Source organism: Schistocerca nitens, chromosome 5, assembly GCF_023898315.1.
Source record: "Schistocerca nitens isolate TAMUIC-IGC-003100 chromosome 5, iqSchNite1.1, whole genome shotgun sequence".
Lineage (NCBI taxonomy): Eukaryota > Metazoa > Arthropoda > Insecta > Orthoptera > Acrididae > Schistocerca > Schistocerca nitens.
The window spans coordinates 755,416,983-755,561,161 of NC_064618.1; the positions used below are offsets into that span (position 1 = coordinate 755,416,983).

The 144,179-nt window shown below is 40.6% G+C and overlaps 1 protein-coding gene across 1 annotated transcript; it reads right to left on the minus strand.

Moving 5' to 3' along the window:
• Nucleotides 1-15,516: 15,516 nt before the first annotated feature.
• Nucleotides 15,517-96,409, minus strand: LOC126260022 (uncharacterized). Its single transcript, XM_049957186.1, has 6 exons — nt 96,240-96,409; nt 76,347-77,237; nt 52,320-52,496; nt 25,563-25,691; nt 15,902-17,173; nt 15,517-15,785 (listed from the first exon to the last, which is right to left on the minus strand). Exons 2-5 carry the CDS (start codon nt 77,213-77,215, stop codon nt 17,008-17,010), a joined length of 1,341 nt encoding a protein of 446 aa, XP_049813143.1. The 5' UTR covers nt 77,216-77,237; nt 96,240-96,409; the 3' UTR covers nt 15,517-15,785; nt 15,902-17,007.
• Between the last annotated feature and the right edge of the window lie 47,770 nt (nt 96,410-144,179).

Below are 144,179 nucleotides of genomic sequence, written 5' to 3' on the forward strand. Positions count from 1 at the left end.
TAGGAAAAAGTATCCCGACGAAATGTCTTTAATATAAAGTCGTCCACAGTTATCCGGTCGTTCCCAGACAGAATGGAGCACTGGGGGGGGGGGGGGGGGGGGGTGCCTGTTATGTTGTGCGCAGGAGGCACAACTCCAGTTGTGTGTGTGACATCCTTCTACTGCAGAAGAAAGCTATTAGGGTAATTACAGGCTCATCATATAAGGCACACTGTAAACCTTTGTTTTCTGAGCAAAAAATTATGACAGTAGTATATATAGATATATGAAAAAGAAGCTACCCAAAGCTAAACACAGAGAAAATATACATTGCTACAACACTAGGATGAATAGATGTATATATACTCCATTCCACAGACTCTCAAAATCACTGAGCAGTTATGAACTAATGGGGCACAAATTATTTAATAAACTTCCACTAGCTATGCAAGATTTACCAGAGCAACCATTCAAACAAGCACTGTATGACTGGTTAGTTGCCCACCCATTCTACAACATAAAGGATTTTATCAATTGTAAAAATTATACTGTAATAACAAACCGATTACTCTTTTGCCAAAGGAATTATATAGTAATATAAGTATGACTTTGTAGGATTTCATCAATCGTAATATAACCATGTAATAACAAACCTATTGTTCTTTTGCAACATGGATTATATTGTATCATGTGTGTGACCTTGTCAATTGTAATATTATACTGTAATAACAAATCTATTGCTCTTTTTCAGCAGGAATTATATTGTGTTATAAGTATGACTTTGTAGGATTTCATCAATTGTAATATTACACTGTAATCACAAACCTATTGTTCTAATTGCAACATGCATTATATTATTTTATATGTATACCTTTATCTATTGCCTTAATGGCCTAATGACAATAAAATTATTCTATTCTAGAATCAATGTGTTCAGGCCATTCTGTTTGGGATAACTTGAAATGTTTGAGTTCAGAATATATTCAAAGGTTCTAGAACAGATGAAAGTCAATGATAATGATTGATAGTTTTGTGGATCTATTTATTTATTTTATTATCAATCTTTAGGCATTAAAAAATGCATTTGATGTCATCATTTGTGTACAAATACAGTTTACATAACTAACAGAAATGGTGTAATATACTGTAGATAATTATTGTCTAATAAGATACAAAAATTTGTCCTTGATGCTGCACAAGTTATTTGCATTATATTTACATGTGTAAGTTTAATCTAAGTGAAACTATATTAGTACTGGTACTTAAGATCATCTTTAGTGCACATTATAAACTCTTCTATTGTATAAAAAGCTTTTTCTCTAAGCCATTTCTTTGTGACACTTTTAAACTCATTCAGTGACACATTATGTGCCTCTATTGGTAATATGTTAAATAGTTTTACTCCCCTGTACCTGTAACTATCTTGAGTTTTCTTTTCTGCTAATCTTCTTGTAATACTGTTGTGACCTGTGCTCTCTTCCAACCACTGGGAACAGCAGTTTTTTCAAGGGATATACAGTGTACTCAGCTTAAATGATGTATAAATCTGACTGGAATGACATTGGGCTGTGGAACCTTGTTTGATTTTCAGCAGTTTCTCAATGGCACTGACACTAATGTCTACATAATTCTTCGTTGCAGAGTAAAAGATAACTGACTAATCAAGGGAATTATATAGTACTGGTATATGATATAGTGGTTAGGGGAAGTATACAATAGTCATATTTTTGTCAGCCACATCTATGTGCACACTCCACAAGCCACCATGCAGTTTATGGGAGAGGGTCATTTCCTTTCCTGTTCCCCTTGCAAATAGAGTGAGGGAAAAATAACTGTCTTTATGCCTCCAAATGAGCCCTAATTGCTCGTGTCATATCTTTATGCTCCTTATGAGAAATTACGTGCATGGAGGAGAAATGTTCATCACTCAGCTTCAAATGCTGGTTCTATGAAATTTTCTCAATAGTGTTCCTCAAAAACAAGGTTGCCTTCCCTCCAGGGTTTCCCATTTGTTCCCGAAGCATATCCATAGTACTTGCATTTTGTTTGAACAAGCTGGTATCAAATATAGCAGCCCACCTCTGAATTACTTCGATGTCTTCCTTTAAGTCAAATTTGGTGCTGCAGATCCGAAACACTCAAGCCATACTCAAGAATAGGTTGCACTAGTGTCCTGTATGTAGTCTCCTTTGCAGATAAACCAAACTTTCCCAAAATTCTCCCAATAAACCAAAGTCGACCATTTGCCTTCCCTACCACAATCCCCACATGTTCATTCAAGTTCGTATCACTTTGCCACATTACACCCAGATATTTAAATGACATGATGGTGCCAAGCAGGACACTACTAATGCTGTGCTCGTCCCTTCATCAACAGTCTGCAGTGGAGCATCATGTGAGGTGCTTTTTCGAAATCTAGAAGCATGGAATCTGCCTGTTGCCCTTCATCCACAGTTTGCAGCATATCATGTGAGAAGAAGGCAACTTGAGTTTCACAGGAGCAGAGTTTTCTAAAACTATGCTGATTCATGGACATAAGGTTTTTGGCATCAGGGAAACTTAAGATAAAATACTCTGAAGCAAACCAATACTAAGGATTTTGGTCGGTAATTTTGCCAGCCCATTCTTTTGCCCTTCATCATCATCATCATCATCATCATAAGTTGTACTCATTGCTGAGAATCGTGACCCCGTGAGCCAAGCGTCTCCATCTCGGGCGGTTGCCAGCTTCTCTTAGTGTCTGCTGAAGAGGTAGACCGGAGATCTTCTTGATTTGATCTATCCATCTATTCGCTGCTCTTCCTCTTAGTTTCATTCCCTCAATCTTTCCTTGCAAGATTTTCTCCATCTCTTCTCACAATATGCCAAAGAATTGGAGAATTTTTTCGGTGACTCAAGAAGAAAGGCATCTGGAGATATCAAGTTGTTCCATAATGGACATATTTGTTCTTATTTCGCTCCATTTTATGTGTAGCATCCTACACCAGCACCACAGCTCAAACGCATCAATGCGCTGTTTGTCTGTGGCCTTGAGTGTCCAAGTTTCGCAATTATTTAAACTGACAAACTCTGGGAGGTTGCATGGGACACCAAAACAAAAGTTTTTCTCTAATATCATAATTACTTGTGAGAATTTTGTAATATGGTAGAGGCATAATTGCTCTTGGCACTCGCAATTGGATCAATTGAGCATAACATGGGGGCGAATCAGATGAATATTAGAAATGTCTTTCATGAGCAATAGTTAATCCATTTCACTTACAGTGTGTGCACAATCTGTAATCGGATGTTTATCCATGCAGAGCACAGTTTTTGCAGTGGTACCTGGGACAGTGTCAAATGCAACCTACATTTCCATCCTCTGTGCTGTTTACATATGAAGCAACATTGTGGCATGATGGGGTCTTCAACATTCACAATTTGCATGTTTTGAGTGAGATAAACCCACATGCCACATTTACTTGTGCTAATCACTTGTGGTTCTATGGGAACGTGTTGGCAAATGTTATTGGTGACAGTTTAATTGGGCCACATCCCCTACTTAGGCCATTATGACAGGCATCATTACAATTTCCTCACCAGAGTTGCTGGATGATGTGCCACTCACTACAAGACAGGGCAAATGGTTCCAGCATGATGGGGCACTGGCACATTTCAGTTGTCCTGTGCACTGATTCTTGAAAAGAAATTCCAGAAAAGTGGTGACAGTTATGGTCTTGTACCATGGCCTACTACATTCCCTGATTTGACTGTTCTTGACTTTTTTGTGTGCTGAGAGGTGTGCAACCTGATTCAAAAACCCTTGTTGAATCAGAAGACGGTCTGGTTGGCAAAACAGTAGCAGTAGCAGTATGAATTAAGGAGACTCATGCACTCTTTGAATGTGTTAGACAGAACATGACCCACTCGAGTAACCTCTGTTTAAAAGTCAGTGGAGTCATCTTTTGAACCTCTACTGCAATTGAAGTAATTATGTTATGTTAATGCTTTTGTCCAAACTTGTTTGTGTTACTTTTTGTCCTCACAGACAAAACACACTAGAAAAAGTATTTTCATTGTCCCATGTACCCTCCCAGAATATGTTAGTTTAATTTTCTCCTAGAGAAAACTTCCTCTAACAGTTTAAAAAATCCTCACAGGAAGATATGATATTAGAGAGAAATATGCGTTTCAGTGACCCATCCAATCTCTCAGAGTTTGTTGGTTTAAATAATTTTCATCCTGTACTGGAGCCACTTGCACTTTTTTCCAGCCACTTGGGAATTTGCGCTGGGCGAGAGATTGGCAATAAATGCAAGCTAAGTACGAGGCCAATGCCATAGAGAACACTTTGTAAAATCAAACTGGTATGCCATCCAGACCTGATGACTTACTTGTTTTCAACTCTTTCGGTTATTTCTCTCTGTCAGGAATGCTTATTACTATGTCACCCATACAGGACTCTGTGCGATGGTCAAACAACTGTTACATGAACAATTTCTTAAACACAAAATTTAAAACTTCGGCTTTTGTTTTGCTATCTTCTACTGCTATACCAGACTGGTCACTGGATGGAAGCTGTAGACTTGCTTCCTGATTTTACATGGAACCAGAATTTTCTCAGGGTATTGGCCAGGTCTTTTGTTAAGGTATGACACTGGTAGTTGCTGTATGCTTAAAGCATAGATCTTTTCACAGATGCGTGAATCTCTACTAATCTGTGCCTGTCTTCATCCGAACTTTTTCTTTTGAACCAGAAGTGCAACATCCTTTGCTTCCTCAGCATTTTCCAAATTTCATTGTTAAACTGCAGTGGGTCTTTTCCATCCTTAATCCACTAACTAGGCACATAATTCTCTAGAGCATGATTTACAATCTATTTAAACGTTGCCCACAATTCCTCCACATCAATTGTACCAGAACTAAAGGATGTCAATTCATTGGCTGAGTGAGATGTTAACAACTACTTATCTACTCCTTCCAGCGCAAACAGTCTCCTAGCCTTCTTGATGATTTATTAACTTTTGTACCCAATACTTGGTATGATGACATCATGAACACTAATCTCCATCTCTATACTGATGCCATTGATAAGGTTTGGCCTGGTTGTAGCTACAAGGTCTAAGATCTGTCCATTGCATGTAAGCTGCCAAACTAGCTGCTCAAGACTATTTATCAAAAATGTGTTCAAAAGTACTTCGCAAGAGTGTCTGTCTGTACCCCCTGCAATGAATTCATAGACGCCCCAGTCCATACTTTGAGGTTAAACTTGTTTCCAACTAGTATTGCTAGATCTGGGCTTTTACGCACTACTAACCATAGACTTTCTTTGAATGGCTCTAGAACTGTCACAGTGGATCAGGTCACTGGTAAAAACATCCAATACTTAACTTGGTTTCACCTAGACCTCTTATATGCAACCAGATGACTTCTCTGTCAGACACAATTTCAATATTTTTGTCAGTTGCAGTGAACACTCCCCCTCCTATGGATCATAATATGTCTTTTCGACATACGTTCCATGTCTCGCTAAGCATCTTGGAGCTTTCTATGTTGGGTTTCAGCTAGCTCACGGCCCCAAGAACAATTTGAACATGTGAACTTTCCTGGAGCGCAGTAAATTCAGAAAGTTTGTTATGAATAATTTGACAATTTACCAATAAAATTATGACAGTCAAAAGGTGTCTTTACGTTGAACATGGTCTGATTTCACTAACTGCACATCAACCAATGAGTGTTCATCAGAGGAATTTAAACTACCACCTAGCCTAAAATACCACCATGTGCACTCCACAAGTACCCCACTACCCAAATAGCTGCTTCCTTTGCATTGTGCACTCCTGACCTATCAAGGGGAGTCCTACAATTCTCCATCCAATAACGCAGGTCCAGACATCAGCAGCCAAGACTGTCACACAGTTGACAAAACCTTTGGTCAAGACCCTCCACTTGGCTCCAAACCAAATGAGGCTGATCAACTCTGGGAACAATGCTGTAAATTATGAGATGTGCTTGCACCCCACACAAGAGACCATCAACCTGTACCACCTCTGCCAGTGCCATAATGAACTGAGGATGGCCTCTGAACCCACGTGACACGTGTCAGTGCCGACACGAGCCACAATTTGCAGACTACTGCACCCTGCACACTCGATAGCCACAGGCCAGACTGCCTCCACATCTCGGATGAAATCCCCCTCCCCCCCAAGCAGACATACCGAGTGCACATTGGCTTTCCTTCCAGCCCTGAGTGCTATCTTCCTAAGGGGGTCTGTAACACACCTAACATTGGAGCTCCAAATTCCTAGCAAAGCCCCACCCACTTGTGCCTGTTCAGGCCCTGCTGAAGAAACGGCCAACTGTGGCCCTGCACTTGGAGGGATGTAAATACATTACCACCTGCCACTCACCCTGCAGTGAGGTCAAATTCAATGTGTCGGTACACTAGGAGGTGCTTTGGGAGCAAAGGCAATGGGTGAAATAAGTAACACCTATGGTGTGCTACATTCTGCCTGAATTTACACTTCCAATTAAAAATGTGTGACTAAACCTGTCAAATAGAAAAACATGCGTGAAATATACTAATAGAAGAACACAAGAAAGGTAAATATGTAGGTTGCCTTCTGGAGATGAGGACATGTGACTGCTGAGGGTGTAAAGCACCGAGATATATTTCACAATAATCTGAATATTTATACTGATTATTTAAGAAATATAAATAGTTATGTGGCAGAGATCACAAGAGTTTCTTTGCTGTTCTCTTTTCATCACTCTGTAACTAAGTCTATATCTACATCAACATCTATATTCTGCAAACCACAATGACGTACATGGCAGAGACTTTGTCCCATTGTACCAGTTATTAGGGTTTCTTCCTGTTCCATTCACATACTGAATGCCTCTTTGTGTGCAGTAATTATTCTAATCTTATTCTCATGATAACTGTGTGGGCGATACATAGGGGATTGTGGTATATTCCTAGTCACCATTTAAAGCTTTGTTAGGATGCTTTCTTAGGGTTGTTTTTGTCTGTCTTTTAGTTCAGTTCCTCCAGTATTTCCATGACACTCTCCCACGGATCAAACAACTGTGCCCATTTGTGCTATAAATGTTCAATGTCCCCTTTAAGTCGTATTTGGCATGGGTTCCACACACTTCAGCAATATTCTAGGATGGGTTGCACATGTGATTTGTAAGAAATCTCCTTTGTAGACATATTGCACGTCCCTGGTATTCTACCAGCAATCAGAGATCTATCACCTGCTTTACCCATGACTGAGCATATGTGATCATTCCATTTCATACCCCTACATAGTGTTACACCCAGATATTTGTATGAGTTGGGCAATTCCAGCAGTGACTCATTGATATTACAGTCATAGGATATCATGTTTTTTTTTGTTCTGTGAAGTGCCAAGTTTTACATTTCTGGACATTTAAAGCTAGTTGCCAGGCTTTGCATTACATTGAAATCTTATTAACATCTGACTGAATATTTATGCAGCTTCTTTCAGATAGTACTTTATTATAAATAACTGCATCACCTGCAAAGAGCCTAATATTATTATTAATAATACTGTATGCAAGGCCATTAATATACAACATGAACAACAAGGGCCCCAATGCACCTCCTTGGGATACACCTAAAATTACTTCTATATCTGACGATGGTTCTCCATCCAAGATAACATGCTGTGTCCTCCCTTCTAAAAAGTCCTCAGTCCAGTCACAAATTCTACTTGATATCACATATGATTGAATTTTTGACGATAAGTGTGGATGTTATACTGAGTCAAATGCTTTTTGGAGATCAAGAAATGCTGTATCTATCTGATTGCCTTGATCCACAGCTTTCAGTATGTCATGTACAATGTCTTGAGCATATATTGAATAAAAATGGGTTCAGAATAACTCGTGCAATTTTTTTTGGCCTGCGAAATCTGTGATTGCAGTAAATATTAATTTTTGATTTGAACATTATAGTTTTTTCAGTAGTATTTGCTCCAGTATCTGTTGTGATTTGAACTAATGCGTAAGTACATCCAAAAGAATGCACTTGTGGCTTACACTCGCCCTGTCCCCACTCATTCACTCACTCACACACTCTCTCTCACAACTGAGTTCAGCAATTCTGCTTTTGCTTTGCCACATCACCTTCGGTTCATGTCACCCTTGAATATCTGGTTTCTCACCTAACAAGGCTTACGGAAAGTGGAAGTAAACTTTTACTTATCACTGCAGCATTTTCTCAGTTATCTGCAATGCCTGCATAATTATTTGCTGGCTTTTCTTTCCTAGAACAACACATCTTTGTTCTACATTGAGTAAAAAGCAGGGATGGATTCAAGCAGTCTTTTAGCTATCTTGAGCATCACATTTGTAATTGGGAGGGTGCAAAATTTCATTCACTAGTTGCTTAACCCTGTGGTGCATGAATTCCACTGCAGTGGACAGTTTTTAATGGTCACATCTCTGGTGTTTCCATTCAGCCATGAGGCTCCAAATGCGTGCAGGGTACACCACCAGTACAAAGTGCTTACTGCAGTGGATTGTGTGCATTTACACCTCATGACTGATTGAAAACACCAAAGAAATGACCATTAATAGCTGTCTACTGTAGCGGACACTATGTGCCACAAGGTTACTCAGCCTTTTTAACCTCTCTAGAAATTCACACTGATCCTTTAACATTTAAAAGACTTCCATATGAATAATCACATATTGCTGAACGTCATAAAATCTAACTCAATGCATTTTGAAAGCTATTTTGCCTTGTGCAAGAGGTTAGTAGTTTCTATCTTCTTAATGTTACGATACCAATCTATCTTTGCCCTTTTTTGTTGTTCTGAACAAATTATTACAATACTCTCTGCATAAAAGTGCTATTTTGTACATATCTACAGTTATTTTGATGTGGTTGTTTCTTAACAGAATGCTGACTAAACACGTATGGCTATCAAAACTACACATTTAACATGCAGTACGAACTTTTATTTTGTTGGTGGCAAAGGGGTGTAAAATCTGCTATCAAAACTACACATTTAACATGCAGTACGAACTTTTATTTTGTTGGTGGCAAAGGGGTGTAAAATCTGCTACAAATCTAACCACAAATTCTAGATTATGCAAGTCAGGCATTAGGATGAGTAAAGTTTATCAGACAACACCTGAACAATGTGGATATGAATATAATTTCCATGTGCTGGTAAACTGCCATATCGCTACAACTAAACTTGGCATTTTGTGACATGAGAACCATGCAATATCTTCTTTAGATGTCAGCTGTAGGTAAATGCAACCAGTTTTATTAACAAGGTGAAGAATGAATCATCGACAATCTCATACTCTCCAAATTATCATTTGCCTATGTTGCTTTACCATTTGCCTAGAGCTTTACAAAGCTCTAGGTGCATACATTACTATGTGAAAGAGAGATCCCAAATGCAGGAAAATTAAAGGAGCAAAGAGAAGTAGCTTTACAAACATCAAGAGCTAAGATGACGAGTCAGTACTACTACTACTACTACTAGTAGTAGTAGTAGTAGTAGTAGTAGTACCACCACCACCACCACCACCACCAACGAAGAAAAGGCTGGAAGATGGAATGAATGTATACAAGTGCTACATAAAGCAAAGGAACTAGAAGACAATATCGTAGAAAGGGGTGAGGACATGGATGAAGATGAGATCCTGGCAAAAGAATTTGGTGATATATATGAGATACACTAATGAATGCAATAATTGCAATACCGAAGACAGCAGGTGCTGACAATTGTATTACCAAACCATCAGTATAATGTCATGTTTGCAAAATAGTAACATCAGTTATTTACTACAGGATGGTAGAAAGCAACCTAGATCAGTTTGGCTTCTGGAGCAATGTAAAAACATGAGGCACACTGGCTATATGACTTATCTTAGGAGATAATTCACAGTAAACGAGTCATAGGACGTGAAAGGAAGTCTGTAGTTGAGAAGGCCTGTGTTACTCAATTTTTCCATTGTGCAAACAATTACAGATACCTCGCAGAAATTTGGAAAGGGAATTAATGTTCAGGGAGCAGAAATAAAAACTTTGAGGTTTGCTGATGATGATATAGCAGTCAGAATAACAATGGACTTTAAATATACACTCCTGGAAATTGAAATAAGAACACCGTGAATTCATTGTCCCAGGCAGGGGAAACTTTATTGACACATTCCTGGGGTCAGATACATCACATGATCACACTGACAGAACCACAGGCACATAGACACAGGCAACAGAGCATGCACAATGTCGGCACTAGTACAGTGTATATCCACCTTTCGCAGCAATGCAGGCTGCTATTCTCCCATGGAGACGATCGTAGAGATGCTGGATGTAGTCCTGTGGAACGGCTTGCCATGCCATTTCCACCTGGCGCCTCAGTTGGACCAGCGTTCGTGCTGGACGTGCAGACCGCGTGAGACGACGCTTCATCCAGTCCCAAACATGCTCAATGGGGGACAGATCCGGAGATCTTGCTGGCCAGGGTAGTTGACTTACACCTTCTAGAGCACGTTGGGTGGCACGGGATACATGCGGACGTGCATTGTCCTGTTGGAACAGCAAGTTCCCTTGCCGGTCTAGGAATGGTAGAACGATGGGTTCGATGACGGTTTGGATGTACCGTGCACTATTCAGTGTCCCCTCGACGATCACCAGTGGTGTACGGCCAGTGTAGGAGATCGCTCCCCACACCATGATGCCGGGTGTTGGCCCTGTGTGCCTCGGTCGTATGCAGTCCTGATTGTGGCGCTCACCTGCACGGCGCCAAACACGCATACGACCATCATTGGCACCAAGGCAGAAGCGACTCTCATCGCTGAAGACGACACGTCTCCATTCGTCCCTCCATTCACGCCTGTCGCGACACCACTGGAGGCGGGCTGCACGATGTTGGGGCGTGAGCGGAAGACGGCCTAACGGTGTGCGGGACCGTAGCCCAGCTTCATGGAGACGGTTGCGAATGGTCCTCGCCGATACCCCAGGAGCAACAGTGTCCCTAATTCGCTGGGAAGTGGCGGTGCAGTCCCCTACGGCACTGCGTAGGATCCTACGGTCTTGGCGTGCATCCGTGCGTCGCTGCGGTCCGGTCCCAGGTCGACGGGCACGTGCACCTTCCGCCGACCACTGGCGACAACATCGATGTACTGTGGAGACCTCACGCCCCACGTGTTGAGCAATTCAGCGGTACGTCCACCCGGCCTCCCGCATGCCCACTATACGCCCCCGCTCAAAGTCCGTCAACTGCACATACGGTTCACGTCCACGCTGTCGCGGCATGCTACCAGTGTTAAAGACTGCGATGGAGCTCCGTATGCCACGGCAAACTGGCTGACACTGATGGCGGCGGTGCACAAATGCTGCGCAGCTAGCGCCATTCGACGGCCAACACCGCGGTTCCTGGTGTGTCCGCTGTGCCGTGCGTGTGATCATTGCTTGTACAGCCCTCTCGCAGTGTCCGGAGCAAGTATGGTGGGTCTGACACACCGGTGTCAATGTGTTCTTTTTTCCATTTCCAGGAGTGTATGTGGAACTGATGGTTTCTTGAAAGGAGGTTATACCGTGACACCAACAAAATTAAAACAAGGGCCAAGTGTGGTCGAATTAAATTTTATAATACTAAGAAAATAGACTAGTAAACAGAACACAAAAAGTAGTGCATACTTTTTGCTATTTGGGTAGCAAATTAACTGCATATAACAGAACAGTACATAAAATGAAGATTGGCAATAGCAAGAAAGGCTTTTCTGAAAAAAAAAAGAGAACTATATCAACATTGGAAATACAATGACAAGCCCCAGCATTGTGACCATCTGCTCAACAGTGTGTTGGTCAACATTTTGAATGCAATACAGCAATAAATCCTGATGACATTGATTCGGGAAGTCCTTGGTAGGTTTGGAGAGGTCTGTGGCACCAGATGTACATGTACAGGTCACACAATTCCTGTAAATTATGGCCAGTCATTTGTGGGTGCAGAGCTGGCACCCAATAGTGTGCCATCAGGTTCAGATCACGGGAACTTGGTCGGAATGCCATTAATATTCACTTTCCTGCGGCTTCAGCCAGTGTAGCACAGTTCTCACCTTGCGACACAGACAGTTACCATGCTATACAATGCAGTCTCTGTCAAGGAAGACAATAAGCCTGAAGAGATGTAGGTGGTCTGCAATAATGTTCATGTAGTACGTAGCTGTTATGGTGCCTTTGATTACTATCACAGATCCCATGGAAGCACAGCAGAATGTCCCTTACAGCATATTACTGCAAGCACGCACTTCTGTCCATTGCATGGTTCCACGTTTCAAATCACCGTTTTCCTAGATGAAGGATTACGTGGACATGACCACTGACCTGGTGTAACAAACCAAGCAGATTCATCTTCTGATACAACCAAAAACCTTACAGAAAATCTCAGGTACTTGTAGGCACATTCCCCAGCCAATGTAATCAACAGTGGTGACGTTAATCATCCACCACTCAACTGGAAAAATTAACAGTTTTGTGATATGACAAGATATCCCGTGAAACATTTCCAAATGCTTTCTTTGAAAACTACCTAGAACAGATAGTTCAGAAACCCACTCATGATGGAAATACACTGTTGGAGAAAAAAAAATCTAATGGCAACAAATAGACCTGACCTCTTTCAGAATATCCACATCGAAAATGTAATCACTGACCACAGCACAGTTGTGGCAACAATGATTACCAAAGTACAACTAGAAAAAGCAGAAAGATATATATGTTCAGTACATTAGATAAAAAAGCAGTAGTATCATGTCTGAATGAGGAACTTTGAATAAAAGCTTTGGATCAAGGTGGTCAAGTATATGCATTATTTCTTGATTTCTGAAAAGCATTTCACTCAGTATATCTACACTTACTGTTGAAAGTACGATAAAATGGTGAAGCAAGACAAATCTGTGACTGGACTGAGGAGTTTTTGGTAGGGAGGACATAAAAGTTATCTCGGATGGAGAGTCATCGTCATATGTAGATGTAACTTCAAGTGTGCCCCAGGGAAGTGTGTTGGGTCCCTTGCTGTTCATAATGTATATTAAGTGATCTTGTGGAATACAGTAACCTCAGATTTTTTCAGATGATACAGTTATCTATGATGAAGTACTGCCAAACAGAAGCTGCATAAATATTCAGTCAGATCTTGATAAGATTTTAGAGTGGTGCCAAGATTGGCAACTTGCTTTAAATGTTAATGAAAAAAATATAGTATCCTATGATTTAATATCAATGAATCACAGTTTAAGTCTGTCAACGCATATAAATACCTGGTTGGAACACTTTGTACAGATATGAAACAGAATGAAAACTTCCTAGCGAATGAAAACTGTGTGCCGGACCTAGACTCAAACTCGGGACATCTGCCTTTTGCGGGCAAGTGCTCTTGCCTGCGAAAGGCAAAGTTCCGAGTTTGAGTCTTGGTTCGGCACACAGTTTTAATCTGCCAGGAAGTTTCATACCAGCACACACTCCACTGCAGAGTGAAAATTTCATTCATGAGACAGAAAGATCACATAGGCTCAGTTGTAGGAAAAGCAGGTGGTAGATTTCAGTTTATTCACAGGATACTTGGGAAATGCATTTGGGCTAAAAAGGAGAGTGACTCATGCAACCCATTTTACAATACTGCTCAAGAGTGTAGGACTTGTACCAAATGGGACTAACAGGTGATATTGAACATAAACAGAGAAGGGCAGCGCAAATGGTCATAAATTTGTTTCACCAGTGGGAATGTGTCACAAAGATGCTGAAAAAAACTGAACTGACAGGTTTTTGAAGGTAGACAAACTATACTGAGAAACGTTACTTGCAAAGTTTCAAGAACCACCTTTAGTTACAGACTCTATGTATATATTAGTACTACAACCCCCTATATATCACTCATACATGAATTGTGAGGAGATTAGATTCATTATAGCACGCACAAAGGCGCTTAAACAATCATTCTTTCCATGTGTCATACACAAAGGACGAAACCTTAATAACTGGTACAATGGGGCATACCCTCCACCATGAACTTCAGAGTGATTTGTAGAGTACAGATGTAGATGAAATGTGATACATCTGACCAGGCAATACATTTCTATTAATCAGTCTGATCTTGATGATCCCATGCCCACTGCAATCTTAACTCACAAAATCATTGGGCGGACATGGAAAAATATAGGGTTCATCTGCTGGTCACTTATGTCACTGTATTTCTCTGCTTGTGTACGGTATTATTACCAGTAACATTATCACCATTCATCTCTGCTCCACTTATGTACTTACCTTACTGCCAGTTGCATGCACTGCCCCCAGGCAGCAGCCATTCTCCCATTGAGCAGTGGTTGTAACGATTTTACCTCAAGAGTGTAATTTAAATAATAGGTAGTCTTTCCTGGATGTATTTGTCTTGAAGAGTAGCCCCATATGGAACTGAAATGTGGATGATAAAAAGTACAAATACGAGGAGATGAGATGTTTGGAAATGTGGGGGATTACGGAAGAATGCTGAAAATTAGGTGGGTAGATAGGATACGATAACTAATGAAATTACCACAATATGGCTAGAAGAGGGGACAGGTCTACAGGATGCATCCTGACATATCAAGTTACAGTTAACATATGGTGTGTGTGTGTGTGTGTGTGTGTGTGTGTGTGTGTGTGTGTGTGTGTGCGCGTGTGTGTGTGTGTGTTGGGTGGGTGGGTGGGGGCAATTTTTGTAAAGAGAGATCAAGGTTTGAATGTAGTAAGAAGGTTCAAACTGATTTAGGTTGCAGTAGTTCTGCAGAGACCAAAAGACTTTTATAAGATACTCCAGGGTAGAGGGCTGCTTCAAACCAGTCTTCTAACTTAAGACTATAACAACAAGACTTACTTCATTCCTTTTCCTATCCGATATAAGACTGGGTTAAAAAAAAATAATAACCTGGCAATGCCACTAATCAGTTAGCCTTAATGAAGCAGACTACACAAATCAGCTGGGGTATAACACTTCCCACAAAATACGCGGATATGTATGATGTTCTTGGTCCATATTTAATCATACTGATTCATTTACTTTGAACGAGCTTAATAGACTTATGTTATTTACAATGTGAGTTCTGGATGTAGACTGAGTGGAGCATAGAACAGGTTCAAAATTTAAAGGAAATTAGGAATGGTAATGCCAGTTCACAGATACCACAGATCCCCAATGGTGCAGAACTGCCATTCATTTACCAACTAATTAGTGAATGAGTATTTTCAGTTCATTTTTTAGAAGTTTTGAAGATTTTTGTACTTAGTTTGTAAAACAAGCAGATGAAAATAACTCCTGTCTGAGATGGTAGCCACAGTACTATATGTTCACTCAGAGAAACGTATTGCTGAGGTGGCATATGGGAGTAGCAGAATCACTAGAAACTGAAATTAGTTGACTGTCTCCAAATGCTTGCCAGCCACTATCAACTTCAGTTGGCATACAACACCGAGTATTATGCACCTAGAACATCAATAAATAAAACTATTTTGAAATAAATTACAAATAACATTCAGCAGTCATTTATTTAACATGTCACTTCTGTTTTCACAAATGCAAAGCCACTAAAAACAGTTTGTCTGTTGATTCAGTTTGGCATCAAGCAGAGTGCGCTGGTACTGATTACCAACTTATGTCAGTCAATTTTCACTGATTCAACTATTACCATCAGCCAACTCGTCAAGAATCTTCTTCTCATATGGTCAACAGCTGTAGGTTGTAGTTTGCTCTCAAGCCCATGACTGTTTTCACACAACATTCATTATAGTATCAGCACTGCAATAAAAACCAAGGAAAGTTTTTTATCAGTTTTTATTGACATGCCCTTTTAACAAAAATATTAGATAATAAATAATAAAACATAAAGCAATATGTAGGAAGCGTGTCATTACCTGTTACCTTTGATGGACAGTCCCGTAAAACTCTCATTAGAACTGACTCCCACATCGAACGATTACAATTCTTGAACTGTTTTACAACATGACATTTATAATTCTGCAACATGCACTATTAATGCATACAGAAAGTGCAAGACACACAAGTTCATATTTACACATTTACGTCTACACTTTCTGTAGTTATATCTTCTATCACTTTCAGAAATTTCAACCAGCAACTTGATATTTCTAACTGTAGGCTATTGCACACATTTGTAAAATATGTAGTCTCTATAAATTGGTCTTTTGTTAACAGTTTTAATACTCATACACTTAAATAATTTACTCAACAAAATATCAAGGCACTGTCATGTATGACTGGTTCCAGAAGCTGATATCTTTTTACTACGATAATCGAATACATGAATAAATAGATCCTTATATAAAGTTTTTCTGATGCAATTGTATTACAAAATAATTCCTAAATTATAAAAGAAAATTCTACTTAAATCAACATGTACAAATTTTATAACAAACAGAGCCAATGAATCATTTTCATTCATCTTAAATAAAAACAGATCAAATATGCTCCAAGAATTATGAAAAAAAAATTTTTTTTTTTACTTTGTCATTTTAGCGCCAATGTCTTAAGGTGCACAAATCTGAAGATATGGCATTTGTGATCTTTTGAAACTAACAACTAAAACATGTGTCAGTATTTTTCTACACAAATTGGTAATGTCAGTTTCTCAATGGAGAGGAGTATACATAAGACCATGGCACAGCCTGGCTTTACAAGCAACTCCCAATGCATATTATATTTTTCATCTCAGTCATGGAGATACGTTAAAACTCCAGGTTACATTAAAGTCACACAAACAAAAGAGCTATTTACAGTCGAATACATTGCAACTTGCCTTCATCTGGCTTACAGCTATTTATTACCTAGCTATCGTACAAAAATAAGCTACTAAAATTTATAATACATGCAAGTACAGACAAAATAACTGAAGCACAAAAACATCTCTGCAGTACGCAGAGTCATTTCAGCAATAAAAAAACAGCATCAGGCTTGAACTGAGAGTTGTGTCTTCACTACACAGTACAAACACAATTGACAATCATTCTAAATCACCATCCTCATAGTCAAGTGAGATAAAATCATCAGCTCCAACATCTTCTGTGCTTCCAGAGGCAGAGGATGCAGTACAAGAATGTATTCTCCTCTTGTATGGCATAGAACTCACATCCACGGACACATTCAATTCGGGCAGCGTTGTGGACTCCCTGTAAAATTAATTTAAATGTAAACATTTTCTTCACTCGATAAGTATACGGAGGTTGTCCATGAAGGAAGTCAAAAATATGCTCTGTACGTAATGGTTTTAAGATAGTCCATACACAGTTATTTTATTCCTATTTTTAACTGAACAGCTAGCGACGTTCAGTAGCCATACGGAATGCTGCACTGAACCTCCAACAAGATCAAGCTCTTCCACATTCTCCCATGAGTGTAAGACAATACCTCAAATGTACCTTCCCTAATCAGTGTTCGCTGTAGGGCCATTTCTTGAAAACTTAAACCAAGAAGGAATTTTCTTTCTGTAAGTGAAGGTCAGTATGTGTCAAATTTGAAGTAAAATGGACCTAACTCTGTGAAATTGTACGAACAACATGTGGAAACACTGTTACATATTTATTATTGTTATATTACTGCACGGTGACAATGATTACAGAATAGCAACGTCCTGTGTGAGATTAATGATTTAGTCAAGCAGTTTTATCAAAGGCTCCTGGGAAGAAGGATACTGTGACAATAAGAGCAAATGAAGAATAGAGAAAAATTTTAGGAGAGATTTATGTACAAGACTATTTCAGAGGCATATGAAATATTTAAAAAGGAAAACCCTGACAAGAGACTGGAGAAGTAAAAATCCTTTTCACTGTGACCAAAACTTGTCCTTCGAATCAGTGAAATACCTCACCACAGTTGCTTGTGTCGCTATCATGACAACATCAATTTGCTCTTGACTGTTCTATGTGGATATAAGAAGGATTTTCCTAAAATGTCATCAGGACTAACCCTACATTAGTATGCAATCCTGAAAATCATATCTCCATGTCAAACACATGTGATAGTTGTGGTATCAGAAATCTGCTGTCACCTTAATTCCTTAACAGTTGATACAAATGACTTAGCACGGTTTGTTTGGAAAACTGTTACTGGAAAAACTGAAAAGTTCTGAAGGAAAACACTGTCTCTGAAGTATTTGAAGAACTTGTTGAAAAAAATACCGCAGTTCTTAAAACATTGCTTCTTGGTAAAAACTCAGGGTACATATCTTCAAGAAAATAAAGGTGCTGTAGATGGTAAATCAATCTTAGTACAGATTGATTTCGCCAAAAACTACACTGCCAGATTTCAAATCAAAATTCAATCTGCATACTGGAACTCTCAACAGTTTACAAATCTTCAGATCAGTTGTCTGGATAAGTCCTGAAATGGTACAAAGCTATGCAACTGTTGGTTACGAAATATCACATGATAAATAGGCTGACTGCACATTCCTTCAAAGACTGATTTCTGTGATCAGGGAAACTTCCCCAGATGCATCAACAAAAAACATTTTTTTTTGGACAGTGCTGCAAGCTACTTTAAACAGTGTTATTCTCTCTGTAATTTAACTCACCTTCAGGAAGAATTTGAAGTTCTGTTAAGATGGAACTTTCTAGCTACAGGTCATGGGAAGGACAGTGTTGATGGTGTTGGCGAGGAACTGAAGAGATTAGTAAGCATTCAGTATTAAGTGGAAGACATCTCGTTACCGATGCAGATTCATTTTACTAATATGTCAAGAAAGTGTCAAAATCACTGGAGATATTTTGTTCTAAAGATGAAATGGATCAACAGAAACCACAACTTGATGCCAACGTTAAAGACATTAAAGTGATACCTGCACTCACTCTAAACACTGCACTGAAATTGTATCCCCATATAATGTGATTTACAAAGAGCATGCTTTGTCCAAAAACATGTTACAACTTTAATTTTATGATAGGCAAATGTGTCCAGATTGAAACACTGGAACTACATTTGAACGTTCAAGTATGTGCTTTTATAGTGATGGAGTTTATGACAAAAAGACAGCTAAAAATGTCATAGGACAAACCTTAAAACTTGAAAATACTGAATGTGAAATCCGTTTTATGAGAAAAACAACTCTGATCTCAAATTTGCACTCAAAAGCAAATGAATGTCATCGGTTCCACTTTAACACAATGAAAGTACTTCTGGTTCCTGGTATTGATAATCGCCAGAGATCTTCACTTCCTGGTGTAGACATCACTTATACATCATAATGTGAGTTCCGATAAAGAATACTGACACTGTGACACCAGTAATATAATTATTTTATATAAGTTTTCATTTGGTATCTGTCCCTTTCTGTCACACAAACTGTCACTTTCCACCACACAAACAAAAAATGATAACAAAAAAACAATGATTTCCATATAATTCTCCATACTCACATTAATACTTCATATGTAGCTATTAATTACTGAAATCATGAGACAGCGCATTTCTATAGTTTCATAGAACTTCAGAGATGTTGTAACTCAGACGAAAATTTCATTTTGTATGACTCCCTTTCCGTCGCAGAAGTACTTCAAATTTTTAGTTCAGTTAACAAGATATTTTACCTTTTACACTTCTTGCATCAGCCTTAGGATTGAAGTTATCTGTTAAGAATAAAACACTTATAATGTGTTTTAAGTGTTATTTTTGTAACAATACAGAATGAACAAAACCATCCAAATGTCCCATACCGTCACATGGAAAGGCCCTGTAACACCATTAGCTGGATAACACAAAATCTCCGTAACTAAAACCATTAAAATGTACTGTGATCTGTTGCAAATGTGATGTATACAGATAAAGCATATAGAAAAGTAACACAACGCAGATTGGTAAAACCACTGACATTAAAGAACACTCATTTAATTTTTACCATGAAGAAGTAAGAATCCTCAAATATAAAGGACAAAATTTGAATACCAATAATGGAAAACTAAATGGTAAAAGGAAGGTCAAAACATGTCTTTATGAGAACATTACACAGAAATGATTGAATTTAACAGGTACATACATATGATGGCAAGTTAATATCCTACTTTAGAAACAGTAAATGTGGAAGTGGCATTGTACACAAAAAGTGAAGTCAAGTCCCAGACTCTACTGGTTAGCAATATAGTGTTGAAGAGCTCTCAAAGTGATTTCAGAAATTTTTTCAGCACCCGACTCATTGATGGTACGTTTCCACGTATACCACCAAACTGACCATTTCATATTTGTATGCAACTTTTTGACGAGTAACCAAACCACTTTCTTCAAGTTTTTTTAGTGGTAGTTTTGTGCGCGCTTTCTGCTTCGATTGTTGAATTACTTGTAGCACTACAGAAATAACAAGTCAGTCATTGAGTATTGTGTCCAAACAAGGAATAGTCTGGCTTTCAGAAAATCCAAAAGGATACCATCTGCTCAACTGAAATCAAATTATTGTAACCACTCAGATTTAATGACCTACGGAACCTTAATCTCTAAGAAGTGGTTGAGGTGTGTGTTCACTAGTTGGCTGTGGGAATAGCATCAACAGTGGAGCATTGGAATCTATTTCCATTCAACCGATCGTCTTATGGAGAGCAACAAGAGTTTTTGTTCCCTCTTGTGCTGCTAACTAGTTTGCTTGTTTGTACCTGGTTATTTTCAAGTTACCTCCGACAAAAGTAATGTTAACCAGTACTAAGCAGTGTGTAAATTGTCTACTTGGATGTAATTAATGCCACTGTATACTTCCAAACACTAGTTGAGGAATAAATATTTTATATGCAGCTTAAAATTATTTGCTTGTCAAAAACGTCGTAACAATGGGAAGGAGTATACTGTTAAACTGGCAACTGGATTTAACAGACTCATACCATCACAGTGGTTGCTCCTTGAAGTGAATGTTGAGTATGTGATCTCTTCTACTACATGATCTTTGATTAATGTTGTGCACTGAGAGCCTGATATTTAATCTTCCTCAAAGTTAATAAGATAATTTTGCAACAGAAACCCCAAAACAATAATACAGGCATCCATTAACAGCATTTAGCATTTTAAGAGATTTTTTAAGGTTATCCTTTTTGTATTGAGACAGATAATAAGAATCATTTCAAGATACCCTACAAAATAAAACAAGAATTTGAAAACCACATCGAGTTCAACAGCAGCATTCTTTTCAGGAAGGGAAACGAATAATCTTCCTTGAGCAGATTTAAATTTAAACAAAAACGTAATGGAGTCTTCGACTAAACTGTTAATTCGCTGCTCACTACATCAGCTTGAAAAAACACAGCTACTGAACTTTGCCAAAGTTACAAAGTTGTAACCAGCAAAGTCAACTGAACAGGTTGGGGAAGTCAATATCAAAATGTTATTTCCAGGCAATTCATAAGGACAAAGCAAAATATGAATAATCAGTACACAAATTGTTGTGCAGGGATAACTGCAGCTGAGATTGGGAAAAACAGGTCGTAAATATAGATCCTCTCAGATGATTGTCAAACACTGTAATCATCAAATGTTTATTGCACATGGAAATAATCTCACACTGAGTTTCAAAACTCATTTCTTAAAAAAACGATTTCTACCCACAGCCTAAGTTAATACAGGGAATGACCCACAGCAATTTGTTACTATTTTAAGAAGTAGATTAGGTGATACATACATACTTTATTTTACACTCTTGTGCATACAGCAATATACATAAACTTAAGACCAGGAAACTGAATAGTGCAAAACTGTGAGCCAGTAACTGTTGCTGAACAACAACTTAACACAAATGTAAAAAAGAAAGGAACTGTAGTTGAATGACAGCTATCTCTTGTTACTGTGAAAAATCTACAATTAAATCATGTGTGAATCAAGTTAAATATGGTTAAAAATATATACATACAAAACACAGTATTTTCTGAGTGGATGCTTAAGGCAATCATAGGAAGGTGGGTTACATATTTAGATCATTACCGATGCAGTTCTTGATCAACAGCTGCCAGTGTTATCAGTTTGCCTATAGGTGATCAAAGATGATGATGGTGGTGATGGTGGTGGTGGTGGTTGTTTGTGGGGCGGCACTCAACAACATGGTCATCAGTGCCCATACAAGTTCCCAATATTTCCATTTCCAGTCTCGCCATGTCTCGAATGATGAGATGATGAAGACAATACAGGTGATGAAAGGGAAATCCACACCATACTTGGCAGGGTACAACACAAACAAACCAGGAATGTGCTGAACTGAAGCTTGCCAATAACACAGAATGTGTTTGGCAACTGTGTGATCATTGAGTTACTTCTCAGATGGCACATAATTATCATGCGAAATTCACTTGATATTATATTGTCTGAATAATATGAGTGATTTTCACTGAAAATCTGACATAAGGTTATCAGTTTATGATTTTGATTCCAGTAAGATCATTCCACACAGAAATTGAAGCATTTTTGCAGGAGTTTATTGAACATAACATGTAAAAGAGAAGTTAATCATCAACAGTTTATTCTCCAACACTGTCTAAAACAGTCTCATTATGCTCAGGTAGTTAACCAACTCCATGCTTGCAGGAACATATTGGTTCTGAATTAAAAATTTCATCGAGACAAATTTTAAGGCCCCCCAGAAAGAGGACTTCTTGGTGGTTAATCGATAAGGAAAGGCTAGCATTTGAGGGCATAAGATCAGGAGAATAAGTGTTTAAGGGATGACTTCCCAAACGAACTCCTGGATACTTTTGTTTTTGAAACCAGCACAGTGCATTGTCATAAAGCAACAACACCTGCTGCAGTTTTGTTAAGTCATTTTTCTTACACAGCAAATGAAAAAGGTCTCAGCTGTTGGCAATAAATACCAGCTGCTGTGGATATACACCTGGGGAGGAGTTTGTGGTGCACAAAACCCTTTCTTGAGCCACCAAATGCAGATTATATTATCTGCAAACATTGCCCTTTGCTTGGGAAGATGTCTTTTGTTAGAGTTCGGCCATTTTTTCCAAAAAAAACTTTTATATTAAGGCATCATAGTTTGTCACTACTAACAATATTGCACATGAATACTCAATGAATGAACAGTGACTTTCAAGAAGAATGCAGTAATAGTCGCCACTTTGATTTTTGTTGCTTTTAATTAGAGACCCAACTTATGAATCTGCCTGCTGAAAGGAAATGTCACACAAAGGTTGAATAGTTACTGTTATTCATCAAACAGTCACATTCATTATTAAAGTTTTTAATTTCGAAACAAAATAATATTCAATATGCCCCTTATCTTTTCATATAATCTGACCCTCCTTCATACAGATTATAACAAGATTTTTGATGATAAGTACTGCAGCTACTGACAACATTCCTATAGACACATCAAGATTGGTAAACAAAACTGTGTACATACTTTAAGTTAAACTGTAAGATTAATGAATGAAAAATGAATTTACGGTTAATAAAAGAAATATGAACTGTATTAACACAGTGAAAAGATGTACCGTATTTACTCGAATCTAAGCCGCACTTTTTTCCGGTTTTTGTAATCCAAAAAACCACCTGCGGCTTAGAATCGAGTGCAAAGTAAGCGGAAGTTCTGAAAAAATGTTGGTAGCTGCCGCCACAACTAATTTCTGCCGTCGAATATATGTAGCGCTACACAGGCATGCTTTGCAGGCATAAAGATAAATACTGGCGCCAAAACCTCTGCGTCAGTAAATAAATTTAAAAAAAAGGTGGAAGACGAGCTTTTTTTCCTCCGCCCCGAGTTTCGACCACTGCATTTTCATACATTATCCAACGAAGTTAATACAAATTCCGTATTGTTCATCTTCGAATGTTGCAGCGTTTCAATGTACCGCTACTACGTTCTGAATTTTTTCCTACCTGCGAGAAGAGATGGTTGCTAATAGGAACTTTTATGAATTGTGAATCACATGCAGTATTCTCTTCACCATAAAGAGTAATACGAATATAAACATTTTGCCACGTATTCTTTCGTGTTTGCTACTATCTCATTTAAATTCTGTCTGCCTAATAAACTACGAAACTAGAGTGAGACAACAGCAAACGCGGAAGAATATACATATCATGTTTATATTCCTATTATTCTTATGCGTAGTACTGATACAGTCAGAAATGAAGCACGGCAATTGACTAGATTTTTAAATCTAAGATGACTCTAATTTACGTGCAGAATGTAATGTACTAAAGAGGCGCCTGCAAATATTTTCAAACGGAGAAAATTTTTCGCTAAACTCTCGTTCGGAGCATCTTCTATCATACGCAGTCTATTATTTGGTTCTTGTTGATCATTATCAAAGAAAGCAGCAGTGTAAGTAACAACAAATAGCAGTTTCTTGCCATTGTTTCGCTAATGAGATGATTCCTCTCTCTCTGTATAAAAAAAAAAAAAAAAAAAAAAGAAAAAAAGCGGCGGTAGCACGCACAAAAGCAAGCCATGCCGCGAGCGGCGACAGGCCGTAAACACTCATTATCAGAATGCGACAAACAATGCATGACACATTACAGTAATGCATCTTCAGCTTAGAGTAACGTATACACGTATAACAAAGAGAACGGCACTTATCAGATCAAAGCAAAATAAGCAATCGATTCAAACCAGACGAAGCACGTGAAAAAGGAAAGGTACCCATATAAATACGGACGGAGCACCTGACACATAGCAATGGCTACCTGGTAAAGCTTAACTGCTAAGCTTACGTCTCGAACCAAACTACTGTAGCTGTATAGTCATTCATTCGACCTAAATTGTGTCTCATATTACAATGGACCAACTTTGTTTCGATTTGGAGGTGCGGCCTAAAACTTTTCTCTCCCCTTGAATTTCGAGTCTCATTTTTCAGGTGCGGCTTAGAATCGAGTGCGGCTTAGATTCGAGTAAATACGGTACACAATACACTCGCCGTCAGTGATAAATTATTCAGTAAAGTAACCTACAATTCCCAAAACAAGTATTTCGAAACTAGTTCAAATCTAAGTTTTTTTTAGGGATACAGTGATACACTGTGACTGCTGCTAAACATAGCAGTTCCTTTTCATAGCAGATCTTTTCAACACAGTGTCATTTGTAATATTGGCTGAAATACGTCACATGTGACGGTTCGCTGCCATCTGCTGCTTGTTTGCGGGGCACTTAAGAAAAATCAGTGGTCTTCCTGTGTATTTATGGGAAAATAGGAATCAGAGTTCCTCACAGAGACACGAGATTCTCTGATAGTCCCCTGCAAGGCTGCCTGAGACCTAGCATTTGCAGGGTACCTAAATGACAACACATTTCAGTTATGATTAGTTCTGAAACAGCTGTAACCTGTACAGCTGTTCACACTGACAATTTGGCAATACATTGCTTTTAAATGTGATATTTGTCAAAAATAGGGAAAAAATTATTTAAAAATTAATCTTAAATGATAGTTAAAAGCCTGAGATGAGAAATATACAGCTTTAGAAAAAAAAACATACCATCCTTAACCTAACATGTAAAATGTTTAGTGAAGAACATTGCTCAATCATTTTTCGAAACTTAAAACTCTGGGAGCACAGCTTATACAAATATTACAAGTGCTATCTGAAACTTACTTGTCATCAGGAGTAGGGTCCCAAGCATGTAACTGTTGTCTCCAGATTCTCACCATGCCGTCCCAGGCACGTCGGCTATATTTTATGTGCTTAGGTGGAGTCCGTGGATCCCTGTTGGTACGCTTCTCCCTAAAGAGAACAAAGAAACAGAATCAACGCTCAAGGATGCGCTTTCATTAACTGCTATGAAGTGAAACTTCCTGGCAGATTAAAACTGTGTGTCTGACCAGAACTTGAATCTGGGACACACGTCTTTCACAGTCACATGCTCTACAAGGGAAAATCATTTGCAAAGGCAAGGGATCAAAGGAACGGTCTGATAAATGGAGTGGAAGAACAGAGAAATGATGTCTAAGAAATGGTCATTCACTGTTCCCTTCAGGTCGGTCTCACTCCAGTTCGACCATTCTTGCCTCAATCTCGTTCTTTTCTGTGTGGTCACTCATTCCTCATTCAGAGTTTACTGTTCTTCATTTATTTGTAGAGGACATTATTCCACCAAGCTGTGTTTCACTCACTGTGTTCACCCTTTCTTGTTTAATTTTATTTTATTTTTTATTTACTCATCAAGTTCCATACGACCAAATTGAGGAGCAAATCTCCAAGGTCATGGAACGTGTCAGTACATGAACTTACAACATAAAAGTAATAACACATAAAAATAAATGTTCACGAACCTGAAAAAAGTTGTCCATAAGTTTAAGTAAACACTATCAGAAATACAATAAGAATCAGCTTAATTTTTCAAGTAACTCCTCGACAGAATAGGAGTGACCCATGAGGAAACTCTTCAGTTTCGGTTTGAAAGCGAGTGGATTACTGCTAAGATTTTTCAATTCGAGTGGCAGCTTATTGAAAATGGACGCAGCAGTATACTGCACACCTTTTTGCACAAGAGTTAAGAAAGTCCGATCCACATGGAGGTTTGATTTCTGCCGAGAATTAACCGAGTGAAAGCTGCTTATTCTTGGGAATAAACTAATATTGGTAACAAGAAATGACAATAAGGAATATACATATTGAGAGGCCAATGTCAAAATACCCAGCCTTGTGAACAGAGGTCGACAAGAGGTTCGTGAACTTACTCCACTTATTGCCCGAACTGCCCGTTTCTGAGCCAAAAATATCCTTCTAGAATGGGAAGAGTTATCCCAAAACATAATACCATACGACATAAGTGAATGAAAATAAGCAAAGTAGACTAATTTACTCGTCGAAGTATCATTCACTTTTGATACCGTTCGAATAGTAAAAATGGCAGTATTAAGTCTTTGAACAAGATCCTGAACATGGGCTTTCCATGACAGCTTACTATCTATCTGAACAACTAGAAATTTGAACTGCTCAGTTTCACTAATCAAATGCCCGTTCCGTGAGATTAAAACATCAGGTTTTGTTGAATTGTGTGTTAGAAACTGAAAAAACTGAGTCTTACTGTGATTTAACGTTAGTTTATTTTCTACAAGCCATGAACTGAGGTCATGTACTGCACTATTTGAAACCGAGTCAATGTTACACACAACATCCTTTACTACCAAGCTAGTGTCATCACCAAACAGAAATGTTTTAGAGTTACCCATAATACTAGAGGGCATATCATTTATATAAATAAGGAACAGGAGCGGCCCCAATACTGATCCCTGAGGCACCCCCCACTTGACAGTGCCCCCCTCAGATCCCACATCACAGCTGTTACCAACATTGTAAATAATGACCTCTTGGTGGTGGTGGTGGTGGTTAGTGTTTAACGTCCCGTCGACAACGAGGTCATTAGAGACGGAGCGCAAGCTCGGGTTAGGGAAGGATTGGGAAGGAAATCGGCCGCGCCCTTTCAAAGGAACCATCCCGGCATTTGCCTGAAACGATTTTAGGGAAATCACGGAAAAATGACCTCTTGCTGCCTGTTGCTAAAGTAAGAGGTGAACCAATTGTGAGCTACTCCCCTTATTCCGTAATGGTCCAACTTCTGGAGCAATATTGTGAGATCAACACAGTCAAATGCCTTAGTCAAATCAAAAAATACGCCAAGCATTCGAAACTTTTTGTTTAGCCCATCCAGTACCTCACAGAGAAAAGAGAATATCGCGTTTTCAGTTGTTAAACCACTTCTAATGCCGAACTGTACATTTGATAGCAAATAGTGTGATATAAAATTATCAGTTAACCTTACATACACAGCCTTTTCGATAACTTTTGCAAACACTGATGGCATAGAAATAGGTCTAAAATTACCTACAGTATCTCTTTCTACCTTTTTATAAAGCTGCTTTACTACTGAGTACTTTAATCGCTCAGGAAACTGACCATTCCTAAAGGAAAAATTACAAATATGGCTAAATACAGCGCTAACATGTGCAGCACAAGACTTTAATATTCTGCTAGACACTCCATCATAACAATGAGAGTCCTTAATCTTCAGTGATTTAATTATTGACTTAATCTCCATCTTGTCTGTATCACAGAGGAGTATTTCAGACATCAATCTCGGAATGGCATTTGCTAAGAAATTTATATGATTTCCTGTAGAAACTAAATTTTCATTTAATTCACCAGCAATGCTCAAAAAATGATTTTAAATACTGTACATATATCTGATTTATCAGTAACAGAAATGTTATTACTGTGAACTGACTTTATATCATCGACCTTGTGCTGCTGACCAGACACTTCCTTCACAACTGACCATATGGCTTTAATTTTATCCTGTGAATTAGCTATTCTATTTGCATACACATACTCTTTGCCTTGCTAATAACATTTTTAAGCACCTTACAATATTGTTTGTAATGGGCTACTGTAGCTTGATTGTGACTACTTCTAACATTTTGATATAATTCCCACTTTGTTCTACATTATATCCTTGTCCCACTAGTCAGCCAACTAGGCTGTCCATTACTGCTAGTACCCCATTTAGAATGTTCTAATGGAAAGCAACTCTCAAAGAGCATGAGAAATGTGTTATGGAAAGCATTGTATTTATCATCTATATTATCGGCACTATAAACATCTTGCCACTCTTGTTCCTTGACAAATTTTAAAAAACTCTCTATTGCTGTGGATTAACTTTCCTACATAGTTTGTAATTGAATAAGACATTGATTTGAGTACAAAAGTCTTTTAGTGTTAAAATTTGTGCATCATGGTCTGAAAGGCCATTCACCCTTTTACTAACAGAATGCCCATCTAGTAATGAAGTACTCTCCGTCTTCTGGCCACAAGTGGCCCATCGGGACCATCCGACCGTCGTATCATCCTTAGCTGAGGATGCGGATAGGAGGGGCGTGTGGTCAGCACACCGCTCTCCCGGTCGTTATGATGGTTTTCTTTGACCGGAGCCGCTACTATTCGGTCGAGTAGCTTTCCAATTGGCATCACAAGGCTGAGTGCACCCCATCTAGTAATGAAGAATGAATAAAAATATTGTCTATGACTATGCTACTGTTGCCCTGCACCCTAGTTGGAAAAAACACAGTTTGCATCAGATCATATGAATTTAGGAGATCTGCCAACATCCTTTTCCTTGCACAACCATATACAAAATTAATATTGAAGTCACCACATATAACTACTTTCTGGTACTTCCTACAAAGTCAATCAAGAACTCTCTCTAGCTTAAGCAAAAATGCTCTGAAGTCGGAGTTAGGGGACCTACAAACAACAACAATTAGAAGTTTAGTTTCACTAAATTCAACTAATGCTGCACAACTTTCAAATATCTGTTCAGTGCAGTGTCGTGATATGTCTATGGACTCAAATGAAATACTGTTTTTTACGTACAGAGCCACTCCCCCACCCCACAAGGAACTGCTTGAGAAACAGCCAGCTAATCTGTAGTCTGGTAAAGGAAGCCTCTGAATTATCAAATTATTTAAGTGGTGCTCTGATACACCAATAACTTCAGAGTTAACATACATTAGCAGTTCACTATCTTTATCTCTAATACTCTTATATTTTGATGAAATATGCTAATTCCTTCTCTACTTGGAAACATTACATCCTCTGAAGGTGAGCCCTTTGTTAGAGGAACTTCCTTTAAGCAGGTATACCTATCAGCTGACTTCAATCTAAAAAAGGTGCAGCTCTAACACCAACTACGACAGGAATTTTTCCATGAGTGACACCACTACCACCACCACCACCACCACCACCACCACCACCACCACCACCACCCACTACACTGTCACCTATAAGCTTAGCCAGCCTCCCCTTCCCATACCTATTGAGGTGCAGGCCATGCCTAGTGAAACCCCATCTACTGATAGACCCAACTGGCACCACTGAGATGTGATCCATGCCCTCCGCCATCAGTGCCCTTCCCAGCCCCACATTAACACGCCTAACAGCCGCATTAAGGTGAGGCCGATCATTACGCTGAAACAGTTGCACGAAATGCACATTAGTGCCAGCAGTTTAAGTAGCTATCTTAACCAAGTCACCACTGCCATCATATTCCCCGTCCCTATCGAGACTGTTCCCTGCTCCACCCACTATCACTACCTGATCCTCCTTCGTAAAATTCTTACATAACTCCCCTATGCTTTCAGTCACCTGAGCCAACCCTGCACTAGGCTTCATAATGCTGGTGACCTGGTACTCACTCCCCAACAATTCCTGCAACTGCTGGCCCACAACTCTACCGTGGGAACTACCTAGCAGCAGAACCTTCTTTCTGCTAGACTTTACAACTAACCTAGGCCTCCTAATTGCTGAGGACTGCTGCAAGTTCCCTACATCTACAGCTACATGAGGCTCCTCTCCACTCAACTCTGACAGTTGGTCGTATCTATTGCATGTATGCAAAGTAAAACTGTCCGAATACCTCCTCTTCCTAGCTACCTTCTTGCCAACTGCCAGTTCCCATTCCCCACCACCCTTCACCCTCCTCAGCCAATCTAGTTCCTCCTTTGCGCATTTTAACTGCACCTGAATGGCACAGATCTTACGCTCCTGCTCCTCTATTAACTTGTTTCTACTACAGATTCTACATTCCCAGGAGAGGATCTCCCTAAAACGACCACTGGCTTCCCCACTGCATTCCCCCAATGAAAATACTTTGAACAAATCACACACCGTAATCCACTACTCACAAACCTATGACAGAGCTCACACTTTTCATTCAGGGTAAAATTTTACAGTTACTGAAAAAAAAAACTATAGTCTACGTTACCAAAGTTCAGTTACACCAGTAGAACTATTTAAGAACTAACAATAATGGTCTCGAAATTCTCTGCCTACTCAGAAAGCAGCTACTTGTATTAATACTACTACGACACAGCCAATACCAATACCAGCAAAAATTCACAAAATTATTAGCCAAAACCAAAAAGTTAAAACGACCACTGTAACACTAAGTGAAGTTAAAACACCGAATGAAAATTTTACTGAAATATTTTACTAGAAAGAATAATAAATGTTAGTTGAAAACTAAAGCACAAAATTTACTAAACGACTTCAACACAATGAAAATTCTAAAAAACACAGCAAGTGATTACAAAAGTTTATTAAGTGCACGCCGCAAAATGTAAACACACTACTGAGGTGCGAGGCTTAGACGAACGACGAAAGCACACTCACAAATAATAGACCACTCGAGTCAATAACACAGGAAGAAAGACTGAGATTAATGAAAATCCACTAATAAGTTACTTTTACGGCAAATATATACACAAATAAACTTTAAAATAAGTAAATGAAGTCTAAAATTTATAAAATATTAACGAGCTATTTCAACAGCAGTGCAGCACACGTGACATCACACCAAAGACTATTAATTCATTGCATATCCTCTTCAGCATCAATGGCTGGTAATTTATAACTTTGCTGTACTTACACATCGTATTAAAATTAACACACACACACACACACAAATTTAGGTAATCCTTTCAAGGGATTACAGGGTAGTCAGACTACTTAGAGTCCATCATTCAACTCACAAATTTTAGTCCGAATTTCTAATACCACTTGAGTTTCACATATATACAATGTTTACTTAACACGGGAGCTTTACGGACTAGCCCTCTGGAAAATTCTTGATATTTTTTCGAAGTATGGTGGAGTTCTCAAAAAGACTTTGTAGAGATTCGGGAATTTCTGTGTAAGTTCTAGAACCACTCAGCCTTCTACCGTCTCGAACACACGATATTCTAGATATAAGTGTGGGATGGTAGAATCCTACCTACTGTACATCACATGTTTGTGTGTGCAGGTTTACAATCAGTCGCGGAAGAAAGTAGACGCGGCTGTCGAACGGCACCAACAAGTAGCTGTTGGGCAATCCATAAATGTGTTAGTGATTGTGTACGGAAGAACCATGGAGTTTATATGCAACTCTGTGCATATTGTGTCACTGACTATTGTTACGTGAAACAAGAATAGTACTCTTGTAGACTCTTGACTCAGCCTTGTTACAGGCAAGATGTATTTTCAGACTCTTTTTCTGAAAGTCATGGTGTCCAAGTATACTTGCTTTTGAATGTAAACAATTTGTTTCTAAAGTACAACTGTACGAGAGACTTGCTGTAAGTTACATATTTTGTTGAAAGTGAGAATTTGTTATTGTGCTTGAAAGTCAAATGCATCGTTGACTGACGAAAAGTAAAGTTTATATGTCTACTTTCACACTTTAAGTCGTCAAAGCATTAGAACGTGGCGACCTGTGTGAAAGGACCAAAAGAACAGGAATTTTCAGTTGAAAACAAGAAAAAAAGTAGTTGTGTGTTGCCATAGCAACCAAACACAATAAGGCAAGGGACTTACTCTGAGACATTGGAATATGTTCAAGTATCCTATAGAGCAAAATTTGAATGTAAAATGGTGAAGACATGAAAAATTCACAACAATAAAAACAGCAAAGAAGATTTTGACGTATTTGTCTAAGAAGAAGTTCGACTAGAACACTTCAACCAAAACGATCCAGTGTGGTGAGTATACAGCTCTCACACACATTGCGGGGAAGCGGACACGGAAACCGACCTACATCCGACGCCGCCGGCACCAGCCGCTGTTCACTGGTGCTGACCTGCCTCCACATCCGCTCACCAGCACAATGAGAATTCTACGCCGGGTGAGCGTAAAACAAAACTTTATTACTTTAGTATGAAGCGGTACATACTGTTGAGTGAAAGTTTATTGTGTGATTATAGTATTTAAAGTTAGTTTTAAAGGCTTACAAGGGCTAAAGCATACAAGAGTATGGAAAATATACAACTGGTTGGAGAAACTCAAGACCCAGCTATGACAATGAAAGTCAGCAAAGAAATACCTGACTCGGCTGAGTTGGTAAATTTAATCAAAGCTCAGAGTTCGACTCTTAAGTTCGGTAAATTCTCAGCTAAATGCTCAGAATGCGACTAAGTAAAGAACCAGGTCTGTTGACCTTAGTCAGAATCAGAATGATACCTTTCAGGATTTATCAAAAAGGTTATAACTTAACATTGAGAACAAATGTAATAATGTAGAATCAGAACTTATTGAACAGTTAGGATCTTTCGAAAATGTGTACAATATTAAGTATAATGATGTACACCTTGCAAGAGAGTGTAGATAAGCAGAATGAGTTAATGCCAATCATTCAATCGCAAATTACAGGTGTCAATACACGGGTAGACAATGTAGAAAGGAATTTCAAAGAGAAAATAGCTAACTCTGATATTGTAAATGTAATTAGTTTTGAGGAACAATTTGGGGAAATTGTAGATCGGAAAGTTACCGAGAGAATAACATCTGGGAATGTACCACCTATTCCTTCTTCTGAAGTTAATGATACCAGGAAGGGTATGGATGACCTGTGGAAAGAGGTTAAGCTTATCCAAGATAAAGTAGAAAAAAGGGTATCTTTACCTAATGTTGTATTAACTAGTGAAGCTGTGACTGATTTATAATGGGGAGCTAATTCAGGGTTATCTAGACAATTCCCTAAATTCAAGCCAGACTGAGATGTACATCTGACCCATTTTTTTAAAAAGATTTAATCATGCTTTATAAAAAAATTGGGAAGATTCCAAGAAGATTGAATTTGCTGTGGGGTACATTTTAGGGGAGGCCTCAGAATGGGGAACAGTAAATATTGAGAATTTTTCCTCTTGGGAAGACTCTCAAAAGAAATTTAAAGAAAGGTACTGGTCTGCCAGTGTACAAGAAATGTTAATATCAGATCCATTGACTTGGGCAGAGTCATCTATCCCCCAGGGATGTTAACACTCTGAGTTAATGGGCGGAGTGATGACCGTTGGATCCCGAGTTGTTCGGTGTTTTTCAAAACAGTTTACTGCAGTGAATTACTTTAAAATCTAGAACTATCCTGTAATCTTATTGCTCGGAAAACCAGATAAGACTACAAAATAGAGAACAAAATCTAATAAGATGCAACTAGCTGAACAACTGTATAGATTTTCTATTTTGTGTACTTTGTGTAGAGTATTTTATAACTTTTATGAGATTTGATATAGATGGTAGGGTTTGTATAACTTTTGAAAGGGGTGGGTATTGTAGCTAAAAGCGTGATTTCCTTCATGGACCCTCAAAGGGTGAAGGTGGGACAAGTCCATTCTGTAGGAGACGATTTAACACCAAACCTCCTCCGGCATCTCACTCAAGTACCTGAGAGGTAGGGATCCAGGGGAAGGGGGGTGGGAAGGGTTTCCTGTCTCTGGGGCTATCTTCTTTCTCTTCTTCGATCCTAGCATACATATCTTTTTTTCCTTTCTTACTTCTCATCTTGAGGACCTGTATATCTTTTCCCTCTTTCCATATTCATAAACTTCTATCACTGAAGTCCTTCCTTATTTCCGTGGTTACGAATAACCTGCATCTTATCTTTAGATACGAAGGCCGAAGAACCAGACTACACAAAAACACATCCACATATACACAAATATACACTTCTACGCAAACATTAAATTATAAAAGACAACGCCAGTCACAATGTAAGAACCGCCAGGTGTTGTAGGGGAAAAGGTGTGTACATAGGGAATTATGCACAAATATATGGGGAGTTGTGATGGTTCTACATCGAATATACATAACACATACATAACGAATAACTATAAAATAGTAATGAGTAATGGATAAATAAGAAAAAGGCATGAGCAATATCAGTGCCATAAAATCTCTGATGAATTGGAGGATAGTGGGATGTCAGTAGTATATATATATATATCGCACCTGTCATTCAACAACATCTTTGCCTCTGCACTTCCGCCTTGACTGACATCTCTGCCCAAACTCTTTGTCTTTAAATATGTCTGCTTGTGTGTGTGTGTGTGTGTGTGTGTGTGTGTGTGTGTGTGTGTGTGTGTGCGCGCGCGCGCGCGCGCGCGTGTGCGAGTGTATACCCGTCACTTTTTTCCCCCTAAGGTAAGTCTTTCCGTTCCCGGGATTGGAATGACTCCTTACCCTCTCCCTTAAAACCCACATCCTTTTGTCTTTCCCTCTCCTTCCCTCTTTCCTGACGAAGTAACCGTTGGTTGCGAAAGCTAGAATTTTGTGTGTATGTTTGTGTTTGTTTGTGTGTCTATCGACCTGCCAGCGCTTTCGTTGGGTAAGTCACATCAACTTTGTTTTTAGATATATTTTTCCCACGTGGAATGTTTCCCTCTATTATATTCATATCATTAATTTGAACCCAACAATTACGTTTGTTATTGTCACTGTTACATTTCGAAATCTTTTCTGCCGTCTTATTTTCTCCTTCTATTTTTGCCAGTAGTTTCACTTTGTATTCACCTTCTCCTTTTTACCGTAATCTGCTATACAATTTTATCCCGCCTATATATACTCAATAATATGTAACCCATTTCCAAACCATAACCAAAAAAATTTTTTTGCCGCTCTCAACACTACCGCTGCTATAAAATCCACCGTTTCTAGTTCACAAACAGTTCCTTTCACCTATTAAACAACCATTTCGGCTAGTTCTAATAACTTTCGTTTTATTTCCATTTCCGTTTTTCCCACATCACTGATAATTTTTAGCCGCTTCCCACAGCTTTTAACGTCATTATTTCTTCGTCAGACAATTGTTAACCTCATTTTCATAATCTGCCACCACAAAACCACTCCTTTTAATACATTACACGCAGTTTTTTCGAAATTTTCCCGAATTTCTCCGTCCTTTAACGTGTTTTGGCAGCAACACAACCACCTAACCTTTGTGCACATCGTTGTCTACCAACCCAAGTCCAACATAGCCCAGCTGTAACCAACACCGTTTCGCCTTTTTTCACACCAGATCTCCAGTTACTTTCCAGTTCACATTTATTTTTATTTTCATTTTCATTTCAGCCTCATGTTACACTTTCCACCTTCTAATACCATGTCATCCTCACAACACCCCCACAACGACCCCATTAAGTTTTATTTACATTCCCTCCGCAAACATGCCTTCGCCCTAGCCAGATTACGCTCCCATATTCTATTTTCTCAGGCTTGTCTGACATTTGGCATTACCCCCAAAGGCCTCACACTTAAAGTTCCCATCTCTGGCTGCAACCCTTCTTTCCATCAGTCCCTATACCAGTTCCAAACTGAACAATCCATTGCCCTCACCCACCTAATCCTTCACCTACACATCAACTCAGCCAATGAACACACCCGTCAACTCCTATCCTTAATAAAAGTCCTTAATCTTTCCTCTCCCACATCCACACCGGCTGTTCAGAGCATCCTCCTACAGGCCAACCGCAAATTAGAACAGCATGCCACCCTCCACCTCAAAATACTATCCAATCTCCTGGTTTCCCACCTCCGGAAAGGGAACTCACTCACCCTTCACAACCTTTCCAGCAAACCTCAACCTCCTCTCATTGCACACAAACCCAGTCTCTCCCATCTACTCAATCTCCCACTTCCAGCTCCACTCCCTCCAAAACCTCAACATTCCAATCAACACAATCTGGAACCACAACACCCTAATTCAGTAGTTAACCTTTCCTCCAAACCTCTCTCCCAATCCGAAACCTCTGTCCTATCCAAAGGCCTCACCTTCAGCCCCACTCCCAGATTCAACCAAACAGCCCTCGTCAAAGATTTACTGTCCTACACTCGTACTCTCTGCTGGAAATATCACTTGGCCACGAAGAAAAATGATCCTAATCCTACTCCTAATGATCCAACTCCCCAAGACACTATCCAGATTGAACCCTGCCTGGAACAGTTCCGTCCTCCTCTTCCTCAAAATCACCCTCTCCAAACCTTCCAGGAATTTCTGACTTCCAGCCTTGCCTCTCAATCCTTCTTAAAAAACCTTAATCGTACTCCCAACATCACCACTGCTGAAGCCCAGGCTATCCGTGATCTGAAGGATGACCGATCCATCGTCATTCTTCCGGCGGACAAGGGTTCCACGACCGTGGTACTTGATCGTCGGGAGTATGTGGCTGAGGGACTGCGTCAGCTTTCAGACAACACCACATACAAAGTTTGCCAAGGTAATCCCATTCCCGATGTCCAGGCGGAGCTTCAAGGAATCCTCAGAACCTTAGGCCCCGTCCAAAACCTTTCACCTGACTCCATCAACCTCCTGACCCCACCAACACCCCGCACCCCTACCTTCTACCTTCTTCCTAAAATTCACAAACCTAATCATCCCGGCCGCCCCATTGTAGCTGGTTACCAAGCCCCCACAGAACGTATCTCTGCCTACGTAGATCAACACCTTAAACCCATTACATGCAGTCTCCCATCCTTCATCAAAGACACCAACCACTTTCTCGAACGCCTGGAATCCTTACCCAATCTGTTACCCCCGGAAACCATCCTTGTAACCATTGATGCCAGTTCCTTATACACAAATATTCCGCACGTCCAGGGCCTCGCTGCGATGGAGCATTTCCTTTCACACCAATCACCTGCCAGCCTACCTAAAACCTCTTTCCTCATTACCTTCATCCTGACCCACAACTTCTTCACTTTTGAAGGCCAGACATACCAACAATTAAAGGGAACAGCAATGGGTACCAGGATGGCCCCCTTGTACGCCAACCTATTCATGGGTCGCTTAGAGGAAGCCTTCTCGGTTACCCGGGCCTGCCAACCCAAAGTTTGGTACAGATTTATTGATGACATCTTCATGATCTGGACTCACAGTGAAGAAGAAATCCAGAATTTCCTCTCCAACCTCAACTACTTTCGTTCCATCAGATTCACCTGGTCCTACTCCAAATCCCACGCCACTTTCCTTGACGTTGACCTCCATCTGTCCAATGGCCAGCTTCACACGTCCGTCCACATCAAACCCACCAACAAGCAACAGTACCTCCATTATGACAGCTGCCACCCATTCCACATCAAACGGTCTCTTCCCTACAGCCTAGGTCTTCGTGGCAAACGAATCTGCTCCAGTCCGGAATCCCTGAACCATTACACCAACAACAGCTTTCGCATCCCGCAACTACCCTCCCGACCTGGTACAGAAGCAAATAACCACAGCCACTTCCTCATCCCCTCAAACCCAGAACCTCCCACAGAAGGACCACAAAAGTGCCCCACTTGTGACAGGATACTTTCCGGGACTGGACCAGACTCTGAATGTGGCTCTCCACTGTTAGTTCATCCCTATGAAATCCCCAAACCACCTTCCCTACCCTCTGGCTCCTATCCTTGTAACCGCCCCTGGTGTAAAACCTGTCCCATGCACCCTCCCACCACCACCTACTCCAGTCCTGTAACCCGGAAGGTGTACACGATCAAAGGCAGAGCCACGTGTGAAAGCACCCACGTGATTTGCCAACTGACCTGCCTACACTGTGATGCATTCTATGTGGGAATGACCAGCAACAAACTGTCCATTCGCATGAATGGACACAGGCAGACAGTGTTTGATGGTAATGAGGATCACCCTGTGGCTAAACATGCCTTGGTGCACGGCCAGCACATCTTGGCACAGTGCTACACCGTCCGGGTTATCTGGATACTTCCCACCAACATTAACCTATCCGAACTCCGGAGATGGGAACTTGCTCTTCAATATATCCTCTCTTCCCGTCACCCACCAGGCCTCAATCTCCGCTAATTTCAACTTGCCGCCAATCATACCTCACCTGTCATTCAACAACATCTTTGCCTCTTTACTTCCGTCTCGACTGACATCTCTGCCCAAACTCTTTGTCTTTACAAATGTCTGCTTGTGTCTGTGTATGTGCGGATGGATATGTTTGTGTGTGCGAGAGTGTATAGCCGTCATTTTTTCCCCCTAAGGTAAGTCTTTCCGCTCCTGGGATTGGAATGACTCCTTACCCTCTCCCTTTAAACCCACATCCTTTCGTCTTTCCCTCTCCTTCCCTCTTTCCTGACGAAGCAACCGTTGGTTGCAAAAGCTAGAATTTTGTGTGTATGTTTGTGTGTCTATCGACCTGCCAGCACTTTCGTTGGGTAAGTCACATCAACTTTGTATATATATATATATATATATATATATATATATATATATATATATATATATATATATATATATACAAAGATGATGTGACTTACCAAATGAAAATGCTGGCAGGTCGATAGACACACAAACAAACACAAACATACACACAAAATTCTAGCTTTCGCAACCAACGGTTGCCTCGCCAGGAAAGAGGGAAGGAGAGGGAAAGACGAAAGGATGTGGGTTTTAAGGGAGAGGGTAAGGAGTCATTCCAATCCCGGGAGCGGAAAGACTTACCTTGGGGGAAAAAAGGACGGGTGCGCGCGCGCACCCACACCCACACGCACACGCACACCCACACCCACACCCACACCCACACGCACACACACACACACACACACACACACATCCATCCACACATATACAGACACAACCAGACATATTAGGGAAACATTCCACGTGGGAAAAATATATCTAAAAACAAAGATGATGTGACTTACCAAACGAAAGCGCTGGCACGTCGATAGACTCACAAACAAACACAAACATACACACAAAATTCAAGCTTTCGCAACAAACTGTAGCCTCATCAGGAAAGAGGGAAGGAGAGGGAAAGACGAAAGGATGTGGGTTTTAAGGGAGAGGGTAAGGAGTCATTCCAATTCCAGGAGCGGAAAGACTTACCTTAGGGGGAAAAAAGGACGGGTATACACTTGCACACACACACACATATCCATCCACACATATACAGACACAAGCAGACGGTCTTTAAATATGTCTGCTTGTGTCTGTATATGTGTGGATGGATATGTGTGTGTGTGTGCGCGCGAGTGTATACCCGTCCTTTTTTCCCCCTAAGGTAAGTCTTTCCGCTCCTGGAATTGGAATGACTCCTTACCCTCTCCCTTAAAACCCACATCATTTCGTCTTTCCCTCTCCTTCCCTCATTCCTGATGAGGCAACAGTTTGTTGCGAAAGCTTGAATTTTGTGTGTATGTTTGTGTGTCTGTCGACCTGCCAGCACTTTCATTCGGTAAGTCACATCATCTTTGTTTTTAGATATATTTTTCCTACATGGAATGTTTCCCTCCCTCCCTATATATATATATTGAAAGTGTAGAAGTAGATAAGAAGTAGATAAGTAGATAAGAAGTAGATAAGTAGAGGAGGACTGTAGGGAGTAAATGATATATTAAAGAATGAATGCGAAGTTTAAGATAGATTTATAGCTTTACCAGAAAATAATTAATTATGGTATACATAGAAATGTATACTAGGGTAATGAACAGTGAGACCTACTCAGAAAGGATAAGGGGGGCGTACCTGGCATTCACTAAATATAAAGGGCAGACGTACCTATGTGGAGATAGGATGATCTGTGGCCTAAAAAATAGAGATGTTTTGTAAGGGGCATGCGTACCTACCAGAACAGAAAGAAGAAGTGCTCTCATAAGGTCAACCCACAAGCAAGGAAGAAGTGCTGATCCTCGGAGAAGGGGACAGTATCGCGACAAAAGTCACAAATTTTAAATGAATTATTCTGTTAAGTGTAAATTCTATGAACAACTAACATTATTATGTTTCATGAAAGTAAATGAATGTCAATAGAACACCTTCATTTCAATGGTTATGATTATGTAACCATTGTTTTGAATCTCACTATTAGCAAGGTTTCTTAGTTTCATTTAAATTCCATATCTATTAACAAATGGAAACCTTAATTTACAAATATTGAATTGCAAATTTTTAATACAAGTAATGCCTCTTTATTTTTAATTACTGGTCATATGAAAGTAAATTAAAACTTGATGCAGACATACACTATTACATAATTAGAAAATTGAAGGAACACTGAGTGAAAATGAATAAGTCCCAAAAGGGACCAGAAACCAATGAACTAGTTCCCAATTACAAATGAGTTTGCCTGTCTCGATTAGTGTACCGACTGAGCCACCCAGGCACAACTTAAATTGCGAACTCACAGCTAATGATGGGAATGAGATCAACTGATCCAGTTGGTACCTGGAACACACTCAACTCATTCTGTTGCAGGTGTGTGTGTGTGTGTGTGTGTGTGTGTGTGTGTGTGTGTGGGCGCGCGCGCTACAATAGAGAAATGGTGTCAGGTGCTTTTCTTGGTATAAAGACATAAAAAATGACAAGAGTGTTAAAATAACAGCATAGGGAAATGTGAGTGGCTGACCAAAAATAAAAAAAAACTTAACTGAGCCAGTCACGCCGTTACCACATTAAGAGCACCTCCCTAAAATCTTGGGAAACATGCTGGGCATATCACATTCATTCGAATGTCACTTAAAATAGTGGGTAGATCTGTTGACAAATCTTCCAATTCTCACTGGTCTGAAAACAAAACACAGTTTAGTAAAAGTGGCGCACAGTAATCTGTATGCCACAAGCACCACACCTTAGTGGGTCCTCTCATCAGAGGACGAAGCTGTGCGACATAGTGCTCTGGCCTATGTGACGACAAGTAAGGAGGACATCATCCCACCTGCATGGCTGGCTGGAGAAATGCCACAGCCACACTGTGGACCAAGACACAGCTTACTGTCTGCCACTTCATCCACTCACATTTCCATCGATAACATGTAGGGGGATGGCTCACTGAATTACCTGAGGATCACGACATGATCTCTTGGCTGCAGTATTATGTATCGATTGAATTATTAATTCATTATTTTGAGAGAACTCAGTCTGTGGGAGCAAGCAAATGAAAACAATCACGTGAGTTGTTGTTTTACCTAGTGTTCCAATTATTATTCATTCACTTCTTTTGAGTGAACCCAGCATATGGGTGTAACTGAATGAAAACAGCTGATACATTTGTTGTACTTTTGCATAGGTACTGAATTATTGATTCCTTCTTTTTCAAGTGAAACCAATCTTAAGTTTTTCTGTCGGTTGAACCACATATTTGTTCCTTTAAACTGAAACCCCGCTTTAGGGTTTCAGCTGAATGAGCTATTCACTCATTCTTCTGAGTGAAATAGTCTTAGAACTTTTATTAGTTTTAACTAAAGCAGTGGCATACAACCGAGGTACACATACCCCCGGAAGGTAGCCCTACATCTGGGAGCATGCCAAAGTTAAAATATATATTACACACATTTATTTAATTATTTACTGAATGGACTAATTCTTCTTTTCATCATTTAAAACTGGTTAATGTATTGCTGTAGTTGTATCAGATGTAGTTAATTAAGCCAATGTGTCATTGGGGCTGCAATGCTGAACATTAAAGTTCCCTTAGGAGTATTGTATTTGTGTAAGCATAGGCCAGACTTGTTTGTTAGTTTTGGATTTTAAAACTATGGTGCGCCATATAATTGAGATTTTTCCTGTCAGATCATAAATCGTCAATTTCAAAATGACCATTACACGTATCTTGTGGGTTGAAATTAATGCCATTAGAAGTTACTGCAGTTACTTTTGTAAACCATCAAAGACTTAAGAAGAAAAAAGCAGAAACACTTACACCTTGTTCACAAATACAGCAGCTTTTTTTGAAAAATAAAAGCAACTTTGTTTCGCAAAACCACATCAGCTTGTTTGTTCCTACCCAAATGACCCATCAGCATCCAATTCTTCACCCTCACTAGATGATCCACAGTGCTGCTCGAGTCACTGTCACAAAGGCAGTCATCTTCAATCCCATCAAGATTCTTGGAAACTCCAGTTTTTTTTTTTTTAATAGCTTTTCATGACTAGCTCCTTTGATAGTGCCCCGCCAGTCAAACTCCAACAGCACACTTTGACACAGATGCACCTGGCATTTAAGTAGTTTTGTTCATGATGTAATTTCTATAGAATTGTCTTACATCAGCTTTGAATGGATGACGATACACGCATCCAAAGGCTACAACATCCATGTCATGCTGCCAGGAAATATCACTAGGTACAGTTTCCTTCTTTGATTTTTTTGTTTCACTTGAACACCTGTGGGCCCACTACAAGTATCAACAAAAGCATTGATTTTTGAGTGATGAAGATCTTCTAGCCACTATTCCACTCTGCTGAAATCCAGTCTAGTATTAGTTCCTTTGTTATCCACCTACTGTCACGAACTCTTGCAGAATACAAGCTGGGAAGCTTTCTCTCTTGGGAAAGGTTTTCCAACTAGAAACCATGTACAGGGCAATTTTCGCCCATCAGCTGTCATGCTCAGAATTACTGTGCACTGTTGGTTTGCATCACCGCATGTATGTATTTGCACACAATGTTCCCCTACATAATTTACTGTAACATTGTTCAGCAAATCAAAATAGACCAGTGTTTCGTCTGCATTTCCTATTTGAGAATGTTAATAAACATTTTTGCATCAAAGTTGGATCACATGAAGCTGAAAAGATATCATATAGTGGAGATGCTGAGTCGCAAATAGGCACAACAAAAAGATTTTCACGCTTAAAGCTTTTGGCCAATGGCCTTTGTCAACAATGGACACACACGCACGCACGCAAACACAACTCACACACACGACTGCAGTCTCAGGCAACTGAAACCACACTGCGAGCAGCAGCACCAGTGCATAATGGGAGTGGCGACTGGGTGGGGGAAAGGAGGAGCCTGGGGTAGGGAGGGGAGAGGGATGTGTGTTGGGGATGGCGGAGAGTGCAGTGCTGCAGGTTGGGAGGTGGGCAGTGGAGTGGTGGTGGTGGTGGGGGTGGATAATGGAAAAGGAGAGAAATAAAAAAAAAAGACTGGGTGTGGTGGTGGAATGACGGCTGTGTAGTGCTGGAATGGGAGCAGGGAAGGAGCTGGATGGGTACGTTTGTCAGTGGTATTCATGCTGACAGATAGCTTGTTGGTTGTCATGCCTACATAGAATGCAGCACAGTGGCTGCTGCTTAGCTTGTAGACCACGTGACTGGTTTCACAGGTAGCCCTGCCTCTGATGGGATAGGTGATGTCAGTGATCAGACTGGAGTAGGTGGTGGTGGGAGGATGTATGGGACAGGTCTTGCATCTAGGTCTATTACAGGGATATGTGATATGACGCAAGGGATTGGGGGCAGGGATTATGTAAGGCTGGACCAGTATATTGTGTAGGGTTGGTGGGCAGCAGAATACCACTGTAGGAGGGGGTAGGAAGGATAGTGGGCAGGGCATTTCTCATTTGAGGGCACGATCATCCTCCCAAACACCAGCTTTTCTGAACTGCGCAGGTGGGAACTTCCCTGCAATACATCCTACGTTCCCATAACCCTCTACGTTAGTCACTGTCCTCACCCATCCAGCCTCTTGCCTGGTCCCATTCCAGCACTACACAGCAGTCATTCCACCACCACACCCAGTCTCTTTTATATTTATTTATTTCTCTCCTTTTCTGTTGCCCCCCCCCACCACCACCAATCCACTGCCTGCCACCCAACCTGCAGCACCTCAATGTCCACCATCCCCACCACAAACATCCCCCCCCCTCCCCCAGCCTCCTCTCCCATCATGCACTGGTGCTGCTGCTCGCAGTGTGGTTTCAGTTGCTTGAGACTGCAGTCGTGCATGTGAGTTGCATTTTCGTGAGCCTGTGTGTGTGTGTGTGTGTGTGTGTGTGTGTGTGAGGGCGCGCGCGCACGCAAATGTTGACAAAGGCCATTGGCCAAAAGGTTTAAGTGTGAAAATCTTTTTGTTGTGCCTATCTGCAACTCAGCATCTTCGCTAGATGGTGAGTAGCAACTTTCCTTCTCATAATATTGTTACATTCCATCCTGGATTTTCCATTGTTTGAAAAGATATCAAGCTGTTAGCGCGAACTTGAGGCAGTTTTTGCACAACAGTAATTCTGTGACAAACAGATTATTTCATTGCATAAATTTCTGAAACACCCAAATGAAACTTTGAATTCCACTGGTGAAATGTTACTATGTCCTATTTTGCAGCCTTCAATCTGAATTATTTCAGCTGTCACAGCATATCCACATTTTCTGTTTTGAAATACAAAATCCAGCAAATCTTTTCCCACATCTGGCTACCTGCATTTTTGCCATTGAAATGAACTTCGACTTTTTGAATTATTTACACGTTTCTATTCACTTGCACACCTCAGTGAATATTTTCTTCATCAACATGAAACCTGCATTCAGCTCCACGCTTTCCATGTTCTTTCACATAGCTGATATCTTTATGAAATTTTGCTGTGTAACTGGCAATCAAAGAGCCAAATGATTAACTTTTCTCTCACCCTCAACTTATACTGTCTCTCAAATTAATCATGTCACCAGACCTACCCACATGCAAAACCTGTCCTGCTGATGATGAGTCATCCTCTGTTATAAGGTAGGTGAAGGGAGGGGAGGGGAGGGAGATAGACAGGCCCTGAGAACCATAAGGGCCTAAAGCACACTGTTATTGTTTTTGAGATTGTAGCATGTATGCATGCTCCTGATGTTGGTGAATCTTAACGTGAACGAACCTAGTTTATACTGTTGGTCCACGTTGTATATACGAACATTCATGAAAATCTGTCTCACCAATTTCTCTGATACTCATTTTCTCATGGGTCAAGGCACAAAGCATAATGTTGTTGGTCTGCATTGTTCAACTGTTATGGAGGATTGCCAACAAAATTAAGTGTCTGCATCACGTTAGTTGTAGCAGTACTTCGTAATTGGAGGTATACTGTCAGTTTTATCCGATATCAAGCGACGGAATGTGCTTGGTAAAAATTATAATGAGGACCATGAAGTGTTGGAATAGGTCATAACTGAGTGTCTGGTATGTTTAGTATCTGTTCTTTATGTTCTGATTCTAGTTTCTCATTAATTACAAACTTTACAACTGTCAAAACACGCTACAGTCACTAGCCTTTATATGGAAATATTGTGAATTAAGAATAATAATAAATATAATACTAAATATTAATTAATAATTTCATAACATGAAGTGGTTACTTTATTTTTTCATAGCAAACAAAGGAAGCTGACACTAGGCTTAAAAAAAAAAAAAAAAAAAAAAAAAGACGTATGAGGCAGGTGGTTTGTCTACAAACTTTTTTCACAAACAGTTCTTTTCCTCAAAAATTCATGTCTATGCTTTGGGTCCTTATGGTTCAGTGCCTCGACTCTTTTCTATTTGAACTTACTATTGAAATCTGTCCTTTTAGTAATGACTCACCGTTAGTTATGTGGGACATGAAGAAGGGTGGGAGAAAGTACTATTTAATTGAACTTTTACGTAAATTCATTAGTGTGGCTTATATTCGAGATTTATTTTTTATTATAATCTCGTGTAAAAAATTTAGGTATGGCCTATATTACCATGCAGCCTATATTCACGCAAATATGGTATGTGAAGAAGAAAACAACAGCGTCTGACTTTAGTGACTGTTTGCACTCTGTTTTCCTGAAGAGGTGTGATGGTGTCCATTAATTAAAATCCATTTGAAAGTAGTCTTCAACCAGTTATTCAACAATTTGTTTGTGTGGAAGGAAAATACTTCATGCAGAAAATTATGCTACTGGTTACATATATACAAATTACACTCATGCACACAAACCTATTTACATTTTGCAGTGTTTGGAAAATACCAGGAACAGTATTTCACAGGTATTAAAAAGTACAGGTACCATTCATTCATATTCATATATCGGTCCTTTAATTTAAAATTTTGACACCATGCTTGCACATCTCTGGACTGCTGACAGAGACGCGCTATGTCACTGACCATGGCAGTGAAGAAGTTGTGTGTTTTGTCTGCTGCCTGTTAGCGGCAGGCACTCACTACCTCCTATGTTTGCTTGCTCTTCTGGATGACCAAACGGCCATGCACTCCGTTTGGCACGACATGCGTGCAAATTGCCAGAAAAGGGGGAATGGGAAAGGGTGAGTGGTTTATTATGTAACCTCCTTCTCATACGACACGGCTCTCAACATATCTGTTGGTGTTCACAGCTCTTACAGTATCCAATAGTTGTCTACCTAGAGTTCCTGTAAAATGTAAAATGACATTTTCTGCCAACAAACTAATACATTTAGAAACATACTTTTTAGTTACCTCTCCTTGAAATAAGATATGATACTTGTCTCTAATAAAGATGGCAACCTAGCCACAGTTCATATATAACAATGAAGACTACAAAATGTGTACGTGGAACCACTCAACTCAAGAGAATGAGTGTTAACACTCATATTGCTGGCAGGGCTACAGAGTCCTTTCATTCAATCAAAAAAACTGACTGAACGAAAAAGCAATCAACTAACCAATTGTTTGTTAAAACCAGTTGGTTGTCCCATCACAACTCACAGCTTTACTTCAACCAATACCTCTCTCCTACTTTCTGAACAGGATTGAGTCCCTGCCTGACACACAGTTTCAATCTGCCACGAAGATTCAAATTGGTGTACACACTACTGCAGAGTGAAAACTGATATAGATACACACGCTTTCATAAATTTAGAAGCTGCATTTGGGGAAGGAAAGAAGATTATAGCAGCATGTCCAATCCTCAATGGTCTTTAATGAGACTGGACAAGAATAGGAAATTGGCAACTGCTTCTTCTCTGCTTGCATCCTAACATTTGCCTTAAAAATCTGTTTGGCCAACCAAGTATTTCTTTCCTGCAATGTTATCCAATTTGTTCTGCAACTGGATTATAAGACTTGAACACTTTTTCTGTTTCTGTTGGCATGTACAATTTAATAATCACTGAAACTGGAAACAAAAGTAACACAAATATGTACAAACATTCCATTTACTGTGATTCATTAATTCCAAGACGAGCTTCTGAACTCCTGGGATGATTCTCCAGCATGCACTTGACTCTCACCACCCAACAAATCATTATATCTACCATTTTCTTCCCCTCAGTGTATCAATCCTGTTCCACGACCTTCCTTACTTCCATCTCTATTTACGTTTTGCACTGTATTTCTTTTGCTCCCAACCAGTCTCTCTCAATAATATTTATCACTTCCAAATTATATTTCCCCCATCACCTTTCTTCTTTCACTCCCTCGCACCTCTTATCTCTCATTTTTTCTCCTGCTTTACGTCCCTTAGGTTTCCTACATTTATTTATCTTCCTTGACCTATTTATCAATAATATTGTAGGATTTGAATGTCTGCTTCTGTAACTGAGGAGGGTTCAATTTCCAAAACAGCCAGTGATTTTTCTTTTGTGATAGGACTGGAGCTTTTTTCCCTTTTGCAACCATATATTTACCTATTTTATTTCCTGATTCTGTTTCAGTATGGAACAGGTGCAAAAAAACGTGCAAATATCATACAGTAATACAAACCAAGATAAACAGCATTAGCTTTCATTATGCTCATGTGTGTGTGGTTTTTAAGCAGACAGAAATGTTCAGTATCTGAAATGTTACACTAGTTAAAATAACTGCTGACAACTTCATCCAGATGGCTCCAAGTGTGTGTGTGTGTGTGTGTGTGTGTGTGTGTGTGTGTGTGTGTGTGTGCAACTCATTGTGATTTAGCTAATACCACTTCCATAAACTTCTTAAAACAATGGTACACAAATATTTTAGGTTCATGAAATATCACTGTTTAATTATCTTTGCCAAATTGCGCAAAATAGAATTACAATTCACTTTCGTTAGAAATCATTAAAAAAGATGCTAATTTTAAACACTGACACTGATGCCTGCTCAACCTAATGAAAAACTGTCTAGCAGATTTGTCCAATTTTGTTCTACTTATTCAACGTTATTATGGTTGCACCTTTACCTCATCATAGTAATATTTAGAAGAATACAGTTTTACTCTGGTACTGCTGTTGTGGTGGTGGTGGTTTGATGAAGCTCTCCATGCTACTCTATACTGCACAAACCTCTTCATTTCTGAATATATACTGCACCCTACATCCATTTGAACCTGCTTATTGTATTCATGCCTACATCTTCCTCTACAGGTTACCCTCCACCGCTTCCCCTTCCATCACCAAAGTGACTGTCTCTTGATGACTCTGAACATGACGTATCAACTGAGCCCTTCTTTTAGTCACATTATGTCATAAATTTCTCTTTTCCTCAATTCAGTTCAGTACTTCCTCAACTATTATTAAATCTAACCATCTAATTATCAGCATTCTCATATAGCACTGCATTTCAATAGCTTCTATTCTCTTCTTGTCTGAACTGTTTATCGTCCATATTTCAGCTCTGTACACGGCTACACACCAAACAAATAATGTCAGGAAAGATGTTCTAATGCTATCCAGTGTTAACAAATTCCTCTTTTCCACAAACACTTTCACACTACTTTATAGCTTCTCTACTTCATCCATTACCACCAAAATCCATTGACTACTTTGAAGCCTCATTTCCTAATCCAATTCCCCAAGCATAGCATGATTTAATCCGACTATATTCTATTGATATCATTTTGCTTTTGTTGATGATCATCTAATAAGCTCCTTTCAAGGCCCTATCCATTCTGTTCAACTGCTCTCCCAAGCTCTTTCAGGGTGTATACATGGACAAGGAAAAAAAATTCCCCGATTTTTCCCAGATTTCCCGGTTGAAATACACTTTCTCCGGAGTGAAAATACACTTTTTCTGTCTTAAGTGACACTACACTTTTCCTCGGCACTGTAAAAACTTACCAATTCTTAGAATGTTTATGGTTTTCCACACAGACGTAGAATTTGCCGGCACTTTGGAAAACAAAACTCGGGGGGTGGGGGAACACTTTTTGGAAAGATCTTTGATGTGCAGCAACATGTACGCTGCATTTTTTCGTGTTACAGAGGTATAAATTCGATTTCCACCAAACACTGCATGTTACTTTCTGAAGCAATGAAATCGAGATTGCGACGGGCTTTTGAAAGCCAGTCATAGCTCATGTCACGTGATCTCTCCAGCTGATGACAGCATAGGACATGTGATTTAGTCAACCAATAGCAAGATTACTCTTAAATAGTGCGAACGCACAAAAAAGAAAAGTTAATGGTTTAAATTAATATACATAGTGCTGCTACAACAAAGACTTCAAAAATAATATTGGTCTCTAAGATTAATAAGCTGCAAGAGAAGCTAAGCTTCCACATATAATGCTGAAATTTTTGCAAATGTTACACTTTAAGATACATCACACAAATGTGCCAGTAAAATTTTTACTAACGACGTATATGTCTGATCTTCTGGGCTCGAAATTCTTCTAGATGGTCATCCTCAAAGAGTTGATTTTTAAATGAGAGTCAAACGCTCTGTGATTTAAGAAATTCATCGTACATTCTCGCACTTAGTTCATCTTGCGTAAAAGGAAATTTACTTTTAAAGTAACATTTTTCAAACCACCATTCACAATATTTTCCCGTGACCTGTTACAAATTGGTTCATTTCAGCAGTTGCCAGAGAGCGCCAAATAACAGGCGTCACTGCGCCTGCACAGCTACGATGATGCAGGAAGCCCGCATGTTCATATGTGTAAAACATAAAAAGATCTTTTATTATGTCGTAAAAGAAACAACACATCAAAAGACACTTCAAGAGCATCGGAATTTTGTGAACCATACTAAAATGCATAATTCGGCTTAAAGTGCACAATCCTATGTCCAGATTCGGATGTAAATTTTCTTGAGTACCAGTACTGCATTTCATGTTTGGTTCTTTATTATGGCATAATGCCATACAAACTAGAAGATGGAAAACGTGCACTTGAAATGCAGCGAACAGTTGAAACTAGCCAACAGTGTGAAATTAAACACTTCGTTTCAAATAAATTGACTGCCTCTGCACAAAAGATTAATAAAAGCCAAATCTCTTTAGCAAACCGACAAAAATAACTTCATTGTTATGCAAGGCGATTAATGCTCGACTGTCAGAAAGGTGGAAATAAAGCCTGAAAGTAACAACATATTTTAGCCTTCTGTGATTATGCGAACGTATTTTAATTCATTTGGTAGCTCCCGGCCACAGAAATCCGTTTTGTTTTCATTTAATGTGAGAGAAATAAACGAAGAGGAAACAGCAAAATCACTGGAGACTACCCACCTCCCCACTACAACTCAGACTGCTCTGTGCATCAGGTCCAGATCTACGATATTTCCGAACCGGAGCACCCAGCCACACATCTGTAGCCAGAAGCGGGAGAAGGTACTACTCATGCGTGACTCAACTGCGCATGCGCAAGAGCCCGCCCGCAACTGCTCAAATCAATCTAATGTAAACAGCTGTCACGTCACGCTCATCAGAGGCAATTTGTTGTCAGGAAGCACTGCATATTCTTCCTAAAGCCTTCGACACATTTTGGTTGGTAGACGCTTGTATGAGCACCTTGTTTTATTGTTGTATATGGCGCATTTCCTTTGTGACGTAAGTTTTATTTTCATTTTTTTTTTCTCTCGTTCATGTTTTGTTGCTGCAGTATTATTCTGCAGAAGTGGGATACAGTAATATCCTTTGTTAGAGTATTGGTTCTTACCAGTCAAAATCACAAAAATTTAACTGGTAACTAAAACAATGAAAATTCCCGAGTTTTTCCCGGTTTTCTCCAGGACTAAAAAATTCCTGGGTTTTTCCCGGATCGTATACACCCTGTCTTTGCTATCTCTGACAGAATTACAATGTCACACATAAACCACACAGTTTTTATATCTCTCCCTGAATTTTCATTTCATTTCCAAATTTCTTTGTGCTTTCCTTCACAGCTTTCTCAACGTACAGACTAAATAACATCAAAGATAGGCTACAACCCGGTCTCACTTCTCCACTTCTGCTTGCTTTTCACGTACTTCAACTCGTATAATTGTAGTCTGCCAACTGTAAAAAACTTTTCACCCACTGTATTTTATACCTGCTACCTACAAAACTTCAAAGTGCGTAGTCCAGTCAACACTGTCGAAAGCTTACTTTAAATCTAAAATTATATAAATGTTGGTTTGCCTTTCTTCAAACTATCTCTTATGACATGTTGCAGTGTCAGTAATGCGTTCAGTGTTTCGAAACAATCCCCAAAGCCAAAATGATCGTTCCACAGGTTGACTTCTACAAATTTTTCCACTCTACTGCAAAAAAATGTGTGTAAGTGTTTTACAACTATGCCTTATTAAACTGCTATGGCTTTCTATCAATGTGTACAGATAAGTTTTCCATAAATACTCAGAACTTTTTAAGTCATCTGTACGAATAGGACTTCCCATACCTGGGAAAAAAAAAAAAAAAAAAAAAACCCTGGAAGAAAGGAAGTCAACACAACTGCAGGGAGACTAACAATAACATGCCTCTTCATTTAAAATGTAAAGGAACGTTTGTATAAACTCTGATACTGTGTCAGAGAAATAGATTCTGGGTCTGAAAAAGAAATACTCCCCTGAAAGTCTTATGTCACTTGGCACACAAATATGACTAGTTTTACAGATATTTAAAAAATGTTACCCATTATGTTCAAATCCTGTGTATATTGTATTGCCTATGAAGTACTTACTTCGGTATTAGCTGCCTGTAGCGATCATAGCCTATTGTATTCTTCCCATAATCAATTTGTTTCTGCCTCCTAGCTAGAATTTCAGGGTCATTTTCATACTCAACTGGCTTCTTCTCTTTACGAGGTGTTGTAGCATTGCTGCTGCGACCACTGCTACTACTGCTTGCAGATGGATCCCTGGAAATGAGGAAAGATTGATATTATTACAGTACAACATGCAACAAACTGTATCAGCTGTTAAACAGAAATCCTGGATCAATACACATGAAGGGTATAGGGGAAAAGCAATCAAAGTTTACTTTTGGTGAAATATGAGATCCTGGTAGCAATGGATTCCAAGCTTGTAGCACTACATTCATGAAGCTTCATACGAGGAAAAAACCACACATAGCCCTTAAGAAATCAGCTTTAAAAAAAGTATCTGGGGGAAAAACAAGTACTCCGAGGAGTGGAAACAGAGTCCACACGCATTTTAAATGAGAGTAATTCTGTACTATTTCAGGACAGTTTATTGTTTTAAATGTCGGTCAGCTTGGGTTTTTTTGAATTTGTTACATACCTATGCATTAATGTAGCAAACTGCATTATTGTTCAATGAAGTATTTGCCTGTGAAATGAGGAAGACCACGGGAACCAGAAGAAGATAGTAACCTCAGAGATCACTCTTATTCCTGTGAGGTACATTAACAGAAGGACAAAAAGTTACTTAAATTCTAGTTTGTTCAGGGTGTATACGTGGACGACGAAAAAAAATTCCCGGATTTCCCGGTTAAAAATACACTTTCTCCGGATGAAAATACATTTTTTCCGTGTTAAGTAACAGTATACTTTTCCTCGAAACTGTAAACTTATCAATCCTTTAAATGATTGTGCTTTTATACGCCAGCGTAGAATTTCCCGGCACTTTAGAAAACGAAACTCAGGGGGAAAAACACGTTTTGGAAAGATGTCTGATGTGCAGCAACATGTACACTGCATATTTTCATATTATGAAAGTATAAATTCGAATTCCACCAAACACCGCATGTTACTTTCCGAAGGATTGAAATCGAGATTGCAATCTGCTTTTGTGAGCCAGTTGTAGCTCATGTCAAGCGATCTCGCAAGCCGATGACAGAGGATATTCAGATCATAGGACACGTCATGTAGTCAGCCAATAGCAACATCACTCCAAAGTAGCGCGAACACACAAATATGAAAAGGTAATGGTTTAAATTAATATACCGTATTTACTCGAATCTAAGCCGCACTCGAATCTAAGCCGCACCTGAAAAATGAGACTCGAAATAAAGGGAAAAAAAATTCCCGAATCTAAGCCGCACCTGAAATTTGAGACTCGAAATTCAAGGGGGGAGAAAAGTTTTAGGCCGCACCTACAAATCGAAACAAAGTTGGTCCATTGTAATATGAGACACAATTTAGGTCGAATGAAAGACGATACAGCTACAGTAGGTTGGTTCGAGTCATAAGCTTAGCAGTTAAGCTTTACCAGGTAGCCATTGCTATGCGTCAGGCGCTCCGTCCGTATTTATACGGGTACCCTTCCTTTTTCACGTGCTTCGTCTGGTTTGAATCGATTGCTTATTTTGCTTTGATCTGATAAGTGCTGTTTTCTTTGTTATAGGTGTTTACGTCACTCTAAGCTGAAAATGCATTACTGTACTGTGTCATGCATTGTTTGTCGCATTTTGATAGTGCGTGTTTACGGCCTGTCGCCGCTCGCGGCATGACTTGGCTTTTGTGCCCGCTACCGCCGCTTAAAAAAAAAAAAAAAAAAAAAAAGAGGAATCGTCTCATTAGCGAAACAATGGCAAGAGACTGCTATTTGTTGTTACTTACACTGCTGATTTCTTTGATAATGATCAACAAGAACCAAATAATAGACCGCTGATGATAGAAGATGTTCTGAACGAGTGTTTAGCGAAAATTTTTCTCCGTTTGAAAATCTTTGCGGCCGCTTCTTTAGTACATCAAATTCTGCACAGAAATTAGTCATCTTACATTTAAAATCTAGTCAGTTGCCGTGCTTCATTTCTGACTGTATCACTATTAGGCATAAGAATAATACGAATATAAACATGACACGATACGTATATTCTTCCGCATTTGCTGTTGTCTCACTCTAGTTTCGTAGTTTATTAGGCAGACAGGATTTAAATGAGATAACAGCAAACACGAAAGAATACATGGCAAAATGTTTATATTCGTATTATTCTTATGGTGAAGAGAATACTGCATGTGATTCACATTTCATCAGGTTCCTATTAGCAACCGTCTAACCATCTCTTCTCACAGGTAGGAAAAAACTCGGAACGTAGACTTGGCCATATTGACAAACATCCGTAACAGTCTTGCCAGTCGGATTTTCGTAGTACATTGAAATTCTGCTACATTCGAAGATGAACAATACGGAATTTGTATTAACTTCGTTGGATAATGTATGAAAATGCAGTGGTCGAAACTCGGGGCGGAGAAAAAAAAATAGCTCGTCTTCTACCTTTTTTCTAAATTTATTTACTGATGCAGAGGCTTTGGCGCCAGTATTTATCTTTGTGCCCACAAAGCATACTTGTGTAGCGCTACATATATTCGACGGCAGAAGTTAGTTGTGGCGGCACCTATCAACATTTTTCAGAACTTCCGCTTGCTTTGCACTCGATTCTAAGACGCAGGCGGTTTTTTGGATTACAAAAACCGGAAAAAAAGTGCGGCTTAGATTCGAGTAAATACGGTACATATATACATAGGGTTGCTACAAGAAAAGAAAAGCTTTTACGTTTAATATTGGTCACTAAGATTAATAAGTTGCAAGAGAAGCTAAGCCTTAACACACAAAGATCATTTTTGAGCGCGTTACACTTTAAAGATACATCACAAAAATGTGCCGGTAAATTTTTTTAACAACGACATAAATGTCTGATCTTCTGGGCTCGAAAATATTCTAATTGGTCGCCCTCAAAGACTTGATTTTTCAATGAGAGTCAAATACTCTGTGACTTAAGAAATTCACCGGACATTCGCGCACACAGAGTTTATCTTGCGTAAAAGGAAATTTACTTTGAAAGTAACGCTTTCCAAACAACCATTCGCAATATTTTCCCGCGACCTGTTAGAAATGATTCGTTTCAGCAGTTGCCAGAGCGCGCCAAATAACAGGTGTCGCAGCGCTTGCGCAGCTACGATCACGCAGGAAGCCCGTACGTTCGTACGTGTAAAACATTAAAAGATCTTACATTATGTCATAAAAGAAACAAGACATTAGAAGACACTCCAAGAGCATGGGAATTTTGTGAACTATACTAAAATGCATCATTCGGCTGAAAGTGCTCATTCGTATGTTCAGATTCAGATGTATATTTTCTTGGAGTACCTGTACTGTACTGTCTAATGTTTGGTTCTTTATTAAGGCATAATGCCATACGTGCTAGAAGATGAAAACGTTAACTTGAAATGCAGCGAACAGTTGAAACTAGCCAATAGTGTGGAATTAAACACTTAGTTTCAAATAAATTGACTGCCTCAGCAGAAAATATTAGTAATAGTCAAATTTCTTTAACAAACAGACAAAAATAACTTCATTGTTCTGCAAGGCGATTAACGCTTGACTGTCAGAAAGGCGGAAACAAAATAAAATCTGAAACTAATTACATATTTTAGCCTTCCGTAATTATGTGAATGTATTTTAATTCACTTGATAGCTCCCGGCCACAGAAATCCGTTTTATTTTCATTTGAAGTGAGAGCAATAAACTAAGAGGAAACAGCAAAATCACTTAAAGTAAACACGGGTCACGTGGAGACTACAACCTCCCACTACAACTCAGACTGCTCTGTGAATCAGGTCCGGATCTAGGATATTTCCGAACCGGGGCGATATTAGATAGTGGCGCTCCCCCCTCCCTTGGGCATTTGAGGTAGGACGCCAAAAATTTAAAAATGGACTTTTCAAAAATATCTTCATTTTGTAGCACACATTTTTCTGAAGAGTCTGATACATAAAACATATATATTCGAGGGAATGTAAGGCATGTTATTTGGTCTTAAGTGTGGCAAATCGCAGTTCCACGCCTCTCCACACAGCATTATTCCATCGCACGTCTCTTGTATTTCGCTGTGTGGAATTCAAAGACGTAATGTTTTGTAATGGAATGGGTGGCATCAAACTATATTCACGCCAGTGGAAATTAAAAGTTCTGTGGTGCCTCTCCTGCTCCCAGTCGGCCGGTTTGACATCCGGCTCCTCTTTAAAAAAAATCTCGGAATTAATACTGCTTGGAATTATTAAGTCCCAGCTTCATTTCTTTCTAATCTTGCCACAGCTTTATATGGCTTACTTTCCTTTCTGGGAAAGAATCTACTACCTCATCAAAGTTCGTCAACGTTTTGCTACATGAAAAAGCGAAATGTCGTTGTCTAATACTAGGAAAGCTGTTAATACAAATTGTACCCAAGACTGATGTGATTTCTCGATCTGATTACGTGTATTTTGTCACTGCTATATAAAACGAAATAGGCCTGCCCAGTATTGCAGCAGTTGTTACACACACCAAATAATGGAGACTGTTTTGGCACAACACGACGGAATATAATTCATGAAGTACCAATATCAAATGCCTGTTAGGCCTCCTACAAGCAAAGTTTTGTGTTAGGAAATAGTTTCACATTTCATTCATACTCTCTAGCTTCTGAAGCATGAGATCGAAAAGTAGTAGTACTAAATTTTTAAATAAATTTCGAATCGTCATATTCTCCCGTAATTTCTGTGAGTCCCCGTTTCTTCTCCTTCCTCGTTCTAACAAACAATCTTATCACTAATTATCTAACTATTCATGCCAGTGTCAAAATTTATTCTCCGGTTAATTTCGACACCGGTTTAGTTATCCGGTTGGGCGTTATTACGTGTTCGTACAACGCGTTTTCCACGCTACTCCCAGAATAGAACTTTAGCGGCTCCTAGGCGGGGACTGTGTAACTGGCCTTTAGCAGTGTAGCTGTCTGGCCAAAAATTTTCTGTCAAAATTTCATTTTCTTGGATACACGGAGGAGACAATACGCAATCTTTGTTGCCTGTTATTCCTGTTAGTCGTTTTTTTCCACTCTGGTAGTCTGAATCTATTGAATTCGTTAGTAGTCATATCAACGCTGATCATTTGGAAACCCAGTCAACCACATAAACAGCGACTGGTATTCATCCGTTCGGCTTTATTCCGCTCAGCTCGTATAGACCCGTCCCCATTTGTCTGCAGGAAAGTTTATTTCTAGATGCGACTGGGATTCCCCTGGCAGAGACATCACGTACACTATGCACACATTCAAAAATCAACTTACGATTCGGTCAGAAATCGACTTATAATTTGTTCAAAAACCAACAGGGATGCGTTGAAAATCATTTGAGAAATCGATAGACCAACGTGCTGGGTGGTGCTAGGGGCTTTGTGAAACAAGGTTATTCCCCCCCGAAACTATCGCTCGGATCAGATAACCCGGTTTGCCCCCGCCCCCTAGTTCCGGGCCTGTTGCGCATAGGTGAATCTGGCAGCTTAGGCGCACCAGTAAAATTTTTCCGGATAGCATCTGCTTGCTGCTATTGCTTATACAGCTAACTGCCACACTTCTGTAGCCAGAAGCAGGAGAAGGTACTACTCATACCAGACTCAACTGCACATGCGGATAAACTCGCTCGCAACCGCTCAAACGAATCTAATGTAAAGCTGTGACGTCACGCCCATCGGAGGCAATTTGTTGTTATGAAACATTGCATAGTCTTCCTAAAGCGTTGATACATTTTGCTGTTGGCAGATGCTTGTAAGAGCACTGTGTTTGTTGTTGAATATGGTGAATTTCCTTTGCAACTTAAATTATATTTTCGTTTATTTTTCTCTCGTTCGTTTTTTATTGCTGCAGCATTATTCTGCAGTGGCGACATACAGTAATATTCTTTGGTAGAGTATTGGTTCTTACCAGTGAAAGTTACAAAAATTTGACTGAAACCTAAAACAATGAAAAATTCCCGGGTTTTTCCCGGTTTTCTCCCGGATGAAAAAAGTCCCGGGTTTTTCCCGGATCTCCCGGGTGGTATACACCCTGTTGTTACATTGCCTCCATGAGTGTTCACAGGTTAAAAAACCAGAATATGTTAACAATCAAGAAATATCTTTCTACTAATGGTTATGCTCATACTGACTGGTGAGGCACATTCTACTTAATCCATGAGAAACGACACCTGAGGCTGCTGAAAATTTAACGAACCATATCAGTTCGCTGCAAGGCTATCCTTCGCCCTACGGCCCTCATGATGTATTTAAAATTTATCTACCTGAAAAATTAAACATTATAATATTGCACCAAGAGACATTTCCGGTATTTTCTCATTTCTTAAGAATTTTATCAGAATACGTGACAATATTATGATAAAAGAGTGCTACTCACCATCACTTCTGAATTAGACAACACACACACACACACACACACACACACACACACACACACACACAATCTCTGGGTATTGTCATTATTCCTGGATTTTTTGCTTTTTGATTTTGCCTTATCAGGATATATTTCAGACAAAATTTAATATTGCTTTTGGGTAACTCACGTCAGATACTTGCTCTGCTTGCAATGAATTCAAAGTAAAAAAAGCAGTTTCTTCTTGCAAGGAAACTTAAATACACTGTGTGATCAAAAGTAGCCGGACACCCCCAAAAACAAACGTTTTTCATATTAGGTGCATTGTGCTGCCACCAACTGCTGGGTAATCCATATCAGCGACCTCAGTAGTCATTAGACAAAGTGAGAGAGCAGAATGGGGCACTCCGCAGAACTCACGGACTTCTAACATGGTCAGGTGATTGGGAGTCACTTGCGTCATACGCCTGTATGTGAGATTCCCACACTAATTCTTAGGTCCAATGTTTCCAATGTGATAGTGAAGTGAAGTGAAAACGTGAGGGGGCACGTACAGCGCAAAACTGTACAGGCGGACCTCGTCTGTTGACTGACACGAGACCGCCGACAGTTGAAGAGGGTCATAATGTGTAATATACAGACCATCAAACGGCAATTCCAAATTGCATCAGGATCCACTGCAAGTACTATGACAGTTAGGAGGGAGGTGAGAAAACTTGGATTTCATGGTCGATTGGCTGCTCATAAGCCACATGTTATGCCAGTAAATGCCGAACGATGCCTTGCTTCGTGTAAAGAGCATAAATATTGGACGATTGAACAGTGGAAAAACATTGTGTAGAGTGATGAATCATGATACACAATGCAGCGATACCATGGAAGGGTGTAAAGAGCATAAATATTGGACGATTGAACAGTGGAAAAACATTGTGTAGAGTGATGAATCATGATACACAATGCAGCGATACCATGTAAGGGTGTAAAGAGCATAAATATTGGACGATTGAACAGTGGAAAAACATTGTGTAGAGTGATGAATCATGATACACAATGCAGCGATACCATGGAAGGGTGTGGGTACGGCGAATGCCCATGAACATCATCTGCCAGAGTGCGTAGTGCCAACAGTAAAACTCAGTGACGGTGGTGTTATGGTGTGGTCGTGTTTTTCAAGCAGGGGGCTTGCACACCTTGTTGTTTTGCATGGCACTATCACAGCACAGGCTTACATTGATGTTTTAAGCACCTTCTTGTTTCCCAATGTTGAAAAGCAGTTCAGGGATGGCAATTGCATCTTTCAACACGATCAAGCACCTGTGCATAATGCACAGCCTGTGGTGGAGTGGTTACACGACAATAACATCCCTGTAATGGACTGGCCTGCACAGAGTCCTGACCTGAACCCTATAGAACACCTTTGAGATGTTTTGGAACGCCGACTTCGTGCCAGGCCTCACCGACCAACATCGATACTTCTCTTCAGTGCAGCACTCTGTGTAGAATAGGCTGCCATTCCCCAAGAAACATTCCAGCACCTGACTGAACGTATGACTGCAAGAGTGGAAGCTGTCTTCAAGGCTAAGGGTGGGCCAACACCTTATTGAATTCCAGCATTACCGATGGAGGGCGTCATGAAGTCTTAAGTCATTTTCAGCCAGGTGTCCGGATACTTTTCATCACCTAGTGTAGCAGTAGTGCAAAAGACGTTAATGAAGAAACTAAGTGGCTGTAAGCTCTTGATTTATTACATAAGAAAAAGCTTTAAGTTTTTTACCAAGGAAAACGTGAAGCCAAAATTAAATCTAGGCAAAATGATGAAAATGGGGCAATATGAATAGCTTTCATGAAAAATCTTCCGGTACCTAATATTACCTATAATGATGTATACTGCAAGTGACAACTGTCTTTTTTTACACATTTAATGTGCGTGTTTTCACTTCCAGAGAAGTATACTTTTATACCTATGATGAGACCATAGCCAAAAACGGAGCTGACGAAGTGTTGTTTGACTTCTGCTTTTATATTCTGGGCTCTTCAGTTCAACATTTGCTTCTTCTTACCCTTGCCAGAATAAAAATTGTGATTATTCACCTCATCCATGCTATGGTTCATAACTACAACAGATCTGAATCAGTCAAAGTACCTTTCCCACTGGAGGGCACAGTACATGGAATGGGACAAAGATATGGGTTTCATAAATCAGGAAGCTCACATTTAATCAACCAGCAACTGGAATGAGCAAATGAAAAGATGCTGCGTAAAACCAAGCCCCTACAATGTTATCGAATATTTCCAAGAGAGGTTCAAGTAAAGAATATAGAAAGAAATGTCCAATGAAGGTAAGACAAATATGAGAAATGGTAGTTGCCAGAACTTTTTCTAGAACCACAACAGTCACAGCACTTACAATGGCTCCCAGGAGCCCTACGTTATTGGTGGTGTTTACATTTTTCTACGACAAATAGCTATGTATAATGTAATACATTCTATAAAGTAAATAGACTGTGGTTGTTTTGTTTACAAACATGTGTGCCTTGACAAATGCTTGCCTTGACTTTTCACTGTTAATTAACAGGACCCAATAACACATGACACTGCTAGAAAATGTTAAAATGTTGACCTTGATTCTTTACCCCTTGCAACTTTCACATTTAAGGGAAATATCCAAGCCTTGTTGAAATGCAAAACCTATTCAGAAGAATAATCTGTATGATGTCCTGAAACTGTATTATTTCTAGGGATTGTATTTGATTATTCGATGTTAAATAAATATTATTACTATTATTATTATTATTATTATTATTATTATAAAATAGATGTGTCACACTCAGTTAAGAGTATGGAGCTGAAAAATTTTAGGAAATGTGTAAGGAATTCATTAATCCAAAACTGATTTTGTATCCTGGAAGTCTTCTGTAAACATAGTTTTTAATTACAGATTAATTATAGATTAGAGATTAGATTAGATTAATACTTGTTCCATAGATAATGAATACGACACTTCGTAATGATGTGGAACGCGTCAGGTTAATAAAAGATGTCTGTACAAGATATTACATTACACAAAATATTGCAGGACACTAATGTTTAAGTTGTTTCCCCCCTCCCCCCCCCCCTTAATTTATATCTAAAAATTCAGCCAATGAGTAGAAGTTGTCATCTAGAAATTCTTTTAATTTATTTTTAAATGTTGGTTGGCTATCTGTCAGGCTTTTGATGCTGTTTGGTAGGTGACCATAGACTTCTGTGGCAGCATAATTTACCCCTTTCTCTGCCAAAGTCATATTTAACCCTGCATAGTGAAGATCATCCTTTCTCCTAGTGTTATAGCTATGCACACTGCTATTACTTTTGAACTGGGTTGGATTATTAACAACAAATTTCATAAGTGAATATATATACTGTGAGAGTACTGTGAGGATCCCTAGATCCTTAAATAGATGTCTGCAGGATGACTGTGGGTGAGCACCAGCAATTATTCTGATTACACGTTTTTGAGGAATGAATACTTTTCTACTCAACGATGAATTACCCCAGAATATGATGTCATACGAAAGCGGTGAATGAAAGTAGGCATAGTAAGCTAATTTACTGAGATTCTTATCACTAAAATTTGCAATAACCCTAATAGCATACGTAGCTGAACTCAGACGTTTCAGCATACCATCAATGTGTTGCTTCCAGTTTAACCTCTCATCAATGGACACACCTAAAAATTTTGAAAATTCTACCTTAGCTACAGACTTCTGTTCAAAATCTATATTTATTACTGGAGTTGTGCCATTTACTGTATGGAACTGTATATACTGTGTTTTATCAAAATTTAAAGAGAGTCCGTTTGCTGAGAACAACTTAATAATTTTGTGAAAAACATCATTTACAATTACATCACTTAGTTCTTAGTTTTTGGATGTTATTACTATACTTGTATCATCAGCAAAAAGAACTAACTTTGCATCTTCATCAATGTGGAATGGTGGGACCCCGTACCTGATAGCCCCCCAGTTTGAGGAATCAGCTGTTGTTTTAACATTACGTGAACCACTTATTTCAACTTTCTGCATTCTTCCAGTTAAGTATGAATTAATCCATTTGTGCACTGCCCCCCCTCAAACCACAATGATTTAGCTTATCTAAAAGAAGTCCATGATTTACAAAATCAAAGGCCTTTGAGAGATCACAAAAAATGCCAATGGGTGATGTCCGGTTATTCAGAGCATTTAATATTTGATCAGTGAAAGCGTATATAGCATTTTCTGTTGAAAAGCCTTTCTGAAAACCAAACTGACATTTTGTTAGTACTTTATTTTTACAAATATGTGAGGCTACTCTTGAATACATTACTTTCTCAAAAATTTTTGATAGAGCTGTCAGAAGAGAGATTGGGCGGTAGTTGTTGACATCCGACGTATCCCCCTTTTTATGCAATGGTTTTACAATGGCATATTTCAGTCTATCAGGGAAAACACCCTGCTCCAAAGAGCTATTACATACGTGGCTGAGAATCCTACTTGTCTGTGGGGAACAAGCTTTAAGTACCTTGCTGGAAATGCCATCAATTTCGTAAGAGCTTTTACTTTTCAGTGAGTTTATTATTTTACTGATTTCAGAGGGAGAGGTTGGTGGAAATACAGTTGTTTCAAACTGCACAGGTATGGCCTCTTCTATTAGTAGCCTTGCCTCTTCTAGTGAAGATCTAGATCCTATTTTCTCCACAACATTTAAAAAATGATTATTGAAAATATTTTCAATTTCTGATTGTTTGTTAGTACACTTGTCATTCAGTTTTATGGCACTAAAGTCTTCCTGTGCTCTTGGTTGCCCTGTTTCCCTGTCAATAATATTCCAAATTGCTTTGATTTTATTATCAGAGTTACTGATCTCAGACATGATACACATGCTTCTGAACTTTTTAATAACTTTTCTTAGTACCGCAAATAGTTTTTATAATATTGAACAATTTCGGGGTCAGTACTCCCTCTTGCTGTTAGGTACAGTTCTCTTTTACGGTTGTAAGATATTCTTATTCCTTTAGTTAGCCAAGGTTTTTTATATGTTTTCTTGGAATCATGTTTAACTATTTTCTTGGGAAAACAATTTTCAAATACCCTTAAAAATGTATCGTGAAATAAGTTATATTTCAAGTTTGCATCGGGTTCCTTATACACTTCATCCCAGTCTAGCTGCTGTAGGCTTTCCCTAAAGTTTGCAATATTTATATTGTTAATTGAACGCACTGCTTTGAAATTCTGATTTGATATACTGCATGGAGCTATGTCATGTACTGTAACTAGCTGTGCACCATGATCTGAAAGACCATTCTCAACAGGATAAGCATTTATGTCCTTAAACTTATCTTGGTCTATAAAAAAGTTATCTATCAATGTCATGCTGTTCTTTGTTATCCGAGTAGGAAAATCAATGACGGAGCTCAAATTGAAAGAACTGAGTAATACTACAAGGTCATTCTTCCTATTACACTCTTTCAGGGAATCAACATTGAAACCCCACAAATGATAATTTGCTTCCCCCTGTCTGACAGATAGCACAACAAAGCATCCAAGTTTTCTAGAAATAGCTGGAAATTCCCTGAGGGGGACCTATACACTGTTACAATTATGAAAGTGCCATCATTTAGTTTTAGTTCAGTGGCACATGCTTCCATACGTTGCTCTACACAATTTTTTTTTAGTTTCTAAATTTTTTACACTGTGGAAGCTTTTGACATATATGGCAACTCCTCCTCTCATCATATTATCTCTACTTACATGTGCAGCTAATTTGTACCCATTGATGCTAACCTTTTGCATATCAGTGACAATGTGATGCTCAGACAGGCATAGTACATCTATTACATTCTCAGTTTCTATATCTTCTAAACAAAGCAGAAGCTCATCAGTTTTATTCTTCAATCCCCCAATATTTTGATGAAATATACTAACATTATTTTTCACTTTACTTTTGTGAGTATCTTGAACTTTTTTAACATCTTTAGTACTTGCCTGGCTGAGTTTCCCACTGGACACTGATCTTACACTAAAAAAGAGTTTCCACCATGAGATGTAGTTCCTCCCCCCTTTAAATATCCTGCTATCAGCCCAGCCAGTTTACCCTTCCCTTTCTTGTTGAGGTGTTGGCCATGTCTAGTATAGTCCCACCTACAGAGTGAATCAACAAGAACCACACCAATGTGTGACCCTGCACCAGATCCAAGTAGCCATTCCAACTCCAAATTAACTCTCCTGACAGAACAGCTCAAATGATGTCGGTCATGGCGCTCCAGAACCGACACAAACCCAACACTGGTATGACTTGTTGATGCAATCTTTGCCACAACTGGAAGCCAGGATGAAATACAACAATGTGTATTATAGATAGATTGATACCCACCATGTAGAGGAGACAAGTTGCAGACAGTCACAACGGAAAGATTGCTACATATTTAAGCTTTTGGCCAAAAGGCCTTCTTCTGAAATAGAAAATACACAAATTCACACAAGCACCACTCACGTTCATACGTGCACTGTGTCTGACCGCTGCATATGTCTGTGTGTGTGTTCTACTTCAGAAGGAGGCCTTTTGGCCGAAAGCTTAAATGTACAGCAGCCTTTCCGTTGGGTGACTCAATGTCTCCTCTATGTCATGAGTTGCAGTCTATCTTTTTCAAAATATTGTTAGATTAATGATATATGTATTTATTGTTTATTTTTGCATGTGCATTTATAGACATTGCTTACGCAAGCTTTATACTTGTGTAAATGTTTTGTTTTTAGGGAATAAAATCAAGTCACTTCTCTTATAATTTCTCGCACTGTCTATCTCTTCCATTTCAAGTATATCTATATGATGCCTTCTTCCTCGTATGCAAGCATAAACCCATGGGAACAACAGCACCTGTGAACACATTGCCTCACTGTTCACACAGTCTGCTATGCAACCACTTCTTTGTTTGGCAATTTGTGCTGTGTTGATTGTGATGAAATGTGACAGAAAAAGACGAAGTGGCTGTGAATAAAATAGTTTCTCAATAAAAGAGGTACTATGTGCGAGAAATATAAAGTGACAGCAATGTTTTATTTGCAAATTTCAGAAGAATATTGTAGCAAGATTTTGACTTTTTGCTTGGAAAACAGTGAGAGTATCTCTGTTTGATTGTTATGCAAGACTGCTATGCTTAATGTATTGTCTGCAGCTACAAGGCAGGCAATAATATTCTGTTATCTAATAACCAGCAACTGTCATACCCATGTCAGCTATTTATTTCACATTTTAAAACAAATGCATTTCAGTGATTATTCCTGAAGCTGCAAAATACTTAAGGAATGTTCTTAAACAGGCATTTGAAGGTTGAATGGCTTTCTCTGCATAATTTTATTTTAGACAAAAAATTGTTTTCAAAACTTCAACAAAAAATGATAATAGATTAACATCCACGGACATGACAAATTCGGGAATGGCAGAAACCACTACAAATGATGTCTTGCTATCAAATGTGAATATTTTGCTTCCTCCTCCATTTCAATTTCTAATAGTCTGTTGAGCTGTTCCACCTGTGTCATCTTTTTCAGTTGTTCTGATGGCAGACTCCTCAACTATTATGCTGTAAGTCAGCAAAGCACGAATATTTGTCCACAGTTTTTACATGCACTTTACATAAATTTGTAGGCTGTTTCTTCTGGTAGTCTCCTTCGAGCCTTATTTTATTCTTTGTAATACTTTGCAGAGACTTTTTATTCTTAGTTTCTATTAAGTCAAGCACATAGTTAGAACTCAAGCCACTGCATCTCAAATTATTGTTCAAATAATCTTTGAAAGCAGACTTCCATATTACTTTTCTTTTCTGTTATCTGTACATGTTATACACTACTGGCCATTAAAACTGCTACACCACGAAGATGACGTGCTACAGACGCGAAATTTAACCGACAGGAAGAAGATGCTGTGATATGCAAATGATTAGCTTTTCAGAGCATTCACACAAAGTTGGCGCCAGTGGCGACACCTACAATGTGCTGACATGACGAAAGTTCCCAACCGATTTCTCATACACAAACAGCAGTTGACCGGCATTGTCTGGTGAAACGTTGTTGTCATGCCTTGTGTAAAGAAGAGAAATGCGTACCATCACATTACCGACTTTGATAAAGGTTGGATTGTAGCCTATCGCGATTGCTGTTTATCGTATCGCGACACTGCTGCTCGTATTGGTCGAGATCCAATGACTGTCAGCAGAATATGGAATCGGTGGGTTAAGGAGGGTAATACAGAACGCCGTGCTGGATCCCAACGGCCTCGTATCACTAGCAGTCAAGATGACAGGCATCTAATCCGCATGGCTGTAACGGATCGTGCAACCACGTCTCAATCCCTGAGTCAACAGATGGGGGCGTTCGCAAGACAACAACCATCTGCACGAACAGTTCGATGACATTTGCAGAAGCATGGACTATCAGCTCAGAGACCATGGCTGCGGTTACCCTTGACACTGCATCCAGACAGGAGCGCCTGCGATGGTGTACTCGACGACGAACATGGGTGAACGGATGGCAAAACGTCATTTTTTCAGATGAATCCAGGTTCTGTTTACAGCATCATGATGGTCGCATCTGTGTTTGGCGATATCGCGGTAAACACACATTGGAAGCGTGTATTCGTCATCGCCATACTCGCATATCATCCGGCATGATGGTATGGGGTGCCACTGGTTATACGTCTCGGGCACCTCTTGTTCGCATTGACTGCACTTTGAACAGTGGACGTTACATTTTAGACGTGTTACGACCTGTGGCTCTACCCTTCATTCGATCCCTGTGAAACCCTACATTTCAGCAGGATAATGCACGACCACATGTTGCAGGTCCTGTACGGGCCTTTCTGGATACAGAAAATGTTCGACTGCTGCCCTGGCCAGCACATTCTCCAGATCTCTCACCAATTGAAAACGTCTGGTCAGTGGTGGCCGAGCAACTGGCTCGTCACAATACGCCAGTCACTACTCTTGGTGAACTGTGGTATCGTGTTGAAGCTGCATGGGCAGCTGTACCTATACACGCCATCCAAGCTCTGTTTGACTCACTGCCCAGGTGTATCAAGGTACTGATTTCTCAGGATCTAAGCACCCAAATTGCATGAAAATGTAATCACACGTCAGTTATAGTATAATATATTTATCCAATGAATATCCGTTTATCATCTGCATTTCTTCTTGGTGTAGCAATTTTAATGGCCAGTAGAGTAAATTAAAGCCCCCACCTCATTTTCTGTTTCCAAATTATGAATAACCTCAGGTATTACTGTAGGGATTTTGATATGGTTTTCATTAACAGATAGACTGATTCATAAGGAAGGTTTATGTATATCACCACTTATTACAAACAAATCGTGCTACCCCTGTGAAGTCAGGGCAGGTCACTAGCCACCTCTGAATTTCAATGTACTTTCTTTAAGAGCCACCAGCCATCATTGCACATAAGGCACCTTAAAATATAACAACATAGAACACAATGAAACACACATGCCCACCAGCAGCCTGTCATCTGCTAAACAATGAAACACATTCCCACCAAATACAGGAAGTAATATGCCAAAAGGCCCACCTTCCATTTACAACAATTTCTGTATGTGTACTTACAGTCCTACAATTGCTGTTTGTCTCAGTTGGGAAAGTCTCGCAACATATACGGTGGGGATTGGTCGGGTTAAAAGAGCGGAAGGGGGGGGGGGGGGGGGACTAAACTGCAAGGTCATCAGTCTCTTGTTCCCAGTAAAATAATTACACAAGGGAAAGAAGAGAAAAGAAGGAGACGTACAGTACAATAACAGGAGAAAGGAAGAACCAGAAGAATGACAGAAGGACAACCAACAATTCTATGGACAATACACAGGAAAAGAAAACCACAGAGAAAAGCAAGAAACAGGTAGAAGGGGTAAAAACAAGAGAGCAGATGACCATGGCTGGCAGACCACGAGAATAAAAAGGAAAAGCCAGCCACTCTGCGACACATTAAAATATCCCCCCTAAAAGAATTAGAGTGGAGAACACAAAGGGACAAAGGACATGAACTAAAACTTATATAGAATGATAAAACCCACCGTCACGTATAAAACATACAACTAAAATAGCCGATGAGGCTTTGTCAGCTAAAATTAATGGCAACGAGTCCCGTAACTGAAGAGTCCGCCGCAGGGCAGACAAAGGGGGACAACTCGCCAAAATATGGGCCACTGTCAGCCAGGTGCCGTACCAACACTGAGGTGGGTCATCATAGCCATGTGTCACCCAAGTGTGGCCAATGCAGAGCCAGCAGAGAACCACAGCATCCCTGCAAGAGGCCCGCATGGAGGACTGCCACAAATTTGCAGTCTCCTTAATGGCACGCAGTTTGTTGTGCGTGCTGAGATTATGCCACTTTGTCTCCCAAAGCCACAAAACCCTGCAGCATAGTGCTGAACGCAGGTCAATTGCAGAGAAGCCGATCTCCACAAGCGGTTTCCGTGTAGCCTGTTTGGCCAGCCTGTCGGCAAGTACATTGGCTGGATTCCAATGTTACCTGGGGTACAGACAAACACCACTGAACGACTGGACCGTTTCAGGGCATAGATGGACTCCTGGATGGTCGCTACCAAAGGATGACGAGGGTAGCACTGGTCGATAGCTTGTAGGCTGCTCAAGGAGTCAGTATACAGAAGAAATGACTCCCCAGGGCATGAATGGATGTGCTCAAGAGCATGAGATATATCCACCAGCTTGGCAATGAAAACACTGCAGCCAGTGGGCAAGGAATGCTGTTTAATATGTCCTCCATGGACATACACGAAGCTGACGTGAGCATCAGACGTCTTCCCATTGGTGTAAACCACTTTGTGGCCTTGGTACATGTCAAGAATCGGGAGGAAGTGGCAGCGGAGAACCTTGGAGTTAACTGATTCCTTAGGGCCATGTGAAAGGTCCAGGCGAAGCCATGGTCTAGATGTACACCATGGAGGTGTACGTGAATGGACCTCAAGTATAGTTGGTAAAGTCAAGGTCTCCAGTTCGGAAAAAAGGGATCGGACACGAACTGAATTTGGAAGCCCAGACCTGGGTCGCCAATGCCGAGGATGAACTGCCTGGTGTGGGAAAAGGAGACGGTGATTCGGATGCACAGGAGAACTACAAACATGAGCAACATAACTGGTCAGCATTTGTGCACGCATAACCTGCAACAGAGGAACTCCGGCCTCCACAAGGCCGCTGTTCACCAGACTTATCCCAAAAGCTCCTGCTGCTAGGTGAACACCACAGTGGTTCACTGGGCTGAGTAAACTCAATGCTGAGGGCGTCGCCTAACCATAAACTTGGCTCCCATAGTCAAGGTGTGATTGAACAAGTGCCCTGCACAGCTGCAGCAGCATAGAGCGATCTGTACCCCAGTTGGTGTTGCTTAGGCAATGGAGGGCATTGAGGTGCTGCCAGCACTTTCGCTTAAGCTGACGAAGGTGAGGAAGCAAAGTCAATCATGTGTCGAAAACCTGTCCTAAAAATCGATAAATCTCCACTACAGTGAGTGGATCATCATTAAGGTAAAGTTCTGGTTCTGGATGAACGTAAGATGCCAACAGAAGTACATAACACACGACTTTGCGGCCGAAAACTGGGAACTACGGGCTAGAGCGCATGACTGCACCTTGTGGATGGCTCTCTATAGGTGCTGCTCAGCAACACCAGTACTGGTGGAGCAGTACGAAATGCAGAAGTTGTCTGCACACAGAGAAGGTGAGACGGAAGGCCCTGCAGCTGTTGCTAGACCATTAATAGCCACTAAGAATAGAGATACAACCAATACAGAGACTTGCGGGACGCCATTCTCCTGGTTATGGTAGGAACTATGGGAGGCACCAACTTGTACACGGAAAGTACGAAGCAACAGGAAATTTTGGATAAAAATCGGAAGCGGGCCTTGGAGACCCCACTCGTATAATGTCGCCAGGTCGTGTCATATCCTTTTCATAAATAAAAAAAGACAGCAACCAGGTGTTGGCATCTGGAAAAGGCTGTTCGGATGACACACTCAAGGGACACAAGATTATTGCTGGTAGAGCAACCCTGGTGGAAGCCGCCCTGACCTGGAGCCAGTAAGCCACGTGACTCCAGGACCAAACCCAACCGCCGACACACCATACGTTCCAGCAGCTTACCAAGAATGTTGGTGCTCAGAAAAGTGCTTGGCAACTGCTTTGGCATCGGTACATAACACGCCATTTATGTTAACACTGGGAACACCTGTTTGGGTCTGGTACCCAAAAACACGTCTGATCTTTGCCCAGGCTTGGGAAGGTGATGTATGGCACAAAATGGTCAACACATCTCTCTCCCAACGCTCCTGCTTCTGATGTTTGAGAAGTTGATGAACGCGGGCACAGAGCCGTTTAAAGGCTATGAGGTGCTCCAGTAAAGGGTGCCACTGTAGTGCTCACCGACACTCCTTAATTGATTCAGCGACTTCCAGCGACTACCATGGGACTGCCTTTCACCGGGGGGCACCCTAAAGAGCAAGGGATCGTGTTTTCTGCCACAGAAACAATTGTTGTAGTCACCTGATCAACCATCACATCAATGTTACGAAGTGGGGGACATTCAACAGTGACAGCAGAGGTGAAAGTTTCCCAGTCTGCCTTGTTTAAAGCCCATCTGGGCAGGCATCTGTGGGCAGTGACAGGAAGATGGGGAAGTGGTCACTACCACACAGGTCATCACGTGCTCTCCGGTGGATAGATGGGAGAAGTCCTGGGCTGCAAACTGATAAATGAGTGGCCAAGTAACTACCATGAGCCATACTGAAATGTTTGGTGGCCCCAGTATTTAAGAGGCAGAGGTCGAACTGGGACAGTAAAGTTTCAACATCTCTGCCTCAGCCAGTAAGCACGGTGCCACCCCACAAGGGGGTTATGGGCATTAAAATCTCCCTAAAGTTGGAAAGGTTTAGGGTGTTGATCAATCAGTGTCGCAAATTCCACTGGAGGATGACGTAATCGTGTGACTGGGAAGGCATGGAACATTCAATGTGGCAGTTTACACCTTAGGGTCACCTGCTGCCACCGACTTGTTGCCTGAACAGTATATATCCATTGTGTCTGAGGGTCGGGAGACATCCAAGTCCTAAGCGGACGCCAGAATCTCCACCTCATCTGCAGATGAAGAGCTTGTAGGTAGCGGTGGTGTGGGTGCCAGTGCAATTGCTTTGGTCTTGGGGACCTTCTTTTTGGATTTCTCTTGCTGCTCCCTGGGTTTCCCTGGCTGGGAGGACTTCACTGATTCAGTCTCTGGGACTGAGGATGACCGTGAAGCCCTATGACCAGCTGCTTTTGGGCTCTTCAGTCACTGGCGGGTGTCATCTCTCCCACTAGCAGAAACCAGGGAAGGGAATGACTTAAGGGACCCATTTCTAGCGAGAGGAGCCAAAGAAGACTTACACTTCTCCGGCTCAGAAGTGGGGACTGATATCCCTGATAGTTGGGGGGGGGGGGGGGATTTGCTCCTGATGTAGTTGGTGCGGGAGCAACAGGGAGGGAAGTGCCACCCACCAACAAGGGGGCGGGTGTATGTCTTCTGGTTCTGAGAGGAGACAGGAATACGAGGAACCGAAGGGGTGACAACTGTTCTCGTAGCGGCAGTGTAAGAGGTGGTCATAGCCACAGGATGTAGGTGCTCAAATTTCCTCTTAGTCTCAGTGTAGGTCAGTTGGTCCACAATCTTATATTCCATGATTTTCCTCTCTTTCTGTAAAATCCTGCAGTCTGGTGAACAATGTGAATGATGCTCTCCGCACATAACACAGCTGGGAGGTGGCGCACATGGAGTATTGGGATGTGATGGACGTCCACAATCTCGACATGTGAAGCTGGAAGTACAGCGGGAAGACACATGGCCGAACTTCCAACACTTAAAGCACCGCATCGGGGGAGGTATATATGACTTGACGTCACAGCAGTAGACCATCACCTTGACCTTCTTGGACAATGTGTCACCCTCGAAGGCCAAGATGAAGGCACCAGTGGCAACCTTATTACCCCTCAGACCCCGATGGACACACCGAATGAAATGAACACCTCACTGCTCTAAATTGGCGCGCAGCTCGACCAAAAGAAGGTCCCTGTGGAATATAATACCCTGGACCATATTTAAGTCCTTATGGGGCGTGATGGTAACAGAAACATCCCCCAACTTGTCACAAGCGAGTAATGCCCGTGACTGGGCAGAGGATGTTATTTTTATCAAGACTGACCCAGAGCGCATTTTGGACAAGCCCTCCACCTCCCCAAACTTGTCTTCTAAATGCTCCACAAAAAACTGAGGCTTCATGGACAGGAAACATTCCCCATCAACTCTCATACATACGAGATACCGGGGTGAATAAGCTTCACTACCATCCTTAGGCTGGCGCTCCTCCCATGGTGTGGCCAGGGAGGTGAACGATTTTGGGTCATATTTCTTAGCATTGAAGTTAAGACTTTGCCCGCTTAGAGACTGCTGGCACCGGACCACTAGCAAGAGATGACGTACTACACTTCATGCCGTGTCATCTGCCTGATGCCACCCATTCCGACCAGGGGCCCTCTCCACGGGCACCACCCAGCTGCAGCAAAGGCCACCTGGCAGGATGGCCATTGCCGGGAGTATCGATGCCCCAGGGTGACGGGCATCTACTCCATAGCATATGTGGGAGTTAACGGTGCAGGCATCAGCAGAGCGATCCCTGTGTAGTCAGGCAGCTACAACCAACAGGATACATGGCGGCCCCACCGTAACGGACTGGCTACCATGCTGGATATGAGGTGCAAAGAATTCCACGGCCATCGTCAGAGCAGAAAAGGCACTGGATAGTGGGTGGAGGAAAACACACCCAGGAAGGTGTCCTTGCGCATGAGATGCGAGGATGAGCAGAACTGCAATGCCTCAATGAGAAATTGGGGTAAAGATCTCAATGCATGACGGACACAAAGCACTATGTAAGGCACCCTTCCCCAATTGGCTCGTTCTTTGGGAAAATTTTGAAACAAGGAAATCAAACCCCACAGGGGACCATCACATAATGGCCGAAAGGCGTGACACTCCTTTTAGTCGCCTCTTACGACAGCCAGGAATACCTTGGGCCTATTCTAACCTCAGGGCCCGCAGGGGGGCTGCGTGGAAAAAACTGCAACACTGTAGTGTTATCTTTGCACAGTACTGCAGAATGTGACACAAGTGTTAAGGTTTCATATTTTCCAGTCGTACTTTGTGGCAATTCTCTCAAGTGCCAATTTTTTGGGCTATTTTATTGTCTGGTCTGACGCATTTGTTATGATAATCTTTAAAACTGGTCTTCCAGAATAAGCTTGTAGCCAATGTCGAATCTGAACACACATTCTTTATTACTGCAATGCACCAGCTAAAGAGACAAAGGAATAATGCTGTAGCACCTATTTATTTTTCAACTGTTTTTCTAAAAAATCTTCATTTTATCTTCTTATATCCTCCAACAGACAATTATGAATAGTTTTGTTCAATTCAACAATTTCAATTATGACCCTGTTCTGTTTTGATGAAAACTCTCCTCACTTCTTTAATAGTTACCTAACTCAATGGAGATTTCCAATCATGTGATGTTTTTGTATATACAAGTATCTATAAATCTCCCTAACTATTTACTAAAGTCTTACAATTAACATATATGAATTCTGGTCTCACAAATTCATTCCTTTCCCAACTTTATATCTTTCTTTCTGTCTGTTACTTGTCAGTGATCATCTGCAATTTCAAAGAAGTTTAGGACCATCCTGTAATACTTCTTTATTGTATGATAAAATCAGTTTCTTATTTAGGTGCCTGTGTTTGCCAAGTCTATTTTTTTTTTTCTTCTAGAACAATTTCTATATCTACATGGATACTCTGCAAATCACACTTAGGTGCCTGGAAGAATGTTCATTGAAAAAGCTTCACAGTAATTCTCAATTATTTCAATCTCGAACAGCACATGGATAAAACGAACACCTGTATCTTTCTGTGTAAGTTCCAATTTTCCTTATTTTATTATGATGATCGCTTCTCCCTGTGTAGGTCGGCGTCAACAAAATATTTTCACATTCAGAGGAGAAAGACGATGACTGAAATTTCGTGAGAAGATTCTGCCTGAATGAAAAATGATGTCAACCCCAAATTATGTATCATGTCAGTGAGACTCTCTTGTTTGTTAAAGTAAAAAATGCTCTTCATGGCAAATTCTGTGATCTTGGGAAAATAGCATCATTTCTGTTTTCACACCTTTTTTTCCAATGAGGAATCATTCTTTAGTTTTTGTTCCGTTACTGTATTCGAAAATCCCTTTATTGTCTTGCAATGAGATTGGCTGTTATTTACCAGTTCCTGTAACTACATTATCAGAATTATAACATCTTGTTGCACTGACCTGAATTAATTCCCTAGAATATCATTTATTCAGTCTTCAAACAAGTCCTGTTGTTATGATGAAGATTCCTTCCATATATGTAACATTAATTTTAGTTTTCTTCAAATACAATATAGCCTGCACATTAGTTTCCTCCTTGTTCAGTTCTTTTGTAATAAAAAAGGTGTAATTTTAACTACATTCTGCTCTACTTTTCCCTCCATAATTATAGCTATACTACATTCCTTTTGATATTATCTTACTACTCTCTCAATTCAAGTAACACATCTTCAAATCCTAAGAGAACAAGGTGAGTTTCTAGGAGTCAAGTTATTGTTTATTCAGCCAAACTTAAGAACAGTGAGGAGGGTGTGGTAATTGTTGGGTGTGCCTAACGGCTTCTAAGGCACTACTGATGTTTCAGTCTCCGAATCTCAATAAATTTTCTCTTGGGCTGGAATCCAAATTTCACAGTAACTAGCAAATGGAAGGAGGGCCAACGACAAGCCTATCCAAGATGCACTTCTCTACCATGGTTCCAAGTGTTTGGTGAGAAATGTGAACAGCACTAAACCCTGTCTGGGCTAAGCTCACAGCAATCTCTATCAAAAACGAATTCTTGTAAATGTCACAGCATAGGATCGATACTATCAATTTTCTTGTTTATCACATGATAGCACAGACCTCTGTTAATACTGTCACTTAGCAGTGTGTCAGCATATCATGCTTAAAATGTTGCAGACACTGACTCACCACACTATGATCTATATGGTTGATTAATGAGCAGTCCATCTATATTTATTCCTCACTAAGCAGTGCTACAAACTGATTACCTTATGGGTAATTGGGGCCTGAAGAGAAGGGCTCTACCAACTGTTCTTAGTATTAAATTTTTACAGCCAGAATCATGAAATATTTCAGGGCCTCCCCAATACTGGAAATGGACTATAGCATGATGAAGAGGTATCTGTGTTCCTTATTAGTAAGTGTTCAAAAATTTTACTTAATGTGTTACACACGGTCAGTCATAACTGAAAAGTATTTGAAAGCACTCAAAACCTTTTAGGCACTAATGCCTTAAACTTTTTTTTTTTGTACGTAAATGGTGCTGTTACTTTTGAATAGTTTTTAGCATAATATATGGATGTGGAACAGATTTAACAGGAAATTATTAATAAAAGTAACTAAATTAAACCAAAGAAATTATTACCACCAACCTGCAAGAATATTTCCTCCTGTTGTTTCCTACATTGGACGAACTTTTCCTTTTACGGGTATTTCTATTTTTCCTTGGTGAAGTCTGTGTGCTAGTTGAAACATGTCTCGTATCATCCATCTTATCAGAAGCTTTATGATCACCATTAACCATTGTTTCTGGGTGTACAAATGTGTGTGTTTCAGTTTCCTTAGTGACACTATTTGCACTGCTCTCTACAATGAGACTGTCTTTACATTTCATAACATTATCTTTTACAGAATCACTAATGCCAACTTTTACAAAATCGCTAACCCTGTCTTTTACGGAATCACTGTTTTCCTCTTGTACATTAAACAACTCATTTTCCATGAGATCCAGTTCTTTTGAAATTCGATCATTATCATCATCAATTTCCTCAACTTCACTTTTTATCTTTATAGTACACACATTTGTCTCTTGCTTGATACCAACAACTGAAGCATCCCCATTACATCTAATGTGAGTGCCTGCCTCAGTCTTGATTTTATCATTTGGCAAAATAGCTTTTGTAGACAACTCATGGGTTGAAGAAGCTTCCATTTCTGTTTTCACTTTAATATCAGAAACTTCAAGTTTTCCCTTCAATTCAGTTCTGGAATGCTCTTGTACATCCAAACAGCTTTCTTCATGCAGCTTTTGTTCTTCACTTTTCTTAGTCACCTCATCAGCATCAAAATTTTCTTTTTTAACTTCTAGCCTTTCTCCCATGGTATCCAAGTCGTCCTCAGCTAGAAGCCTCTCTTCCTCGGCTAATTCTTTATCCCGAGATTGTAGTTCTTCTCCTGAGGTTTCTTCCTCTTCCTCCATTAACTCAACCCAGCTTTTGCCTGTAATGTATTCTTTAGCCATTTTTGGAGGTGAATGACTGTTTCTGAAAAGAAAGATAAATCAAAATTCTTCAAGCATAAAACAATACTTTCATTACAGACTGAGCAGGTAGAATGATAAAGACTTTAAAAAGTCCATAATGATCACAATACATACTATCAGGAAAACTTATCTCCCAATGTATCTTAAAATGAAACACAATTACAGCTATTAACATGTAGGTGAGTGTTGTTATTTTAAAAAGTAACTTATGTGGTAAATGAATATCAAATTTTTATTTAACTTCAGCAATCTCCCAGACCATGTGACAGATACTGTCAAAAGTACACTTAATGCCACAAAAATTGGCCAGATACTGCTGCCCCAATTGAAGTCCAGTCCAATACAGCAAAAGTTACAATGGGGCACCAAGAAGAGGTAATAATTCTTGAATATTACACAAAATTGGCCTGTCACTATTCTACAGATACTAAACTGAGGCAGAAAGTGTGTGTGGTAATTTGTCTGTTGCTAGTGGCCCACAGCTGTATGTTCAACATCCAAGCTTTCGATAGTGCCATCTTGACTACAGGTTACAGTACCTCTCATCCCTTTTTGTGTAGAAAGATAAACTTCCTTCTGATTACACAACTGCACATCTATGATGTTCTTACACATCTGCATCAAACACAACCACTGGATAGGATGACATCCAATTAACATCACACAGCATATGTGGTGATGATTATTTGGTTATACAGCAGTTATTTCAACTAATTTCCAAAATGAGTGGATCAGTATTAAATGTGTGCATAGATAGTGAGTCAAGTAAGACTCAACACCTCTTCCAGTTCACTAACAGTGCAAGATATCAAAGCAAGGTTTTTTGGCAAATGATAGTATGCAGAAGGGCATGTAATTTTGTTGCTATTTAACCATTTAAACTCTTGAATCAACTGTGATATCAAAGTATATATATATATATATATATATATATATATATATATATATATATATATATATATATATATTTAAATCAATCAATATACTACATTAAAGCACTCAATCTCTTATAAAAGATGATCAAAGTGATTATAACTTGTTCATGTTGGTGTTGGAACTTTCTGCAAAAATATCTAAGAAATGTACCAAAACTGAAAAGAATGGCAACAAACTGCACTCTAGCCCTATTTTTTTTATCCCACTGAAAATGAATGGGTCAAGATAAATAGATGGTGCAAGAATAATAACAAGACCCGATGACATAATCCTGAGAAGATCTATGGAATTTCATCCCAATTGCCCACCAAATGGCAAAAAAAAGAGTGACTTTATTTAAGTTGAAGACCGTTAAATGACATATTAAGTACTGAATAATGACATGCTATTCCCATTTGCTTATTTATTCATTCAGGGATCATCTTACAATGATACTGGATTTGACACTGTAATACAATGAAAATTAATAACTGAAGAACATGCATACATACAGTATATATAAATATGCTTTGTAAAGATAGGACAGATGGTCGGCCTTTATGATGGAACTGCCCTAGCATTTGTCTGGCATGATTTATGAAAACCACAGAAAACCTAAATCAGGATGGCCAGACAGTGCAAATGCCAACCTCACAAATATGAAGTCATTGCTTCATTTGATAGGAATCTACAGTACAATGTTCTTTGATTTACACACAACCTGCTCGAGATAACTTATAACATGAAACACAATTTTGTTCTTCATTACCGAACACCCACGGGCGAATCCTAAGACATGAACATGCTGCTATGCCACATGAACTAATTCTACTCTGCTTAGAAAACTGATTCCATCCCTCTGCACGTGTTCACGTCCTCCCCTCCATCCATCTGAATGTTTGAGTCAGCATCCCCCTGATGAGAGAGACGGTGAACTCAGGAGAACTACAAGGGATTACTATCATGCACTATTGATCATGGCACATGATTTTCTTGTGAAAGCAGTAAACAGTGATCATAAAGCATAATGTGACAAGGTGTTGTAGTTATATCCTTTCATTACTAACTAATACTCTGAGTCCTCTAAGTAATCTTGAACTTTGTAGTATGCATTACTTACGAAGAATATTTTAGTCGCCTTTCTAAACACATGTATTCTAGTAACTTTTTTCATCTTCTTGAGCAGTTTATTGTAAGAAATTTTTGAGAACACTTCTTGTGGAAAACAACAGCCTGGCAAAAAGTAAATTAAAAATGAGGACAGTCTCGGCCACAAAAAATATTCACTTTGTGGTAACCAGCTTCGGTCAGTTTTTGAAATTCTTCAGATCTCATACCACGATGGCAGGCAGTGGCAGTGAGTGGAGCTGTTGTTATAACTTGACAAGAGTCAACTGACGTTTTTATTGCGCGTTTGTGTCATTAGAAAATAGTGTGTATGTTTTGTGCCTTCAGTGCCCGGAAGAGACTTTCACAAACTTAGAACTGAGTGTATGTAGGAATATTGGTTATTACAAACTTATGATAGAATGCTAGGAGCAAAACACACTGATGACATTATTTTTGCCAGTACATTTGTTTGTTCATTCCTTATTAACTGATAATATTCATTTAATATTTAAAAACTTTATGTTTGTCACACAACCTAGAGGTTTATCATGTATGCCTATTGCAGTAGAACTGTTTTCCCTTTTCATGCCAAAGTGCATACGATTTGTTTTCTTAGTGTTCAATGTTAATTTATTACATGCTGCCCATCGTGAACATCCTTGAGGGTTTCATTTGCTTTTCCTCACAGGAGTTTTGGTATTTTATCAGTGACTATGGTGTTACTGTCATCAGTAAAAAGAACTTTCCCCTGTTTATTATAACTCCCTGGAAAGTCATTGACATATATTAAGAATGGAAGTAGACCCAATACACTATCCTGAGGGTAAAAAATATCTTCACAAAAATTGTGAGAACTTTTATCTGTTCTTTTCATACCTGCTGTAGATTAAATAAAACAGCACAATAACACCAAAATTTTAACTATACCAATATTTTTACTAAACAGCCAAGTAACACCCTTTCACCATCCTAGTCTAACAGCTGTTCTGTTCTCGATTTCAATTATTCCACTCGACTCTGTAATCATACACATCAGATGATTACTTTTTAGAGCACTGCACTAAATCCTGTAAAATGATTATCCTTTACGTACCATCATAGCATTACACTACACATAGTAAATATTTCAGACTTTGAAAAAACTTTCTGCTGTCAAAAAAGTGCTTCCATTAATGGATTAAATGGGTAACAAATGTGAAAGGATATTCAGTTGCTTAGAATCAATAAAACTGTGAAAAATGCAATATTACGTTCCACAACTTACATGTTAAAAACAACATATACACTATGAGATAAACACAATTAGTTTAACATATAAATCTAATTTAAAAACAAACATAAGAAGAACAGGAAAGGCAGCTACTGGGATCACCCAAAGAGATGCACAAGAAAGTTTTTTTTTAAGGTGATGTGCATATAGAGAAAAAATTAGCAATTATTTGCCAGATCATGAGGCACAAATGTTAATGGGAAAGAATAACATCAGGAATAACATCAGTCATGTCCCAATATGGTAAATGCTGTATTACTGTGGTTGCTGTGGTCTAGAGTTCAAAGACTGGTTTGATGCAACTCTTCTTCTGGGTCACGTGCAAGCCTTCATCTCTGGTTAACAACTGTAACCTACTTCCACTTGAAACTGCTTACCGTAATCACCCCTTGACCTCTCCCCACTATTTTTACTCTGAACACTTCCCTCCATTACCAATACGATTCCATTGCACCTCAAGAGGTGTCCTACCAACGTACCCTTCTCTTAAGTCAATCTGTGCCATAAATTTCATTTTATCCCAATTTGATTTAATGCACCCTCATTCATTACTTGATCTAACCATCTCACATTCAGCATTCTTCTGTAGTTCCACAAAGATTATATTCCCTACTTATTTGAAATGTCGTCCATGTTCCACTTCTGTACAAGGCCTTACTCCAGACAAATAACTTCAGAAAACGATTTCTAACCCCTAAATTTATATTAAATGTTTGAAATTCCTCTTTTTCAGAAGTGCTGTCCCCTCTAGTTTGAGCATCATCAGCTACTTTGCTGTCCAAACAGCAAAACTCATCTATCACTTTCAGTGTCTCCCATTTCCTATTCTTAATTCCTTAATCAGTGCCATATTTAATTCCACAACATTTCATTACTATTGTTGATGTTCATCTTGTAGCCTCTTTTCAAGATAATTTCCATTCCATTCAGCTGCTCTATTAAGTTTGTCTTCTCTAACAATAACAATGTCCCTATATTTCAATTCCCTTTCCTAATTTCTCGACGTTTTTCTCCACAGCTTGTTCAATGTACAGATTGAACAACACTGGGTATAGGCAACAAAACTGTGGCCCTTTCTTCTCAACTTCTTCTTCCCTTTTAAGTGTTTTGATTGTTATAACTGCAGTCTGGTTTCCGTAAAAGTTGTAAATAACCTTCCACTAAGCTATGTTGTCAGTTGTGAAAGATGTATCAGTGTAGAAAGTTACTGTTCCACACACCTCTCTTTTTGTGGGTAAAATCAAACAATGGAAAGTCTTGGTTGGAATATCAACATTTGCTAGTCACTATAAAAATGACACAGTGAGTTGTAGACTGTTCACACTACACTTTCGGCCAATGCATTCCTCAGAAAAGAAAGTAATCCCTATCTCCTGCTCTTCTGGCCGGGCTGCGAAATCCTGAGTAGGGCAGGGAAGGGGCAGAGATACCAGGGTATGGGTGGGGAGAAGAGCAACGTCTGGCAGAGCGTGCAGGAACTGGGAGGCAGGAGAAGCCTGCCAGGCGCAGTGTCGGCAGGTGTTGGGGGAGAGGGGCAGAGGGGGGAGGGAGCAGGGGGGGAGGGAGCAGGGAAGGAGAGGAGCAGAGAGGGGAAAAGACTGGTGGGTGTGTGGCAGAGAGCAGTGCACAATGAGAGTGAGGGGATGTGAAATGGGAGGAGGTGAGAGAAAAGAGTGGGCAGAAACTGTTGGGTGAAACATGTGAGGAGTCAACAGTTTCCTGAGCAGCAAGATAGGGTTCCTTTCTTTTCTGAGACTGATTCTGGCCGAAAGCTCAGTTTGTAACAATTTTTTTGTTGTAACTTCCAGGAACTAAATGTGTCTACTTTTGAGGGTAAATATAATTATTAGTCAAGTACCACCAGAGCAGTGTAATACAACTGATATACAAACCAATATTAATTTGGCTCTTCCTAATAGCCTTGTCCTCCGAATATACTTACGAATAACTTCTGCACTGTCACATGTACAATGTATTCTTCAAAGTGAACTGTTTACAGACAAATTAGAAAATAGCAAAATGTAAAACTACTTTATAAGAGAAATTTATAGAGTTTGGACAATTATTGGTAAATTTCCATACCGCCAGCAGTTTCAATTTTACTGAAAGGATTTTGTATAGGTAAACAATTAAGTATCCTGTCCTTTGCACATTATACTCGTGCACTGATGAGCCAAATATGCTCTAAGACAAAAAAGCGATGCACCACGGAGGAATTATCTGAACAGGATGTAAATTGGTAGATGTGACATACACGTAAAGACAAACAAATGATTACGATTTCAGAAAAATTGGATGATTTATTCAAGAGAAAATGCTTCACAAATCGAGCAAGTCAATAATGTGTTGGTCTACCTCTGGCCTTTATGCAAGCAGTATCCAGCTTCACACCAATTGATAGAGTTGGATGTCCTCCTGAGGGATAACATGCCAAATTCTGTCCAATTGGTGCGTCAGATCGTCAAAATCCTAAGATAGTTGGAGGGACCTGCCAATAATGCTCTAAACATTCTCAGTTGGGGAGAATACCGGCAATGTTGCTGGCTGGCTAAGGTGGGGTTTCACAAGCACGAAGACAAGCAATAGAAACCCTCACAATGTGCAGGTGGGCATTATTTTGCAGAAATTAGAACTCGAGATGTCTTGGCAAGAAGGCCAACAATATGGGTTGGTTGGTATAAAGAGGGTGGGGGAAGGGACCAAACTGCGAAGTCATTGGTGCCTTGTTCCCAGTAAAGTAATCATCCGCAGGGAAAAAGAGAAAAAGAGAAAAAAAGGAAAATGGAAGAACCAGAAGAATGACAGAAGGACAACCAACAATACTATGGACAAAACAGGAAAAGAAAACCACAGAGAGAAGCATGTAACAGGTAGAAGGGTAAAACCAAGAGAGCAGATGACCACGAGAATAAAAAGGAAAAGCCAGCCACTCTGCGACACATTAAAATATCCCCCCTAAAAGAATTAGAGTGGAGAACACAAAGGGACAAAGGACATGCGCTAAAACTTGATAAAACCCACAATCACATATAAAATGTAAAACTAAATTAGCCAATGACGTGTTGTCAGCTAAATTGAATGGCAACGAGTCCAGTAACTGAGGAGTCCATCGCAGGGCACACAAAGAAGGACATCTCACCAAGATATGGGCCACTGCCAGCCAGGTGCCGTACCTACACTGAGGTGGGTCATCATAGCCGTGTGACACCCAAGTGTGGCCAATGCAGAGCCATCAGAGAACCACAGAGTCCCTGCAAGAGGCCCGCATGGATGACTGCCACAAATTTGCAGTCTCCTTAATGGCATGCAGCTTGTTGTGTGTGCTGAGGTTATGTCATTTCGTCTCCCAAAGCTGAAAATCTCTGTGGCGTAGTACTGAATGCAGGACAGTTGCAGAGAAGCCAATCTCCATAAGTGGTTTCAGCGTAGCCTGTCGGCATGTTCATTACTTGGGATTTCAACGTTACCTGGGATCCTGACAAATACCACTGAACGACTGGACCATTCCAGGGCATAGATGGACTCCTGGATGGTCGCTACCAAAGGATGACAAGGGTAGCACTGGTCGATAGCTTGTAGGCTGCTCATGGGGTCAGTAATACACTGAAGAAATGACCCCAGGGCATGAACGGATGTGCTCAGGAGCATAAGAAATAGCCACCAGCTTAACAGTGAAAATACTGCAGCCAGCGCGCAAGGAATGCTGTTCAATATATCCTCCATGGACATACGCAAAGCCAATGTGACCACCAGCCATCGAGCCATAGGTGCACACCACTATGTGGCCTCGGTACATGTCAAAATTCGAGACAAAGTGGCAGTGTAAAGCCTTGGGGTTACCTGAGTCCCTAGGGCCATGTGAAAGGTCCAGGCGAGGCTGCGTAGATTTACACCATGGAGGTGTACATGAATGGACCTCCAGTATAGGTGGTAAAGTCAAGGTCTCCAGTTTGGGAAGAAGGGATCGGATACGAACTGCAACTGGAAGCCCAGACCTGTGTCGCCGATGTGGAAGATGAACTGCCTTGTGTGGGAAAAGGAGACGGTGATTCGGATGCGCAGGAGAACTATGAACGTGTGCAACGTAGCTGTGCAGCATTTGTGCACGCCTAACCTGCAATTGACGGACTCCGGCCTCCACAAGGATACTGTCACCGGACTTGTTCCAAAAGCTCCTGTTGCTAGGCGATCACCACATTGGTGCAATGGGTCGAGTAAACACAACACTGAGGGTGCCACCAAACCATAAACCAGACACCCATAGTAAAGGCGGGATTGAACAAGGGCTCTGTAGATCAGCAGCAGTGTAGAGTGATCTGCAGCCCAGTTGGTGTTGCTCAGGCAGCGGAGGGCATTGAGGTTCTGCCAGCACTTCTGCTTAAGCCCACGAAGGTGAGGAAGCCAAGTCAATTGGGTGTCAAAAACCAATCCTAATAATCAATATGTCTCCACTACAGTGAGTGGATCGTCATTAAGGTAAAGTCTGGTTCTGGATGAACAGTAGGAAGCCGACAGAAATGCATAACACGACTTTGCAGCCGAAAACTGGAAACCATGGACTAGAGCCCATGACTGGGCCTTGTTGGTGGCTCCTTGTAGGCGCCGCTCAGAAACACTAGTACTGGTGCAGCAGTATGAAATGCAGAAGTCGTCTGCATACAGAGAAGGTGACACGGACGGCCCTACAGCTGCTGCTAGACCATTAATAGCCACTAAGAATAGAGATACAACCAATGCAGAGCTGTGCGGGACCCCATTCTCCTGTATATGGTGGGAACTACAGGAGGCACCTACTTGGACATGGAAAGTACGAAACAACAGGAAATTTTGGATAAAAATCAGGAGAGGGCCTCAGAGACCCCACCCGTATAATTTGGCAAGGATATGATGGCGCTAAGTCATGTCACACGCTTTTAGTAAATCAAAAAAGATGGCAACCAGGTGTTGGTGTCTGGAAAAAGCTGTTCGGATGGCAGACTCGAGGGAAACAAGCTTATCAGTGGTAGAGCGACCCTGGCGGAAGCCGCCTGACATGGAGCCAGTAGGCCACGGACTCCAGGACCCAACCCAACCACCGACACACCATATGTTCCAGCAGCTTATAAAGAAATTTGGTGAGGCTGATGGGTCGATAGCTATCCACATCAAGCGGGTTTTTACCGGGTTTGAGTACCAGAATGATGGTGCTCTCCTGCCACTGCGATGGAAAGACACCATCACACCATACCCAGTTGAAGACGATGATGTTGCTTGTAGTCAGATGAGAGATGTTTAATCATCTTACTGTCGATCCAATCTGGACCAGGAGCTATGTCAGGGCAATGTGCAAGGGCACTGAGGAACTCTCACTCTGTAAATGGGGCGTTACAGGAGTCACTGTGGCGTATAGTGAACGAGAGGACTTTCCCTTCCAGCCGCCATTTGAGTGTACGAAAGGCTGGGGGTAATTCTCCGATGCAGAGGCTCAAGCATAGTGTTCAGCAAATTGCTCGGCAATCAAGTTTGCATTGGTACATAACACGCCATTTATATTAACACCAGGAACACCTGTTGAGGTCTGGTACCCGAAAACACGTTTGATCTTTGCCCAGACTTGGGAAGGTGACATTAAGCACCCAATGGTCGAGACATATCTCGACCAACACTCCTGCTTCCGTCATTTGATAAGTTGGTGAACACAAGCACAGAGCCTTTTACAGGCTATGATGTGCACCAGGGAAGGGTGCCACTTATGCCACTGTAGAGATCACCGACACTCCTTAATTGCTTCAGCAACTTCCGGCGACCACCAAGGGACTGCCTTTCACCGGGGGCACCCTAAAGAGCGAGGGATCCTGTTTTCTGCCACAGAAACGATTTCTGTAGTCACCTGCTCAACCATCACATCAATGTTGCCACCTGGGGGAGATTCAACACTGATAGTAGAGGTGAAAGTTTCCCAATCCACCTTCTTTAAACCCCGCCTGGGCAGGCATCCGTGGGCCTGACGCCGGAGCTGTGCAGGAAGATGGGGAAGTGGTCACTACCACGTGCTCTCCGGTGGATAGATGGGAGATGTCCTAGGTTGCAAACTGATAAATCAATGGCCGAGTAACTAGCATGAGCCACACTGAAATGTGTGGCAGTCCCAATATTTAAGAGGCAGAGGTCGACCTGAGACAGGAAAGTTTCAACATATCTGCCTCGGCCAGTAAGCACAATGCCACCCCACATGGGGTCATGGGCTTTAAAATCTCCCAAAAGTTGGAAAGGTTTAGGGTGTTGATCAATCAGTGCAGTTAATACATTCAGGGTTACTGCACCATTTGGAGGAAGATACACATTGCAGACAGTTATTTCCTGTGTCATCCTTATTCTGACAGACACAGCTTCAAGAGGGGTTGGAAGGGGTTCAGTTTCACTACAGACTGAGTTTAGGACATAGTCAGGAACCAGGTTTCCTGGATAGCAATGCAGAAAGCAGATGTAAAGCTTTAACAGTTGCCTTAGCTCAGTCAGGCTAATTCCACTGGAGGATGACGTCATCGTAAGGCTGGGAAGGCATGGAACATTCAATGAGGCAGTTAACGCCTCGGGGTCACCTGCTGCCACCGACTTACTGCCTGAGCAGTCTATATCCATTGTCTGAGGGTCTGGTGAGCTCTAGGTCCTCAGTGGACACCAGAATCTCCACCTCATCCACAGATGAAGAGCTTGTAGGTAGCAGTGGTGTGGGTGCCACCACAATTCCCTTGGTCTTGGGGACTTTCTTTTTGGATTTCTCTTGCTGGTCCCTGGATTCCCCGGCTGGGAGGACTTTACTGATTCAGTCTCTGGGACTGAGGATGAGCGTGAAGCCCTATGACCAGCTGCTTTTGGGCTCTTCAGCCACTGGCGGAATGACTCAAGGGACCCCTTTCTAGTGAGAGGAGCCAAAGAAGACTTATGCTTCTCCGGCTAAGAAGTGGGGACTGATATCCCCGATGGTTGGGGGGGGGGGGGTTTATGCTCCTGAAATAGATGGTGCGGGAGCAACAGGGACGAAGTGTCCCCACCATCAAGGGGGCAGGTGTGGTCTGCTGGTTCTGAGAGGCGACAGGAATGGGAGGAACTGATGGGGCGACAACTGTTCTCATAGCGGCAGCGTAAGAGGAGGTCATAGCCACAGGATGTAGGTGCTCAAATTTCCTCTTAGCCTCAGTGCAGGTCAGTTGGTCCAGGGTCTTATATTACATGATTTTTCTCTCTTTCTGTAAAATCCTGCTGTCTGGCAAGCAGGGTGAATGATGCTCTCCGCAGCTGAAACAGATGGGAGGCAGGGCACATGGATTATCGGGATGTGATGGACGTCCACAATCTCAACATTGATGCTGGAAGTACAGCGGGAAGACATATGGCCGAACTTCCAGCACTTAAAGCACCACACTGGAGAGATATATATATGCCTTGACCTCACAGCGGTAGACCATCACCTTGACCTTCTCGAGCAATGTGTCACCCTCGAAGGCGCAGATGAATGCACCAGTGGCAACCTGCTTATCCCTCGGACCCCGATGGATGCGCCGGATGAAACGAACACCTCACTGCTCTAAATTGGCATGCAGCTCGTTGTCGGACTGCAAAAGAAGGTCCCTGTGGAATATAATACCCTGGACTATATTAAGCTCTTATGGGGCGTGATGGTAACAGAAACATCCCCCAATGTGTCACAATGAGTAATCCCCGTGACTGGGCTGTTTTCATCAAGACTGACCCAGAGCGCCTTTTGGACATGCCCTCCGCCTCCCCAAACTTGTCTTCTAAATGCCCCACAAAAAACTGAGGCTTCATGGGCATGAAAGATTCCCCATCAACTCTCCTACATACGAGGTACCGGGGCGAATAAGCTTCACTGCCATCCTTAGCCTGGCGTTCCTCCCATTGTGTGGCCAGGGAGGGGAATGATTTGGGGTCATATTTCTTAGCACTGAATTTAGAGTTTGCCCACTTAGAGACTCTGGGTTTATACGCGAACAAGGAAAAAAATCCCGGGTTTCTCCCAAATTTCCCGGGTAAAAAAATACGCTTTCTCAAAGGGGAAAATATGTTTTTTCCTTGTTAAGTGACAGTATACTTTCCCTCGGGATTGTAAAACTTATCAATCCTTTGAATGGTTAAGATTATGTACACCGACGTAGAGCCTCCCGCCACGAACCCCAGGGGGGGGAAAAAAAAAAAAAAAAAAAAAAAAAAGGCCAGCATTGTTTTGGAAGGATCTTTGATTTGCAGCAACATGTATGCTGCATATTTTCGTATTACTTAAGTACAGAGTCGAACCACCGAACACAGAACGTTGGTTTCCAAAGCACTGAAATTAAGATCACGATGCGCTTTTGTAATCCAGTCTAGGCTCATGCCACATGATATCGGGAGCCGATGATAGCAGATATTCATCATTCATTCATATAATATTTGTCTTTTTTGCATGTGTTACACTTTGATACATCACACAAATGTACTGGTAAAATTTTAATTAATTCTTCTAAGTGGCTGGCCCTCAAATGTTAAGCTTTAAATGAAAATCAAATGCACTGCGATTTAAGAAATTCAAAGCTCGTTCGCACACTTAACATAACTCATATTGTGTAAAATGAAATGTACTTTGAAAGTAACACTTTTCAAACGACCAACTGCAATATTTTCCTGTGACCTGTTAGAACTCATTTCCGCAGTTGTCAGAGAGCGCCAGAAGACGGCGTTAGTGTGCCTGCGCAGCCCCAATGACATAGGTAGCCCGTATGTTCGTACGTATATGGTATTAAGAGATCTTACATTATGTCATAAACGAAACAGGACATCAGAGAATACTCCAAGAGCATGGGAATTTCATAAACCATATTAAAATCCATAATTTGACTTAAAGAGCACATTCGTATGTCCAGATTTATAAAGAAGTAGGCACCAAGCAGATATTAAACTTTTCAGTGTGGTTTTCGTAATGTAAATTTTCTTGAAGTACCAGTACCGTATTATCTCATGTTTAGTTCCATGCCATACATCGCAAAAGATAACAACATGCACTTGAAATACCGCAAATAGTTGATACTAGCCAATAGTGTTTCAAATTGACTACCTCTGCAGAAAAGATTACCTGTAGCCAAATTTTTTTAGCAAATCGACAAAAGTGACTTCATTGTCCAGCAAGGCAATTAATACCCGACTGCCAAAAAAACCTGGAAATAAAATAAAATCAGAAAACTGAGACTAATTACATATTTTAGCTTTCCATAATTATATAATATTTTGATTCACTTTATAGCTCCCAGCGACAGAAATAAGTTTTGTTCTTGAGAGGCAGCAAAATTACTAAACGTAAGCACAGTTCACGTGGAGACTACCCCTCATCCCACTAGAACTCTCTCTACTCTGCGCACACACGAATCTGGCACCTTGGGTGCACCAGAAAAATGTTTCTGAGTAGGACCCGGCTGCTTGTAGCTACTGCTCATACAGCTCGTGTCTAGTTACCTAGGATACAGCTAAAAGCCGCACTTCAAGTAGCCTGAAGTGGGAGAGGTATTGCTCACACACGACTCAACTGCGAATGCACGTAAGCCAACTGGCAACTGCTCAAACGAACCTAATGTTAACCGTTGTGACGTGACGCCCATCGGAAGCAGTTTGTTGTTATGAAGTATTGCATATTCTTCGCCCTAAACCCTCCGACACATTTTGCTGTTGGTAGATGCTTGTGCACGCGCTGTGTATTGTTGCTGTAAATGACTCATTTCCTTTACAACTTAAATTTTATTTTATTTCCTTGTTTATGTTTTATTGCTGCAATATTACATTGCAGTAATGGGCTAAAGTAAAATTCTTTGTTAGATCTCAGTTCTTACCAGTCAAAACTACAAAAATTTAACTGAAAGCTAAAACAACGAAAAATTCCCCAGAAGTCTTAAAAATTCCAGGGTTTTTCCCCGGTGGACCACCAGTAAGATATGATGCACTTTGCTTCGGGCGTGTCATCTGCCCTGATGCCACCCACTCTGACCAGGAACCCCCCCACGGGTGACACCCAGACTCAGCAAGCGTCACCTGGCAGGATGGCCATTGCCGGGAGTCCCGATGCCCCAGGGAGATGGGCATCTACTCCATGGAATACGTGGGGAGTTAATGGCACAGGCATCAGCAGAGTGATCCCTGTGTTGTCAGGGGGCTACAACCAACAGGGTACATGGCAGCCCCACAACAACGGACTGGCTACCGTGCTGGACATGAGGTGCTGAGAAGTCCATGGTCATCACTGGCGCAGAAAGCGACATTGCATAGTGAATGGCGGAAAACACACCCAGGAAGGTGTCCTTACCCAAGATATGTAGAATGAGCGGGACTGCAATGCGATGACGAGAAAGTGGGCTAAAGATCTCAATGCACGATGGACACGATGCACCATGTAAGGTGCCCTTCGTCAATTGGCTCGTTCTTTGGGAAAATTTACAAAGATGGAGGTCAAACCCAACAGGGGACCAACACATAAAGACCGAAAGGTATGAGACTCCTTTTAGTCACCTCTTACAACAGGCAGGAATACCTTAGACCTATTCTAACCCCTGGGGCCACAAGGGGGAACAAAATGGGGTGTAGAATAATGTCAACTTACTGCTGTGCTGTATGGGTGCCGTGTTTGACAACCAAAGGGGTCCTACTATGAACTGAAATGGCACCCCAGATCATCACTCCTCGTTGTCAGGTCACAAGGGGGATAACAGTCCACTGTTGCCTATGGTTGTCTCGACATGTCTTTGTTGCTCGGTTCGAAGTGGGACTCGTCCCTGAAGACAATTCCACTCCTGTAAATGAGATTCCAGGCCCTGATGATGAGCCAAGATGTGCGGACAGTGGCACTTCAACGATATTCTATGCCTCGTTTTGTTGATCCTCATGGCAAGCCATTCTGGGCTTATATTTCAGCAAGATAATGCCTGCACACAAAAGGTAAGAGTTTCTACTGCTTCCCTTTGTGCTTGCAAAACCCTACCTTGGCCAGCAAGGTTGCCAGAGCTTTCCCCATTGAGAATGTTTAGAGCATTATGGGCAAGTCCCTTAACCACCTTGGGATTTTGATGTTCTGATGCGCCAGTTGGACAAAATTTGGCACAATATCCCTCAGGAGAACATCCAACAACTCTGTCAATCAGTGCCAAGCTAGACGACTGCCTGCGTAAGGACCAGAGGTGGACCAACACGTTATTGAATTGCTCAATTCATAAAGCTCTTTCACTTGAATAAATCATCCAATTTTTCTGAAACTGAAATCATTTGTTTGTCTGTGCCTGAGCATGTAAGTTACACCTACAGATTTCAATACAATTTGGATAAATTCCTTCACGGTGCATCATTTTATTTTGTCAGGGTATATTAAGACCGTCGGTTTAATCACATGATTCATCTTTGGAATGCAGTATACCAACATTTCTGCGTATTATGGATTTGGTCACATCAGATTACAATCTTTCTTGCTTTCCAGAATAGGTAGGCCTCTGACATCCACATTCTGTGGTGAGGTATGGACACTTTGTCGCCTACTAGCGGTTTCAGAAATTTTGGTTTTATGAGGTATTTTCGCAAAACAGGATTGACGTTTTGGACACATCTTATATGACATAGTTTTCCTTGTAATAAGCTGAAAAATCATATACTGTTATAAAATTATACTTTGATGAATAAATTACTAATAGATATAATCTGTGAATTTGCTGCAACATAAAACAGTGCATACAATTTCTTTCACCAAATTCCCACAAAACTGAAATTAGATTACTGTAGAATTATCAAACAATAATTAGAAAATTTAAATTCTTTAAGCAGAAAGTAAATGAAAAATATTTTGCAAGTGCATATTCAGGACCATACTCAAAAAATGGGTGGTACTGCGCAGGGCTCCTCTATTACAGAATCATGAAAACTTTTGTACTTTGCTTATTTCCACTCTCTTCTGTCCTAAAGCATCATGGGGCAACTCATTATATTCACTAACAATACACTTAGCTCACAAAATAGTGGATCCGAAAGATATTGGTGGCCGTTCATGAACTTGCCAGTTGTTCTCAAAACCTTCATATTTAAATCTGCATCCCTGAGACCATATTTTCCCCACTGGACTTGTGTTTAATGATATGGAATTATACAGACGGAAACAGCAGCATTTATTCAGTGAACACTAGACAAAAAAACTGCATTTGGTAAACACTTCCTTAAGTTTTGTAAAGTAAAGTGTGCACAATTCAGCAGCATCCATTTACAATGGGTTTTCAATAAAACAGAAAAACATGAGTGACTGAAACTAGATCTTTTGGTGTGAACTGAAAACTATCTCTTTAAGACTGTCCTCCTATTTTGTATAGAACCTCTAAACACACAGTTTTGATGTTTTCATCATAAGGCATTACTTATTTATGTATGTATGTCATCCCTTTTATCCACTATCCATACTTTTTCCGAAAATTCCTATTTGTTCCTAACACCTCTGATAAGCATTCTATGAACAGAGTAGTGATTCGCCTCACAATGAAAGCTGCACATTTGGCACATATGGTCTCTTAGAAACAGAAGGGTGACCTGATAGAGAAACAGAGAGTGAGAATTGGGACTTCCATGACGGTGGTACTGGTATAGGCAGTCTTAACACAAAAAGTATGCTAAACATACCAATACTTTAAATTAAAATCAACCAGAAAATAATAATATTTTAGGATTTGTGAGGACCTCAGTCATGGCCTGACTAAAGAATTATTTCATCATCCACTTTAAATGATTTAGGAATATCAGAGAAAACCTAAATGTGGATGGAAGGATGGGGATTAGATTACATTTAGAACTACCATACACTCAAATGTGAAGGCAGGGTCTTGCCATGGCACAGCCTCATTTGTTAGGAGCATGGTTCAAATATAACCGAAATTAACTGTGTTGATTAGGTCTTGTGTAATTCCCTTAAATAAGGTCACGTGAATTCGTTAAAGTTACGTAGTCACATGAATTCATAAAAGTTATGTAGTGGAACTCCTTGCATTTTATGTAGTTTATGGGAAATACACGTACATAACACACATCGAAATACTAGAGTATTTTATGTTTTCCGAATTTACCTTGATGCTTCATTTTTCGTGATGCACAGTGTGTTTAAATATGGCGTGCCCACCCACAAATTAAGCCATGCAACAGGTCAGTCTATTACCACAACCTTTATTTATAACATTCACATTCGTTAGCTTTGCCAACTGTCAACAAAATATCACCTGCCCCTCTTTTCCAATAATGTTATACTCCATGCCGTGTGTGTGTGTGTGTGTGTGTGTGTGTGTGCGCGCACGCGAGTTGCATGTGTATTGATATATATCTCTGTCAGTCTCCCTCCGTACAATGTGGTGAAGTGGGTAGCAGACTGGACTCACATTGGGGTGAATGATGGTTCAAATCTTTGTTCAGTCGTACCAATTTAGATTCTCCGTGATTTCCTTCAATTGCTCCAGGCAAATGGGAAGACAGTTATTACGGTATATTGATAATTTTTACTTATGGACCGTCTGACAGCAACTGAATAAAACACAATTTTAGTGCCATACGCGTTTCGCCTTTATTTTCTGCAAGGCATCGTCAGTGGCAGGTTGCGTGGACAGTTTCTTACATATTACGCTCCTGTTGCATTTTTGGTGTTGTTCTTCTTCTTATGAACGCCAATTTGCAGTATTTTCCACATTCCACAGCACTATGCATAGCACAGCAATAAGCATCACTACCATTATCTACGGAAGGTACAGGCCTAACAGTATAACACTAAATAAATGTAAGAATATTACGATATATTAAACTAATACTCATTTAAACTATATCTACAACAATTTTTAAGATAATGACTTATCAAAATTATTCGAGTAAAATTATTATTTGTGATACTAGAAATTTCTGCAAAACATAAAAACAGTCAAATTCTTTTGGATTATCAGTAACCTCTGAAGTAATCAATACTCACTCACGTAATGTGACTGACAATAACAACATGTAATAAATCATAATTATGTGGACCATATTCTTCTTTGCCATTGTAGCCCTTGATGGGCCTTGGATTCCTCAATAATCTGCTTCTATACCTGTTCTTTGCTTTTCTCTTTCATTTTGCTACTGTCACCCAACATACTATATTGATCTCTGCTGGCTCTTCTGGTCCAATAATAGTCCTCCTTTTTTTTTTTTTTTTTTTTTTTTTTTTGGACATCCTCTCATATATCCTTATCATCAGGGTATCCTGAGAATGAATACATTTCACTGTCTTTCCCTTGTATATGCTGAATTTCATGGCTAACCTATCCCTTTTTACAAAACAGATTTTTTTTTGCACAATTCTTCTTTTAAACACCCTTACATTTGCTTGCACTGAGTGTCACCTGTCGTTCTATGCACCAAACACTGATCACCTGCAAGTCTTACAGCATTTCGAATCAAATTTCTACTGTTCCCACCTACCAGTAATTAACAGTCACGTGTGAACTGTAGCAAGACTGAAAGTACTTAACAGATGCTATGAATAGTAAGTTTTCTGTCACTGATACTGAACTCATAAAATACTAGTTTGCTTGTAATGAGATTTTTAGCTTGTGTTTATTAAGGAACACTGTACCAGTGGAAGTACCACTAAAAAATTCCTTTTGTTGTTATACAACTTACAACTATTCTTCAGTTTTGCAGATTTACTTCGTTATGGTAGCATTTCTGCATCCTTTCACAAATAAAAACTATTATTACATAGTTCATTTTACAGTCATCAATACTTATGTCTATCACAAAACTTAAGCTACTAAATGTAGTTGCCACACACTATGGTAGATTCCGGGATAATGCTGGAAGGATAAAAATGCCTTTATAACACTAATTTCTCACTCCATACTTCTTTGCTCTTTACTAATTATTCCTTGTTTCCGTACAGTAGCTATTTCCTATACGGTAATGCCTAAATGCATCCTAACTTAACTTCACTTCTTCCATCTATGCTGCAAAATGTTGCAAGTTATACATTTCTGTACAACTCAAAAACATTTGTTCCAGTATATTCTCAATCGCCATAAAAGTGCCACGAGTTCAATCGACGATGGTAATTACTTACTCTCCCATTCAGTGGGATCTTACGAACGACGTCAAGAAAGGTACTGATGTGCCACAACTAGATAGTATGTAAACAAACAATAATGGCACAATGAATCCTTATTGATGTTTTGTGTCTATGTCTGTCGTATTGTAACACGAATGTTGTATCTGATCGCACGTGATATCAATGTGTAGTCGCAAACTTTACATTAGCGTACTAACAGATTTTTTAAAACTACTAATTGTGCCACAAAATTATAATTTTCAGTCTTATTCTGATTTCTCCCAATAGACAATTTATTATATCTATAATTTACGGCGGTCATACATCGACTTTCTCCAGATTCGTTTGTGATGCTGCAATGTCGTTATCAAAACATTAGTTCAGGGGGACTCGACTACAGTAACAGAAGTGCTATACACAATGGGATATTAGAGGCAACGACGTCATTATGAAGAACAAGTCAAATATTTCAAGTGTAAAATTAAAGACTCACACGGAACACCACAGAAAAAAAAAAACTGCAAAACAATTACCTTAAGAACTTCTGGCAGTACTACTACATTAGCCCTAGATGTCATAAAATTAACAAGGTCTACAGTTACCTGCAGAATATATCAGCAATTCACATGTACTGCTGCACAAGACACCACGTCGTAAATATTATTACATATTATAAGGATACTGTTTGACGTAATTCACTTTGTTTATGGTCCGATTTCTCAACTCCAATTTGGCGCGAAAGAAGTCAGTCTACTCCTTGTTCTAATCTTTGATAAAAGCCATATACAAAGATTTTACATTCCGATGTGATTCAGTAAATACGGAAGTGCGTACGAGGGCCAAATAAAATGGTAAAAAAGTAAATACACAGTTTGCGTTGCTAAAGTTCAAAAGTGCTAAAGGTTAATTATTTAAAACTTGATGAATAAAATTTTTCTAAGTTTCATCAATGACTGCCTTCCCACAAACATATTATGGTCCCATGATATTTGGTCGTAAAGTCGAGTTCATACACGCAACTAAAGTGTCACCTACAGTTAATTGCATGCTGCAGTTGCATGTGTGAACTCCCAGTGTTCAGTGGCGCAAATCACGAAACGCAATTTCTGTCATGTCGCTAAAAGTGCAACTTGGCTGTACTTTATTACGCCGTTTTCCATCCTCGACTCCTCCCTAGTAGCTGTATGTCGAAACACGAGTATTCTGTCTCAGTTATGTTGGTGCAATAGCTGCTGTATCTACTTGATTAGTATGTGTTTTCATTTTATTACTGAGAAGATCAAAACATACACTTTCGCAGCTTCTGGAACGGCAAGAAAGACACTCTAGAACCAGTGTTTAATTTTCTGTAACAGTGTTTGTGTGTGTCTGTGTGTGCCCAATATTTGCAACCTGATGATGTAGGCCCACCCCACAATCTTGAAACATTTTTGGATAAATACATAAATATACTTAATAAGTAACTAAAAAAGCGACTCGTAAAACTTGGTGAGATGTGAACCAAGCACTATATAAATTGTTGATTAAATGGGGTAAACAGCCCTCGACTATGTTGTGACAGCTGTTAAACTAAGAATTAGTTATTCGAAACGCCTAGAGCAAAGAATACAATAAGATTCTAAAATCTTATAAGAGTGGCTTGTCTGTAGATTAGATTTACGTGTTAGCTGTTGGTTAATCTGCCATAGCAGACAGCATTTTCGTCTTCGAGCGTTATTTCTTTTGTAAATGTGTTTCTGATCCCCGATTTATCCCTGAGTGAAATCTATTTTCGAATCTAACATTTTAGTTTCGTTTCCCTGGTATTTTACTCTTGTCACGGCTCTAATACCATAACCTGCACTTTACCTGCCCATATGATTTCAGCTGACCAGTTGACACCATGCTGAAAGCTGTGCAACAATGTAGAATTTGTGGCGTCCTGTGTGGAAGTTGGTTCATGGTGCCTCTACAGATAGCCACAAGCTGTAATGTCACATTAGTTGCATGTGTGCACCCAACTTAATGTTCAGTTTCTCTTAATTACGTGATATTTACTATTATACACTTGCATGAATAGTCAGCTTTTGTTATGCATCAAGATGTTATTGTACATTGTTGTGAACCGGTTTTGTCTGCAGCATCCTCTGGTAAAGTTTAGCTTATGGATTCAGTTCACTAGTTCACTTTGTTTCAAAGTTCAATGTTTGTTCAGATATGTACCCCTTGACTTCCAAAAAACTTTTAGATGGGTAAATACCCCTTATGATATTTATACTTCTATGTTTGGCTACATTGCACTATGTATCTTGAAGGGTAGGGGGAAAATCGATCGAAAGGGGAAAGGTTCCTGAAGAAACCTGAGCTAAAGACCTGGACAGAGTTGCAAGACTTACAGTTCACATTTACTTTACAATGACATACATAATCAGTTATTCATTGAAATTTTTATTTTCAGAAAAGTTCTGTTTAAAAGAGAATACTATATCAAGAAAATTCACTTTGTATTACATTTTAATTGAATTTTCATTAAATTGCATAAAATGAGATTTTTTCCATGAAAGTCTATAAGCATAATTCTATTTTCTTTTAGTTTCTGGTTATGTTGTTCTATTAAAAGTTCATATGGTGCTTTTGACACTTATGTTAATTATGCATAGATAATGTTCAGTTATTTAGGTATAACACAAACTACTATTCATTCAAAAACATTGGCTAATTAAAAGCCTACACATTAACACTTAACAACGATTATACACATTTTAAGGATACTCAAAAAATCTGTCACAAAATCTGTTCTCATACATGTATATTACGCTTACTTCCACTCTACATTACAGTTGTTGTTGTTGTGGTCTTCAGTCCTGAGACTGGTTTGATGCAGCTCTCCATGCTACTCTATCCTTTGCAAGCTTCTTCATCTCCCAGTACCTACTGCAACCTACATCCTTCTGAATCTGCTTAGTGTATTCATCTCTTGGCCTTCCTCTACGATTTTTACCCTCCACGCTGCCCTCCAACGCTAAATTTGTGATCCCTTGATGCCTCAAAACATGTCCTACCAACCGATCCCTTCTTCTAGTCAAGTTGTGCCACAAACTTCTCTTCTCCCCAATCCTATTCAATACCTCCTCATTAGTTATGTGATCTACCCATCTAATCTTCAGCATTCTTCTGTAGCACCACATTTCGAAAGCTTCTATTCTCTTCTTGTCCAAACTATTTATCGTCCATGTTTCACTTCCATACATGGCTACACTCCACACAAATACTTTCAGAAATGACTTCCTGACACTTAAATCTATACTCGATGTTAACAAATTTCTCTTCTTCAGAAACGATTTCCTTGCCATTGCCAGTCTACATTTTATATCCTCTCTATTTCGCCCATCATCAGTTATTTTACTCCCTAAATAGCAACCTCCTTTACTGCTTTAAGTGTCTCATTTCCTAATCTAATTCCCTCGGCATCACCCGATTTAATTTGACTACATTCCATTATCCTCGTTTTGCTTTTGTTGATGTTCATCTTATATCCTCTTTTCAAGACACTGTCCATTCCGTTCAACTGCTCTTCCAAGTCCTTTGCTGTCTCTGACAGAATTACAATGTCATCGGCGAACCTCAAAGTTTTTACTTCTTCTCCGTGAATTTTAATACCTACTCCGAATTTTTCTTTTGCTTCCTTTACTGCTTGCTCAATATACAGATTGAATAACATCGGGGAGAGGCTACAACCCTGTCTCACTCCTTTCCCAACCACTGCTTCCCTTTCATGCCCCTCGACTCTTATAACTGCCATCTGGTTTCTGTACAAATTGTAAATAGCCTTCGCTCCGTGTATTTTACCCCTACCACCTTCAGAATTTAAAAGAGAGTATTCCAGTTAACATTGTCAAAAGCTTTCTCTAAGTCTACAAATGCTAGAAACGTAGGTTTGCCTTTTCTTAATCTTTCTTCTAAGATAAGTCGTAGGGTTAGTATTGCCTCACGTGTTCCAAAATTTCTACGGAATCCAAACTGATCTTCCCCGAGGTCCGCTTCTACCAGTTTTTCCATTCGTCTGTAAAGAATTCGCGTTAGTATTTTGCAGCTGTGACTTATTAAACTGATAGTTCGGTAATTTTCACATCTGTCAACACCTGCTTTCTTTGGGATTGGAATTATTATATTTCTCTTGAAGTCTGAGGGTATTTCGCCTGTCTCATACATCTTGCTCACCAGATGGTAGAGTTTTGTCATGACTGGCTCTCCCAAGGCCGTCAGTAGTTCTAATGGAATGTTGTCTACTCCCGGGGCCTTGTTTCGACTCAGGTCTTTCAGTGCTCTGTCAAACTCGTCACGCAGTATCTTATCTCCCATTTTGTCTTCATCTACATCCTCTTCCATTTCCATAATATTGTCCTCAAGCACATCGCCCTTGTATAAACCCTCTATATACTCCTTCCACCTTTCTGCCTTCCCTTCTTTGCTTAGAACTGGGTTGCCATCTGAGTTCTTGATATTCATACAAGTGGTTCTCTTCTCTCCAAAGGTCTCTTTAATTTTCCTGTAGGCAGTATCTATCTTACCCCTAGTGAGACAAGCCTCTACATCCTCACATTTGTCTTCTAGCCATCCCTGCTTAGCCATTTTGCACTTGCTGTCGATCTCATTTTTGAGACGTTTGTATTCCTTTTTGCCTGCTTCATATACTGCATTTTTATATTTTCTCCTTTCATCAATGAAATTCAATATTTCTTCTGTTACCCAAGGATTTCTATTAGCCCTCGTCTTTTTACCTACTTGTTCGTCTGCTGCCTTCACTACTTCATCCCTCAGAGCTACCCATTCCTCTTCTACTGTATTTCTTTCCCCCATTCCTGTCAATTGTTCCCTTATGCTCACCCTGAAGCTCTCTACAACCTCTGGTTCTTTCAGTTTATCCAGGTCCCAACTCCTGAAATTCCCACCTTTTTGCAGTTTCTTCAGTTTCAATCTGCAGTTCATAACCAATAGATTGTGGTCAGAATCCACATCTGCCCCTGGAAATGTCTTACAATTTAAAACCTGGTTCCTAAATCTCTGTCTTACCATTACATAATCTATCTGATACCTTTTAGTATCTCCAGGATTCTTCCAGGTATACAACCTTCTTTTATGATTCTTGAACCAAGTGTTAGCTATGATTAAGTCATGCTCTGTGCAAAATTCTACAAGGCGGCTTCTTCTTTCATTTCTTCCCCCCAATCCATATTCTCCTACTATGTTTCCTTCTCTCCCTTTTCCTACTGACGAATTCCAGTCACCAATGACTATTAAATTTTCGTCTCCCTTCACTACCTGAATAATTTCTTTTATCTCGTCATACATTTCATCTATTTCTTCATCATCTGCAGAGCTAGTTGGCATATAAACTTGTACTACTGTAGTAGGCATGGGCTTTGTGTCTATCTTGGCCACAATAATGCGTTCACTATGTTGTTTGTAGTAGCTAACCCGCACTCCTATTTTTTTATTCATTATTAAACCTACTCCTGCATTACCCCTATTTGATTTTGTATTTATAACCCTGTATTCACCTGACCAAAAGTCTTGTACCTCCTGCCACCGAACTTCACTAATTCCCACTATATCTAACTTTAACCTATCCATTTCCCTTTTTAAATTTTCTAACCTACCTGCCTGATTAAGGGATCTGACATTCCACGCTCCGATCCGTAGAACGCCAGTTTTCTTTCTCCTGATAACGAAGTCCTCTTGAGTAGTCCCCGCCCGGAGATCCGAATGGGGGACTATTTTACCTCCGGAATATTTTACCCAAGAGGACGCCATCATCATTTAATCATACAGTGAAGCTGCATTTACAGTATGGAATCATATTTTGGGCGAACTCACCTGGGGGTAGACTTATTTTCAAAATGCAAAAAAAGGCAATATGCATAATATGTAATCTAAGACGTAACGAATTTCAAAACAAATGGCATTATATCACTGCCCTCAGCTTACATTTATAATATCGTGTCATTTGTCAAGTCATACCTGTTAAACAATGACTGCACATTAAAATTCAATGGAGATATTCATAACTATGCAACAAGGCGGCAATCTGACCTACATATGATTCAGTCCAGGACTACCTGCTGCCAAAAAAGTGTTTTAAATGTTGGGATACAAATATATAATAATTAACAAATGAAATCAAAGCAACAAAGACCCCAAGAGCCTTCACACATCAGTTAAAAAAATATCTCTTGGACCAATCCTTTTATGCAGCTGATCATTTTTTTTGAAAGGGTTTAAAATTGTAGACAATTTTATAATAAATGTTCAATTAGGTCTGAAAATTATATACTGTGCATGTCTATGAAATATACTGGATTATTATATATTGTGCATGTCCATGAAATATACTGGTTTATTTTAATATTACATTTGTATTGGCTGTTTGTATTTTTCTATATAACATTTGTATTTACTGTTTTGTTAAAGATAGGTAATTTCCTCATTACAAAAAATGTAAAATCAATTTATTAAAAATTACTTGCAAATATTTTCTGTAGTGTCACGGAACAGTACAGAGTTGGAAACGTGGAATCTTGTCAAAGTTTCGTTGCCTATGCCGAGAGCCAGAGGCAGTAGGTTAGCTAAGAGGTAAGATGATTGCACATGTATGGAATGTGTCGTGACGCAGGGGCAATGACCTGGTTACACACAGCAGGCGAGAGGGAATTGCTTAGCACGTGAGTTTCTGTTAGACAGAGACTTTCGTAGAGTGTAAGACAGAGGTATAGCGTCAGCTGTACTGCATTTCACAACTTCGCGTAAGTCTGTCGTAACAACACGTAACTCTGTCGCAAGGACACCTAAGGGGCGAGTACGACAGACGAATCAGCAGTATAAGTGGAACAAATGCGTTCATTACAAACGAGCATGACGTCAGGACGTCGCTCATACTTCCTTTAAATACGCCAGCTTTATTAGCAACAAGGCACTCGCAGTTAGACTTGCAATTAGATGTGTACTGGGTCGCTGCGTAGCGCTCAGCTCGGTGATCGACATGTTAATCTTTATTAAGGAGATGTTGTAGTAGGGGCAGCCCATCCAGCAGCAGACGTGAGAGGACAGTACCAGCTCAGGTCCTCTCTGCTGCCACTGTCAATCATCAACCCAGGATTAGCAGACATCGCGGCAGACTCGCTCGCCACCATGCTGACCACATCAGTGAGACGTCGTCGAGATTGTGCGGGGCCTAGGCCCTGTGCATCCACCGTCACAACCGGGTGAGCCGACGACACTGGGGGACTGCAGCCCGTTCTGCCCCGTCCACCGTGGACGAGCCACCAGGACGAGCAGGGAAGAAGCCGGGGTGGGATAGAGTACACTCCGCACTATGAGAACGCCTCTCGTGCCGACAGCGCCGGGACTCCAACCTGGAGCTTCCCACGTGCAGCAGCCGAGCCGGCTGGCCAGCTGGGTGCCACCAGCCACGCACGGCCGAAGTACAAAGTAAGGGCATTCCTTCACTACGTCACAGCACGCGACGCTGCGCTAGCAAGACTGTGCGGCCCGGAGCTGGTGTCATAGGTACGAGTCAGCGAGGACTCGGGGAAGGTCGTTGATATCAACAAGCTCAGCCAGCCTGTGTTACACGGGCCACATTGTACTCGGCAGGAATAAGGGTGTTATGAATTAATAATGTTTCTTTGGCGTTTCTGACGCATCTTGAGTCATTTCCTAGCATCCTGACAACTGGAGAGGTCACCACTCGGGCATCCAGTCCACCGTAGGCGACCAGGACCACCAGGGCACCTACAGTTCTCTTGACCTGTGCAATATCATATGTACAATTCTATGATTTTTATTGACTGTTTTGTTTAAGATAGATAATTTCTTTGCTACAAAATAATGTAAAAATCAATTTGTAAAAATTACTTGTAAATATGCTAACTTGACCTGTCCAATATCATATGTACAACTGTACAGTACTATGATTGCCTGGAACAATAAATACAATTCAATACAATACAACATTAGTATTGTGGCAAAGAGCTTAAGACAATCTGTGACTGGTAAGTCAGAGACATTTAAATGGTACTCAAGTTATTAAATAAAACAGTTCACAACACAAAATTTTAGTACTCTCCCTTATTTAATAACTTAAATACTCTCATGTTATTGCACAGCTGTCATAGGCAGGCAGCAAATAATGGTTTTGTTAATATATAGACAAACTGATTCTCTATACTTAGACTTGAAATAGTAATTTCACCTACTATAACTAACCCTCAATATATTTTGTCCGCTGGTGAAATTTAGGATTTTGTGTGAGTCAAACAGCAATTTCATTGTCCACACCTAGGCAAGGTTTTGAATCCCATAGTTGGTAAAGTTCTGTCACTAGTCTCTTGATCCAATCAATTTCTTGTGCTGCTTCACCAGCCACTGTCCTACTGACAGGGGAACCAGAGTATAGTGGAGGTAGATCATCCAGTTCCTAAATCACCTATAAGACTGACACCACTATAACATTCAAGAATGCCTTTGTCTTCGCCACTTTTGCAAAAGAAGTCCATAGCCTTATATGCCCCATTGTGAAAGATTCTTTTTACTCTTATAAAATCATGCTCTGCAGATTCTCAAGACTTTTACGTTCTACTACAACAGTGTATGCTATGTCTGGTCTTGTCCCAGATATCAGGTAGATTACATTCAATTTTCGTTCCATAGACCCAAAAATGAGATGATTCTTGTATGTGTGGAGCATGTCAGGAATCCAGCTGGTCACTGTAAGGATATTCATTGTTGATAGTGATTTATTCCATGCCATTATCTTTGATCATTGCATTTATAACTGTTCCAAAATTACTCATGCCAAAGTGCCTCAAAATCTTCTTTGTGTAGTGACTCTGACTGATTTGAATGGATCCATCTTCTTTTCTATCAGTTTTCAATCCTAGGAAATATAATGCCAAGTTTGTTTTCATTTTGAGTTCTCTTTCAAGATCTTAAATAAATTTTTTCTGTCTCATAAAATGTAAGGGATCAGCTTCACTTCTCTAAAATCATAATTCCATGATGTAATTAGTGAATCTCTCATTCCAGCAATGGGGTGCCTGTTGCAGGCCATATAAGTTTTTCATTAATCGACATGCTTTCCTAGAGCCGTCATTATAACGTATGGACTGTGTCATAATATCGTTTCCTTCAGGACACCATAAATAAAAGCAGTAGTCACATCAGTTTGTGCAATGTTCATCTTCTCCTTGGTGCCAATGATGAGTAATGTCTGAATAGTCGACATCTTCGCCATAGAGCTGAAAGTTTGTTTGTAATCAATTCCTTTCTTTGGAGCAAATTCTTTGATGATTAAACTTTATTTGAATCTGTCAACCAATTCACCAGCATTCTCTTCAATTTGTAGATCCACTTATGCAAAATTGAAGACATTTGCGGAAAAACTGGCTGACCCACAATATTTAGAAATGGAGAAAAATGGGATTGTGTAAATGAGGCTAGAAAAAATATACCAAACTATTTTATTCCTACTTTTTAACGGAAATTCTATAGTGTGGACCAGTTACTGTTTCTAATCTGTCACATCCTTTATATTAGAAAGAAATATGAAAAATAATAATTAACAATGAAGAACAATAATATGTGAAGATTTGTTTTGTACCTTATCAAGCATCCACAGCCACTGTAGTAAAGTGTCCTGTAAGAGGGAAAATTTGCGATAAAACCTCTCTAATGGCTGAAGAAGATCGAGCCAATGGCAACTATCACAGTCTGATGTCACAAAAAATGGCACCCATTGATGAAAGCAATGACTATAACAGAATTACAAGTTTTTAAATATTCTATTTTCAGATTTTCATAGGCAGTGATAGCCTGCATAAAATGGAAGTTCAGTTTTTCTTCTAGTTCTTTCTTTTTCTGTTCGTTTTTCTCACATGAAATTTGAGTCTCTGCCACTATGTGGTTCTATAAAGCCAATAATGAAAAAGTGATAAAATATTTTAAATACATGCCAACACTAAGAGGTACCCTGTTGCTGTCTTTGCACTTATCTTGATAAAGACCGTACATCTTGCTAATGTTTCGATCTGCACACAGATACGTCATGTTGGGATTCTTCTTCCTGGAGTAGTGACTTTCTGTGTTGCTTGTACTGAAGACTGCTAGACAAGATTTCATACAAATCTGAACGTCTGCTTCACCTACAGTAACATTGTAGATGTTGATTGTATGCCATCTACACTTCTCTGGGTCTTCAGTATATCTCAGCTTGACTCGATTCATATTTCTACATCCAAATATATAAGAATTTTCAAGATGATTGTTATTTAGATTTAGGAAATCACAACATAACTTCTCCCATGTACTAGTAAGTACAATATCGAAGCCTTTTCTCGTATAGGTTTAATCTGAACCTTGTGATTTAGCCTTTTCCGCTATACCCTTATAATAAGTTTATTCTTTATCATTGTTTGCTTCTTTATCTTAACTTCTTTGGACCAGTTCTGTGGATTATGCTTCCTCTTTCGATAATTTCCGTTTATTTTTCACACCTTCATCAACGTTTCCCATTTCTATATGCACAATTTTCATTACCAGTATTTGTATTCTGTACTGAATGAGCCAACTGAACAGTCCAAAAACTCTAAACTAGCTTCATAAGTGATTAATATTACATATTAGAGAAGGATTATATTTTGTGTTTACACTTTTATTAATTCCAATATAATCTACCTCAGCCCCCAAACCTTTTCATATTACAGTCAATTATCTGTTGCCCATTTATTATATGGCGCAGTACTGGCCATCCTGCTTCTCAGCTATTCAGGTTCTTTCCACTGAAGGGAAGCCAGAGTACAGTGGAAGGTTAGCCGGTTTTGGACATTACAGAAATCATATCTAGCGAAACGTAAGAAATTCTCTGCACTATGTTACACCCTAATGTTATATTTAGGAGTGAGCCCAATGTCGGTTTTGATAGTTCCTGTATCCAGCAAAAGATGGCAGCCCTTATCCTTAAGTTTTTACATTAGAGGGTTAGCCCATTTTTCTGCGCATGTCAATTCCCCTTTTTCCAGGCGATGAGTCCAAGTTCCATTTTCTTGATATGCCACGATTTCTTAGACCATTGCTGCTTTCCAGTCATCTCATTAACTCATATTCATGGGGTCACAGTAAGATTCTGATTCCTCAAATGTCATTAGCTTCAAAGTCCTTTTGGATGTTTTAGTGTCTAATGTCCACACAGCTATGGATCAGTCCTGTCATCATCAGACTGTTCTAATTTCTCTTCAGTTTCATCCTGTAAATCATCATAACTATAGAACTCATTTTTTCTGGAAAATTAAATATCACTTTGCACTCAATTTTGTCTGACGACTCTTGAGACTTCCAAGGAGGGAGATCAAGATCACAGGAACTATTGGACTTTCCTTTCGTGTAATTTTCTCTTCAAACATAATATTCTGTGATCTCACTAACTGACGATTTCTTCACACTAGATCCGATAACCATCATCATGGTCATAGTCAATGAGAATCCTTTTTACTGCTTTTCTGTCCATTTCTACCCTTAATTGTTTTGGTACGTGAACATAACATTTAGATCCTATTATGCATAGATGCTTCACGCCAGCTTCATTTCAATACCATAATTTGTATGTACATATCCCTACAATACTGAGAGGGCCCGTTCGATTCGGGATGTATACTGCAGAATTTATCATTTCAGCCCAAAACCACTGAGAAATGTTCCTGTGAGCAAGAAACATAGCTCTGGCTGTTTCAACAAGAGTGTGAGTTTCTCTTTCATTCCATCCATTTGACTGCAGAGTGTATGACATAGTGAAATGCTGGATTTTTTATGCCCTCCTTCTGTAGTACCGTCCTTTTCTGTTTATTATTGAGCTATCCTCCATTTTTGCTTAAGACACTTGTAGTTACACGCCCAGCAGTCCTTATTTTGATTATAAATTGACTTATTTTATTAAGAACTTCTGACTTTTCCATGATTAAGTAAACATCTCGAAATTTACTGTAACCATCTTTGAATAAAACAAAGCAACGATATCCTGACTTAGACTTTCAAAACGACCACAGACATCTGAATGAATCAGCTCTCCCAGTTCAGAAGCTCTCTTCCAGGTGCCAAATAGAAGTTGATGTGCTTTATGATCGTGTAGCCTTCAGAGTGTTCAGGTTACAATTCCAGGTTTATGCCTAAGATCTTGTAGATTAACATCTTGACATGTCTGTTACTTTGATGTGCAAATATTTCATGATACAGCTTTAGTTAAGTTTTCTCGACTGATTTCATCTGCTTCAGCAGGAACAGGAGGTTTGATGATTCTCATCCTCAATTTATATAGTCTTCCATAACGATCAAGACTGCAGCTAGTTTTGTGGCTTCACCATTTTTAAAATAACCCCTTTCTGTTGTGGATAAAATTGTACTTTGTGGGTTTTTATCTTGTGCCACTAAAACAGAAAATAGATTCTTTTTAATTTTTGGTACATTCCATATGTCCCTCAAAGTGATTTTGTGCAACTTTCCGTTTGCTTCTGCTTCGATTTCTAAAGTGCCCTTGCCAACAGTCTCAACACTATCAGCATCTGCTGATATAACTGTATGTGTTGAAGAAAATGGTTCAAATGTCTTGAAAAAAAGTTAGTATAGTGATGTGACTCGTTGCACCATTACCTACAAAGCAACTGCCAGTATCACACTCAGATGACAAAGCAACCAACATTTTAGCAAAGAGAACTATTTCCATATCTGGAATTTCAGCAGCTTCCAGCACACCACTTTTCTGAGGCTTCACAATCCACATTCGGCATTTCTTGATCACATGATTTGGCTTCTTACAATAATGACAACAATTTTATTTCTCCACTGTGGTTAATAAATGAGTTACTTACAAGTGCCTCTTAAGATGTAGAATCTCCTCCTTTACTCGACAAAGCTTTCTCATAGGCACAAAGTTGAGTTGTCAAGTTATCAACAATCCTATCACTTTTTGACATAAGCATTCAACTTGATTTGAATGAAAAATACCCATCTGGTAGTGACCTAAAATTTTACAAATTAAAAATAATTTGGGGAATTTTGGTTTATTTTCTCCCTCTTTGGCCATTTCTTGCTTTAATAGTAGATTATTTCACAAATCTAAAAATCTTAAACAAAGGCTTATAACCTTTATCTACAGAAAAGCTGTAAAATAATTTGTGCTATTCTGCCCATACTTCTCATGCTGTATGAATATGAACTACTCTCTGCAAGTTTACTCTGTGATTGTATTCAATACAATTAAAGCTTTGCTGTCAGCCTTAAGATAATTATTTAGTTTGATCATATATGCCTCTTTTACTCAAACAGTAGCATCTTCCACAGTTTCTAAAGGTTTAACCAACCTACCTTCAATAACATCAAGCACTATTTACTTTGTATTTCGACCATTAAACCAATCTTTAACATTTTTGTCAGTTCCATAGTCGAAATTCACAAACTGAATCTAAAAGTTAGTCCAACATACAAAAGTCACAATACGCTAATTTCAAAATTTATACTTCGTTTATATATGAAATTTACTACTTGCGTTTCTTCAGTTCACTTTAAATTACGCAATAGCACACTGGGCCCATAACCTGTTTGATTATTGAGGAACAAAACAAGTTTTCCTTCGTTCAAAAACACTGAGTTATTAAAAGTCTACATATTAACGCTTTACAATGATAATAAACACTTTTATTGTGGCGATTGTGTGGTAAGACAGGGATATTTAAATACAATGATAATAAACACTTTTATTGTGGCGATAGTGTGGTAAGACAGGGATATTTAAATGTCATGCAGGTTATTAAATAAAACAGTTTGCAACACAAATCTTTAGAACTTAATGCATCATTTGATTAAAGAAACTGAACATTATGTAGCAAAACATAATTTATATGGAAAGACAATAATTACCAAACTTAAACAACCTTAGTCATCCAATTTTAAATAACTTTTGATTAGTAATCTTAAAAAATGCAGTACATAATTAATTTTGGATTAAGAATGTTGAAAGCAAGGTGTTTCACTCTCGTGCTTTCATCATTCAAGGGGGCTGTGTGGCGTCTCTTTTCTAGATTTGTTGTTTTTTGTATTTTTATTCATGTTTACTTTCCTATGAAGAAGAAATCATAATTAATGAAGGGGTAATGTGCATGAGATAGTAAAGTTACAGAGCAAAGAACTGTAAGTTAACTGGGGTCTTGACACAGAATATGTCACAACAGGTGCAAATGGTTTAATTTGTAAAAGTGTAAATGTGATAACAACATAACAACTAAAAACATCCATTCCTCTTTCAGTTCCTACTGAGATTGCTATTTTTATTGCTCATTGCTGGTTCATGTAAGTATATTGAAGTTGAAGATATAATTTCAAAGCAAAATGTTAATAAGAGTCATGTGCATTATTTGGATATCCTGAGTCATGTCACATTTTCAAATAATTAGTAAAAATGATCTTCAGGAATAATTGAAGTTGATGTAGTAGAAAGTTGTAGTTGGCTTCACCAACAATCAGTGAGTGAATTTTATCAGCAAAACAGGATCTGCATCTCTTCGAAATGACATTAAAAAAGTCCCATAGTTTTAGTGCAGGAGACACCGTGATTGTATATTCGATAATTTCAAAGAAATACCACATACCAAGTTTCCTCAACTTTAGCTTGGGGTGGATCTATTAGGAATAAAAGTCAATAACTTTCATAATTCTGTGTATAGAAATACAGTGTGAAAACAATGATTTCTGTTCAGAACTGTGAGGTATTTTTATTCCATTAAACACAGGGTTTAGCAGTATCTCCACCATACTGTCAGAGCTCTAACCAAGTGACCAATGAAAAGTCAGAGTGGGAAGGCCATCGAAAACGCATACTTCACTCACTTACAGGTTTATATTTTAAACTAAGTTACACAAGCTTTGTATTCTCTCTTTGATTTTTCCTGTTGTGTCTCCCAGCTAATTCAGCTTGATTATTTTTAGTGATAACATTGTGGATGAATAAAAGAGTGAAACAACTTGAATGAGTGGATCTCGTGAAACACAAGATATCTGCAACAAACAGCTAAATATTTGTGACAAAGAAGAATATAAATGTCATTTAAGCTGTGCTTATCAGTTCGCCAGTGCACATTCTGTCTATGGAAAAGTTTTTCAATATTCTACGTTTCTCGCCGTTTCTACTAGATACTAATGGTTAAACATTTCAGCATATATCTATCCTTTAACAGTAAGGTCTATGTTTAATGATTATGACTAAGCCATTTGATGTAGATGTTTGGTTTAGTATTTATTCCGTTAGAAAATGTAGGCTTCAGTCACATAAACTTGACCCCCCCTGAAATTGTTTAAATTGGATCCATTAATTTTTCATGTTTAAAGTCTGCTGGTATTGGTGCACACTCTTATTCTCTCGGAATTCTCTTGCTGATTTCAAGAAGAAAACAGGTAGAATCGATCAAAGAAAGTGGAGTCTATTTAAAATGACTAAAGCTGTTGATGCAGTTCAAACACAGGTAAGTTGGAAGGAGGTCAATGAACAGTTTAATGTCCCAAAATCAACTCTTGTAAGGGTGTCCAATATGAAGTACAGCACACCTGAGCAAGCAGCAACAACAAAAAGGGAGACTCCTTCAACTTTGGGGGAAGATCGTGAAGAAGAGTTTGTTTGGTATTGTCATGCTATGGAAGCTTCTTTCTTTATGCTTACTCGCAATGACTCAGAAGAGAGAAATGACAGAACTCCCTTCAGAAGACGAAATTACTGGGAAAATTTGCATCAGTTACAAAACCAGAACGTCAGGAAGGACTTTTACAGGAGCATCACACAGCAGAACTCTTGGTCTCAGCATGTAGCAGGGCTCCCCGGTTCAGGAAAGAAATGTAGAGGAATTCTATAACCTTCTGGTAGATGTTGTATTATACATACTTTGAAACTAGACAATGTTTCCTCTGATTTTCTTTTACTAAAATATAAATGGTGCATGACATTATAAAGTAAAATTACATGCTTTTAAAACGTACTATTTTACAATTTCCTATTTAAAAAAACGAAATAGGCGTCTGCTTTTAGGCACTTTCCTTCATAAATTTAATTGCTGCTCGTTCACTCACAGTAATTTAAGCACTACTCTTAGGTTCTTCCCTCGCCACACCCACAGAAATCTCGACATAGTAGGAAAAAGCCTTCAAATATTTGTGACAATACAAAAATCATTGCTAGTCTCAGACTCTGTCACTAATGTGAAAATCAAAAAATAAAGTATGAGCCTGTAACCTTCAACCTGTTTCTTTTGACATGGAAATATGATTCTTTTAACCACATGGCCACATCGAACAGTGTGGGATTGTAAGAAAGTTGTTGTTCATGCTAGGATCTCCTGATGACTTTTACCACCGATGTATTGTCAAGTCATATTTAACTGTAAGAAATCCTACCAAGTGTGACACATCTGTGATAAAACTTCAGTGTTACAAAAACAGCTTTAGTAATAGAATGAATATAAACCTGCATCCTGACGAAATATGGCGCTTTTCGATTTGTCTTACAGTTCTGACTTTTCATTGATCGCTTGGTTAGAGCTCAGACAGTGTGGTGGGGATACTACTAGATCCCATGTTGTATCTGCTCTTGTCAGTTTTAGGATACCCAGAGATCATATTTACACATAAAAGAATAAGTGGTACATAACATTATAAAGTAAGTATTACATACTTTTAAAACATAATATTTTACTATTTTCTATTTTCTAAAAAATCAAAACGAAACAGGTGTCCGCTTTTGGGCAGTTTCCCTCATAAACTTCATTGTTGCTAGTTCACTGACAGCAATTTAAGCTGTACTCTTAGATTCCTGCCTAGCCACAGGAAATTGATGTAACTAAATAAAATATCTACAGTCTCCCACTGCACAAGACATTTAAGAAGTAGCATAATAGTAGGTTATTTTAATTTTACTAAGTTACAACACATGCAAGTGCAATGCAACTGCAATATGCCACTAGTCGTGGTGACACTTTTGTTGAGTGTGTGAACCTGGCTTTAGTCTTCAACTAAGTAAATAAATACTTTCCAAAGTGGCAAAGTGTCCCTAAACAATGCGTTAGGAACATCTTTCTTACATTAAGCAACTCTTTATAATCACTCATTCCTAACACAATATCACAACACTATTTGAACTGATGAAATGGATTAGAAATCATTGTAACTGAGATTATGAACTTACTGAGTTTCATAATACTGCAGAATAGTCAATACTGTAAAGGTAATTTTTAATTTCAGTATAATGATAATTATTTTTTTCTTTAGTCATCGAGTGTGTAAATCATGTAGAAATGAAAATTTATTTGTGACTTCAGAGATTTAAAACTAGTCTTCATCCTCATTGAAGTCCTATGCAAATATAATAGTGTTCATATTGGCGCTGTCATTAAGTAATGACTGTTCTACACAGTAGTATGAAGCTTGGTTACAAAATTAAGTAATGCACCGGTGAAACAAACCTATATTTCCAACACCTGTGACCTGTCAAAACTTGGACTAACCCAGAAATAAAAACCAAACTGTTCAGACAAAAACCTTACTTTTATGTACCTTCAGTGTATTGTACAAAAAAAAAATCTAGGAGCCATGGTCTTCAGTATGCATTATATATATTACTTTGACTCAAGTTACTAGATATTTTAATGTTACTTGTAAATTAATCTGAGTTGGCATGGCATCTTTCATAAGTGTATTAGACTTTTGCACAGAGCCAAAAATATGGCTCAAAAAGATTTCAAAATTGCTTTTACTCGTCCTCGGCAGATAACTCCCTTTTGCTAAATTACTGCACCAATAATTTCGCTTGTCGCCATATCGAATGCCGCGTAAGTAGTGCTTCGAACTTCGAAATGTCGAAATGCTAGCGGTGGGAGGATGTATGTGTAAGGAATTCAAGCTAGTGGAAACCCGACTTAACAAAACAGTAACTGTCCCAATTTATTATTGAGTGATTACAGTATGTCACAATCATACTGTACCTTATGAAGAAGTTACATCAGTAGGTGTGTCTAGTGGTTGGTAGAAGGAGCCAATTAGAATTTTATGCCCACTCTTGGTACCAAGTCTTGCCCAAACAAACTCATATGCAGCTTCAATTTCTATATCAGTGAATTTGAGTTTCTTGTCTACTGTGAAAAATACATCACCTCAATTTCCCATTAGCATGTCCATTTGATATACACTTAAAATGTTCCCAAAATTCTCACTGCTATCAGCTTCAGGTTTTAACCAGCTTTCTGTTCCTAGTGTTTAGTGGTAGACTGTGACAAAACATCATGTTAAACATTACTAAGCGCCTTCTCTGAGAACCACGTAGAACAGATAGTTCGAAACCCACTTATGATGGAAATATACACTGAAACCCCAAGGAAACTGGTATAGGCATGCGTATTCAGATACAGAGTTGTGTAAACAGGCAATATACGGCGCTGCGGTCGGCAAGACAACAAGTGTCTGGCGCAGTTGTTAGATCGGTTACTGCTGGTATAATGGCAGGATATCAAGGTTTAAGTGAGTTTGATTGTAGTGTTATAGTTGGCGCACGAGCGATGGGACACAGCATCTCTGAGGTAGGGATGAAGTGGGGATTTTCCCGTACCACCATTTCATGAGTGCACGGTGAATATCAGGAATCCGGTAAAACATACAATCTCCGATATCGCTGCAGCTGTAAAAAGATCCTGCAAGAATGGGACCAACGACGGCTGAAGAGATTCGTTCAACGTGACAGAAGTGCAATCCTTCCGCAACTTGCTGCAGATTTCAATGCTGGTCCATCAAGAAGTGTCAGCATGTGAAGCATTCAACAAAATATTATCGACATGTGCTTTCGGAGCCAAAGGCCCACTCATGTACCCTTGATGACTGCACGACACAAACCTTTACGCCGGCCTGGGCCCGTCAACACCGACATTGGGCTGTTGATGACAGAAACATGTTGCCTAGTCAGACGAGAGTCGTTTCAAATTGTATCGAGCGGATGGACGTGTACGGGTATCGAGACAACTTCCTGAATCCATGGACGCTGCATGTCAGTAGGGTACTATTCAGGCTGGAGGAGGCTCTGTAATGGTGTTGGGTACGTGCAATTGGGGTGATTTGGGATCCCTGATACCTCTAGATACGACTCTGACAGATAACATGAACGTAAGCATCCTGTCTGATCACTTGCATCCGTTCATGTCCTTTGTGCATTCCGATGGACTTGGGCAATTCCAGCAGGACAATGCGACACCTAACACGCCCAAAATTGCTACAGAGTAGCTCCAGGAACACTCTTCTGAGTTTAAACACTTCCGCTGGCCACCCAATCCCCAGACACGAAAATTATCGAGCTTAAATTGGATGCCTTGAATGTGCTGTTCAGAAGAGGTCTCCATGCCTTCGTACTCATGGATTTACGGACAACCCTGCAGGATTCATGGTGTCAGTTCCCTCCAGCACTACTTCAGATATTGGTCGAGTCCACGTCATCTCGTGTTGAGGCACTTCTGCATGCTCACATGGCCCTACACGATATTAGGCAGGTGTACCAGTTTCTTTGGCTCTTCAGTGTATAAACTTACTCAGGTGAGTCATGTGAAAAGGTTGTCGACGTGATTATGATCGCACAACGATAATTAACAGACTTTGAAAAGAAAGTGGTAGTTAGAGCCAGACGCATGGGACTTTCCAGTTCAGATATCGTGAGGGAATGCAACATTCCGAGATCCAATTTGTCAATACTGTGCCGAGAATACCACACTTCAGGCATTACTTCTCACCACGACCCCATTCACTTAACGACCGAGAGCAGCAGCGTTTGTGTAGAGTTGTCAGTGCTCACATACTAGAAAAACTGCGTGAAATAACCGAATAAATCAATGTGGGACATACGACGAAAGTATCTGTTAGGACAGTGTGGCGAAATTTGGCGTTAATGGGCTATGGCAGCAGACGACTGAAGAGAGTGCCTTTGGTAACAGCATGGTATCCCCTGCAGCGCCTCTCCTGGGTTCGTGACCATAATGGTTTAACCATAGACGACCGGAAAACCATGGTCGGGTCCGATGAGTTCCAATTTCATTTGGCAAGAGCTGATGTTAGTGTTCGAGTGTGGCACAGAACCCATGAAGCCATGGAGCCAAGTTGTCAAGTAGGAACTGTGCAATCTAGCGATGGCTCCATAATGGTGTGGGCTGTGTTGACATGAACTGGACAGGGTCCTCTGGTCCAAATGAACCGATCATTGACTGGCTACGTTCGGCTGCTTGGAGCCGGCCGCGGTGGTCGTGCGGTTCTAGGCGCTCCAGTCCGGAGCCGCGCTGCTGCTACGGTCGCAGGTTCGAATCCTGCCTCGGGCATGGATGTGTGTGATGTCCTTAGGTTAGTTAGGTTTAATTAGTTCTAAGTTCTAGGGGACTGATGACCACAACAGTTGAGTCCCATAGTGCTCAGAGCCATTTGAACCATTTGAATTTCGGCTGCTTGGAGATCATTTGTGGCCATTAACGGACTTCAGGTTTCGAAACAACAATGAAATTTTTGTGGAGGAGAATGTGCTATGTCATGGGTCACAATTGTTCACAACTGGTTTGAAGAACATTCTGAAAATTAGAGTGAATGATTTGACTACTCAGATCACCCAACATGAATCCCATCGAACTTTTATTGAATGTAATAGAGAGATCAGTTCATGTACAAAATCCTGCACTGGTAACACACTTTCACAGTTATGGACAGTTACAGGGACTGCGTGGCTCAATATTTCTGCAGGGGACGACTTGTTGAGCCCATGGCACTTCAAGTTGCTGCACTATGTGAGAGGAAAAGGAGGTCGGACACGATATTTTTTTGGAGGTTTCCTATGACTTTTCTCATCTCAGTGTATTAGATCTAATGGCAACATACAGACCTGACCTCTTTGAGGATGTCATCTTCAAAACTTGTACGAGGGGCGTTTAAAAAGTCCGTGCAAAGTCCGAGAGATGGCATCACCGGTGCGTATCGAGGTCATGTTTAGTTAGTAGCATCTTTGGAAAGAACACACTCGAAGTTTCAGCAATATTGGTCTATTTCTTTGCGTTTGGCATTCGCGGGAATCAAAGAGGTCGAGTGATTGTCAAAAAAACGGACGAAAAAGAATTTCGTGTGGTGATTAAACATTACTTTATGAAAGGCAAAACGCCTCAGGAGACTAAAGAGAAGCTTGATAAACATTACGGTGACTTTGCACCTTCGGTTAGAACAGTTTATAAGTGGTTTCAAAATTTTCGGAGTGGCCATATGGGCACAAGTGATGCTGAACATTCTGGACGCCCTGTGGAGGTTACGACTCCAGATATCATTGATAAAATCCATGATATGGTGATGGATAACAGAAGAGTTAACGTGTGTGAGATTGCTAGTGCTGTGGGCATCTCGAATGACCAATTACATAATATTTTGCAGAAACATTTGGACATGAGAAAGCTATCCGCAAGTGGGGTTCCGCTATTGCTCACGCTTGACCAAAAACGAATCGTGTGAAGTGTTGCAAGGATGGTTTGCAGCTGTTCAGGAAGAATCCGCAGGACTTTAAGCGTCGTTTCGTCACTGTGGATGAAACATGGATACATTACTATACTCCTGAGACCAAAGAACAGTCTTAACAATGGGTTACCAAGGGAGAATCTGCACCAAAAAAGGCGAAGACCATTCCTTTGCCAGGAAAGGTTATGGCGACTGTCTTTTGGTATTCGCAAGGGATAATCCTCATTGACTATCTGGGAAAGGGTAAAACTATTATAGGTGCCTTTATTCGTCGTTATTGGACCGTTTGAAAACCGAGTTGCAAGAAAAACACCGGCGATTGGACCGCAAAATTGTCCTTTTCCATCACAACAACGCACCAGCACACACCTCAGCAGTTGTGGTCGCAAAATTAATGGAAATAGGGTTCCAACTCGTTTCACATCCCTCCTATTCTTCAGACTTGGCTCCCTCAGGCTACTATTTGTTTCCCAATTTGAAGAAATGGCTGGCGGGACAAATATTTTATTTGAACGAGGAGGTGATTGCAGCAACTAATAGCTATTTTGCACACTTGGACGATTCCTATTATTCGGAAGGGATCAACAAATTAGAACAGCGTTGGACGAAGTGTATAAGTCTAAAAGGAGACTATGTCAAAAATAAAAAAAATGTTTACCCCAAACACATAAGTAGTTTTTATTTTTGCACGGACTTTTCAAACGTCCCTCATATCAGCGACTGTGAGATGGTTGTGGCAAAAATCGTTACCAAAGTATAAAGGCCAAGTAAAACAAGTTAGAAGCTATATAAAATGAGGAAAAAAAATCGCAACAAAAAATAATTAAAGTAGAGTAATGAAATTTCGGGATTACATTTGTCTTGGTAACATATTGAAGTGATTAATATTGCAAGATCACAGGTTAATGTAAGTGCGAAATGAACTTTTGCAATTGAGAAGTGCTGGTACACTAATAACCAATGTAACTGCCAGAATGTTGAACGCATCCATGCAGATGAGCATGTGTTGTACAGTTGCTGGATGTCAGATTGTAGGATGGAGTTCCATGCTTCTTGCACTTGGTCGATCAGTACAGGAATGGTTAATGCTGTTTGTGAATGACATTGGAGTTTCGACCAATGATGTCCTATACGTGCTCGAATGGAGACAGATCTAATGATCAAGCAGGTCAAAGCAACGTATCGATACTCTGTGGAGCGTGTTGGGTTTCAACAGCGGTATGTGGGCGAGTTATGCTGTTGGAAAACACTGCCTGAAACACTGTTCGTGAATGGCAACACAACAGGTCGAATCACCAGACTGGAGTACAAATTTACAGTCAGTGTGCATGGCATAAGCACGAGAGTGCTCCTGCTGTCGTACAAAATCAAACCAACATACAGCCATTACCGGCACCGAGCCAGAACTGGCTTTCACCAGAAAACACAACAGCCCTCCACCTTGCTCTCCAATGAGTTCTCGCATGACACCATTGAAGTCGCAAATGGCGGTGGTTTGGGGCCAGCGGAATACATGCTACAGGGTGACTAGCTCGAATCTGTCCTGGAAGTAACGGATTTGTAATAGTTCGTTGTGTCTCTGTGCTGCCAACTGCTGCTCAAATTGCTGCTGTAGATGCAGTATGATGTGCCAGAGCCATATGCCAAACACGGTGGTCTTCAATCTTGGTAGTGCCACATGGCCGTCCAGAGCCCGGTCTTCTTGCAACAGTACATTCTCGGACCACTGCTGCCAGCAGTGACGTACAGTGGTTACATTCCTGCCAAGTCTTTCTGCAGTATAGCAGAAGGAACATCCAGCTTCTTGTAGCCCTATTACAAGACCACATTCAAACTCCGTGAGGTATTGACAATGACATCTTTGCCGTCTTAAAGTCATTCTTGATTACCATCAACTCACCACTTCCATCCTCAAAGGTAACAAACGCTCACGACCGTTACAGCATGTTTTCTAAGCAAACCTGATTTGCATCCTCATACTGGCGCTATTAGCGCCACTCATTCTTATGCTCTATTAGCGCCACTCACTCTTGTGCGGCTGGGGTGAAAGTTTAATAGATATCATGTTTCAGATGTAGAAACACGCCTACCAACTTTGGTTTATGACGCACAGTTCTTCCTTGGTGTTGCGCCTCTGGCTGAAGCCATCAACCATATCATCCACAACGAGCGCCTCGGATCCAAACTTCGGTGACACCTCCATTCCCTCATTGATCCTGAACACATACCAGACATAGCCCTGTGAGCTTTGTGGTTTTAAGATCTCTCATGAGCTGCAGCTCCAGCTCTTATCACATGCATTCGAACCTGACGAGAAAAGCTCTGCTTGACTGACCAGGCCCTGAGAATTATAAGACACAGGCAGCTTCTACTGGCTATCGCTTCAGGGGTGGGAACATGGTTGGTAACGATGTGCATCCTGACCCTCTACTTCCTTGGTTCAGCAGCAGGACTCTTGTAAGGTCAGCTGCACAACAACAACACAGCGTGCTGCCACTTGGTGGCCACCAGCTCGCGCTACCAGCACCAGAACCCTGACTGCCACTGACTCCACACGAGCAGACACCCAAAAGTGTCATGACTGCTAGGAGATGTGAGGAGGACAATACTGCAGGTACAATCCACACTCCTCATAGCACCATCGTCATTAACAGTCAGCTAATGGATCCATCACACCCACTGGACGACGTTTTTCTCAAGACCTTGCATCTAGTAGGCACTCCCTCATTGATACTGAAGCAGATGGTTCAAATGGTTCAAATGGCTCTGAGCACTATGGGACTTAACTGTTGTGGTCATCAGTCTGAAGCAGATGCAAATGTTATTCTACCTCATCTTGCACCCTCACAACCTCTCCCCACTAAATTGTTATTATGCGCTGCCGATATGTCCCTCATCAACGTGCTTTGCGCTATTGGGCTTCGTGTTGCTTCACTCTTGACAAAGTGTTTCAGCAGACATTCCATGTGGCCAACATTAAAGAACTGGTCATAGGCATCGAATTACTTAAAAACTTTGGTCCGTCATCAGACCTATACACTGTTACTTTACTATACCATGATACTAGTTTCTGTATACTGGATCCTTCGGCCACCCTTCAAAAACTGTTCCTTCCCTTTGTGACACATTCCTGTCTGTGCTTTCTGAGTGCACTCTTTGAATCATTGCTTGGGTTTCCTACTTGTCAATCTCTCCCGTGAGAAACTGGAGGTCTACACCCTGTGAGCTCAAATCGGCGAACTCACACAGATGATCAACACCATGACGGTTAACCTGGCATAGGGGTGCCGCACAGTATGCAATCTCAATGACTCACCCTCCACACATGGCATCGCCACACTGACTACTATTTACGCACAGCGATGGAACCTCAGCTACCGGACACAAAGGTTTGTGACACTTCCTCTCCCACTTCCCTGTCTGATCGGTAGGTGGCCCCTAGCGAAAACACTTGTATTGCTCCATGTGTGTGATGGATTTATAGGTAGGAGCGATCACTAACGGTACCTACCATAGGATAAACACTATGGAGGGTCCTCCTGTGCATCACACGGCTCGCCGCCTTACACCCCACACGTTGCTCCCCCCAAAAGTTATTGTTAACAGTTTTAATATCTGCTGGGATTGTGCAACCATTAAACAGTAACTGGTCTTCGCCTATTCACTTATGCCTAAGTAAGATGATTCATTCCATTTGTGTGTGGTCTATTGCCAGTTGAATGCCCACACTATCCTTCCCAATTATTCTATCTCTCAAATTCAGGATTTCATAGATCTCCTTGACGGGGAACAAGTGTGCAGCGTACTGCATTGTCGGAAGGTTTACTTACAGATCTCCATGTTTAGCAATGACATTCCCAAAACAGCAATCATTACTCTACTCGGGCCTACTGAATTCTGTTTTATGCCACACGGTCTCAAGAATGTGGCTCAAACCTGGCAACACTTCATTGATTCCATCTTGTTGGGATAGTCGCATTGTTAGCATATCTTGATGACATCCTTACAGTTTCTTCCTCAGTTGCGATCATAAACAACATGTCAATCAGAAACGAGCTGCCCTATCTGCCAACAGCGACGAAATAAACACTGACAAATCTCAGATTTGACGTAGTAAACACCTACCACTCACTGTCTCCATTCAGGTGGGCCAGAACACTTCAAGAAGTGTAAGGTTCTACAGTCAGAGGAAACTGTTCAGGCATTAGACAGCCTGAAAATGGTACTAGCAAACACCATCATGCTTGCACACTGAATACGAGTTGCATCATTTCCATCACAGCCGACGTGAGCGACATGTCGATCAGCGCTGTACTTGGACAACATGTGGGAGACTCTACTTAACCCTTTAGGTTATTTTCGGAGAAACTTACCTCCTATCAACGTAAGTAGTCAGCATTTGGCAGAGAATCACTTGCAGTATATGAATCAGTGGTATACGTCAGCGATGATATTGAGGGACATGCTGTTACGATTTATACAGATCATAAGTCACTCGTCAATGCAATCGAAAACTCAGTGCAGGACCTTCCTCTAAGGAAATTTTTGCCCTATAGACCTTATCTCTCAATACTCTACGGACGTCAAACATATATGTGGGGCAGCCAACGTGGTAGCGGATTATCTCTCCAGGATAAATGCAATCACTAGCTCACTCGACCTGGACGAGTTGGCTAAATTACAAGCTGACGATGCCGAACTTCAAAATTTGAGCCGATTTGCCAATTCAGTATTACACTTCGTGTCTCGTCAGCTTCCCGGTTCTCCCTCCCCTGTTTGGTGCAATTCCTCCACTGATAAACTCCACTCATTCGTCCCAGCTCCCTATGCCAGACTGTTGCTTAGCCCTACATGACCTTGCACACCCGGACTTCAAGGCCACTACACATCTGGTTGCCAAACATTTTGTTTGGCCTGGAGTACAGAAGGACTGTCGGTTTTGGGCTAGAGCTTGCATTCCATGCCAACATAGTCATGTCAGACTACACATAAAACCACCATAGGATGCTTTTCACATCACGAAGGGCTGCCTACAAAACGTGTACTTCGATTTAATGAGGCCCCTTCCCCTTTCAGATGGGTAAAAATATATTCTGTTAGTGATTGATCATACTGCCAGGTGTGTTGAAGCAGCTCCTCTGGCTGACATTCCTGCAGACTTAGTTTCTGTGTGGATTGCACACTTTGGCTGTCCCTCTTCCATTACGATGGAACAAAGGCCATCAATTTGAATCTCTACTGTTCTCCATGTTGTGCACTTCATGTGGCGTGGACAGATTCCATACCATGGCTTACCACCAACAAAGCAACAGGCTAGTTGTAAAACGGCATTTTACACTTAAAGGAGCCCTAAAGTGCCACAGAGGGTCATGGTTAGAGGGTTTGCCCTGAGTCCTAATGGGAATTCGCGCAGACCATAAAGATGATTTAAAGGCTTTTCTCGCCTAAGTAGTCTATGGCGGGTAGTTTTTCCCACCGAATTCGTCTACGAGACGCCTATACTACCTGAAGATGCCCATCCTGAGCTAGTCAAATGCAATTGTTCTCGCATTTCAAACATAGGGACCTCAGCTCAACATGCACAAATGTTCACATGAGTGTTCACCCACAGTGACTTAGTGCATTGCGAATACATTATGTTTTGCGACGACACCATTCAGTTGGTCCTACAACCTCCCTATTCAGGTCTCTACAAGGTTCTCAGCCGTTCAGCCAACACCTTAAACATTCTTCTAAACAGAAAGCGTCAAACTATCTCACTCAGTAGAATTAAACTTTCATGGACATTGGATAATGAACGGCCTCTAGGCACAGACACTGCTCTGGAGGGGATGGCCAATGACAATGCGAACTTGTGTGTCACTACTCTACTAGTGATACCCTTTCTGGTGCATGAGTCGAGATCGCCTCTAAGAGTGACACCCCCCTCCAGGGTGTGCAGCTGCACAAGTGCCTTTAGACCATTGACTACCGCTGGCTTCCTAAATACCAGGATGATGGTAGCATCGCAGCCCACTTCACTAAGGACAGCCACCTTCATGTCACCGTTCCATCATGGGCTACTGCACAGACATGAAGTACCTCGATGGGCCTCTCATGCTCTCGCGTGGGCCAACGTTTATGCCCACCTGTCTGGCTGCATGATTTTGTCCTGGCGAATATACACACATCAGACAACCTCCAGTCTCTGAGAAATCGTCCAGTCATATCTCAAGCAAGTGCCAGTCTCAGCATGACGGGTTACAGCTACCAGCACACTGATGTATCGAGAAGTGGTCCAGCTGTGCCTTCTGAGTCCGTCTACTTAGTTGAATGGTAATGCACTTGCCTGCCACGCAGCGGCCCCAGGTTCAATTCCTGGGCGGGTTGGAGATTTTCCCCGCTTGTGGACTGCAGAAAGACTCACACTCGGCAGCCGAACTTCCCAGGATGGAGCCTCCCGCCAGCAATGCCATTCGATCATTTCTTTTTTGTGCCTTCTGAAGGAGTCACGGCTGGTCAGGCAAACATGCCTCGCCACCTCGTCGACGCCATCCCACTGCCACTACGACATATGTGGCCTCACTCTGGCCCCAGTTGTACACATCCTTTCCCATGTGCTCTGCGCTACTGGGGGAAGGGAGGGGGGGAGAGACACTCTGGCTGCAATCGACAGTGGATCGACCATCTACGTCGCTAACTCGAGTGATCTCTCAGAGGTTGGCTGTCTTTGGACAATTCTTTCTTGACTGGCTTAGTATGTCCATGCTGTTTACTCTGTTCTGTAATCTATCGTTAAGAAAACTTGTTTATGCAAAGCTGTAGTATTTCTGTTACACATCAATTGCGTGTAGTACTTGAATACCACCGGCCGTGGTGGCCAAGCGGTTCTAGGCGCTTCAGTCTGCACCCGCGCGACTGCTACGGTCGCAGTTTCGAATCCTGCCTCGGGCATGGATGTGTGTGATGTTCTTAGGTTAGTTAGGTTTAAGTAGTTCTAAGTTCTAGGGGACTGATGACCTCAGATGTTAAGTCCCATAGTGCTCAGAGCCATTTGAACCATTTGAACTTGAATACCCCAAAACACTTAATTTTTATTTATTTTCAGTTGTACATTTAATAAGTCTGACAGAGTCTAAAGTTTATCCTTTGGTGTTAATTTTTTATAGTCAGCTACCCATTATGTTCAGCTCATACGAATCATTCTAGTTATTTCCATCATTTTAAATTATGCCAACACAATAAGGTTAGCATTCAAACTTTACGTACCACAAGTACGTCAGACCCACAGCAAGCTTTTCAATAATTCCTCAACATGATCATAGATCAAAAATTACTTCAACAGATGGTATAAACTCACTTTACCCTTTTCTCAAAACCATACACTGCATAATGGCATAAACAAGAGTAAAATAAACTACATACCAGACACAAATAAGTCCTCTAAATATCTCCTTCGTAACATCAATATAATCATTACAGAATACTTCACAAAACTTCATCTTAATATCTCTAGTGTAATACCGCAGCCGCTTTCGCCAAGTCACAGTGAGCGGCAGTGGAGGACGAAGGGGCCGGACTCCTTGGGGCGAGCCACCGGGTGCAGTCATTCTGCAAGGACACAGCGGGAAGCTGGGCCCACATCCTCGCCTCACTCAAGAAGGGACACGATGCGAAGGGCCCGTCTGACAACAAGAAGCGTGCCGAGAGCTGATGGACATCTGCAGCTATTAGGACGGAACGCCAAGAATGCACGCGCAAAAGCATCTGAGTTCTTCTGGCATTGCGGCATTCATTGTACCTGCTCTAGAAAACAGGGATGTGCCGACAATTCCAGCACCCCACGGACACAGGGAGCAGCGTGAAGAAAAGCGCGGGGAATCGGCGCAAGTGGGCGTGTGAAAGAAGCTAGCATTCTTAAGAAGATGTTTTCCTCGACAATGAGCACATTCCTTGGAAATGACGGACGCCGGCAGATTTTGAAATGGAGCCAAAACACGAGTGTGTCCAGGGCTCACGCAGAGAGAGTGATGATAAAGAAGTGTTGTGTAGCTGCTCTCCCAATAGCCTCGGAATGCAGGAAAACATCTTAAGAATGGTGAAATCGTGAGAAAGATGCCAATTCACGAGGCGCACGCCAGATAGAAAATTTCACCCTGCATGGAGAGGCGTGGTGATGAAATGGCGATCTGTCATTGGGCTACATTGAAAATTTCGTCCGCCAATGAGAACGCCGAAAGGAATAATGTTTCGAAGAGGAGCTGAGCTGCGAGATGGATGAGAAGTGAAAGGGAGACTGGTGGAGACACCGCGGAAGCGAGAGGACATGGGCGCTCTTCCACACAGCGCGAACATCCGCCTTCCGACACCGTAACAGCACACCTTCGGCCACGCAACCGACAGTGGGCAGACAACGCAGAGATCGTACCTGGGCCCCGCCGCAAAGCCGCGATTGCTGATGGTAGCCAACCCGTGCAGCATATCTCCGACGCGTCGCGCCGCACCAACGCAGCACCTGCCGCCGACAGCAGTAACGATGGACGATTACAAGAATGGTGAGACGATCCGTTCCCTCCTCCTTCCCCTTAATAACTGAGTCGTGTCCACGCCCAGACAAATCAGCCCTGAGATTTATAATTTTGTTCTGTTATATGTAAGCGGTCTATGGGGCTGCAGTCATGGACTGTGCGGCTGGTCCCGGCAGAGGTTCGAGTCCTCCCTCGGGCATGGGTGTGTGTGTTTGTCCTTATGATAATTTAGGTTAAGTAGTATGTAAGCTTAGGGACTGATGACCTTCGCAGTTGAGTCCCATAGGATTTCACACACATTTGAACATTTGTTATATGTAAACAGCATTTCTTTCATGTTTTGAACATATAAGCAATCTCTTCTAATCGAACAGGAACCCCTTAATTTTGCACCCTTTGTGTTTGATTTCATTTAATTTCTCGAATTCACTACAGTTTCGGCGCCGAACATGGGGCGACCGGTATCTGATGTCACATTATCTGACCTATACCAGGAGTAAATCTAATGATTGATTCTAACTAGAAGTCTGTAAATATATGTGTATACGAGTCAGCTTATTTTAAATTGATCTAAATGTGTAAATATTTTTACATGTCCTATACCCTTGCAAAAAGAAATCTACGAATGAATAAAGCTACTACTACTACTACTACTACTACAAAATAATTTCCAGAGTTGATCACTACATTTTTGGCGCCCAACGTGGGGCGACCAGTATCTGATGTCACAAAATAATTTCACGAATTCACTACAGTAGTAAACTTCATTAGTTTCATCACAATACCATATATGTAACACAAAATACTTCAAAATATCTCCACAGTACCCTAAAGATCATTGCATTACCCATAATTAAAAATTGACTCTGAATATAATTCATATACCTCACCCACGAAAAACAGTATATGTTCCGAACCAAGAGACAACGTACATAGTAACTGACCTATCAAGCAATATATTATATAACTTCCAGATTTCATAATTCATTTTGCTCTTATGATCTCACAAAACCTTCTTCACAAGTAACATTTTTCTATCTCAATGATGTAAATAGGCGCACAATGGATATGTTTTGGGAAAATACACTACTGACCATTAAAACTGACACACCAAGAAGAAATGCGGATGATATACGGGTATTCATTGGACAAATATATTATGTTAGAACTGACATGTGATTACACTTTCACGCAATTTGGGTGCATAGATCCTGAGAAATCAATGCCCAGAACAACCACCTCTGGCCGTAATAACGCCCTTGATACGCATGGGCATTGAGTCAAACAGAGCTTGGATGGCGTGTACAGGTACAGCTGCCCATGCAGCTTCAACACGATACCACAGTTCATCAAGAGTAGTGACTGGCGTATTGTGACGAGCCAGTTGCTCGGCCACCTTTCACCAGACGTTCTCAATTGGTGAGAGATCTGGAGAATGTGCTGGCCAGGGCAGCAATCGAACATTTTCTGTATCCAGAAAGGCCCGTACAGGACCTGCAGGTGGTGCATTATCCTTCTGAAATGTAGCGTTTCGCAGGGATCGAATGAAGGGTAGAGCCACGGGTCGTAACACATCTGAAAAGTAACGTCCACTGTTCAACATACCGTCAATGCGAACAGGAGGTGACCGAGACGTGTAACCAATGGCACCCCGTACCATCACGCCGGGTGATACGCCAGTATGGCGATGACAGATACACGCTTCCAATGTGCGTTCACCACGATGTCGCCAAACACGAATGCGACCATCATGATGCTGCATACAGAACCTGGATTCATCCGAAAAAATGACGTTTTGCCATTCGTGCACCTAGGTTCGTCGTTGAGTATACCATCGCAGGCGTTCTTGTCTGTGATGCTGCGTCAAGGATAACCGCAGCCATGGTCTCCGAGCTGATAGTCCATACTGCTGCAAACGACGTCGAACTGTTCGTGCAGATGGTTTTTGTCTTGCAAACGTCCCCATCTGTTGACTCAGGGATCGAGACGTGGCTGCACGATTCGTTACAGCAATGCGGATAAGATGCCTGTCATCTCAACTGTTAGTGATACGAGGCCGTTGGGATCCAGCACGGCGTTCCTTATTACCCTCCTGAACCCACCGATTCCATATTCTGCTAACAGTCATTGAATCTCGACCAACGCGAGCAGCACTGTCGCGATACGATAAACCGCAATCGCGATAGGCTACAATTCGATCTTTATCAATGTCGGAAACGTGATGGTACGCATTTCTACTCCTTACACGAGGCATCACAACAACGTTTCACCAGGCAACGCCGGTCAACTGCTGTTTGTGTATGAGAAATCGGTTGGAAACTTTCCTCTTGTCAGCACGTTGTAGGTGTTGCCACTGGCGCCAACCTTGTGTGAATGCTCTGAAAAGCTAATCATTTGCATATCACAGCATCTTCTTCCTGTCTGTTAAATATCGCGTCTGTAGCACGTCATCTGCGTGGTGTAGCGATTTTAATGGCCAGTAGTGTAGTTTCAGTATTTTCATTTCCCACCATCATCTTCCACTCACTAGAACTTCTGATATTGTAATATTATTGGTAACAGCTGCTGGGTATAATTACTATACAACAGGCAAAATAATTTTCGAGTCTGACTTCCCATTCCCGAAATATTGATATTTCTTACCTACTTATCTTTAATCTTTGAAGAGAGCAAAAATACAGCACACTATAACTTTGTTTTAATAGCACTGATCAAAAGTAAACTCTGATAAAATTCTCTTGATCTTCCAGCTGTGTCAAGTGGTTTAAAATTCATGAGCTTTGGGCCGAGCACTCCTCGGCCATTGTCAAGTGGTGACTATTTTTTGGTTATTGCTCCCATCCTTACATAGTCGCACTGCAATCTGTGACGCCACTTGCGCGTCCACTTCAACCTTGTGATGGCTGTGTCTCAAGCAATGCTTAGCTGTAGGCCACCGTCTTTTATTGAGGGTGTTGTCACAAATTTTTGTCTCAATCTCTTCTTTAATTATGCTATCCCAGAAACTACGAGTCCACATAATAACTGATGTCTCTTCGAAAGCAATACAGTGTCCTTTTTTCTAGAGTATACTCCGCTACCACTGTTTTCTCAGAGTACTGAAGGCGAAAGCATCTCTCCTGTTCTACAAAGTGCTGTTCGATAGTAGACACAGTCTGTCCGACATAAAACTGTCCACAACATCTGGTATTCTATATACTATTGGCGTTCTGAGGTCTACATTGTTTTTCACAGGCCTCATGAGTTGCCGAATTGTTGGAGCCCTGAAGACGGGTAAGCATGGCTTGGGACCTGGCCGACAGAAGATTGAAGTGGGCGTGGCAGGCGCGCAATGAAAGCATTGCCTTACATAACGATGGATCAGGCACCAGTGACGTCACAGAAGTCAGCGTGGCTGTACATGGATGAAAATAATTTCTAACATTAAAAGTAATAAATGTTGTTTCTTTCACTATAACAGGAAAATGTTTTTGGTTTTAGCGTCTGTATTGTAAAATAGGATTTTCTGGTACCGTAAGATTATCTTTATTTGTATCCTAAGACATCTAAGCATTCATAACGTAATTTTTCTACAAAATAGAAGAAAATAGGATGACAGTGGAAGATAATTGTGAAAAATAGATGCGTTGGAGGAAAACATGCCGTCTGGAAAACATAACTTCAGAAATAATTCTGCACAAGCAATGAAGTCGTGGATATGTTGTCCCTATGTGACAAAAATAGCTTGTGACACATTGGGAGTGTCATTGCTTCAGGTCTACATCAGGTATTTCCTGGTTCCCTTTTGTTTCAAATACTGTCACTGATTCATTTGCAAGCCCTTTTTGCATCACATTACTGTTAAATACTTTGATCACATGTTGCCTATAACAAAACTTAAGCTTTCTTCTTTCAGCATTTGTTCCAAATGTATAGTAAATCATATTATTAACAGCACTGGCAATATATACACCATCCTATTTTCCAACTTTCAAGTTTCTCCAAATATTATCCAACTCAAAATTCTCACAGTAACCTGCTTTAGATGAAATCTAACATTTGCCAAACACAGTTATGCTTTTACTTCACCTTTCCCTCTGATTTTGCTCCTTTTCCTTAATTTATAATTATGGCATAAAGATTTATGGCATAAAGATTTATTACATTCAACAATGTGTACACTCATCAATAATGGGATTATGTTCACACAGAATTCCTATACAGCAAAAGTACTACTGTATGTTTCAATCACATGTTCCTCTTGTATGACAGGACTGATTTTAGAATTAGTCCCTTCTGTTATCCTATTCAAAGAACTATTGTTTCTGTTAGTTGGTGCTTGTTAGCGCACTACACTTTTTCATCTCATATCTTAGAGTCATAACTGACTACTATTCAAGATTCTAATTCAATTCCAATTTTAAAGTGTCACTGTTGGCTTTCACTGTCGATTCTAACGTCTACAAACTATCTTCTAAACAGTCATCTCCATTAGATGACATAAAGAGTACATTGAAACTCGGTTAGTTTCAATGTACTCTTTATGTCATCTAATGGAGATGAAATTGGATTCGACAGTTCACTTTTTATGATTTTTGGTAATATAATCGCAAACTATTTGACCCATCACTGAAATCTTTTGATTTTAGTATATTTATTTTAGTTTCTGTTCCAGTTCATTGTTTGCAAGTCCTCTGTTATCCTTTTTTTCGCTCATCATTATCCATTATTCTTGAAACCAGCATTTTATACAATAATGTACTTCCAGTTGAGAGATTTTACGTGTTTTCATGGTGGAATCTACTTTTTTAGTAAATTCAACTTTACAATAAATTTTTTTCTTATTATCTGATACAAAATGGCGTTAGTGCTTTCACAAAAACAAAGGGTTTCCTGCACAACATCACACATTTATACACCCCATCCCACTGATCTAATTAACAGTCAGATAATAAAAATCACGAAGTATAACTTTTGTAACATATGTTTGTTAGTACAATGTGACACATAAATGTATGACATTTGATGGGTAACGACACTGCAGAGATTCAGTTTAAAATGGTTCTTATGTGAAGTATAAAACAATGGAGGTACTCATCAAGATTTTCTTGTAGAACATGTGATTCAGATAGTCATCCACTAATTTGGTGGGGCATGATCCATTTGAGGTCCAAGCCTGGGCAAGTTTCTAAAAAAGATATTAAGTTGTTAAAGAATAAATTGTCATAGCTTTTCTTATAGCTTCTTCACAGACAATAATTCATTTCACATTGTTATTGTATAATAAACTGGATGCAGATGGTTAACTTTTGAAAATAAACACTGTTTTCCAAGATGTTTCACGTAGTTGATGAAGTAAATGAGTTAAAACTGGAAATATAAACCTTTTGACATTATTCAGTTCACAAAATAAAAGTTACATCCATCTTACATGACAGCAAGCTGCAGACTTTCTTTACCACCTGTACCCTCTACCAGGACTCACCAAAGACTGCTATAGTCACACAGTAAACAAAGATAGCATGACTCAGTGGTGCAATGAGTGAGCAACAAAGACTTACAGAAAGCTTAAATAGACATTTGCGGGACAAATATGGTTCAAGACATAAGCAAATTTTATAGTAATAACTTAATTAAATAATCTTGTGTATAATTTTGTAATGAAGGTTTGGTTTCTAAATAATGTTAAATGCTTAAATATCTGCCAGTTACTGATGAAAGAGGCAGATGTAATTTTATAGGATAATTAACGTTTTTAAAACTTCGAACCCTCCATGAACCAAGGACCTTGCCATTAGTAGGGTGGCTTGCATATCACAGCTACACAGATAGCTGTTCTGCAGGATCAAATACGATGGAGGGATATCTGTTGAGAGGCCAGACAAACATGTGGTTCCTGAAGAGGGGCTGCATCCTTTTCAGTAATTGCAGGGGCAACAGTCTGGGTAACTGACTGATCTGGCCTTGTAATATCAACCAAAACGGCTTTACTGAGCTGGTGCTGTGATTGGCTGAAAGCAATGGAAAATAACAGCCATAACTTATTCCGAGAGCTTGCAGCTCCACTGTATGGTTAAATGATGACGAATAGATAGAAGAAATGTATGATGAGGCAAAAGAAATTATTAAGATGGTTAAGGGAGACGAAATGTTAATTTGGTGACTGGAATTCGATAGTAGGTAATGGACGAGAAGGAAAAAATGTAGGTGAAGATGGACTGGGGGAAAGGAATGAAAGAGAATGCCACGTGGTAGACTTTTGCACACAGCATAATTTAATCACACATGGTTTAAGAATCAAGAAAGATGTCGGAATACGTGGAAGAGACCTGAAGACACTGGAAGGTTTCAGATTGATTATATAATGGTAAGACAGAGATTTTGGAACCAGATTTTAAATTATAAGACATTTTCAGGGACAGGTATGGACTCTGGCCACAGTTTACTGGTAGTGAGCTGTAGATTAAAACAAAAGACATTGCAAAAAAGTAGAAAATTAAGGATATTGAACGTGGATAGGTTGAAAGAACTTTCAGAGGGAGCATTAGGCAACAATTGACTAGAAAAGGGGAAAGAAGTGCAGGAGGAGGCGAATGGATAGCTTTGAGAGATAAAATAGTAAAGGCAGCGGAGGATGAAATAGCTAAAAAGACAAGGCCTAACAGGAATCCTTGGATAACACAGGACACATTGAATTTACCTAGTGAAAGAGAAAATATAATAATGCAGCAAATGAAGCAGACAAAAGGGAATACAAACGTCTAAAAAATTAAGATTGTTAGGATGTGCAAAATGGTTAAGCAAGAATGGATAGAGGACAAGTGTAAGGATTTTGAACCAAAGTTCAGTAGGGAAAATATAGATGGCGCCTACAGGAAAATTAAAAAGGCCTTTGGAGAAAAGAGGAGCAGTTATGTAAATATCAAGAGCACAGATGGAAAACTAGTTCTGAGAAAAGAAAAGAAAGTGAAAGCTGGAAGGAGTATGTAGAGGGTCTATACAAGGGAGATGAACATGAAGCATTATTATAGAAGTGGAAGAGGATGGAGATGAAGATGAGATAGGAGGTATGATACTGCGAGAAGAATGCAACGCTGCGACGCTGGGATGTACAAAAGCAGCACTGAGGAAGAGTGAGACAGAGATTGGCACTAAAGTCTCCAGCAGCAAGCCTGTGGATGACCTGTCGGACATTATAGCCACATCTTCTTGTGACAGCTTATAAATAGTGCCTTCGCTCTGTCCTGAACAAGAAAAAGGCCTAAGCCACCCCCCCCCCCCTTCTCCCCTGTACCTCAGGAGGGTGAGGGATTCGTTGCGGATCTTAAACAGTATGCTCATACTAACAAAGGATCCCCAAGCCACCAGCTTGCGGGAAGCCAGAAATGGCGGCATCGGAAGCTTCTGTACAATATGGGCAATGCACATACACGGAGCATGCGATTTTTGGACTATGCCCGATGGCGCGCCATCGGTCACCACCCAAGCCAATGCTGCACGGACATCATCGCCGCCATGAAAGAAGGGTACAGAGGCAGTGAAACAAAAAGTGTGTGCGTCGATTTTTATCCACGCCAAGCGCTGTTGGAGGCCATTGGAGGCCAGAGAGCAGCGGCTGCAAAGTGAAGGCGTACAATATCGCAGCCAGCCCTGTCTCACCGAGTGCTGGATCAGGATCGGCTGCATGACATACCTGTTACACAACACCATCGACATTGCCCAACAAAGAAGACTCATCACGATCTCTACAATGGTGTCAGAGGCCCCAGTTTGTCGTAGTAACGCCGTCAAAAACGCGTGCTCCATCCTATTAAAGGTCTGGCTGAAGTCGAGGAAGGCCAAGATGCCAGGCATTTGGCGAGCCTTGGAGGGGGCAATCATATCACGATACCGATGGAGTGCAGTGTGGTTGTTATTACCTCCTAACGATGCCTGGTACTGTGAAATGACACAAGAACTGTCCAGTTGAGACGTGCTGCCAGCAGTAAAGCGAAACTGATCATGTCACTGTTATGTAAGGTCAAGGGGTGATAAATGCAGATCCTGGAACTGTCTCATGGTTTATGTATGGGTACAACAATCCTTCAAGGAAGGCCCCAGGAGCAACACTATGGGAGACAGTAGATCATGGCAGATGACGCTCCAGGGCAGCGCCAGCAATTGTTTGAAAGCCCAGTAGAACTCCAGAAGGAGGCCGTTTGGCCCTGTCGACTTATGAGTGGATCCCATCTGTATCTCTTCAAGGACCTCTGTCTCCGTTAGATCTTCAATCAAATCCATTGCCACAGCCATTAGAATCATGCCAAAAGTTAGCTGTGAGATCTCTGTGATCGCCTCTGGGGATGACATTGCTCTGAATACAGCTTAGTGTAATCGGCATGAAGGGCGTTTCCTATATCACGCTGAGTATCTAGGTGCCATCAATCATCTATCATGGTAATGAAGATCAAGGCTCGTCGCTGGCATTGTCTTTCTGCAACGATATGATACATAGACGATCCAACATGAGCCACTCTGTCTTGAGTGTATGCCCTGACAATCGCCGCTTCCAGGTGGCAGCGTGTGAGTGTTATTATATGGGCTTTGGAACGACTCACCATCGTCTGCCATGGTGGTGAGTGTGGCAATAAGGAACATTCCGGTAGAACACTGTAAAAGAATTCCATAGAAAGTCGCCTCCATGCAGTCAGGTCTCTACCATAGCCAATCAAGCTCTTCCAGACAGCAGGCTTGGTGTAGAGTAACCACCATGAAAAGGCAGACTAGTAGGTGCTGCATTGGCAAGAGCAATAGTCCCACATTGCTCCTTAGCTATCTGGACATACTTCCCTTCCAGCCTAGATTCTCAACCTGTCACGTGCAAGTAGCCCCCCCCCCCCAATCTGACAGGACAGCCACACACACACACACACACACACACACACACACACACACACACATATATATATATATATATATATATATATATATATATATATATATATATATATATATATATATATATACTACTGGCCATTAAAATTGCTACACCACGAAGATGACGTGCTACAGACGCGAAATTTAACCGACAGGAAGAAGATGCTGTGATATGCAAATGATTAGCTTTTCAGAGCATTCACACAAGGTTGGCGCCGGTGGCGACACCTACAACGTGCTGACATGAGGAAAGTTTCCAACCGATTTCTCATATACAAAGAGCAGTTGACCGGCGTTGCCTGGTGAAACGTTGTTGTCATGCCTCGATTAAGGAGGAGAAATGCGTACCATCAGATTTCCGACTTTGATAAAGGTCGGATTGTAGCCTATCGCGATTGCGGTTTATAGTATCCCGACATTGCTGCTCGCGTTGGTCGAGATTCAATGACTGTTAGCAGAATATGGAATCAGTGGGTTCAGGAGGGTATTACGGAACGCCGTGCTGGATCCCAACGGCCTCATATCACTAGCAGTCGAGATGAAAGGTATCTTATCAGCATGGCTGTAACGGATCGTGCAGCCGCGTCTCGATCCCTGAGTCAACAGATGGGGACGTTTGCAAGACAACCATCTGCACGAACAGTTCGACGACTTTTGCAGCAGCATGGACTATCTACTCGGAGACCATGGCTGTGATTACCCTTGACGCTGCATCACAGACAGGACCGCCTGCGATGGTGTACTCAACAACGAACCTGGGTGCACGAATGGCAAAATGTCATTTTGTCGGATGAATCCAGGTTCGGTTTACAGCATCATGATGGTCGCACCCGTGTTTGGCGACATCGCGGTGAATGCACATTGGAAGCGTGTATTCGTAATCGCCATACTGGCGTATCAGCTGGCGTGATGGTATGGGGTGCCACTGGTTACACGTCTCGGTCACCTCTTGTTCGCACTGACGGCACTTTGAACAGTGGACGGTACATTTCAGATCTGTTACGACCCGTGGCTTTACCCTTCATTCGATCCCTGTGAAACCCTACATTTCAGCAGGATAATGCACGACCACATGTTGCAGGTCCTGTACGGGCCTTTCTGGATACAGAAAATGTTCGACTGCTACCCTGGCCAGCACATTCTCCAGATCTTTCACCAATTGAAAACGTCTGGTGAATGGTGGCCGAGCAACTGGCTCGTTACAATACGCCAGCCACTACTCTTGATGAAATGTGGTATCGTGTTGAAGCTGCATGGGCAGCTGTACCTGTACATGCCATTCAAGCTCTGTTTGACTCAACGCCCAGGCGTATCAAGGGCGTTATTACGACCAGAGGTGGTTGTTCTGGGTACTGATTTCTCAGGATCTATGCACCCAAATTGCGTGAAAATGTAATCACATGTCAGTTCTAGTATAATATATTTGTCCAATGAATACCCGTTTATCATCTGCATTTCTTCTTGGTGTAGCAATTTTAATGGCCATTAGTGTATATATATACGAGGTGCGACAATAATGTAATGAGACTGATTTTCTTTGCAAGATGTAGCAACCCTGCAGGCTTGCGTAGGCACTATATCTTTGACCGTGGTCTATAAGCTGCTTCTAGTCGAAGTGGCACGTCGAAGCAACTGCTCTGTCGTCAGTTGTGCTGTAATAAGTTAACATGTGCTTGTGTCTCTCGTCACGGAAATGGAACCGCATAATATTGCGCAACGCTATGCCATTTCTTTTTTGCGTTAGATTGGCTGAAAATGCGACGACAACTTACGGTAAGCTTCCGAAGGCTTTCGGAGAGGAGGTTATGTGAAGATCTCAAGTTTTTCGTTGTCATAAAATGTTTAGTGAAGGCAAAACGAACATTGAAGATGAAGACTACAGTGGACGACCATCAACCTCACGGACAGATGTCAACTTGGCCAGGGTGCGTGAACTTGTACGATCTGATCGAAGATTATCCGTGAAAATGATTGCAGAATAACTGAACATCAATCGAGAAACGGTTTGTCTAGTAAAAAATGAAGATCTTGGTATGAGAACGATTTGTGCAAAAATGGTCCCCAAAAATCTGACACCACAACAGCAAGAAACACGGTAAAATGTGGCAGCCAATTTGTTAGAGCAAACGTAAATCAATACAGAATTGTTGAGCCGTTTTATCACTGGTGATGAAAGTTGGTTTTTTCAGTACGATCCAGAGACAAAACGCCAAAGTTCGCAATGGTACTCAAAGGGATCACCCAGACGAAAACAAGCTCGCATGTCAAAGTCAAAAGTGAAATGCATGCTTGTGTGCTTCTTTGATTCCAAGTGAATTGTTCATAAAGAGTGGATGCCTCCTGGACAAACAGTTAACCAATATTACTACAAAGAAATTTTGGAAAGACTTCGTAAAAGAGTTCTTCGTGTCCGTGCCAGCATTGCTGATAATTGGATTCTACATCACGATAATGCGCCATACCACACTGTTCTGTCAGTACAGCAATTTTTAACCTCAAAACAAATTTCAGTACTACCACAGCCACCTTATTCACCAGACATCGCTCCATGCGACTTTTTTCTATTTTCATGAGTCAAAACGGGGGTCAAGAGACACCATTTTCAAACAACACAAGATGTCCAAAAAGCTGTGACGAGGGTTTTGGAGGATATTACAGAAGATGAGTTCCAGAAATGTTACCATCAATGGCAGAAGCGCTGGAAAAAGTATGTGCAATCAGAATGGAACTACTTTGAAGGAGACAACACTAAACTTGACAAAAACGGTAAGCAATATTTTTTTTCACATCAGTCTCATAACTTTATCGTCGCACCTCATATATATGAGCGAATATGGGTATAAGTGTTTTCATTGTGCATGTACCATATCTTACGAACCCCTGAGGGTCTCAGTGAATGCTACAACCAGTGGGGTTAATGGATGGGGGCGCTACTCGCGCATGGCAAGTTGAGAGTTTGGGGTGGATGGAAAGCATGTGCAGATGGTCAAGGCGCCTAAGGCAACCGTTCTAGAGAAGCGGAGCATCCAGGTTCTAGTCCTGGTCTGGCACAAATGTTGACCCTTCACCATTGATTTATTTCAATGCCTGTGTGAGGCTGAAGTCCTGATTTCTCGTCATACAGTTTATTTACAGCCACTGTACCACCATTGGTGACCGTTCTGTCAGACATGTCCGACAGAAAAGACACCACATGTCTATGAGGCACATAAGTTTGCAAAGGTATTTTCTGATGCTGTTTCTCTTCTGCTTCCTGCACAGCTGAGCTGATGACAATTCCATTTTAGGTATAAACATCAAATCTGGTACACAAAATTTGGAGCTGATATGGTGAAACATAGTTCGCAGATATCGAGTTACCAGACATACGCACAGTGGTCTTGATGTTAACACTACCTGTGATTGTTACTAAAACTGAGCGTTCTTTTTCCAAGCTAAACTCAATAAAATCTAGTTACGTTCCACAGTGTGACACGAACGATTATCTGATGTGGCAGTACTATGGCCAGAAAGGGATCAGCACGAAAAAATGGTTTATTTTAAACGAATAGATTATTTTGCAGCTACAAAATAAGAAGAAGAAAATCTCATTATCCAGAAATTTCGGTTGCTGAGAACGTACATTTCATCAGCAGATTTTATTATAATGTGGGTATTGAGACTTATTTTGTAAACCTCCGTTGTTAGAGTGCACACACAGTGTGTGTATGAGTGGTTGCTAATGCTGGGCATGCAACGGGAGCATCATGCCTAAAAATGAATTAATCGTGATAATATTCTATTCCAGATTAACTAGGAAATCGATAATGTTGAATAAATATCTTACTTGAATGAAAACAATTAGATAGCGAAAAATTATTTAACTCAAGACAGATTTGAGACTGGAAGAACACTGTTTGGTTGATACTGATTACCCCTGTGAAACCGACGATCTCCTCCCTGACTGGTACTGACAGTAAAGAGCTCAGAGAACAAGCAAATGGAACGCAAGACATTTAATGTGACTGTTTCCCTATCTGCCGCACCAAGGTTGGCATATCACCGATTGCAATGCTGGGGGTCGAGGTTCTGCAGCATCGGACTGCTAGGTGCCGTTTGTCGCCGTGCAGAGGATATACACTATGTGACCTAAAGTATCCGGACACCTGGCTGAAAATGAGTTACAAGTTGGTGGCGCCCTCCATCGGTAATGCTGGAATCCAGTATGGTGTTGGCCCACCCTTAGCCTTGATGATAGCTTCCACTCTCGCAGGCATTGGTTCAATCAGGTGTTGGAAGGTTTCTTGGGGAACGGCAGCCCATTCTTCACGGGGTGCTGCACTGAGGAGAGGTATCGATGTCGGTCGGTGAGGCCTAGCACGAAGTCGGCGTTCCAAAACGGCCCAAAGGTGTTCTATAGGATTCAGGTCAGGACTCTGTCCAGGACAGTCCATTACAGGGATGTTATTGTCGTGTAACCACTCCGCCACAGGCCGTGCGTTATGAACAGGTGCTCGATCGTGTTGAAAGATGCAGTCGCCATCTCTGAATTACTCTTCAACAGTGGGAAGCATGAAGGTGCTGTGATCGTGTCACGCGAAACAACAAGAGGTGCAAGCCACTCCACGAAAAACACGGCCACACCATAACACCACGGCCTCCGAATTTTACTGTTGGCACTTCACACACTGGCAGATGATGTTCACAGGCTCGCCATATCCACACCCTGGGGTTGGATCGCCACGTTGTGTACCGCGATTCATCACTCCACTCAACGTTTTACCACTGTTCACTCGTCCAATGTTTACACTTCTTACACGAAGCGACGCTTCGTCGTTTGGCATTTAACGGCGTGATGTGTGGCTTATGAACAGCCGCTCGACCATGAAACCCAAGTTTTCTCACCTCCCGCCTAACTGTCATAGTACTTGCAGTGGATCCTGATGCAGTTTGGAATTTCTATGTGTGGTCTGGATAGATGTCTGCACATGACGACCCTCTTCAACTGTCGGCGGTCTCTGTCAGTGAACAGACGAGGTCGGCCTGTACGCTTTTGTGCTGCACGTGTTCCTTTACGTTTCCACTTCACTGTCACGTCGGAAACATTGGACCTAAGGATGTTTAGGAGCGTGGGAATCTAGCGTACAGACTAATGACGCAAGTGACACCCACTCACCTGATCACGTTCGAAGTCCGTGAGTTCCCCGGATCGCCCCATTCTGCTCTCTCACGATGTCTAATGACTATTGAGGTCGCTGATATGGAGGATCTGGCAGTAGGTGGCAGCACAATGCACCTAATATGAAAACTGGGGGGTGTCCGGATACTTTGACCACATAATGTACGTTGCGTAACAATAAATTTTACCTACTCAGTCGACGTAACATACTGTCCGCTAACTCCTAGAGCTTAAACTACTTCAGTACGGCATAGGACACAAGTCGAGATTTCTGTTTGCTCGTAAGCCAGGAAGAGAAGCAAAGAATCATCACTCTGCCTACAGAGTAATGACTTTAACTCGCTCCTGATGGCGAAATTGACACTTTTCAAGTTCTAACAGTGAGACTCTTCACTGCCACCCTTGTCAGCGAAGATTCTAAATTGCCCCCGTGCGATGTGTCGTGTTCCGACACCCACAGGAGAGTCCTTACATGTCGAACCCCGGATTCCAGCAAAGGTCGCGATGTCCGTGTATACTGTCCTTGCAACGAATTCACACACTCTTTACTAACCCAGTGCCTCCCACTACACAGGTCATTAAGCTGCCAGCCAATCTCCTTCAGTTCATACTTCATATAGAACACTGTTTTAGAGTATTTTAAAACTCGGCCTGCGACTAAGGACACCACCAATCAAATTCACTTCTGTGCTATTTGGCGGGAAACGTCGCTCGCTATTTCTCGTGTGAAGATCTGCGAAGGGTCAACTCCATCCCCTGTTTAGGACCCCCGCGCATTACTCCATATTACAAGCATGCCTTCTTCTCTTCTCAGAGAATTAAATACGCAAACGATATGGTATGATCATGGAACAGTTGTGGTGTTACTTGATCCAGCAGAAAAGTGACTTCTATGTGTTCATAAGACAAGACCTGCTCTAAATTATCCCAACCTCTCTCACACCATTTTGTATGGAGACTGCGTACTTTTAATGATCTGGACATTAATTAGACCCTACCTGGTATCTCTGGGAGCAAGAATCTTGGTTTGGTGAATCAGCAATAACAATTCAAACAGCAGAATGACCAGCGACATAAAACAAATTTACAACAGATCGGTATTAACATTGACATCGTTTCTAGACCGTCTGTTTTTACAATGACAGCCTCCAAACTATCTTTGAGTACACTGATGCAACTCAGCTTACAAAGCCTACCACAGACATCCATCCACGAACACTCACATTCGAAAACCTTACGGATATTTCCGTCAAACGTGATATAGCCAAATGAGAAGTTAATGGCGATCTGCAGTCACATTTAAATATTAACATGAATTTCATGAACGAGCAAGCATGATCACCTTCAGAGAAAGTTAATGCAACTACCATTAGAAGCTACTGGTGATCTGCATGTACAGTTAAATTAAACAAGAAGCATGACCACAGTTTGAGAATGTCTGCGTAACAAAAAGAGAAGTTATTGGTGATCTGCATTTGCCTTTAAATTTAAAAAAAAATATGACATCAATCAAAACCAAGCATGACCGACGTTTGAGAGTGTCTGCATAAAAAATAATAAGTTATTGGTGATCTGTAGTCACTCTTAAATTAAAAACTTAAAATGGTTTTGTTGGGCTCTAATGTTGGACAAGTGCTTACTCTAACATAATAATTAGTATAAATGCGCATACAGACATTTAAACAGACAAAATACGTGACCGATACATATATTAACTTAACAGAAACAACAACAAAAAAGAAAACAAACGCAAGCATAAGAGTTACAAGTAATACTAAAAATAATATTGTTTTTAGCGTCTGCAGCGGACTTATGGGGACTACTATTTTGTTGCACAGGCATTCACATCAGAGAATTATGAAGTTCACTTGGGGCAGAAGTAAATAATTTGTTTGTCGGGGCATGACACTGGAAAGAGACAGGGCGTGGGTCTTGACCACTTGTGGTGCATGCGTTTGCACAACTCCCAGAGGAGCTAATGCACCATCTGTAGAGTACATGCCACATCTCGACAATCTTGGCATGGCAGTTGTTTAACTTCAAGCAGAGCTAGCGTACAGTGTGCCATAAGGTGGACACATTAGGTGCATGTGATTGTATTGGAGACAGCACGGTGTCGAGTATATACTCCTGATGGAAGCTACCCCATGTGTGCGAGTAACAAGGATCCCGTAGTAAATGCGCTGAGGAAATCAAATACTCTTTTGGCAGTGATGGGGCCTGAGGGTGGCTGTAATGTGCCGCCGAAACTAGTCATGTGATATAATAAAGACATTCTCAAGTCACAGCTGTGGTGGTACATTTTCTTATATGTACCATGTATGTTGTTAAGTGATGAAACAACATTTACCAGTCGTGGCTAGGTAAACTGTCGAAACATGCACTGTTGTTCTGCCGAGAAACCCCGTTGGCTTACGGAGTGTAAACCTGTGGTGTGGGATGGTGAACCATCACATCATACGTCCATTTTTAAGAGACAGAACACTGAATGCACACAAGTATCGCAGCCTGTTAACAGACCACCTTCCACAGATGATAGATGACGTTAAACTGTAGACTAGGAGGACCCTGTGGTGTGAACATGATGACTGCCCAGCTCATAGCGCACGAAGTACTACAGCTTATCTTCATGAATTGTTTCCAAATCGTTGGATTGGACTCAGAGGTCCTGTACCTTGGCTGGCCCATTCCCGGATTTGATACCTGTAGACTTTTTTCTGTGAGGAAAGCTGAAAGACGCTGTCTACAAGGACATACCAGCTACACCTGCTTGGACATCACTGTTGAATTGCTAGCACTTGTGCAGCAGTCATTCCGCGCCAGACTGGAAGCGTGTATTGCCCCTGCTGGTGGTCATTTTGAATGCAGTCTGTATCGTTACCGTTCAGAATTTCCACAACTAGTGTATGCACTTGTGTTTTTCTTTAATGTATGCTACCATAGGTGTTATATAAGTGTCGGTGATGGTACTTTTTAAATACGATATCCCGTAAACGATTCGCACTAGAATCCTGCAACAGACACCACTGACATTCTAATTCACCCTACTTTTAGTTTATTAATGTCAGTAGGCATTGTTACGTTTAAGAACGTGCATGTTTGCAAGAAAAATGTAATTTCTAAGTATTATTACAATCTGTTGATTGACTAACAATACTAGCCCCTGAGTACCAATCTGTTCTGTGAAAGCAGCACATCGATGTTTGCGGTGAATGTTTGTAGGTCATTCACCCTGTGTACCTCCTGGTTTCTTTCATTTCGCACAGACATTTCCGTACCATTCTTGGTCGCAACATTATGAAAATATTTTCCTATTTCATTTGCCTACCGTCACGTGTTTCTTCACAGAAAGTCTGCTCACGCGCAGAGTGAAGCCCTTTTAAAATCTCAACGTTAATCATCGCTCTCGGTTCTGCGATCAACCCACCAAGCATCCAAATAATTGACTTTCCAAATCGGTCTGACAGTGAGAAATACCACAATAATAATCAAGTCACACTGGCTTGTTCGGGAAACACCTGAAGCCGTTCGTCACCCTACTCGGAAAATCGTATTCTCGTCTTCCTGAACACAATACTCAGGATACGTACCTCCACGCTCTGATTTCCGATGAAGATTTCAACATATCGAAGGTATTTTCAGATTATTTTGCCTTCTATTTGCCGTGTTTCTTCACATCTCCCTACCAAATATTCGTCGTTCAAACGATAGAACAGTCCCGCCCATCAAACTCATGTTGGAATTTCAAGGAATGACTCCTCATTATAAAAAGAAACACAACCTTATTCTAATTTTCGGATTATGTCTTAAGAGTACAGTTTTATTTCAACATTTCTGCTGAATTTTGTCAGTTTAAAAACGTTTCTACTTACCTTTTCTAATTTTATGTTTCACAATTACATTTTTATTTTTATATATTATCTGCAATTTATTCTGTGTTTTTCAATTACTTTTACATTTTTACACATTCTACTCTGCTTTACTTACAAGTTCTACACATTACGCTCTCTATTGTCAATTTTGGCGCCATCTGCAACTACGACACGCCCTGGGTTCGGTGGACCTATCTCAATCATCTGAAACCTCGGTTGCGTCTCGTTTTCCACAGTTTCATTTCGCTGATAATGTAACAAATCATTCCATGGTCCACCATTCCAGGTCCGCCAGTTATCATTCTGATTTCGGAACTGCGAATCGTTATGGTGTGTTCTGTATCCGCTACCTTGTCAGTTTTTTGGTTTCTTAAAATTCCCTTTGTTATTGTTCATACGCGGCTGCTCAAAGTTTCCCTCTGACTTGTTTAGTAACGTGCCTGTTCCTCATTCATCACAAATTCTCCTTCCAGCAAAATTTCTCTGACTTCTTCAACATCATCTCCACATCAGTCTATCAGTAATTGCTGATAC

What these genes read in the sequence shown, in the direction of transcription:
- LOC126260022 (XM_049957186.1), bottom strand. Translation starts at nt 77,215, where the DNA reads ATGGCTAAAGAATACATTACAGGCAAAAGCTGGGTTGAGTTAATGGAG. An exon ending in AGGAGGAAATATTCTTGCAG is followed by an intron (nt 52,497 to 76,346) that starts GTTGGTGGTAAT and finishes CCTCATTTCCAG; the next exon opens with GGATCCATCTGCAAGCAGTA. An exon ending in GACCCTACTCCTGATGACAA is followed by an intron (nt 17,174 to 25,562) that starts GTAAGTTTCAGA and finishes TTAATTTTACAG; the next exon opens with GGAGTCCACAACGCTGCCCG.